General features: G+C 46.2%; 2 protein-coding genes across 11 annotated transcripts; one reads left to right on the top strand and one right to left on the bottom strand.

The window, feature by feature from the left end:
• Nucleotides 1-37,407: 37,407 nt before the first annotated feature.
• Nucleotides 37,408-70,792, top strand: HABP2 (hyaluronan binding protein 2). Of its 3 annotated transcripts, XM_041735547.1 has the most exons (14): nt 37,408-37,566; nt 48,496-48,624; nt 48,874-48,910; nt 55,733-55,843; nt 57,270-57,377; nt 58,585-58,701; nt 59,585-59,704; nt 60,201-60,372; nt 61,555-61,652; nt 62,753-63,005; nt 64,090-64,232; nt 64,986-65,120; nt 66,863-67,008; nt 69,437-70,792. In XM_041735547.1, the coding sequence occupies exons 3-14, from the start codon at nt 48,883-48,885 to the stop codon at nt 69,599-69,601; spliced, it is 1,596 nt and encodes a 531-aa protein (XP_041591481.1). In that variant the 5' UTR covers nt 37,408-37,566; nt 48,496-48,624; nt 48,874-48,882; the 3' UTR covers nt 69,602-70,792. The 3 variants fall into 3 exon arrangements, with proteins under 3 accessions (XP_041591481.1, XP_041591474.1, XP_041591491.1); XM_041735540.1 differs by lacking the exon at nt 48,496-48,624; XM_041735557.1 differs by lacking the exons at nt 37,408-37,566; nt 48,874-48,910 and having other exon boundaries at nt 41,525-48,624.
• Nucleotides 70,154-140,036, bottom strand: LOC121479714 (nebulin related anchoring protein). 8 transcript variants are annotated; one of them, XM_041735473.1, is made up of 42 exons: nt 139,788-140,036; nt 139,379-139,473; nt 138,743-138,830; nt 134,461-134,565; nt 131,738-131,842; nt 130,896-131,003; nt 130,072-130,176; nt 129,207-129,314; nt 128,820-128,918; nt 125,716-125,823; nt 124,617-124,733; nt 122,364-122,468; nt 120,803-120,910; nt 119,506-119,610; nt 114,278-114,376; nt 112,869-112,973; nt 111,040-111,147; nt 110,668-110,769; nt 108,523-108,720; nt 107,835-107,939; nt 105,321-105,419; nt 104,169-104,273; nt 102,908-103,015; nt 101,127-101,438; nt 99,821-99,925; nt 96,956-97,054; nt 95,238-95,342; nt 94,412-94,519; nt 93,754-93,867; nt 91,852-92,049; nt 90,053-90,157; nt 88,507-88,605; nt 86,434-86,538; nt 85,978-86,085; nt 84,798-85,109; nt 79,218-79,322; nt 78,380-78,478; nt 76,983-77,087; nt 73,549-73,656; nt 71,717-72,028; nt 70,854-70,985; nt 70,154-70,291 (listed from the first exon to the last, which is right to left on the bottom strand). In XM_041735473.1, the coding sequence occupies exons 1-42, from the start codon at nt 139,857-139,859 to the stop codon at nt 70,187-70,189; spliced, it is 5,193 nt and encodes a 1,730-aa protein (XP_041591407.1). In that variant the 5' UTR covers nt 139,860-140,036; the 3' UTR covers nt 70,154-70,186. The 8 variants fall into 8 exon arrangements, with proteins under 8 accessions (XP_041591407.1, XP_041591417.1, XP_041591427.1 ...); XM_041735483.1 differs by having other exon boundaries at nt 125,716-125,820; nt 139,788-140,035; XM_041735493.1 differs by having other exon boundaries at nt 130,896-131,000; nt 139,788-140,035.
• Nucleotides 140,037-143,526: the final 3,490 nt, after the last annotated feature.

Here is a 143,526-nt window from a genome sequence, read left to right as displayed (position 1 = left end):
GGCCTCCCGCGATTGGTCAGTTGTGTGATTACAATGGGCACTAATTATACCCAGAAGCGAAGGAATAGCAGGCATAACTTACAAAGCCCTTGGTGATAAGGGTCTGGGTAAACACAATGAGATAAAAAACGACTTCATCCTTCCAAAAGGACAAAAGAATGACTTCTTGGAAGAAAAAAACCCCCCAAAACAGATGATGTAGGAAAACAGTTAAGGGGAGAACAGAAATAAGACAGAAATGCTTCCAGCTTTCTTTTTTTTAGGAAAAAACAGGCAAATTTGGGTTAACCCTGTCTGGACCATGGGAGAGTCAACAGAGCTCAGTCCTTGACTTGTCCTGCACGTGTGCTGGGAATACTCGGATGTCACCGTGACTCCTCTGTGAAGGGGTTTCTCAAGGCTGGAAGCTAAATATGTATGTTTAAAACCCCTAAGAAATATACCTAAAGGGAAGCCAAGAAACAGGGCCAACCTACACCCCTATACAAATGCTCTTTAAATGGCTCCCTCTTGGGCACCTGGGGGGCTCAATGCTTGAACATCTACTTTTGGCTCAGGGTGTAATCCCCAGGTCCTGGGATCGAGTTACACATCCGTCTCCCTAGAGCCTGTTTCTCCCTCTGCCTATGTCTCTGCCTGTGTCTCTCATAAATAAATAAATAAATAAATAAATAAATAAATAAATAAATAAATAATTTTTTAAATGGCTCCCGTTCTCTTTCAAATGACTCGACAGCAGCTGCGCCCCAGACTAGCCTGTGGCTCTTCCCCCTGAGATTTGTCAACCGGGAGTGTTCAGCATGTCAGGATGGCTGTACAAATGTGCAAGGAGATGCAGCTTGTGCACACAGAGGCAAGGAAGGCCACACAAAGCCCAGAAGGAACTTTCCTGGAAGAGGCTGATGAGGAAGAGGAGGAAGACACACAGGTGAAGAAGAATCACTTATTTCCTCAGGATGACTGAGTCTCATGCCTGAGGCACAGGACTAGGCTTTTGATGTGTTTCCTGCTCTTGCTTCTGTGGCAATACCCTCGCCCTACATATCTTCATGGCTCCCACTTACTTCTGTCAGGTATCTCTCAAAGACACTTTCTTGGTCAAGCCGTTCTGGAATCCTCTGCATAAAATAACAACCTCCCCTGTCCCAGGCCTCACTCCATTCCCCTTGGAGATTTTTCTATGAAGTATTTGCTGTCATGTGACAAATTATATTCACCTGTTTGTTTATGACCTGTCTTCTCTAAATGAAGCTTCCTGAGTGAGCGAGCTTGGCTTCATTCATGCTGCAACCCCTGGAACTTAGCACAATGTGATTGGGCTATGGGATAGCTGGTAAAACATCGTGTCTGTGTGTATCTGTGAGGGTGTCTCTGGAAGAGATTGGCATTTGGATTAGTAGACTGAGTAAAGATGGCTCTCCTCCAAGCGGGTGGACACCACCCAATCCAGTGAGGGCCTGGATAGAACAAAAAGGTGGAGGAAGTGTAGATTTGCTGTCTCTACTTGAACTGAGACATGCATCTTTGCCTGCCCTCGGACGTTGGCACTCTTGGTTCTCAGGCTTTTGGACTCGACAATACTCACACCATTAGCCTCAATCCTCAGGCCTTTGGACTTGCACTGAATTACACCGCTAGCTTTTTGGTTTTCTAGGCTGTAAGGCAGCAGACTGTGGGACTTCTTGGTTTCCATAGCCACATGAATCAATTTCTACCATAAAGCTCTTCATATTCATGATATCCTATTGGCTCTGCTGCTCTAAAGAGTCCTGACAAATACAGCGAGTGTATCAGATGTGCAACCTCATTTAAACCTTTGTTTTACTCATAAGAGAACAGATGCCATGATGTTAAACCACCCAAGATCACACAGATGGTGAGTGGGGAGCTAGACTCAGACCCAGGCGGTTTGCTCCTGAGTCGGCGCTCTGAACCACTAGGCTCCAGAAGCTTTCTCTCTGAGTTCTTGGTCGAAAGTATGATTTCCAGCTTCTCGCTTTTTACCAGCTACCAAAGCCCAGCTGAGCACATGAAGGATGCATGGTCTCTTTCTTCTTCCATGTTCCCTGTGGTCTGTGCTCTGATAAAGGACACATCTTGATCATCAGAGAAACATAGGCTTTGACCCTTCCTGATTATTTTACTAAGTTGCACTTGGGGGTGAGTGGACCATCAACTCATACAGAGGGTGTTACACAAGAGGGTTGTACAGTAGTCCCCCTAATCTTCCATTTTACTTTCCATGGTTTTAGTTACCCACTGTCAACCGTGGTCTGGAAGCAGGTGATCGTTTTCTGATGCATGGTCAGAAGGTAAGAGGTAGCTTAATGCTGCATCACAGACCCTCCATCATTCATCCTGCTTCATGTCATCATGTAGGCATTTTGTCACCTCACATCATTACCAGAGGAAAAGTGACTACAGTATAATAAGGTATTTTGAGAGAGCGAAATCATATTCACATAACTTTTATTGCAATATATCATGATTTTTCTATTTTATTATTAATTATGGTTGTGAATTGCTTACTGTACCTAATTTATAAATTGAACTTTTACATAGGCGCATGCATGTGTAGGAAGGAATGTAGTATATATAGGGTTTGCTACTATCCATGGTTTCAGGCACCCAGTGAGGGTCTTGGAAGTTATCTCCTGCAGATAAGGGGGGAGGCTACTATATGGCTTTGTCATTTGTTGCAGTAAATAGTCACGAGGGGCATTGTCCTTGATATAAGTGACCAGCAACCACCCCATGGGGAGTCATAGGAGAAGATTCTTATGTCTAATATCAAAGCAACAAATACACATGCACCTTATGGGCATCGTGAATCAGGTAACTTGTAATCTTCCCTACTTTACATGGACTCCTAGGAACTTAGAGACAAATGTCTGGCCCTATTTCTAGCACATGCAGAGAGCTTCCCAGCTAATTGTTGAGTTAGCCTCCCTCTCTGGGCACAAGATAACTCTTCTAGTCTTAGTTTCCTTTTTCTTTTCTTCTTTAAATGTTTTTAACTGTTCTTGTCATATTATATGTCAGGGAGTGTGGGGTGTGTGCGTACATGTGTGTATAAACATCTGTGTAGCTTGTATGTTTCTTCAGCTTAGGACATATTGTGTCCTCTGTTAGCAGAATGTCCATCATGAAGGTTTCCCCCAGTCTCCCACCCACTTCTGAACCCCCGAGTCTTTTTTTTTTAGATTTATCTATTTTTAGAGCAGGGAGAGGGGCAGAGGGAGAGAATCTTTTTTTTTTTTTTTTTTTTTTTTTTTTTTTTTAAATTTTTATTTATTTATGATAGTCATACAGAGAGAAAGAGAGAGGCAGAGACACAGGCGGAGGGAGAAGCAGGCTCCATGCGCCGGGAGCCTGATGTGGGATTCGATCCCGGGTCTCCAGGATCGCGCCCTGGGCCAAAGGCAGGCGCCAAACCGCTGCGCCACCCAGGGATCCCCTTTTTTTTTTTTTTTTTAATTTTTATTTATTTAAGAGGGAGAGAATCTTTTATGCAGACTCCCTGCTGAGCAAGGAGACTGACCCGGGGCTCTATCCCACCACCCACGAGATCATGACATGAGCAGAAACCAAGAGTCAGATACTTAATAGACTGAGCCACCCAGACACCCCTCAAAACCCTGAGTCTTTAAATGAAGAAGTGAAATTTTCAGTCCCGCCTCCAATTTCTGGATTAACAGAGAGAACACAGATAGCTGAGTGGTGTGCTGGGTTGTTGATGCAGGCACGGTCACATGGTGTCTCTGCTGGTCCTTTGCAGTCTACTCCTGTATCCAAGATCCCTGCCATTTGTCTAGGGCACTCCACCATGGACCTCACATTTGCTCTTTCAATTCACTATCAAGTAAGCCATTTATCCTCAAAACGTGACATAAACCAGGGTGCCACCGTGCCAGGGTGCCAGGTACACACCATGCTGGGCCACCCCCCAATAAAACTCCTGGACTCTTGGGATGTATTTTTGGCCATCAACCTAGGCTAGCTCTCCCTCTACTGCTCTCCATGGTTCTTCTAGGGAGCCCCTTGCCTTCTTTCTTGCTACAGAACTACAGCCAGAGCCATCCTATCAGATTTCTCTATCTTTTAATCTCAGGAAACAGTGTTTGGGGTTCCACTTCCATCCCTCCCAGTGGGTTCTGAGCTTCTAATGCAAATGAGTCTACACCCTCCCCAGAGCTGTGCATCCCACTGAGGGCCAATGATGGGACTCTCTAAAGTCAGCGTCCAGCTCACCTACTCTCTGTTTTTTTTAATCTTTTTTTAAAATTTTTAAATTTTATTTATTTATTCATGAGAGACACAGAGAGAGAGAGGCAGAGATATAGGCAGAGGGAGAAGCAGACCCCATACGGGGAGTCTGATGTGGGACTCGATCCCAGGACTCCAGGATCACACCCTGAGCCAAAGGCAGGCGCTTAACCACTGAGCCACCCAGGCGTCCCTGTTTTTTTTTTTTTTTTAAATCTCTGTTCTGCTTTCGGCTTTATTATTTCCTTTCTTTTGCTTGCTTTGGATATAGTTTTCTCTTTTTTTCTAGTTTCTTAAGGTGAAAGTTTGTATCATTGATTTGAAATCGTTCTTCCTTTTATACATAGGTATTTATAAATTTCTCTCTGAATACTGCTTTTGCTGCCTTTCATGAATTTCAGTATGTCGTTCTTTTATTTTCACTCATCTCAAAGTATTTTCCAACTCCCTATTCCCAGAAGTTGTTATTTTTTTCTTTGACCATTGGTTATTTAAGAGTGTATTGTTTAATTTCCACATATTTGTGGATTTTTTCAGATTTCCCCCTGGTATTGATTTCAAATTTTATTCATCGTGGCTGAGGAACACATGATTTCAAACTTTTCAAACTTACACTTGTTCTGTGGTTTAACATAGAGTCTATCCTGGAGAATATTCCACATGCACTTGAGAAGCATAAGTGTTCTGCTCCTGTTGAGTGGCATATTGTACAGATGCCTGTTTAGTTGGTTAACATGTGGTTCATGTTCCATTTCCTTGCTGTTATTCTAATTTCTTTGCCTATTATTCAAAGCAAACTATTGAGGTGTCCAACTATTATTGTTCAACTAGTTTCCTCTTCTATTGTGCCAGTCTATGCTTCACACACATTGGGGGGATCTGCTGTCCTGTGTATATATGTTTATAATTGTTGTATACATCATTTTCATGATTTCCTTTGGCTTTTTTGTCCATGGTTTCCTTTATCACTTGGAGCATATTTAAAATTGTTGATAGGAAGTCTTGGTCTAGTACGTCCAACATCTAGGTATTCTCAGGAGCAGTTTCTATTGATTACTTTCCTTCCCGTGCATGGGCCATATTCTTTTGTCTCTCTGCACATGTTCTGGTTTTGTTGTTGTTGTTGAAAACTGGACACCAAATATCATAGTGTAGCAATTTTGAAAATTAGAGTATCTTCCTTCTGTATTGATGCAGGGTGTTAGAGCTTTTGTTTGTTTAACGATTTTTCTAAACTAACTTCACAAAGCCTGTATCCTTTGTCGTTTGTGACCACTTAAGGCTCTCTTCCATTTGCCTGGCAATCAGTAGAGATTGGACAGAGGTTTCTTTAAATGTCTGGAACAATGACAAGCACAAAAACTCCCAGTCTTTGTAGGCTGGCTTTGTGTGCGTACCAGAGGATGTCCTCAATACTCAGCCAGGCAGTTGACAATTCTGCTTGAGCCTTTACTTCATTCTTATGCAACACCTGAATGTCAGCCAGAAGGGAGAGTTTTGGGCTTCCTCGCTCTTTCCTGAGCGTGCAAACAGCCCTGGGCATGCATGTGGCCTTCGAGATTCCCAAGAAAATGTCAGAGCGTTTCAGAGCCCTTATTTTCCTAAGTGTCTCATTCCCCAGCCTTTCCTTCCAAATTTTTTGGTTAGTATATTGTTTGCGCCAACTGTTATCCACTGCCCAGGCAGCAGGAACTATTACCTTGGCCTTTAAGTGTTTTTGACAAGTTCCGGGTGGATGGCCATCCCAGCACTGGGTGAGTTCTAGTCAGGCAAGGTAAAGGTGAGCCCTTTGAACTGCTCCAGGGAGCCACCAGACAGGTCAAAACAACCAACCACAATTCTTTGAGAAAAAGACATTTTTCTCCCTCAAGGTACTGGTGCCCATACTGGGATTGTGGACCATTGTCTTCAAGACCCATGCTGAGCTGGGGAGTGAGGACTGGGATCAGGGTAAGTTAAAAATGCCACAAAGCCCTCTTATTGAGATTCAGTTGTTGGGTTGATTTGTTTGTTTCACTGATGTCAGCCTGTAAGTATCTTGTAAGTACCCACATTGAGTTAGGTAATGGGGATGCAGAAATGCTTAAAACATGGTTTTTGACCTCAGGGAGTTTACAATCCAGTAGGAGGCAAGATTCTGGTACACAAAATAATGGTACAAAATGACAGCTGCTCAAGGACAAGATTCCTACTCCCAAAGGAGGTCATGGAGGACAGAATTTTCTAAGAAGACAAGAGTGTTCAGGCCAAGTCCTTTTTACATGTAGTTGTCTAGGCACATCATTGTCCCTTCCCTTAAGCTTCCAGGGGCTACACTCCGAAATGGTAGCCACCACTCTCTCATTTTTCGTATTTATTTCTAACTACATAGTAGACAAGGGCAATCCTTTCCAGGCAGCTCAGAATTGACCTTCTTTGAAGCTTCTCTCTTTAAGTTAGATATAAATAGAAACCTGAGCATCTGGCACTTGTAGCACATTGATTAGGTCTAGGATGAATTGACCTCGTTTGGAAATAAGTGATCATCAGATTGATAGAGGAAACACGTTGGAGGCTGTAGTTAATTTGGAATGGCCATGACAGCATCCAAAGAACTATCTCTTATTTATCTGCTTGCACTCTGCTGTCTGCCTGGAAACACTCTGTCAGGCCCAAATCCAACTATTTTATTAAAAAAGTAAATATTTGGGGGTGCCTGGTGCCTCAGTCGGTTGAACGTCCAACCCTTGATTTTGGCTCAGGTCAAGATCTTGTGGTCCTGCAATCGAGGCCCACATCAGGCTCTATGCTCAGTGTGGAGTCTGCTTCAGATTCTCTCCCCTCCCTCTCCACCCTTCCCCCATCTCTAAATAAATAAATATCTTTTATAAAATAAATAAATACATATTTTATACATGCTATTTATTGGACAGTTGGTAGAGACAAAATATAAAATAAGTCAAGGTCTTTGGTCCTAAAGAGATCATAATCCTTTAGATAAATAGAAACTCTTGGCAAAATAATCTGGGTCTACACAGCAAAATGCACTGTGAAGGGTGCTAGCCAATTATTTGGATGCATCCTTCCTTCCCTTCCTTGGCTCCTTCTGCCTGCCTGCCTTTCTTCCTTCCAGAGATAGAAGATGTGCCCAGAACTGCCTACTTGTTAAGAATAAAACACTAATAAAAATAGACTTGGTTTCTGGCTTCATGGAATTTACAATTTGGTAGTTGAGTCAAAGTAAAAAGACAATCCAAACAACTAATTACCATTGAATCCAGGCAATAACAGAGGCTCATGACCTAATCTCAGAGGTTATGAATTGCATCCCCAAAGAAAGGATATCTAATGTATATGAGGAGGGGAAAATAAGAGTGATCCAGGAGAAGTAAAGGCATTTTCCAGGAGGAAGGACTAGAAGATGTGCAGAGGCCCTGAGGCAGGAGGAAATCAAAGAACGGAGAATGGAAAGCAGACCAGTGTGGGGAATATGAAGAGGGAGGAGAAGCAGTGGTACCAGATAAGATTGCAAAAGGAACAGAGCAGGGGCTACATCGTCCAGGGTCTTGTGGGACTGAATTGGACCATATCCTAAAAGCAATGAACGTGGTCATAGTCATAAGGCCACTGGCGGGGTGGGTGTCCACGCTTACACTCTAAGGCTCAAGAGTATCCTCAGAGTGTTACTTTTCCCCTGTAACTAATGTCAGTCTGATCTTCACCCTCACCACAGAGAAGTAAACTCGTACTTGACATTGTTCATGTCTCAGGTGCTTTCCATTTAAAACAATCTAAGATGAACTCTTTGGGATACATATTGGGTCTTTTCAAAACATAATATCAATTCATTCTGGATTTTCTTCACCCCCTTTTTCAGCCCTCTTCCCTCAGACAGCCTAAGTGTTCCCCCATTGTAGTTGTTTGTTTGTGGTAGGGAGCTTCTGTTCCATCCCGGCGACGTGAGAGAGGCATGTCCATGGACCTCGCCTCCTTGTGCCACACCTGGGTCCTCACCAAGCTCTCCAGAGATGTGTCCCTGGTGGCTTGTTCCTGTCAGGTGAGGCTGGGTCTCCCATCCCTGTATAACCCACAATGGCTCCCCTCTAAAGTTCTTGTGCTTTGGTAGCTTCCTTCTCCTCCCACCTCTTGGTTGTGTGGCCATGTAGTAAGTGCACCTCATCAGAATTAATGGTGACCCTCAGGCAATTGTCTGTGCATTCTACCCCAGTAGCTGGGATAGGTTACTTTGAGATACCCCATTCTCTCGTCCAGGCCAGCATCACCAGTTGGTCCTCATTTGTCCAGGACCTTGCTAGTTTTCAAACTGAAAACACCGTGCGTGGGTCAGTGGAGTCAACTGGTCACCTTCCTACCCATTCCTCCTCATGGCTAGTGGCTGGAAGTCAGGCAATCAAGGTGAAGGGAACAGATGAGAACCTACCTTGACTGGACAAAGAAGCACAGTGGTCCAACCTCTAGGTAGCCACAGGCTTAAATGTGGGGTTCATTCCACCTTGGCGGAAATACAAAACAACCTCCTTTCTTGTATATTTGCCAGGAAAGAAGTTATTCACCGCAGAAACGGATTTGATAAAACACATAAAGAAAACACATGCTTTAAAGTGTAAGGATTAAGTAGCTAAGTCTTATGCTGAAGTCAGAAGGGAAACAAGAATCTTAGGTCATGTATCTAAGTTTACACAAACACCATCTAATTCTTATTTATTTGGTTAACACTTTGGAGCAGGAGAAAAAAAAGTCAAATGTTATAGTTTCAGCATCAAAAACATATGTAAAGCAGCTCTTACTCTCCTGCACTGTTGATGGAAACTACCCCTTTGGAAGGGGCGTGGAAAAATGCATTTCTGTAGCTGAATTTTTATGTTCTTGACTTACCAGATCAAGGACAGATGTGAATGTGTTTTTCAGCTTCATAATCAACAGAGTATTGCAACTTAAAGCAGCTGGGGGAGAAAGCTCTGTATAATACAACGTTCTTTCTGGAACCTGACTTATTTTAGTGAAAAAACTGGGAGGCATTGGGGGGGGTGGATACTTTGATTCACTGGGAGAAATAGAATGGGGGTGCATGGGAATGTTCCTGGGGCTTCTTCTGCTGTTATGTTCCCCCAGAAAGAACTTCCTTTTGTTCCCCCAGAGAGAAGACCGGTCTTCGAAAGAATGCCCAGTTGTCCTTTCTGCGGGAGGCCCCACCTGGCAGCAGTGCCGTTCAGGAGCAGGGGCTGGGGAGAGGTTTACTTGCCAGGTGCCAAATCCTGCGCTAAGTGCTCTACATGTGTTCTCTCATTTGATTTTCAAAACAATCTTCCGTGTTGCAAGTCGTCAGGCCCTTATCCTAAAATGCGTGGGGCCTGATGTGTTTCAAAATTAAGCCTTTCCCCCCAGATTTTCATCAAGAAAAAAATGTAGGCATAGACCCTGTGGCACATACATCACACTCCACCCTGTAGGTCTGCGGTAGCATCCCTTGATCAAACACATTTATATTTTCACATTTGGTGGGGCAAATAAAAGTTATAAATTGTTTCACGTGAATTCTGGTCAGACCTCACCACTAAATGAGGTTTAGTGCCAAACATGGGGGGGGGGGGGGTGGAAAGGAAAGGCTTTGTGTTTTCTGAGAGTTTGGGATTTCAAAATGACAGGAAGGAAATTTGGACTGTCCTATAATGCCCACGTTAACAGATAAGGAGGCGGAGGGCAAACACGTTCCTCCTCTGTATCTCATTCCCTTCCAATTTTAAACTCATTTCTCAATGAACTCTGTGTCTTTTGGGTCAGTGTTTAGTCTTTTTGGAATTTGAGTTCAGCTGGTTCTGGCTTTGCCCACCTCCCCCAGGTGGGCCCCCTTCTTAGGCCCGTGGCTGGCTGCTGTAGCTGAATCTTGAGGGCCCCTCTGGGTTCCTCAGCTGCATGGGGGACCTGGCACTCACCCTCTCTTTATCTAAACATAGTTCTCTTTCCTTGCCTCCTCAAGAAGGAAGATTTGGGCAAACAAGAAGCAAAAATGTGGCTCGTTTCTACAAAAGTGAGATCTCCATGGTCTCTCCCCTGCTGTGGCTCCAGAGCTATTATTGTGGCTCTAGGACATTTCATGTCTCTTGAACAGTGAATGTTTCCAGGGCAGCAGGGAAGGGCCTCTGTCCATCCGCATACAAGGGCCTTAGTTTGATATGTAATAACCACACACCCAGAGGTGGTTCTAGGGAGACAGAAATGGAAGGTGCTGGCACCTCCCTGACGGCGAGGAGCACGTGGGCACACATAGCCATAAAGTGTTTGCCAGTGAGGCCCTAGCTGACGGGACCAGCAAAGAGCCAGGGGCAAGACTATGAGCTGGGTCCTCCCACCTATGTGAGTGAGGGTGGGTGTCACTCTGAGCGTGGTCCAAGCCAGTCCCTTCTCAAAGGCAGAAGCATCCTTGATGATTTCTGTCCTCTCCCTCTTCCCTACTTCTGACCAAGGCAAAGCAAGGAGTCCAAAGCCAGAGAGGCCAAAGCCATGAGGCAGCGTGTGTGCGATGGGCTGGGAGCACCGACCTTCCGCATCCCTCCTGTGATACCATTTCAGGGGCTGATGGACCACCAGAGTGGCTCCTAGTAAATCATGAGTACAGGGGTTCAGAGCCACCGATCTGACTTCTGCCTCTCCTGGCAGATGGTGAATGTCTTTCCGGAAAGTGAAAGGGCCTCATGATTCAGAGAGCCAGCCGTCAAGAGCTGGGGATGGAACAGAAGACTTGGTCCCACTGCGGCAGAAAGAAAAATTCTGCCCGCGTGCAGTTCTGTGGTGTGCTTGGCCCCCCTGCCGATACAGCGAATGTTCTTACTTCTAAAGAACAAGTGGGAGTCTGACATGCTCCTGAAAAAAAGAGACAGAAAAAAATCCTCCCCAAGAACTTTAAAAGTCACTTTTCTACTATTTCCAAAGGGACTTGGCCTATGTTCTTGCCCTGGGAGAAATGGCTCCCAAGAGCTGAGGGAGTGGGAGAGAGGACTCCTTAGACCTGAAGCCTCAGTGTCTTCACAGATGAAGACAAATACTACTGGGAGGATTTAGCGTAGGGACAATGCCTGAAGTGTGCAGTTGCACAGTAAATTAGTTACTAGTTTATTAGCAGTAGTATTGCTATGGTGATGGTGGTGATGGGGATGGTGGTCATGGGGGGTGATGATGATGGTGATGATGGTGATGACAATGATGGAGATGGTGATGATGATGATGATGATGATGATGATGATGATAGGGATGGTGTGACGTTGATTACAGGGTTGATGGTGGTGGTCATGATGATAATAATGATGGGGATGGTGATGGTGATGGTAATGATATTGGGGATGGGGATAGTGTGCTGATGATGATGGGGATGGGGATGGTGATGATGATGATGGGAGTAGTGTGATGATGATTATGGGAATGGCGTGATGAGGAGGAGGAGGATGGGATGCTGGTGATGGTGATGATGGTGATGGTGAAGATGATGGGAATGTGAGTTGGAGTCTCCCTCCATGGGGACCTCATCCTGGCCATGGGCATAGCCCTGAAACTGTAAGTGACATGACCTCTCCTCATGCCCAGTCCTGCCCACTCTGGGGCCTCCCTTGACAATGAGCAGCTCTGGAATGTGCTGGTTGAGAGGGGCAGCAATGCTAGCACTCCTCAAGGTCAGCTCCTCCTTTGTCCATTTCAGGCCCTCTGGGCTCCCAGCTTCCTTGGCTAAGGGATAGCACCAGAGGGGACAATAGCTGTAATCTTCCACAATAGTTTCTGGGTATCCTTTCCTCACTGGGGGAGGGAGGACACCCGTCTACCCCAGTGGGAACCATAGGCAGTTGGCCTATGGCTCTCCCCCAGGTGCTCCTGACACCCCAACATGCCTAGTCACTACCCCTCAATACTCAGGCATTCTGGAGTTCACAGCCTAGGTCCTCACTTAGACCTCAATTCATGATTACCTCTAATATCTCTCACCACGAGTGAGAGTCTATATGCGTGGGAAGTCTATACAGGTGGGAAGGGACTATGACGTTCATTCCACAGATGAAGAAATAGAGGTCCAGAGAGGTTAAGTACCAAGTCTAAGATCACACAGCCAAGATGTGGTCATAACCTGAATTCAAGCTCAGGACTGACCTCAATGACCTTGTGATCTTCCGGCCCTGCCTCATACCCAGAGGATCAGATCAACTGCCAGGGAGGTTATTATTTGCCACAGACCCCAGACAAGGCCTAAAACAGGAGCAAAAGGATAAGAAGCATTTTGGGAAAAAGAGCCCAGGAAAAAGAGCTGGAAATCCAGCAGCTAAGCAGTCTGTTCTCCAGAGTTGAGGGCTGGGCCCTTAGCCCACCCCTGGCCTGATGCAGGAGGGGTGATGTTGAAGCACCCCCAGGGGTTCCCCCCAGCCGTGTCCCTTTCAGCTTGTTCCAGAGGGAGACCTTGCTGCCCTTGCTGGTAACTCCCACAAATATTCTCAAGAAGAATATAATCACAAGAACTTTCTAGAAAAGATGGGTTCCCACTGTTACCCTTTAACAGAGGCCTCTAGCTCTACTCCTGTGGGTGGTTATAAACCTGACCAAAAAAAAAAAAAAACCTGACCAAAAAGACAGGAGAATTTCAGGAATCTTTACATGAAAGTAGCCATCAGATTCCAGCCCCTGGCAAGCAGAAAAATCACTTCCACTCCAGTAACTTCTGCAGCTGCCATTCTCCTATTCCCTCTGTCTGGGTTGTGGTTTCCCCAGGCTTCTCTGTCTGGTAAACTCCCAGACCTTCTCCAAGACACAACTCAAACGTCACCTCCTCTGAGATGCCACCCTTCCAGGAACATGGTGAGTGCCTCCTTTGAGAATGCAAATACCTTTTAGAAACTTGTGCTAGGCTGTCAGTTTACTTATCCACCATCCCCAGTAGCAGCACAGTGTTTGGAATACAGTAGGTGCTCAATAAATGCAGGTGGAACAAATATATGCATGAATAAAGCTTAGTTTATGCTGGAAGTTGCAGAGAAGTCATAAATTAGGGCTTTGCACCAGCCTGTTGTGGCATCTGCAGATTGATGTTTGTGGCCTTAAAACAAGAAACAACCACTGCCAAGGCCTCCACTTGCTGCCAAGGCCTCCACTTGCTCCGGAGGCCTGGATGGAGGCTGGGAGATTTGGTCCTGGTAGCCTTGTCTTTACTTCCCTCTTGTGGCCAAAAGTTACTGCTGCATCTGACAACACCAGAGATTTCATTGACGCCAGGGAGAAGGAGGCATTTTTGCCTCCTGGAGCAGTTGTTTGAGGGTCCCCCGAGTTATTCTGGTCCTGTCCCACATTTCCTAGATGTATCTGTGAACCTTCAGTGCTTTGAAAATATGTTTAAAATAATGATAGATAGATAACCAGCAGGTCCTGATGGGCCTCAAAATGAGCATCTAAGAGGCTCCCAGTATCCATCAGCTCTGACTTAAAACCGTTTTGGGCACTTGAGTGTGAAAGGGAAGCATATGACAAAGTGTACAGTAGGTTTCTGCCCTCAAACACCTTTGTTGGAAGTTCGGGATGACACCATATGACACTAATAGAGAATCATAAAAATCTCTGTCAACCGAACAGCCTAACTTTGGAATCAGGCAGAGTTGGAGATCCAACCTGGTCCCACCACTTACTGCCTAGGTGACCTTGAACAAGTTACTTCGTCACTCTGAACCTTTCCTCGTTCGCAAAATGGACCCACTAAGAGTTCCTTCCTCACAGAGTCATGATGATTAAGGGAGATGATGTGTCAAGACCTCAGCTTGGTGCCCCGCGTAGTCATTCCCATCCGTATATGTTAGACATTATTGTTATAAGTAAGATTTTTTAATCGCCTCGTGCAGATAGAGACCAGGATGGGATGTACTAAAGAACAGGGTAAATACATCCCTAATCATGGCCTTCCTAAAGGCAGATCTCTGTTCTTTTATTCTTAGAGCTCGTTGGAATATGGATTTGTTAATATGATAGGGTATCATGGGTGAGATGACCCTCAGGGCTGCCTTGTTTTAAGGCTGCCTGGAGGAGGCAGGTTACCAGCTGGAGCTAGTCAGAGTCAAGTTGTTGCAATTTCCACCCCCGCTTTCACCCATGGCAGACATCACTAATCAATCACTTCTCCCTCCTAAACCCCCCACCGACATGGACATCGTTCCTACAGCACGGCAGGCATCACTAATCAGCCATAGCCTTCTCTCTCATAGAGCAAGCCCATAATCTCGGATTTCTCAGCTTGGAGCTCCAGCAGTTGTAACAACTACGCGGAGTGAGGAACTGGCGTACAATCTAATTTACCTTTTCAGGTCTTGACACATGGGTAGTTAAAAATGTACAGAGGAAGGGGATGGATATCTTCGCCAGAGGGAATAAAATAAGCTGAAACATGAGTGAGAAGGCAGAGGTGCCAGGAAAAGGGAGTTAGTTAGAAAGGGGCTGCTTGGTGGAGCTCGTGGCCCGTGAAGTGGGCAAAGGGAAGGTTGTTGGGCAGGTGATCATGTGGCAGTGGTCGTTTCAGGGCAAGATCTCACCAGCAGCTCACTCCAGGTGACTGGAAAGGGACCCGAGCCCGGAGAAGGGGTGCAGACAGTTGGAACTCAGGACAAGGTGCAGCAAGAGATAAAGGCCAGGGATGCTGAGAAGGAAGCTCGGGTGGGCTTGGTGACTCCAGACACTTCAGGAATGAAGGAAGTGGTGCCATCAAAACTGCTTTCCTGGCCTTGAGCTCCGGCAGGCTGGGAGAATAATGACACCTCCAGCAGGAAGGGGGGTTGGGGCTCAGAGCAGAGGATGTGCTTTGTTTCAGGCACTGGAGGTGCCTTTGGGACATCCAGGGGCAATTTCCTGTGGGCAGCTGGAAATGGGAGATTGGAACCAGAGCTAGAGCTGCAGATATTAGAGAGGAAGAGACGAAAAGGTTAATGCTTTACAGAGCCAGCCTCTCTTTACTCAAAGCAGTTTGGGTAGGAAAAGAGAGCATGCATTCAGGAAAAAGATGAACTGGGTGAAGGTCATGGCTTAATTAAGAGGCATTCACCGCAATCCGGTTATTCCAAAAGATACTGCATATCTGGGTCAAGTGTCCTTTTCACAATATCACCTAAAATGAGTAGGAAAAAAAATGGTTTTTGGTAATAGGGAACAGTAAGTCTCATGCACAGGACCCCTAATGTCCCTATTGCTGAGAAAGAAAGTGTATATTTAACTGAAATACCTAAGCAGTCAGAAGAGAGGTCAGAGAGACAATTCCTTTATTAGGAAACTCCATTTCCTAATGTGTAGTAAAGTCACTTGGTCTTAAAGGTCAAACAGACCTGGATTTGAACCTCAGCTCCAGCACTTCCTAGCTGTGTGACCTTGGACAAGGCACTTAACCGCTCTGAACTTTGGTTCCCTCATCCATAAAATGGAGCTAATAGACTACCTGGTTCACAAAGCTGTGGCGGTAATCAAACGAAATGATGTATATAAAGGTTTAGTCCGTAATTTGATCAGTAGTAAGCATTGAATGTATGAGAGCTGTCCTTTTATCTTATCATTTAACTTTGGGGTTTTTTGTTTTTTTTTGGAACAGACTTTAAACAATCATTGCATCTTTTCATGGCTGATATGATTTCTGGGAAGTCCTCTGAGGGAGGGAGAGAAACCCTACACTGGTATGTACCAGCAGAGCACATTTCTTTTGTTTAAGTCCATTACATCATCCAGTAAAAGACAAAGTGGGCGAGGCTTCTGGAATTCTCCAGGAGATGAACAGCTTTCTGGCCATCTTCCTTGGGCTTGTGCCCCAGGTTGGGTCTGTTGGGCTCTGCTGTCTGCAATCCTATGTCCTTCCCCCTTTCCACCAAAGTTTTCATGACGTGGGAGTTCCTGAGGCATCACAAAAGACCAGGGCTATAGCCCCCTTGACCCATAGGTGAGGACACCCTACTGACCCAAAGAAGATGGCCTTGAACCAAGGAGAGTGAGCAGAAAGGAGGCCCCTGCTTGGCCCCGGCCTATGCTTGAGGACACTTTGGAGAATTCCTACCAGCAGCAGACTAAAACTCAGGAAGATTCCGGAAGGTTCTAGAAGGTTCTAATTCATAGATTGGTATTCAGGACAGAAAGACAATTCGTTGTAGGAGGATTAAACTCAGAGTACACTAACAATATCGGATATTTGCTGAGCAATTACAAAGGGCCAGGCAATGTTCTATGTAGATACTAACTCATTCCACCCTCACCATGACCTGTGAGGGGACTGTCATCTCCATTTTACAGTTAGGTCACGGAGGCCCAGGGACATTAGCAAACTAACATCTACTAAGGTAAACTGAGTGGCAGAAGAAAGATTTGAACCCGGGAAGTCTGATGGCAGAGCCCATACTATCACCACTGTGCTCCAGCTGTGTCCCAGGGTTGGGGTCCACACCCGAGGGAGGGGAAGGGCCTCGGTGTGAAGCCTGACCTGAGGAAAGGCTGTGTGGCAAAGGCATCCCTCGTATGTGTTGTTTTCTCGGGCCTGAGCCCACCTCGGTGGAACATTCTGCATGGTGCCAGGTGCCCAGATAAAGAGCCTTTTTATCAGATATTCCCAGGGATGAGTCACCCTCAGGAAGCTGCTGGATTCTTCTAAGGGCCCTCATTCTTTTATCTTCTTGTTCCTTTCCTGGGGATAAATAGGACACTGAGAGAATGTCTTTAATTCCTATATTTACTCATATGTTCTTCTCGTCCCCAAACGGTGTTTAATAGGAGAGGTAAACAGTTCCCTGTTACACCATCTTACTCCCAACCAGTGGAGGAACTGGGGAGGTGGCCCAGGGACCTAGCCCAATGGCTCTCCTTGTTGGACGTGTAACCCGAGGGCTTGACAACTGTTCCCACCTCTGCGTCAGCTCTACAGAAGCTGTTGGAAAGGGGAGGACAGGAGTGGAGCTGCAGAGAGGGGGTGGTGTTCTCAGAAGGAGCTAAGAGGGTTCATTCCTGGCTGGGGGACACCCAAGGAAATGCACTTGGGTGATACTCTCTTGCTACCGCTGGCATGAAGGTCTGGTGGTGGATTTAGAGTCCTAGGACAAAGCTCGTGTAGAAATGGTAGAGGACAGAAAATGTGAAAATGCATCTCGGATCACAGGGCCCTGGGAGAAGGGCCCGCAGGGACTTCATGCTGTCGTATCCCTGGGTCCACTCAGAGCCCACGTCAGACACAAGAAGGCCGTGGAAAGAAAGACTGCTGTCCACTCATTCACGCCTGATTCCCGTTTCACTGAGCACTCTTCTGTGCCAGGAGTCTCGCTGCAAGGTGGGGATGCAGAGCCAACATGGACACAGTCTCCAAAAAACCTGCAGTCTGGAGGAGAGCAGACCTCAGACGCCCAGCTGAAACAGCCCCAAATATCTAGAAGCTCAGAGACCCATGGGCACAACTGGGAAGACACACTGAAGGTGACCTCACGCTCAGGGCTTGGGAGGAGGCAGGTGGCAGCAGGAACCACTCAGTCTCCCCGCTAAGCAAGCTGCCTGCGGATTTGGAGCTCCAAGCTCGGCCAGGCCCCCTTCTCCACTCCTCCTCAGGAGGCTTTGGGCAGATGGGCTTGGTGGGACTTGCCCAGGTCAAAGGTGCAAAGCCATTTCTTCCTCCCTTTCTCGTTCCCACCATGACCTAACCTATTCAAACAGCATTGGTCATAGGAAGAGAGGGGACATGGGACACCGGAGTGTTTCTGCTCGGAGAGCCAGCAGAAGCTCGCAGAGAGGGGGTGCACAGAGTGGGAGCCACCTACTTCCATGTACAATAAGCTTTGCTGCCCTGAGCAGATGTCTTCATCTCTCTGGGCTTCAGCTTCCCCGACTGCAAAGAATAGATGAGACGACCTCCTTCACAGGGCCATTGTGACGATGACATGTGACAATGCCAGCAGGACCCTTTGTGTAGCCCGTGGTGCATTGCAGCCTGCGCCAGGCGCTGGGTACACATATTCATATAAGAGGATTAAGTGCGTTTTTATCATATTCTGATTCTTTGAAATCTGGAATGAATTTAGAGTCAGAAGATCTGGAATAGAGTCTGGATCCTGTCACTTCCTCACCATCAGTGAAGCCTTGTGCCTCTCACTTCTCTCTTCACGGGGGGAAGGGATGAACTCTCTACTGCGTCGTGAGGACCAAACCAGACAACAATGGGAAAGAGTTTTGAGAATCAAGAGCAGTGTCGACTGAGATGATTATGAACCAAGGACATTCTTGGCCTCTGTCCTGTGTCTGTGGTGAACACTACCTGATACCCAGAACTTCCTCCCCTCCTTTGAGGCCTTCCAGCCCCTCTTGGGAATGAAGCGTTTCCACCTGCCTCAATGTTCAACTTCTCTCCAGTATCCAGTGAAACTGTATATCTCTTGAGGACCAGACTCGTGTTTATACACAACTAAGAGTAGCCTTCCACTGCATGCAGGATGTGCCAGGCATTTTGCAGGCATCATATCATGTTCTTCTCCCCAGATCCATCCCAGGAAGGGACTGCCACTATCCCCATTGTCTAGATGAGGAAATTGGAGCTCATATGAGTTAAACACCTTGCCAAAGATCCAACAGCCAATATCTGACTTTTTCACCAGGACCCACAGCATGTATTTGAATCTAGCTCAGTCTGACCCCAAGCCTACCTCTTGGGCCCACAAAGAGTCAGACCCAGGGAGGCACTCAGTACATGCACTTTGCTTGGTTACTTTTGATTTCTATTTTATCCCCACCTCACACCTAGAAGAGAGAACACCATGCAAGAATTCACCCATCATAACTCCACAGTTCTCTTCAACATGATGTGGCACTGAGACATTCACATGGGTAACCAGTACAGGCATAGGCTCTGTCCTAATCCAAGCGGCAGGTTTCTGAGTACCTACGACAGCCAGACCCTGTTGGAACAGCTGGGACTATATAGTCAGTGAGGTTCTGTCCTCAAGGTGTGTGCATTCTGATGAGGAAGATAGAGAATGGCCAGCCATGAGTAGAGCTATGGGGAGGGTAAGTCCCCATAGGATAAGAATGATAAGGAATAGGGGCTAGAGCGTGACAGTGTTGGGTATCCTTCAAGTTGAATAGTCAGGGGAAGATGTCTCCAAGTGACATTTGAGCAGAGATCTGAATAAATGAGGAAATGAGCCATGTGGATACTAGGGAAGGGGTAGTACAAAAGGCACTGCAGGCCGAGTGAAAGGCAAGTACTCTAATGCTAACAAGGGAGCCGGCTGGGTACACATAGAGAAGAAAACGCTGACCAGAGAGGCTGGTGAGGAGCTAGGAAGGGGAGGAAATGTCAGGTGACACTGAACCAGTGGATGGTGAGGGAACCTGGAGTGCTTGGTGGACTCCGAATGAGACCAGAAGCCATTGGAGGGTTTGGTACTCTAACAGAGAAACAAAATTACACTTTGTCTTTCCTAGTAGAGACCAGTGGTTCTCAACTGAGGTCAATTTTGCCCACCATGGGGACATTTGGTGAAGTCTAGAGATATTTTGGGTCATGACAAATCGGGGGGGGGGGGTGTGCTACTGGCATCTAATGGGTAGGGGCCAGTGATAATGCTAGGCATCCCCAATACACAGGACAGCTTCCCTCTTCCCCAGCAAGGAAGTAGATGGCCTAAAATTTCAGCAGTGCCAAGGCTGAAAAAGATAGACATAGGGCCAAGCATGGGCAGTGTGCTCTTGGGAAGATGGCAGGATCCAAGTCCTTGGAGCCTTGGACTCGGCCGTCGTTAACATTCCCTGCACTACTGTTGGTATTTCCTTCTGTGTTCCAAGAACCACTTAATTGGGACACATTCCAGGCCGCTTCCTGCTGCTTGGTGCCTGCTGTGTGTCGAACCTCAAGATGATGAATTTTCTGTGCTCAGGACCATCCGTACGTGTACGTGGCCCTGACATTTTGTGTGCATCCTGCATTCTGAAGTGTAATTTATTAGGCCTAATCCCTGTCTGGGGTAATGGTGAGTCCTCCCTGTAGAAGTGCTGGGGAAGAGGATATGCCCCATTATTATTTCATTAGGACACCGTTGGGTATTCCGGGAGTCCCTGAGTAGATACCACATGCTCCTCAGATGATTTAGACAAGACAGCCGGGGCCTCGTTCCTCCCAGAACTCAGGACAAACAGCCCCAGGTTTCCATTCGGGGATCTTCGGCTGTCTCCTTATTACCGACTTCCTTCTTTTCACTTCGTGCCAGTTTTGTTCATTCCCATCAGGAGAATACACAAATGTCTTAAAGAAAGCATCAGGCATTTGCTGCTTTCTCAACGATGGCAGTAGGGGATGCGAAAGCTAAATGTCAGCAGCAAAGGTCCAAACCTCAAAACTTGTGCCTCCTGTTTCCATCTGAGATCAGCGCTGATGGAGGCTGCGAAGGCAAGTTAGTATTTCATAAATTCTCTGTCCTCCTTCGGCCCAGCTTGTCTAAACATGCAGAGTGAGGGGGAAGGCATGGGATTCACGGGAGACCTCTAGCCTCTACTTCCCCCAAGGATGCTCAGCACTCTCTCCATCATCAGGCTTTGCCCTTCCTTCCCACCCCGCTTCTCATGTTCAGGGTCAGCTCTCACCTGTCCTGGTGTTCCGTTGGAGGTCACTGGATCCTAATTCCCTTAACTCATGAAGATAAATTGTTCTTTGCATGTTCATTTTAGCTTGGAGATACCTTCTTCTGGGTCCTTCTCTTTCCCATCCTATTGAATGGAGTCTCCAATTGATTTGTGTTGGGATGGATTCATGGAGCTTCTTTTTACTAATTACTGCAAAAGGTATTTTGCCCTGCTTTGCCCAAGGTCTCACTGTCACTCAGCTCACAGCCTCACTCATCGCTATGGGCAACAGTTAGACCAGGAATGGGCCAAGAGAGGGCTGTGAACTCAAAACCTTGGGTTCCATCCTAACAGCACACCTCGGTAACTGAGCTCCTCATGTAAGTCTTTTCCCCTTTCCAAGCCTCAGTCTCCTCATCTGAAATGGGAATCACTATACTTAGCTTTTTGTGCCGTGGGCAGCAGAAAGTGAAACAATGCATATCAAGGCCATTTCCAAAACACCAGGGGCAACTTGGAGGTTAAGATTCTATTCTAATACAATAGCTCCATAATCCACAGGGGATATGTTCCAAGACCCCCAATGGATGCCTGAACCACAGATAGTATATACATACATACATACATACATACATACATACACATATGCAAAAATACACACCGAAGGATACACACATACCGGTGATGAAGTTTATTATAAATTAGGCACAGGATGAGATTAACAAGAACAATGATAAAATAGAACAATCACAACAGTATATTGTAATAAAGGTACAGGAATGTGGTCTCTCTTGAAACATCATATTGTCCTGTACTCACCTTCCTCTGTGCTGATGTGAGATGATCAAATGCCCACATGCTGAGATGAAGTGAAATGATTGGCCCAGGCACTGTGACATAGTGCGAGGCTACCATCGACCTTCTGATGATCCGTCAGGAGGAGTATCATTTGCTATTGGACCCAGTTTGACCGCAGGTGACTCAAGCTTCAGAAGAGCGAACCCATGGAAAAGGGGACGGGTGGGTGGGGGGCAGTCATGCCATGTTGCTGTCACTGATGGAATGAGAAGCTGAAGGGTGGTGTGAAAGGAATAGCTTCTCTTCCCAGGGTATGGTCAGGGTGCCCACCCAGGACGTGGGCTGTGCTGGGCAGAGCTGTTGTGCTCACTGTCACCATTTTAGCAGAGTGGGTAAAGGGAGAAGGGAGAGGCTGCTCGACCCCACTCATTGGTCAGGTTCAAGGTCCTGCATCTGAGCATCCAGATGATGGCCGGCCTTTCTGCAGGAGGAAAACAGCTGACAATAGGAGACAACAGGAGGACCTTCTTTCCCCCCTTTTACTTGACGTCCGGCAATGCAGTCACGGAGGCAAGTTCACACAGTAAGTTTTGAAGTCATTTCTGTCTGGCTCATCAATAGTTGCCTTATAAGAACTATTCGCGCCTAAGAAGCATTGTAAGCCTTTTTAAGCTCCAAAGATTAGGGTGAAACAGGGAGGGGCGTGGGAGGAGGACAGATAAACAGCACACAGGAGAGCATTCTCCATGCAGAGAAGTGGATTCTGTACTTCGGTTAGCTTAATCCCCAAATTGAAAGCAGCCCCGAACATTGTTCTGAGAAAGGAGAGCCCAGATAAGAGAAAGCCCCTCTGAAAAGCTCCGCATTGAGCTGTTTGTGGAAATGAGGAGTGTGTCCTTTCCCTGCAGCCAAAGGACAGAAAGACAAGCCCTTGGAGGACAAATAGAGGGTGAGAGTTTCCTTAGGACAGCCCTGGGGAAGCAGGCGATGGAAAGGCACAAGAGCAGCGGCCACATGGGTGATGCTCACATGTTCTATTGAACCACCAGCGCATCTCTCCTTCTCAGCCTGGGCGCCACCTGTTCTCACACCATTAAAATCATGAGTGTTGGGTTCTTCAAAGACTGAGCAGCCCAACAGGACAGGCTTGCTTCCAGTCTACTTGCAAAGGACTTTAATACACACGCGACAACGCCAACCCATCTGTTGTGGCAAACTTGGTTTCCAAGCCCAAGACCTCTACCTTGTTGGGAGAGACAGGACTTAGGTACAATGGATTCCTCCAAGCCTATGCTTGAAGGCTGAAGGTTGAAGGCTAACAGGACATGGGTGGGTCCCAACATGATTAATGTGGCCTGACTGGAATTTGTGGGTCATCCAAGAGAGCTGAGAGCTTCCAAGAGGACTGCACTCCTTTGGAGGAGGTGACTTAAGATAGCAGCCACATGAGTTCATAATGACGCCTAGGAAGACTGCGCTGCAGAATCTGCGGGGGGACACAGCACGCCTCAGCTGGCAGGGGCAGGGATGTGCTGAAACAGGGCAAGGCAAGACCTGCAAAGGGGCTGGCAGGAGCAGGGGCTCCAAGGGCCATGGAGCTGTTAAAAGTCCAGAAAGAAGAGGGAAAGAGTAATCATCAGAAGGGTGTCAGATGGCTCCTGGCTGAAGGAAGAGCTACAGTCTTCCCATCTTCTTCCAGAACTTTGAGGCATGCCTGGTGGTTTCAGACCAGTCTGGGAGCCCTGCATGGACACGGGAAAGAGGAATGAGGTCTGCGGGTCCTGGCAGGTCCATAGGAAGGGGAGAACCACAGATAGAGGCCACATGGGGAAGGTGCCCCCAAGATGCTGGCTCCCTGTCCTCGATCCTCCAGGCTCTGTGAGCACAAGGAGGGACACCCCCCTGAAAGGGATCTGGGAGCCTCAGGGTCACATCAGTTTTCAAGTGCTGCTTGCTGCCTGGGCTCAGAGTCCCTTGGGCTTCTCCGTAACTAGGCCTTTTCTCCACCCACAATCGGGTCCTGAGGAAGGGTCTTGGGCTCACATGCCTTTCCAGGATCAGGGATATCCCCAGGAGTGGCGAGTGGGGGAAGGCTGGGGGGAACCTGCCAGAAGAGCCAATGGTCCAAGCAACTTGCCTTAGGAGTCTGGGGAAAGGGACAATGAGGGGGAGTCAACATTTCTACCTCGTTTTCCAGGTTTTATGCGGCACCCAACACATTCCTTTGTGCTTATTCCCTTTTTCCTGCTGCAATTTTACCTTTTACCTTTTGGGGGGAAAAATTAAATGTATGAATATTTTAGGGAATATAAAATATTTTAAACTGTTTATCAAACCCACTGAAATGTACACCAATTTTTAAAAATTATATCCAAGTCAGACGTACGCATGATTAAAAAAATAATAGCATTCAGGGGCGTCGAATGAAAAACTCTCCTCTTTCAAGCCCAGAGGCAACTTCTGAAATTTTAAAATTGCTTCATTTTTTTAGTTCTTCTGAGGATCACCTCCACATCTCCAAATATTCTGCTTTAACTACCACTTCTTGCTTTACGGATGATGCGCTCTATCTAGGGAGCTTATACTTGGATAGATGACGACTTAGCTCACTGAGGAACACTCACCACCCCTCATCCTGCCTTCTTCCTGCTAGAGCTGAAGCACAGTCTGACTTCCTTTGTTGGCACCTTCGCCTAAATACTGCATGCGTCCGAGCTATTTTAAAATATATACTATTTACATACATCTCTGTGTGAGTATGTATCAGCCGTTGTGTCTCTCTTTCCTGTCTTTCATCATCTCTCTTACCATATCTTCATCTACACAATCTGCAAACAGTTGAAAAACTTTGGTTGGATGAGTGGAATTAAGCACACACAGTTTCACTGCTGTCCCATAGATAAGCAAAAAGAGAGAGGAAAACATACAAGGAGCTGGTGTCCCCAGCCCAGGAAACTGGCCCAGATAAAATGAAGAGATCAAGGTTTGCCCCACGTTTCACCTACATGCACATCTGCCAATGGGTGGTCAGATGCCAAGAGAAAGACTGGAAACAAAACACCCTAGAAGCAAATCCAGCACAGGCTGCTGCTACTTGTCCGCATGGATCATCCCTCCCATAAGCTTCCCTCTTCACCAGCCAGCTCCCGGTTGTTGAGTCTGTGATCCTACCCCCTCCAGGAGCCGTCGCCGCCAGAATTGTCATTCCCAGGAATGGCCACCCCTGGGAACAGTCGTCCCCAGATACAGTCACCCCTTGGGGAACAGCCACCCCCAGACACAGTCACTCCCATGCACAATCATCTCAAGATACAGTCACTCCCAGGAATAGTCACTCTCAGAAACAGTCACTCCCAAGTACAGTCACCCCCAGATACAATCACTCCCAGGAACAGTCACCCCCAGACACAGTCATCATCCAGGAAGAGCTGCCCCCAGATACAACACCCATGGATACAGTCACCCCCTGGGAACAGCCACCCCAGACACAGTCACCCCCAGATACAGTCACTCCCAAGTACAATTACCCCCAGGAATTGTCATCCCCAGATATAATCACTTCCAAGAAGAGTCACCCTCAGAAATAGTCACCCTCAGGGACAGTCACCCCCAAGGATAGCTACTAGGATAATTCTCACTCCTCTTGCAGCAGTTCCCACCTCTGCTTCTCTGTTTCCTGTCCTTCTTCAGCCACTCACGGATGCAACAAATACCCATTGAGCTACCACCCTGTGCTTATACACTGAGAACACAGGCGTGTACAAGATAGACAAGGTGCCTGAACTCTGGGAAAGAGGCTTAAGTGGACTTTGAAAGGGACAGTCAATAAATAAATTAACTACATGGTATATAAGTGCCTTAAAGGATGTCAAGATAGAAAATAATAGACCTTGCCCTTCTCTGAAAAGAAATGCCACTAGCCACTTAAGCTGAGACCACAGAAGACAAAGAGCTCAGCATGCGAAGAGCCCCCTCAAGGAAGGATAGAGAAGAGGAAAGTGAATGTGCAAAGGCCCTGTGGCAGTAATGGGGAACAGGGTGTCCTTAAGGAACTAAGGGGAAGTCCTACAGCTGGTGCGTGTCAGGCAAAGGGGAGAAGGGTCCAAGGTGAGGTTGCCAGAGGCAAGGACCAGGCTTTGCCAGCCTGGTTGACCAAGTAAGGAGTTTGATGTCAGTCTAAGCACAATCCGAAGGCGCTCAAAGATTTTAGCAGAAGAGACACAACCCTTTTTGTGCTTTAAGATGTCCTTTCCAAAGAATAGGTGGAAAACATGTGGGTTCCTCTGTCCTAACGAGAGCCATGGACACCCCATCTTTCTTGGGGAGAGGGGTCCATCTTCTCTCCAGATGGTATCATCTGTGGCTACCAAATGGTTCGGGGATCTGGGAGGAAGGAAGGTGCTTAGCAGAAGAGCCATTCAAACCAAGGTGCCTGCTAGGCCGCATTTAAATGGTGACTGTCACATCACAGACAACAAATGGTGCACAGGCTCTGAGCGTCACCCCCCCGGGCGGGTGGGGTCCGGCTGGGCGAGAGAAGCAGCAGCGCGACAGCGTTCTTCCCGGGATTTCAGACTGGGGGCCTGAAGGCTGGAATTACAGCCAGATGCATTTCAGTCCTCTATTAACATTTTTTTTTTATCACCTGAACTCTTTCCCGGTCTCCCCGGCTCCACAGCAGGGGTCCCCATGTGATTTCTGCCAGGATCCACCCCCACTTTCAGGGACCGGGTTTGAGGCCCAGCCCCTCCACTTTCAAAGCCTTTCCCCTGGTCATCAGAGAGTGTCTCCTTGGGGCTGGGCTCTGTGAAATCCTGACTCTCTCCTCTCGCCCCGCCCCCTCTCTCTTCCTCTCCCCTCCCTCCACCCCTCCGTTTTTTTCCTGTCCTTTATATTGAGTTATCTGTTCAGAGCAAAGCCATCTCCCGGAACTGTGTGGATGGGATCTCGCCTCCCATCAAAGCCAAAGAACCTTTCTCCAGCTAGTGGTGTCTGTCAAAACTTGAACTGTGCAGCATTTCGAGGCCACGCTTCCCTCCTTGGAGCTGTAGGCACTAGAGTCACTTGTGATGGCCAAGCGTGGCTGGGGTCAGCCCGAGGGGCCTGGTAGGGTCATGGGGGCTGATTGCCGCAAGGCTTGAGCCAGCCCCCAGCTCTGGAAGGCGCTTGCCTTGGGGAGCAGGGGCGCTACAGAACCAACGTGCCTTGGTCCACATTCTGGCTAGTTCCTTGACTAGCAGTTGGATGGAAGGCAAGCTGATTAACCTCTTCCAGCCATCTCTGAGCTGCTAAAGGTCACCCCCATTCTTGGCACACGGCCCTCTTCCCTCTACCCTCAAAATCATCTCATCCCTTTGACCCAGCCAGGAAAAGTCCTCTGCTTTCAAGGACTCATTTCTTTAAGAAATTGGGACCACCCAGATAATCCAAGATGATCTTTCCATTCCAAGGTCCACACCCTTACCCACATTTGCAGAGCCCCCTTTGCCATATTAATAGGTTCCAGGTTCCAAGTTCCAGGGAATTTTAGTGTGGATATTTTGTGGGTCATTATTCTATTCTATTCTATTCTATTCTATTCTATTCTATTCTATTCTATTCTATTCTATTCTATTCTATTCTATTCTATTCTTTTCTCATTCCCTTAAAAACCCAGTACAAGTCTTTCATCTTCTAAAAATTCCCACTCAGTCATTTCTCTTCTAAGCCACTGAGCTGTATAACCTTGAGAAAGTCACTTGATCTCTCTGTTTCCCCTTTTCCTTGGGTCCAGCTGCATGCTGGTGAACACTTAACAGCTCACTCTCCAGGGTTGGGGAGCCCTGATCGGTAGCATTTGCCAATTCCTGTGACATAAATGTTCCATATGTTTGATTTCAAGCTACCAATGTGATGCTACCAAATGTAGGCTTGAGAAGAGATGCTGCAATCAGCTCTTGGGAGCCGGTAGGGGCTGGCTCTAGCACTGTACTACGTGCATGCATGTAAAACGAGGAATTGACTAGTTGATTCAAATATCCCTGGTGAATCAATGATTCCTCAAAATCTTGGAAACTTCTGATAGCTCTCCACATAAACGTGTCCCTTTCGGGGGCTGGTGCCATCTGCAGCATAAATGTTGGAAAGATACTTCTGTGAAGGACATATGGGAGAACTGGTTTCATAAGAAAGGCTGGAGGAAATTGTATCTAGAAAGAGATCTGAAGACCTCTGCAGTCTGTTGGCCTCCTTGTGATTGCAGAGCCCCAAATCCAGTCACAAAATATACTTGGCTTTCAGAAAATATAATTTTTTTCTAGAAATGAATTCAGATATAATACAGCTTCCTTGTGATTTCCTTAGGTACCATAATCAAGTGCAGGAATCAAATGAAGAATGCCAGCCTCACAAAAGAACCATTAGGATGTTACGTAAAGTGTATTAATAATCTTGCCTGAAAAAAAAAAAAAATCTTGCCTGGCAAGATGTCCATTTCTCTGTGATGGTCGAACATCTTGTTTTTGGGCAGCCCAGGGAAGCAACGGGCACATTTATTGAGTGTTTACTGCATGCAAAGTACTGTGCAAAGACCTTCATGAATATTATCTGATTCAATCATCACTCCTTGGTCCCCGTTGGTTGGATAACTGACCAGTCCCAGATCAGTTAGCTAGAAAATGAAGTCCCTAGCTCCACCATTCCTATGTGCGAACACCAACCCACTAGACAAGCCCACAGCCGACGTCTGCGTGGGTGCCAGTGGGCCGGGGCGGGGGGAGGCAGCTGGAGCCAGAATTGGCAGGAACACGAGTACTGCCAGGGGATTCCTGGGAGCCTGTGTCTGAAAGAAACAATTCCTACGAGCAGACCAATAAATGCTCCCCTTGTTTATTTGCTGTTGCTGCCACTTCTCTTTACTCGTCTGCAAGGACAGAGGTCAAGGAGAACATCTGAATGGGCTCAGACTAGGTTTGAGACCTGTCATCTCCAGAGGGCGCCCCACTGCTTGGTGTCTAAGCCTGCCTTCATCCCTCTTCTCCTTCCTTCCCCCCCTTCTGTGATCCCTGTGATTTCACATACCCCTAAAGTGACATACACACTTCCATTTCATTCAGCCAGCAATTATTGAGCACCTACTGTGTGCCACGTGCTGAATACCCAAAGACGAGAGAATCACAGTCTCAGCCCCCAAGAGTCCCCAGGTGTGACTCGCCACGGTGTTAAGGTCATAAACACACACGATGCTCCCGGAATCCTCAGGATAGTTAGAAGACTCCAACTCTTAGAGGGAGAAGATGTCACCGAGCAAAATTCTTGAGCTGAGTTTTTAAAAAGAATGGAGTTCTCCCAACGCCTGAGGTAGGAGACTTTTCTGTCATGAGAACCATGAATGTAAATAAGTGTAGGCATCAGATGGGCCTGTGACAGGAGCTTCAGCTGGGTGTTTATGATGCATGTCAGGAGATCGAGGACTAAGTAAACAAGTGTCCAAGGGCCAGAGCTTGTCACACTACGCAGTCTGGACTCTGTCCTGTAGGCAGTGAGGCTCCTCTGACGAGCTTTGAACAGATAGGAGTGACACAACCAGAATGGCATTTTAGGAGATGGCTGGTCTGGCATAGTGAAGGCTGAGTTTGAGGATGGGGCGCAGAAGCTGGGAGCTGCCGCAAAGGTCCAGGTGGGGTTGTCGACGGTGCAAGCCACACTGTGGTGGTGCTGGGGGGTGCCAAGAAGAGAGACGTGAGAGACACTTGGGAGGCTCACACACAGACCGACACATCACCTGCATCTTTTGCAGGGACCCCTCCCTGGGGCCGGGGCTGGGGGAGGACTATGAAGAGCCAGGTCTGTGAGCTGCAGGAAGCACATCCTCAGAGGTCGCAGGAGAAGACGAAGTCTGGAGAAAGGAGGTTATTCCAGACAAAAATCACCTGTCTCCAGGCCAACTGATAAGCGCAAACGCAGAAGTGGCTGCTGGGTGAGGTCCAAGGCACATGGCAGCACCCAAATCAATATTTTACAGTTCAGAGAAGAGGGAGATCGGCAAGGGCGAGGGGGAGAACTAACTCTTACATTTGGGAGGCCATGGCGATCTTGAAGCATTCCAGCCCTTCATCCCCGCGTTGGCAAAACTAGCAGAATGAACTACATTTTATAGTTTAAAAAAAAAGGGGGGGGGGGGGCTTCAGGAAGTGGCTGATTTGGCTGAGGGACCACATTGACACAAGAGGGCGCTAAAACTAAAGTCGGATCTATGGAGAGGGAGCCCCCCCCTTTAGCTTCTGGGGGCAGGGTCCTGGGGGTGAGAGCCTTGAAAGTAGAGGCTGTGAGTGTGGTTCATCCTCCAAACTCTAGCCTCAGAAAGACACCAGAACACCTGTCGGTGAAGGATAGTAATTACCAGTGTGGCAACTGGTTTTACTGAATCACAGGAGGTTGGAGTGTGTGGTTAGGTGTGAGCGTTAGCGGAGTTACTCTGTAATGACCAGTGGGACCCACTTTGCACCTACCATTCTTCCAATATGCCTTCCTCCAATCTCTGCATCCTGCACGGCTCAGAGTTGGCCTCAGCGGGGACCTGGTTTTATAGCTGTTCGTGGATTTGCCTATTGGGATTTCCCTTGGCAGATGGAAGTCTCTATGCATGTTAGAATGCCATAGTACCCCACAATGAAGGATTTCCTCCAAAATGAGTGAAAGAATGCATCATTCAAGGGGACAAGTCACACACCTGTGTGTGTATGTGTGTGTTGTTTCCACTTCACGTCTAACTCCTTCACATACATCATCACATTTAATTCACACAAAAAATTATTTGAGACAGGCTCAGAGAGATCAAGAAATTTGCTCAAGATCACACAGCAAGTGTGTGGCTTTGCCGCTGGCTCTAGTGCCAACCCAGGCTCTTGCTGCCACGACACAGAACTAGCAAGCAAACATGCTTAGAAAAGATGTCAATGTCAGGCTGCATCTAGAAGTACACTTTAGAGGGGTGCTCACAGGTGTGCCACCCCCCAAAAGGGAAAAGGCTTTTGAAAATAGCACATTCTATTCAGAAAGCCGACAAGTCTAGACAGAAAGAGACACCCAAATCTCAAGATCCCTCCTCTCTTTCAGGCTCTCTATTACTCTGAAGTGGGGGGTGGAGGGCTTCCCAACATGCAAAACGTATGCAGGATTTTATTCAAAAATGTTTAATAAATCAAAGGTGCACTTAGAACAAGAAGCATCACACAGCCCAGGTGATAGCTCTTTGTGAGCCTGAAGATCCAAGGGGGCGGACTTGTGTTTTTGCAGAACTGATTGATGGGATGGGAGAGATCGGGGGAAAAAAAAAATACACTCCCTGCCATAGACAACCACTGAACAGAGGAAATTTAAAATATGAGAGGGAAGATTGAAGCCCTGCTGAAAGATTAAAGACAAGAAAGAACTACAAATGGGCAGATCAATTATTGTGTGAAGATCCTGAGGTGTTTAATTCATATTGGGCTGTGCTGCACTTGGAAGTCACACAGTTGTGCTGCATGGATGGTTCGTGTATCTTTCCAAACCTCGTAGATCACAAGAGACAGAACCACCAATGACCACAGACCAGGGTCATTTTGGCCAGAGATTGCCAGCATGGCAGTGGAATTCCCCATCCTGTTTACCCAACTCCAACCTGTGTTCATCAGATCATAAGGGGTTTGGGTTGTTTTGTTTTGTTTTTTTAATCAAAATTGATCTGGAGTGGACCATAGAGGGGAAAAAAAAACCACCTTTATTTTTCTCGTAAAACTGACTTAAGTCTAATGAAAATCATGCCAAACAATCAGGGTTTTCCTTTATCTTCAGCCAACAGGGAGCTTAGCTATAAATTTGTAACGTGGCTTATTAACTGTGTAGCATTTATGATTTCCATAATAGCAGTCTGGTTTTCTGCTTGATATTGATTGCCCCAAATAAACATTTGCAATTGCTCCACGGACCTGGATTGGCCTGGCCATGTTTGTGGCTCCACCCATCTTGAATTAGACCAACGATAGACGGGGGATGCTCATCCAAAACTGGACTGAGCCATTCATGTTTCCTGAATTGGATTTCCCAACTAAGCAATGCGAGGTGAATTTCCAGTCAATAGTTGGAGTGGATGTTGTGGTGTGCCACCAGATTCCTCTTCACAAACAAAGCCCTCTTTCTCTCAGCTGCCCAGGGTTGGCTCCTGAAGGACCTCTGTTGAATTCCTCTTGGAGAATTACCCTTAACCAGAGCTTCCTTGACCAAACTCAGGTTCCTTCCATGAGGATAGCCCATGTCCAGTGATGGGATGATCCCAGTACAAGGGCCTACCCCATGGCTCAGGCAGGACAACACTGAGTGCCAGCCCAGCTCTAGAACTTTTCATGGGATGGGCCTCTGTTGTGATCACTTTGCAGCCCAACTTCTTCTACCTGTCCTGCTCCCCTCATTCCACAATGGGCATTGATCCGAAGAGTACTCCCCCAATAAACTTCCTGCCCACAAATTTCAATATCTCTATCTGCTTCCCAGGAAACCCAGCCTCAAATAATAGTGGCTATTGCTGGAGGAGGGCAGAGTTTCTTTACTACGCACTGGGCACATCGCCACCCCTAATAGTATGTACTAGCCAGGATGGAGAGAATGTGGAAATTGGCCAGGCAATGGAAAAACTTTGCTTTCAGACATGTTGCTTTGTTCCATAAGTTTTAGGTGGCTTGGAGCAATTGGCAAAGCTACTACCCCAAGACCCTGGAGTCTATGCAGTCGGGTGGGAGGAGCTTCAAACATGGCTCCATCTCAAGCTGGGTGACCTTGGGCAATTTATTGAACCTCTCTGAGCACAGGTTTCTTTAACTGTAAAATGGGTCAAATCACCTTGTGGGGGTAGTTATAAAGACGATATGAACTTAGGGTTATAAAAGCGCCTGGAACACAGAAGCTGCTCCATAAATGCTGGTGTCCTTTTACAAACACAGTGGGGTGGTGGACATCCTAGTATCTCCTAGGTAAGAAAATGGGGTGGGCAGGACCAACGAGTTTACAGTGAACATGAACATACTGGGGAGATTTGGGGCAGCATGGGGAAAGGTTGCCCACCCCATGCCAAGTTAACAAGGCATCTCTCCTGCTCCCTTCCCTCCAAAGGAGGGTGCCCCTGGAAGTTAATGGATTAAGCAGGGGCCTTCAGGAATGACGGGAAGGAATGGTGGCACTTCTCTACAGGATGCCTTCTCTTCTCTGATTAGGGATGACTTTAAGAATTTAATGGAAGGGGGCCTGGGTGGCTCAGTCAATTGAGCATCTGACTCTTGATTTCAGCTTGGGGTTGTGATCTCAGGTCATGGGATCAAGCCCCACTTTGGGCTCTGTCCTTCGCACCGAGTCTGCTTGAGATGCTCACATTCTCAATGAATAAATAAATAAATACGTAAATAAATAAATAAATAAATTTCTAAAATATTTTTTAAAAAATTTAATGGAGGCCCAGCCATGTGGCTCTGAGCGAGCATCATTACAAGAATGGAACTTCAAGAGGCTGGCACGTGGTCTGTCTCCTTTGTCTCTACAGCTCTGCCTGACATGTTGTAGGTGCTTGATAATACCTGTGGAATGAATGAGCAATCATCATTAGCCCCCGCATCCCACAAAGTTCTGAGGATTCTGGAACAGGAGGCATAACTTCTGCAGGGACACTCTGAGGCCCATGATGCCACAGCAGCTCAGACCCCTCCCCTGTTTCTGGTGTGTCTCCGCAGGGGCCCCTTCAGGTTGTGCAGTGGATGTTCTGGGTGCATCCCATCACCTTCTCCTGGATCAGTGTTTCACAAGCCATGGCCGTCGTCGTCGTTGTCGTTGTCGTCTTCTTCTTTCTTCTTCTTCTTCTTCTTCTTCTTCTTCTTCTTCTTCTTCTTCTTCTTTCTTCTTCTTCTTCTTCTTTCTTTCTTTCTTCTTCTTTCTTTTCTTCTTCTTCTTCTAAGATTTTTTCATTTATTTTAGAAATAAAGAGCATGCACGAGCAGGAGGAGGAGCAGAAGAAGAGGGAGAATCTCAAGTAGACTCCACAAGCCATGGCCTTCTTCTTCCTCTTTTTGTTTTAATTAACATATTTATTTTAGAGACAGAGAGCGTGGTGAAGGGAGGGTCAGAGGGAAAGAGAATCTGAAGCGGACTCCATGCTGAGCACGGAGCCCAACATGTGGCTCCATTTCACAACCTTGAGATCATGACCTGAGCAGAAACCAAGAGTCTGATGCTTAACCGATGGAGCCACCCAGGCAGCTCGCCATGGCCTTTTTTGTAAATACTGTTTTCTTGGGACATAGCCATGCTCACTGGCATAAGCATTCTCTGCATCCGTTTTTATGCCACAGTAGCAGGATTGAGGACATGCAAGAGAAATGAATGGCCAGAAAAAACCTAAAATTTTTATTATCTGGTCCTTTCAGGAAAAGTTTGCTGAACCCTATCCTAGGGAGAACAAATGAAATAAGGTTTTCCCCCAAGAAGGGGCTCATTCCCTCTCCGGGTTGGAGGCTAAACTGACTGAACACAGGGCCATTTCATCTCTGAGGGTCTGGGGGCTCAGCAAGTAGCATCCCATAAAAAGACTGTACTGATATCAAAGGCAGTGTGTTCTGCAAAGTCTCTTGTAGGCCGGCTGCTGCCCTAAGCACACCCCTGTGCTCTCATGTGTACCTCCCAGCAATACCATGAAGCGAGAACTATATCATCCCCACTTTACAGATGAGAAAACTGAGGCCTAGAGAGAATAAATGACATCCACAGCATTCCACAGTGGGGCCGTGGCAGAGTGGGGGCTCTCTCATGTCTGTTTTGAGTTCCAACTGCTGTTCATGAGCACTCCTCTGAAGGCCTAGCAGGAAAACTGTTGTTACTTAAACATGAATAAACACGAAACAGGTTGGTTCAGGTTCAGGCACAACAAGTTGTTGCTGTACAAAAACAACCCCTTGCCCAGTACTTGGAAGAGTGGGTCTCTGGCAAGGGCACGGTGAGGAAGGCTTCTCTTAGGATGGGATAATCATCCCATTAAGAACCAGAGTCCCAAGCCCATCCAAGGCAGGGTAGAGGCTCTCTCCAGTGGGATGTAACCCAACTCATGAGAAAATGTCACCCAGAGCTCACACAGAACAGACTGACTTGATTGCACCTGCCACCCACACCAGAATGAGAGCTAAAGGCTCTGCATTTGAATTCAAAAGAACAGAGACCCCAGGTAGGTCAACTCCAACTCCCCAGATAAAGACATATACAATAAGGGTGCGCATTTGTCTTCCTAAATTAAAAGGACTACACCTCTTTTAGAGAATTCTCTCCTTTAGGGCTATGTGCAGAAATTTACCCAATTTCACATTGTCGTAATAACAAAACTTTAGGGAAATAGGAGACAATAATGTGGGAGTCCTGCCATTATTACACAAAGAGCAAAATTGTTTACTTTTTGCTTGAGATAAAGGGAAGATTACATGCCAGGGAAATTAATCCGGATTAAGAAGACAGCACGCACACTGAGCTCACTTCCTGTTGACACAGGAAGAAAAGCTTCTGGTTTGTTTTCTGAGACTCTGTCCACAAAGTCAGAAGCTCATTAGTTTACACAAGTTCCCCTCCCCCTGTGGAGGAAAAAGGGACACCCTAGTCACATGAACCATTCAGTAATTTGACTCAGACAAAAATTTCTATTTCTACTTGTTACCAACCGTACAGGTGCTGCGACGTCCCCAGCTTAAATTTGGAAAACAGCAAACTCCTTGGTCCTCTGCCTCTTTGGCCCTTGCTCTGTGGTCAGATAACCATCAACGGTGTCCTCAGCACCACACAGGTGATCTGCTTCACAAACATCACCGCCCTCACGGCCTTCCACTCTACAGAAACCCCCCAGCCACAAGGATTTCTGGTCTGTCACCTTGTTTCTTTCTCTTTTCACACCTATCCCTAACAAAAATGAACTTGCTTGCATTTTCATGGTTCACATGTTTCCAGACAGAATGTATGTTCCTTAAGAGCAAAGTTCGTGTCTGCCTCCTCTGTCCCGCCTGGCTCATAGCACATCACTGGTGCATATTTGATGGATATCAATGTAGTCTTCATGTGCAAGTTGGAGCGTGTTTAAAATTTCACAAATACTTTAGTTTTTCACATCCCATTGGCTCTGCTATTTTAGGTATCCCGGTTATAAGGTACCCAACTGTCACTTTAATAAAGTGGTTATTCACTTAAGATATATTTATTGAACAACTACCGTGGGCCAAGCAAGTGCCAGGCACCTATGCCAGGAATTCAATGGCAAACAAAACAGAATGCCTGCCCTCAGGACCTTTCAGTCTGGTGTGGACAGTGGGGAACAAGGGTTAAGAGCGATGCAGGCACAGGATGACGATCTTGGAAAGGGCTAGGAAGAAAAAGCACAAGCAGGGCTTCTAAGGAAGTCATGTCTGTGCTGAGACCAGAAAGATGCATTGACTAGGTGAGTTAACTAAATAAACTTGCTAAAGAGTGACTAGGGTTGGAGTTAAGAAGAGAGTTAGGGTGGGAGTAAAGATTAGGGGAAGAATAGGGTGAATTCAGAGAAGAACTTTCCAGAAAAAGGGACTAGTGCATACATATGTCATGCAGGTCAGGTGGATGTTGACTGGGAGCGAGTTGATGGCTGTCTAAAATAGACAGAGACAAAATAAGTAGAGAAAAGACAGATTTGGAGTTACTTAGGAGGTAAAATGGCGTGACTTGGTTTGTCCTCCAAAGGACATCTGGTGGCCGAGGCATTGACATTGGTCTTCTCTGGGCTGGCGCCTGGGGGGCCCTCCACGGCTGGCAACCTGACTTCCAATGGTGGAAGCACCCACTGAGCAGTCCGACTGTGTGTGCCAAATAGGTTATGGCACATGGGTGAGCAGGAGGCCGGGGTGAGCACTTGCCTCCATTGGCAGCCAGGTTTCAGAGCTTGGATTCAGGACTCAGGCCGGAGGATTCCTGGAGCCCTTACATAGATTACTGTGGGCAGTCAGGCGATTACGAGAGCTCAAGATGACGCCTAGTAAAGAAATCAATTGTGTTCCTGAGAACCCACGCTTAATAGGTAATGTTTGCTTTATGTCGCCTCCCCTGTAACCAGTGTAGCTAAATAAGGAACACGGGAAACAACTGGCCCCAAATATGAGCGTCGTGGTTTCTTCACCCTCTTGATCAAAGAAAGACTCCAATGAAAGGAAAAAAATAATTAAAAAGTAAAAACCTTATGTAATGAGATTTGAAAGAAAACTTTTGAAGCCAACAAGCAACCATGGGCAATGCTTCAAAGGGCCCAGAATCAATGTTTGTCAATAGTAGTTTTGCATCCTTTATCTTTCATGAATAGAAAGTGTGATGTTATTAGGAGCCCATCCATGCCTTAATTCTGTTTGAGTTTTGATGAATCAGAACTCTGTTAACATTCTGTCTGAATCAGCAATGGCAAGGGCCCCTAGCAGAAGCCTTACCCGATCTGGGGCTTTCATCCTGAAACTGGGATGCTAGTTAACTATCGGACCTTCTGCACAGAACACTCGGCAGCCCTCCTGGGGTGCACCCGGGAGCTGGGGTTCTTGAACTGTGCCACTTTCTTTTGGATCCTTTCTCCCCAGAAAAGAAATCACCCCATGACTCAGCCCAGCTCCAAAGTTACCATTTGTTTAATCAAGATAGTTGGTTTGCAAAACATTAAACATTAAACAGTATTTGATGCCTAGTTAATAATTGTCATCCTCTTCATTTGTTTCTGAATCCTTGGAGACCGACATTTTCCCATCCTAAAGGCATAGACAACAAAAGAAATTGTACTTAGGGCAAAACAAGAGTCCTTAAGCTGCACAGATGCTTGCCAGGATGTTCAATCTCCATATTCTGCTGTTAATGGTTCTGGTGGGAAAGACAGCCATTGGGGTAAGTGTTCTTTTCAAATGTGTGCTTTGGAGAGACTGAGGTTATGAGGAGGACCAAAGCAACTGGCCAGGAGTGACTAGAAACCTCAGCTATGAAAGGCTGGTGTTGCCAGGTTGAAGGCATCCTGACTGTTAGAGTTAATGCATGCCTGTAATGCTGATTGGTGTTGAGAAGCCAGTTCCATGAGGCCATGCAACTGACTTGAGCCCTTCTGGAGCAGAGTCTCCATCAGTGCCTTCTAACTAAGCTGCCTGGGGCAAGAAAATCCGCTTAGATGTGGGCTGTGAGCTGGCATGGATCTCCGAGAACCCTTTGAAAGCTATCAACACTCCTTGTACACGTTGACAGACATACACGGTTTTCTAGCCATTTCAGGTGACACTAGAGTAAGATACCCTATGATTTGGCTCTAGAGGAGAATCCTACTGGTTGCACATGATCCTGCCAACAGATTTACTTGGATGGATTCGTTTTGGAGAAAGTTTTGTGGGTAATACCCTTTCTCCCTTTTCACAGGACCCTAGTAGATGGGGCAGGGACTTAAACTTGGGCCCAAGGGAGGTGGTGGTGAGCAGGGTAAGGAAATGGCATCTGAGGGTCTTGCATGGACAGTAGGCACCCCTTTGTGGGGAGGGGGCTGGATAGAGAAGGAGCAGGGGGTGAGAACTGAATTAATAGTCATAACCTCTTTATCTTGTGAAATCCTTTTGCATTTTATTTCCCATTTTACTCCACAGAGCTTTCCCTGTAGGAAGCAGATTCAGTTTCAGGTTTTCGATTAGATGCTTCAAACACAATAACCTCTCCTCCCCTTTCGGCAAACTATCCTCAGACACTGACCTTAGCCCCACATTAACCTGTCATGTGCCCCACCTCTGAGAGAGTCTTCCCTGAGTGAGTCTTTTCCAATAGTGACTTGTATATGAGTGCCCCCGCCTAATTTGATTGCTCGTTGGACATCTGGGGGCTGAGACCCAGCAGAAATAACACACAGGTCTAGAGGAAGAAGTGGAAATTATCAGAAGCCCGCAAGGGGCCCAGAGAAAGTATGAGTCGGAAAGAATTAGAGCCTAAAGTTTGCAGGCAAGGAGAGAGTTGATGCAGTCTGTTTGAAGTTCACAAAACGATAATGGTCCCAAAAAAATCCCTTTTTTGCAAGCCCCAGTGAATTTTTAGGGTTAGCAATGAAATTATAAGTCAATAATGGATAAAAGAGAAAATATGAGAGATAGCCTTCAGGCAATGAGCTTAGTCAGTTCCAAAGAGAGGATTCAGGGCTTTGGAATGTTTTCTTACCCCAGATGTGTGCCAGACAGGTGGTCGAGAAGGCGGCTTGCGTTCCACAGCCCAGGCCACAGACATCCAGGGGAAAGTGGCCAACTCGCTCAGATGCTTTGGAGAGTTTGGGGCATCGTTGGGTGGGGGTGGGGGGGGCGAGGGGGAAGGAGTCACAGAGCCAGATGGGCTGGGCAGCTTTGCCCACCCCACATAGCTAATAATAATAACCAACTGCTATCATTTCATGAGAAATCCTGTGAGCCAGTGTATCAGTTCATCTTGGGAAGGACACAAAGAAGTAGGTACCATTATCGCTCCCATTTTACAGGTGAGAAAATGGACAGCTTGGCCTCCAGTCAGACAGCTGGGAAGTAGCAGATCTATGGGCTGCTGTTCATTGTCTGGACCAGGTCTTTTGCCTGGACCCTGGCTAACGATGAGATTTCCTCTGTCCACAGAGCTGGCATGGATCTCCAAGTGTTTGGAGTGTTGACCAGGGTCATGGTCCTCTGTGTAGGAACAGGAAGCTCTTAGACCAGGGTTTGGTTTGCTGGTTGGTGTTACAGACTCCATTTGCCTCCAAAACTTTTAAAAGTAGTCACAGGGCCTGTGGTCACTATCCTTTGGAAGGATGTATGGACACTCTCTCATGAATTTAGGTCATGCGGCAAACCTTACAATGCCTTCTCTATAAGCTCATCTTTAACTCAGATTTTTATTCAGACATCCATGATCCAAAGAGGTATAGGTCAAATGTGATCACCATGAACACCAGAGATTCATCCATAGGTCCTTCCCAGCCTGGGTTAGAATTGGTTTTCCTTGATAAACAGAACAGCTTTGTATGGTTGTCCCCATTTTATGGATGAGAAACATACCCAGAGATGTTACACTGACTTCCCAGCCAGGATTGAGGCCCAGGTGTGTCCAACTCCTTCCCCATCACAGGAAGCCCACTCAGCTGTGTGAAGGAAGGACACTACCATCAGGGCTCAGAGATCTCTTCTTGCTGTGGTTCTTGGGTGATTTATGGGTGCCACTGGCCTCCACCATAATGGAATTTGACCTCTTTGAGGGTCAAAAGCCAGAGGACAAGGCTTGTTCAGGCTTGTCCTACTTAGCTTGGCCCATCCCCAGAGAAGACAGAAGACAGTGCCTCCTCCTCTCCCAGAGTGTTTGCCCCCATGTCTGGACTTTTTAAAATTTATTTTATTTTTTTTTAAAGATTTTATTTATTTATTCATGAGACACACAGAGAGGGACAGAGACACAGGCAGAGGAGAAGCAGGCACACCACAGGGAGCCCGAATCAGGACTCGATTCTGGGACCTTGGGATAAGGCCCTGAGTCCAACACACATGCTCAACTGCTGAGCCACCCAGGCATACGCATTTCTGGACTTTTTAAGCCCTAGAGTTTGGACCTAAGAATTCTAGCATCCTCCCAGGTGAAGCGCCGCAGAAATTTCTGAATAGGTCTGAGTCTGCCGATTGGCACCTTGGGGTACATTCTGCTCTTAGCCCGAGTTTTATTTGGTGGGTAGAGGGTCAGCCTGAGTATTTTGATTTCTTTTCAATTGCTTGGCAACATTTGCAAATCAGAACGTTTCACATAGAAATACAAATTCCCAACTTTTCTTGAAAACCAGATATTTTAATAACATGGGGCTCACATTCCTGCTTGGCACCAACCAGATGAGGGGCTATCACTCCTACTTTTAGGAGAAGCTCAAGCCCCCAGGTCCATAGGCCCTACCACTTTCTACTATTGGCACCCTTTTACTTGACAGATATACATTATCTGCTGGGCTCTAGCTTGGAGAGAGACAGAGAGAGAGAGAAAGGGAGAGAGAGAGAGAACCCAGCTTGTCTGTTACGATGCAGTAACACTGTAGATGTTGAAGGGTTGAAGCCAATTTTGGATGGTCAGGTAACTGGGTTCAGTGTCTGATAAATTTGAGCATCCAAATCTACATGGCCCCCAGGACTGACCCAGGCCTTTCACAGGAAGATACAAGTCACCTCTTTCTAAGCCTCAACGTTCCAGAATGTTCCAATCTCTTTCAGGCGTGGAGGGGCATCGTACCTCTCTCTTGCTAGAACCCACACAGTCTTATGGAAAAGAGAGGGGCTGAATTTCACTGCGTCTTCTTATACATTTTTTTTAACTGATCCAAAGCAAATTCCAACTCATTAGCTTTGGCGGTATGCACTGGTATTTAGGGAAATCAGGTCGCGGGAAATTGCATGTGTATATAGGCACAGATATATTTATATTTTAAATTCATTAGGGTTCCCTAAATGCAAAAGCAATGCCGCTGTCACAGAGAAACAGCACAGCAGAATATTCGGCAGCCGGGATTTTAAATAAAACATGCTTTTCTTCATAATTAATATAACAAGGTTTTCTGGCTTAGGACCTGGCAAGGATCCCAGGAAAAATGAAGGGATGGGGGTTGGTGTGACGTGCCTGTGACCCGACAAACAAATCCCAGGAAGAGTTTATGCTTAGTGAGCTCTCTTCTTTTTTTTTTTTTTTTTTTTTGTTTTTTGTTTTTTGTTTTTTTTTTTTTGAGCTCTCTTCAATCATGCCCACAATTTGAAGAAAAAGAAAAAGAAAAGGAAAAGGAAAAGGAAAAAGGAAACGGAAAAGGGAAAAAGGGAAAAGAAAGAAAGAAAGAAAGAAAGAAGAAAGAAAGAAAGAAAGAAAGAAAGAAAGAAAGAAAGAAAGAAAGAAAGAAAGATTCAAACTCATTGACAATGGCTAATAATTATAATCATAGTGACAACAATTCATTAAGTTTATTAAGTCTCTACTATATGTCAGCTCTCATGTGCCTGATGTTTATGATCTCATTAAAGTTCCCCAACAGCCCCATGAGTTAGGGACCGTGTCATCCTCATTTGACAGACATGAAACTAAGCTATAGAAAAGTTCAATAATCTGCCCCAGGTGGCAGCCCTGGGTGGTTACAGAGCCAGGATTCAAACCCAGGTCTGCCCGATGCCAGGTCCATGCTCATGACCGCTGGGCAGAGGATGCCACCCCAGGCGCTACCCAAGAACAATGAGAATGCTCAGTGTGGTATGGAAGGTGCCAGAAGAGGCAGTGGTCTCAGCCTCCAGCTTCAGGCAGGAGATAAAGTTACTCCTACTCGGCAGCAACTTCCACAGTCCCTCCAGTTTTTCTTTCTAACACCAGAAGCTTCGAGGCTTGCCAGATTGCTAACCAATCAGTTCAGTGTTTTCATATCTTACTCATGAATGAATTTTTGCTAAAGCCCAAGCCAGTTTCTTAATATGTCCGTTAAACATACTTACCTTTTCTCTATTTGGATAGATTTATTTTTAAAGGAAATTGTCACTATTACAAATGGAAAAAAAAAAAAACCACAGAAAATGATGTCATTGAATTCTAACTGGCTACACTTGCCATGCAGATGCTCAGAGTCTGAAGCCGCTTTCTCCTTGGGGAAGGGGAGACTAGCTGGAGGTAGAGAGGATAGAGACGGACCAGCTCCACCGAGTTTTTCTTTGTGATGGGTTTGGAAGGATTGACAGTAAAATTGGGAAGGGAGTGACCGCCTTGTGCTGTGTTCGGTGTCACGCCCTGGCCAAGCACCTCGCACATCAGCTCGGGGACCCGCAGCTCCACACTACAGAAAGCTCAGCTTCACGGGTTGACTTGGTTTCCATCAGTGAGAAATTACTTTTCTAAACCCCTGGGCTGTTTGCTGAGGCCAACTGGCCAAGCTTAACATGGGGGATTATGCCCATGTGGCAGGACTCAGACCCACCCTACTCTTTTGTTTTGTGTGTTCTTTCGCCTTTCCAAAGGCCTTCCAATTGCATAATCACATCCAGAAAGGACTGTTTTTACCCAATCTCACTCTCCTGGATGAACTTACTCCCTAACCTTCAATCCTCCCCAATTCTTTGCCAATGCGACACTCCTGAGGTGTTTCTGAATCCCCTTAAATAAAACATCAGGGTGAGCAAAATTTTACTTTTACAATCGGGGAAACTGAGGCACAGAGCAATTTGATACCTGGCACGGGAGCAAAGATCAGCCCATCGTCTCCTTGGTCAGGAGCTTCATGCCTAAAGCAGCTATAATCAAAGCTGGGCTGAGGGTAAAGTCACCTGGGTACTGGGTGAAAAATTCATGTTCTACCCCAGACCCATAGACACACAGCCTCTGAAGATAGGGCCCAGGAATCTGAATTTTCACCCAGCTCTCCAGCAAAGAATGACAAGTGCCTTGGAGCTCTTCCTTCCACCCCACCCCCCATCTCTGCTTGTCCCATGAAGCTGTAGTCCAGTCCCCTGCTTACCTGGACAGGGATCTGAGTGGGCTCTAAAGCTCTGAGCTTCAAAGCAGAGAAGCTGCACAGAGTCCCTCCGAGCCAGACACAGATGACTTGGCTTCAGAGCAAGGAGATCTGGCCTTGAGTCCATCCCCTGCCCCAATCAGCTCATGTCCTTGCAGGAATACTTCACACACACACACACACACACACACACACACACACACACTCCAGGCCTTAGCTTCCTCCATACACGAAGGCTCTAGATCCGCTCTTCTCTGCAATGTACCCTTGCTGGTCACTATTGTCCTGCTTCAACCAGGCTCCCAAGAAGGAAACCAACCACACAGACCACAGGCCAGGGCTTTCTTCTTTGGCCTCCAGATTTCCCCATTAGAGCTTTGCCTCCTTGCCCTGAGCTTCAGATTAAAGCAAAGCCACAGCAAACCTGCCGATCCTGAGACAGCATCGTGCAGCTTATGTGCGAAAGCAAGAAAGGCAAGATTCCTCGTGACTAAAAAAAGGACCAAGTGGCACCACTTTATACCTATTAGGATGGCTAGAAGTATTTAAGAGGGAAAGTAACCAGAGTTGGAGAGAATGTGGAGAAATGGGAGCCCGCATGCCGTGCTGGTGGGCATGTAAAATGGTGCGGCCATGGTGGAAAACAGTATAGTGATTTCTCAAAAAGTTAAACATAGAACTATCATATGACCCAGAAAATTCCACTCCTAGCTATTACCCAAAAGGATGGAAAGCAGGGACTGGAAAATATTTGTACACCAACGTTCACAGCAGCTTATTCACAAGAGCCAAAGATGTAAACAAGCCAAGTGTCCCTCAACACACCAAGGGATAAACAAAATGGATATACAATGCATACTACTCAGCCTTCAAAGAAATGAAATTTTGATATATGCTACCGACACGGATAAACCTTAAGAACATTATGCCTAGTGAAATAAATCCAGTCCCAGAAGGACAAACTTTGTGCTTCCACACATATAAAGTACCTAGAATAGGCGAATCGAGAGACAGAACAGAGAATACAGTTACTCAGGTACTGGCCATGGAAGGGACAAAAGGGTTATTGTCTAATGACCACAGACTTTCTGTTGGGGATGATGAGACAGTCTTGGGTGAAGATGGTGGAGATGGTTACACAACAATGTGAATGTGACTAATGCTACTGAATGGTCCCCTTACAAGGGGTTAACATTAAAAACTATTGTGTTACATGTATTTTTTGAAAAGGACTAAGTGGCTTTGGACGACTGTTAATTTCATCAATAGTTTGTCTGGAGCAGGAGCCAGAGTGGGCGGAAGGGGGGGGGGGGTGATGGTATGGGGCAATACTTGGCTAGTGACGAGAACACTGACCACCTCTGTCACTGCCACCTCTCACCCTGACCTTGAGCTCTCTGTCCAACAGTGAGGACTGGCCTGCTGAACTGTGCACTCTTGTCTCGGGCCCGCCTTCCAGCCCAGTGGCTGCAGCTTCTCCAGGCCGTGGTTTACAGTTAGCGCCCACCAGCTGCCCTTGGGAGTAATGCAATTCCCCCACAATGATCTACCACCAGGTCATAATAGACCATCCAAGGGGGAAGGCATGGGGGGATTGGAGTCCTAATGTTTTACCCAACAGGTGAAAGGTTTTTCTGTTGTTGCTTCATGCTAATCCAAGCTTCTGGCCCCAAGGATGGGTCTAGGTCCACATCTCCCCTCTTCTGCTTCCCAGTCCTGGGAGTCATCAACTCAGAGTTTTAGCCTCTGCCTTTTTGCTTGTTTTCCAGAAGATCGAGAATTCCGAAAGGTAGGGGAAGCATCAGAATTGAAATAATCTAGAAAAAGATTAAACTAGATTAAAGATAGGACAAAACAGATTAGACTTCAACGCTCTTCAGCCCCAAGGAGATTTACAGGCTAAATCAGTAAGACCCAGAGACAATATCCTTCTGTCTGCCCTCTCTGTCTTTCCCACTAATCAGCCCTGACCTGGAAGATACTAGAAGATACTAGAAGCTGCTATTTTAGCCCTGTTGAGACAAGGAACAGAAATGGTGGAAGAAGCAGGCAGTGGCTGGTATGCCCCCTTGATCTGGGTGGAGTTGTGTGTTGAGATGTGTTAGCCAGAGTGGACTGCCCGAGGCTTGAGCTGACTTTTGTGCCTTCCACAGCTGTCACTGGTGCCCAGTTGCCCTCTCTGTGTCCTGCCAGGCCTGGGCTAGCCTGGACAGGCCTTTCATAAAGCTTACCAAGGACAGAGATCTGATCTGAGAACCCAGCTCAACACTCTGCCTCTCTTAGAATTAGGTAGCTCTTCTGTTTCCTTCTCCATCCTTCCATTCCAATATATACCTGCCATGCGTCCCTCATCCCTCATAGTAACGGAAGTTAAGACCAAGGACTCTGGTGGAAGGCTGGCCCCATTCCATCCTGGCTTTACCAGTGGAATTACTTTGGGCAACTTAATCTCTGCAAATCTGTTTGCTCGCCTCTAAAACGGACATAATTGTAGGACCTCAAGGATCAAGCATCGTGTACGCTGAACAAGACCAAAGGCGTGTACGACCTTTAGCACAGCCCTTGGCACACTGTCAGCTCTTAGTAAAGGTCAAGTGAGACCACAGTCATCTCCTCCTCTTCCTCTTTCATTTTCTTTAGCTTTAGGTCTTCCTCCTGGGATTTGCAAGTCCCAGGAGTAGGAGTTCTATCATTTCCTGGTCATGTGGAAAAACTGAATGCCACAATGGGATGAAAGGAGGCAGATAGCGTAGGTATGGTGCCTCCCCATCCCCTGGGCCGCATCATCCGGGTTAGTCCCAGGATCCAGACAGATGGCATGAGTAACTGGCTGTTGGCCTGGACTTCCCCACAGGGTCCCCAGATAGCTGGCCTGCGCTCAGGCGACCCTCTCCACTTCTCCCTGCAGGCGGCCCCGGGGGTTCACAAAATGAGCTGTCCTGCTGCGGATCCCTGGGAGCTGCTGACACGCAACCCAGGCTGCACAGCTGCTTCAGCCTCCCCCAGAACCGGTGGGATCCACAGGGCGCCCAGCGCTCGCTGCCCTCCAAAGGTCCAGCTTGCTTTTTGGTGGGTTTCCCCCGCAGCTCCAGCTCCCGCTCCTGGGAAGGGCACGTCTGCCACCTGCTGGCTGTGGGCTGCGCAGCACCTGGCCCGCCCTCGCGTCCAGGTGGGAGCGGAGATGCAGGGCTCTGGCCCCCGCACAGGTGTCACAGGGCCTCTTCCCCACGGGGCCTGGAGGAAGTCTGATCCTCGACGTCCTCTCTCCTGTCCTGCCCACTTCTCGGGGCCGGCAGTGGCCAGGCATTCCGTTCAAATAGGAGAAATCAGTGGGTCCCTCCTCTCGGCTGGGCAAATACTGGGAGAGGGGGACAGGCCCTGCTCTCCAGACAAGCTCCATGGGGGGAAGCTGAGGCAGGTAAAGGACGGGATCAAGGCAGAGTCGGCAGGAGGGGTGACAATCGCACCTGGGGCTGTCTCCTGCCCCAACTTTGGCTCTGCCCTGGCGCTCAAGCCTGGAGGGGTCAATTTTGGATGCTCCCACCCATTCAAGCCCCCAGACCCAGGAACACCCTTGAGACCTGAACTTGCCCTTCCTCTGTCAGGCCCCCCACTATCAACCCCCTCCCCAGACAAAACACCCACCTTTCTGCTCATTCTTTGCAGAAACCAGGCCTGGCAACTGTGAGGCAATTAAACAGGTACGGGCTGAGTCCAGACAGCAAACAGCCCCTCTTCCCCTCTGCATCCTGCGCCCTCCCCAACCGTTTATGGTAGAATTTGTCAGATCTACAGAAAAGGGGAAAGAATAATTCACTGAATATACACATAGATCTATTCACAATACCATTATAATTCTCAAGAAATTCCACATTGAAGCGATATTTTCTAATATATTTCCCAAATGCCCCAATAATGTCCTTTATAGCTTTTTTTTTTTAATCAAGGATCACTCACTTCATTTGGTTGTCATGCCTCTTTCTTCTCATTTCATAAAGAACAGCCTTCCCATCCTCTTTGTCTTTCGTGACTCTGTTTTGTAGGGTCGAGGCTAGGTGTTTGGTTGAAGGTCCGCAACCCACTTGTCGGGTCCCTCATGAGTAGACGCAGGAGAAGCATTTTTGTCAAGAAGCCCACTTGTTGTGCCCTAAGTACATCCTGTCTGGATGCGTTCCTTTTTTTACCTGTCTTTTCTAATTTATCCTCTGCCTAGTTCCCAAAATGGCTAAGGAGGCCTAAAGAATCAGAACTTCTGCTGGAGGGAGGGGAAGGTTGATGAGGGCCCTGGGAAAATGACCACACTGACCACAGCTTTTTGGTGGCCAAGACCCAGAGGGAGACCTGTCAACGATCAGAACCTTCCTTTTCCAAATCGGAGGTCAGCAAACTTTGTAAAGGGCCAGATAGGAAATATCTGGGGCTGTTTGGTCTTCATCACAACTACTTTGCCGGCATAGCACAAAAGGAATCTCAGACGATCCTGAAAAACGGGCATGGCTGTGTCCCAATCAAATTTGATTTGTAAAACCATACTTCCGGGTTTGGCCCCCAAAAGCCTTAGTTTGCTGACCCTCGTATTAAGTAAAAGCAAATATTCCAGCTATTAAATGACTAAGGCTTTCTTTTTCCCGTAAGTATTGCGTTCTAAAAGGAACTGTTCAACACACTATTTATTGATTCAGCAAAAACTCTTTGAGCAGTGTCACGTGCCGAGCACTACACTCAGTATGGGGTAACACATTGGTGATGACACAGACAAGATCTTTGCCTTTCTGGAGGACAGAGTCGATGTGAGAAACAGATAACATGCAGATAAACAACTGTAAAGTACTGTTGCAATAAGAACTGTGGAGGAAATGAACGGATAAAGTGACAAAACAATGGGGGAGGGAGTCATACCCATAGGGGAGTTGGGGAAGGCCTCCTTGAGAAGATGACATTTAAGCCCATGTCACAGGACCTAGTGGTGGTCATGGGAGACAGCTTTCTAGGCAGAAGGAAGAGCAAGAGCATAGGCCGTGAGGTGAGAGGAGCTTAGCTAGCACCACTTGGAACCCGGGTGTGGCTGGAAATTAGTAAAGGGCTGTGGAAGGAAAGGGTGTGGGAGGAGGTTTATAGATCACAGCGGGTGCTTGCATTTTATTCCAAGAACAATGGGAGGCCTCTGGAGAGTTTTAAGCATCTGTCCATCCCCAGCCCAAGGAGCTGTCACCAAGAGAATCACCTGTACTTGAGTCTGAATCCAAATCCTATCATAACTGTGTGACCTCTAAGCCTCAATTTTCTCACCTGTAAATGGGCTAATAAAAGCCTCCTCATAGGACTCTGATAAGAATGAAATGCGGCAACGCACAAGCAGGCAGACAGGAGATGCTCAATATATGCTAATCACTATCACTGATGAGATTGTCTGTACCTGGACAGCCACGCGCGCCCCAGCATGAGAACAGGTAAGCACAAGCGCCACAAGTCTGTACCAAGGAGGATGCACAGGAAAAAAGGGGCATCTTCAAATAGGCCCCACCTTCCAGCCCATCCCAGCTACAGCCAGCCCAGAGCACCCAGCGCTCCTGATCCTTACCTGTGACCCTGGGAGATGTTCTTCTTGGCTTGCAGGAGCTCAGGGAGCCGCCCAGCCAGTCAGCTGACTCAACCTTGCTCAGCCCTGTGTTGGTTTGTTTGTGTTTTTGTTTTTTCAGTTCTCCCTGATGTCTTTACTCATAGACCCAGACCCAGGTGAGTTGTGGACCACCCTGGGGCTCCTCACAAACTACAGGGTGGTTCTGGGACAGAGGAAAAGTGACCCACGTGTGTAAGTGTTGGCACAAGCTCCAGGTTCATATGGTTCAGAAGTGTTGTAGATCCCTTTTGATAATTTTTCCAGAAAAACGCACTCCCCATGTTTGTCCCTCCGTGCATGTACACACTGCTTTACTAAATTTTGAGTTGCCCGTGGATGCCCCTGGTTCCCCATCTCAAGACCCCAAGGGGAAAATTGATGATAAAATCCTTTCATTTTACTGAGAAGGGAACTGAGACCCTGGGAGGGGAGGCTAAAGGTCACATATTGATGAGATAAGATGAAAAGTCCAATTCAAAGCGAGGGTGGCGCTGGGAAATCACTGGCTCCAGGCAGGCCAGCCCTGGGCCCCCACTCACTCTACCCCTGGGATGGGGAGCCTGGTCCATGCTGTGCCATGCAGGCAGTCCCCAGGCTGACTCACCCTGTGGTGGCCTCCTACCAGCCCCACCCCCAACACCACCCCTCTGCCCAGTAACCTCAGCTGTGCCTGAGTCAAGCAGGGCTGCTCCTCCTGCCATCATCCAATCTTGGTCTCTGACTCTGGGCTCATGTCTCCCTGTGCTGCTCTGAGACCCAAGGGAGAAACCCATATACAACCCCATCAGGGCGGAGGCTGGCATCTCCCACTGGTAGTAACTATGCAGGCCACCCATGGAGGACAGGAACCAGGGAGACAGAACATGCAGGTGGCAGTCACATCTAAACCTTGGATCGAGGGCTTATTTGGAGCACAGGTGAGGACAACTGGGTTAAAATCCACTTGACAGTCAGTATTCTCCAGCAGCAAAGCCCTGAATGGGCAGACAGACTTGTGCTGGCTCAATGCAAATGATGTCTGATCTTTGTCCACCCCTTATGTTCAGGGAGTGTTTGTGGAATCGAGCATGGTGTGTGGGTTTTGAGAGGGTCTATGTCTTTCCGCAAAACAAAGGAGACTGTTCTATTCGACAACACATAATTTAGTTCCTTTGAGGGATCGTGTTCCAGAGGGCTGGTCACATCAGCATCCGCATTTGGAGTCCAGTGAGGGTCCAAAGCCAAGAGGTGGGAAGAGCTGCCCCTTCCCTGTCCTTCAGCTCACACTACTCAGGCACCACTGAAGGAGCAGCTTTGGCCTCAGTGTCAGAGAGAAGGAGCTCCAGAATTGTGAGGTCACACAGTGGACGAGGAGCATAGAAGAGTCCCAAGACCTCACTCTCTTCAAGAATTTGAAAAGCAGACCCACCCCTAGTCCATGAGGTCAACTTTGTGAGAATTAAGAGGTGTCTTTACCTCAAGACACTGTATGCCTATCTTCCAGAAAATTGCAGAAGACATCTACAGTGACCATGAGTTTATGACAGCCTGGGACTGTGTGCAGTGAGCAACTTGAACTGTAAGCGGTGGCCCTACCAAACATGAATCACAGAAAAGGGAGTATTCATTCTATGTGTTCATAAAGTTTTTAGCTTTAATTAAATAGATGAGAAGCCATGGGATCAGATTTGGTCTGCAAACAGAACTTCCTAACCATCAGAGTTGTCCAAAAATCTGAATGTGCCATTGGGCTCCCAGGAGGTAGTGAGTTCTCCATCACTTTCGGTGTTTAAACCCAGGCTGAAAAACCAGTTAGTAGGGAGTGGAGGGTGTTGGATTTTAACATTCTGAAATTCTAGGCTCTAGAAGAACTCTGCCAATAGCCTCTTCCAGTTTGGTGAGTAGATGAAGGGACCCTGGAGCACACCATCCCTGGGCTCCCAGTCCATCTCAAGGTGTTTGGTCAACCTCTGGCTGTGGAGCAGGGTGAGATGTAGTAGCTGGGCCTTTCTGCAAAGAGCAGGTTAGGTTTTAAAAATGCCCCCTGTTCGTGTCTGCTTTAATTTCACATGGGGGTTGTGCTTTGATGGAATTTGTCAGATCCCAGCTGGCTTTAGAAAGCAGTGTGGCCAAGAAACACCATGCTCGTGTCCACAGGCAAGCTGCTTCTGTAGTTGGTCTTGCTGGACACTGTGTGTGGCAAGGGTTTTGCTGGAGCAGAAGGTGCCCAGGCCACAGTCCCCAATGGGTGGCAGAGGAAGTGGCCATCAAACAGCACAGACTGCTCATCTCCCCAAAGCAGGTGCCGTGACAGCCAACGGGCCTGCGGAAATGCCTCTTCAAAGCTGGCTTGGCTCTGCCCAGCAACACAAGCTGAGCCCATCCATCAGCTGTCCTGCCGCCTGCCAGTGAGGGTCTCCGTTGGGCTTGCCCTGTCAGCTGGATTGGAAGCGTCAAATACAGGCCAACAGGGCTGGGGTTTGGGGGAGGCCCTCGGAGGAACCGTCTGTGCCACGGTGATGGATGACGCCAACAGGGATAGCATTCCAGAGATTTTTATTCCGTTCCGCACATCTGGCAAGCTCCTTAACCAGAGCAGATGCAGAGCCCCCATCACACAAACTCTGAGCTTTTTCCGAGAGACCCTGGGTACCAGACCACAGTAATCTCAGTTGAGGGACTTGGAGCATGTGGTAAAAAAAAATTTCTCAATGTGTATTACTTCCTGGAAGCTAAAACCCATGAAGTTTCACAAAACACGAACCCACAAGAGCCTCCCGGGCTGGTAGGAAAGCAAACCAGACTTGGAGTTAGGTCGACCTGGGTTCTGATGGCACCTCCTCCTGCTCTCGTTTTCCCGCACTTCTGTCAAATAGGAATAATAATACCTACGCCACGGGGTTTCTCTATGTGCAACCATATTTATTTAGTATAGTGTCCAATACATAGAAAATGCTCAATAGATAATAGCCAGCTACTGGGATGATTTGAGTGAGTTCAGGATAGCCTCCCCATCCTTCCTGATAAGTTCTAGAAACAGACTCTCATAAATAGACAATTCCACAAGGATTTCTCTTTATACCTAATATAAAATGCTTCTGACAGCTGCTCCCATTCTTCACCCAAAGCATTCTCCTTTTCTATAGCCCAGAGAAAGTCTCCAATAATCTGTATTTGGACCTAGAGTGTTATCCTACAATCCAGCAATGGAAGCAAATTCTATGCCAGGCCGTAATCCCTCTCTGTGCAGGAAAGCACTTGGATACATTTCTAGACTCCTACAGAGCTCCTTAGGCATTTTCTTCATCAGTTTCTCTCCTAAATTCCCTGTCTCCTCTGCTCCAAGCAGATACTAATTTTGCTGGCCAATCAGAAGGATGAGAAGCCCCACCACAGAGGGAAAACCTCACGTGCCAAGCGCATGCATTAACTGCGTAGAGGGCTCGGTTCTGGGTGCTAAGGGTTACAAAGAGGAATAGACATGGCCCTTGCTCATAAGACACCAACTATCTAGGTGGAGGAAATAATCAGATGGACAAAGTTGAATAATAAACCACAAGACAGAGGTGCCATCTGAGCTCCAGCATTGAAACCTGGCACTCTACAGCCTTCTGGGCCACCGAGGAATGCGGAATATCTCAACTTCATATCCTACGGGCAGCCCAACAGCAATCAAGCCCTCTGGGTTCATTCATTATTACTGCAGAATATACTACCCTAAACTTAGTGGCTTCAACGATTGCTATTCTTGTTAGAATAAGAATAATGTCTCAATTCTTTGGGTTGCCTATTTATTTATTTGTTTGTTTATTCATGAGAGACACACACAGAGAGAGACGGGGGGTGGGGGCAGAGACACAGGCAGAGGGAGAAGCAGGCTCCATGCCGGGAGCCCGACGTGGGACTCGATCCCGGGTCTCCAGGATCACACCCCAGGCTGAAGGTGGTGCTAAACCACTGAGCCACCCGGGTGTTGGCAGTTTAGACTGGGTTCACCTAGGTAGTTCCTCTGGTCTGGATCAGGCTCAGCTGATGTTGGCTGGGCCTCCTGGTATGTCTGCAGTCAGCTGATCGATCGGCTGGGCTCTCATATGTCTAAAGCCTTGACTGAAACTGCTGGGCCTCCTGCTGCCCCACACATTCTCTTATCCTCCACAGAATAGCCCAAGTCATTCACATGGCAGACGCAGGGGTCTGAGAGAGAGAGAGAGAGAGAGAGAGAGAGAGAGAGAGAAAGAGAGGAAGTGCACAAGACTGTTTGAGACCCAGGCTTGGAGCTGGCACACTGTCCTTCCACCACATGCTATTGGTCAAAGCAAGTCCCAAGGCCAGTGCAGACCCAAGGGGCAGGGAGATGAACTCCAATATTTTGGTAGGAGGATCTGCAAAGTCATACTGTAAAAGATGTGGCCACAGGGATGGGTGGCGAGTTGGGGCCCTCTCCCCCCATTAGATGGGCTTATACTTCACCAAAGTGCCTATGTGGGACTTGAAGCTCTCTGACCGAGACTTGGCCACATCTGGCTCCCCTACCTCTCTGCTACCCCTTCATCTCCTTTCTTGGCCAGCTTTCTTCCCCCACTCAGCCTGGACTGGAAGCTCCTGTGACTGGAGGCCACATCCCACTCTTTTACGTGGACCTCTCCATTTTTCCAAGTGCCTTCCTGAACCTGCCGTAGTACTTGGCCCATCGAAGGTACACAACTCCCTTGTCTTAGGTAGACAATGGGATTAAGTGCCAATAGCGTAGAGAAGACAAAGTAGACTTTAAGTCTATTGAAGTGGAGAAACCCCGCCAGGCAATGCTTCTATAAACACTCTGAAAACATGGGGCAGGCACCCCCAAATGTAAAGGATCTTGGTTCTCTTCCTTGCACAAAACTCCAGTTGACTGGCTTTCTGGTGACTGGGCCACTGAGCCTCTGTCGCTTCTATCCAACTTAGCCAAGGGCCCTGGGCCCCAGGGAGGAGCAGGGACTTTTCTGCCTTGTTTAGCAGAAGGATGACTCAAAGCCTACGTGTCTTATTCCCTCTTTAGCTTCACTGAGAGCTGAGCAGACCTTGTTAACAAGGCTGGATTCCAGTTAAAATCCTCCAGCAGACATTTCAGCCATCCCCCGCCACCTAGAAAAGTCACGCGATTCCATTTATGTAAAAACCTACCCCGTTTCCAAATATCTGCAAAGGGAATGATGCTTAATGGCCTCGCTGAGATTAACCTGGCTGACCTTCAACCTGTGGGCGGGATGGGAGAAATTGCAGGAGCACTCCGAAGGCACTTATCTATAAACACCTGTTGGAAAAACAAAAATACATTCTCTAAAGAAAAATAGAAATAAATAAATGATGTAATCAGCTCATTACCAACCCATTGTCTCTCCCAAATGTCAGTTTGAAATCTTTCATGTCAAACTCTGAAAAACGGGTTTTGCCCCCCCACCCCCACCCCACATCACTTCCTCACTCTCTTTCTCTGCTTTATCGCGCTAGATGGAAAGAAACTTTATTTGCTCCAGGAAGACAATGGCCTTATCTTCAACCTAGATCCTCATCCCTGGAAAGGTGGCCTCCTCTGGGAGCATTTTCATAGTGGGGAAAAGCAGCTCGAGAGAAATAATGAGCAAGCAAAGGGAGTCTTGACTTGACACTGTGATAAATGAGGTGAAACTTTGGCAAGGAACCAGAGTTGGCGTATTCAAAAAGGAAATAAAAAGATCGTTCCATTTTAATGGGAAATATAAAACAGCCATTGTGCAAAAGTCGATTTTTCAAAAGCCAAAGAGATAAAGACTATAAGGGAATGACTGAGAGACGAAGGAGATAATGTGGTTGATAATCAGGCTTAGGTAAAGTGCCACGCTCCGAGCCACCGGCTGGCTCTGTGGGAGTGCCTTTGCAAGTGTCGCTAGCTGCATTTGCTCCCGCCTCATTACCATATGCATCTCTGGACAGCTTCCTTAGAGCTTCAGCTTGTCGCCTTGCCACACTCCTGCCAGCCGGAGGGAGCAAAGTCAGCCCAACTTTCTTCAAATCCCAAACTTCTCTCCGTGAGCCTCAGAGCTCCCAGCATCTTCCAAGTTCCCCAGCTGACAAAGAGCCCAGTGTTATGCACACACTTGCTCTTCCCAGTGGACTGGCCTGGCGTGAGGTTGACACCTGTGGGCAGTGCCCTACACCCTGTCTTTCACAGGAATCTTCTCTGGGTTGTCCTTGGGCAAATCCTAATTAGCAGGCTAGGTATGCGATGGCGATGATTGGACCCCTTTCCCAAGGGAAGTGTGAATTAACCAAGGCAGCGTAAGAGGCCAGTTACAGCAGTCAAGCCAATGCAATTTAGGAGTCATCTGGAGATCAACTGCCCTAGTTCATGTCCTGCCTATGTGAAGGATGGGAGCGTATCCTTAGTTATGTGAAATTAGCCATGTAAAATGCTTAGCACAGGGCCCAGTACATAGTAAAGGCTCAATAAACACTAGCTATTAGGATGATTCTATAGATACAATGAGAGTAGTTTGATGCTGTAACCAAGAGGGAAGTGACAAATTTCTTTGACTTCATAAGCTAAGGTGACTAATAAGGGCCCAGGGAGAAAGTTTATTCACAGAACTGCCCAATGAGGTGCTCAGATGCCACTGGATCTGACCCAGGGCGCATCTCACGTAGGACCTTAGAGACCTTCTAGGTCTAAGCAAATTGAGGCCAAAAAAAAAAAAAAAATACACTTAGCTTGTCCGAAGTCATAGTCAATGGAAACAAGAACTTGACTTTTCCCCATTTCCAGTTAGGTGCTCTGGACCTAATGCCAACACTGCCTTGCTGGGTCATAACACACCCAAATGAAAACTTACAACACCTCACCCCTTCTGTCCACCCCATCAGTTGAGGAGCTGGGAAGGCACAGGGATCCTCCTTCAGGATTTAGGAATCTTTAGGTCTAATGATTGGGGTTTCTTCTGTAGATTGGACCCCTGACTACTACGAGGATAGTTATGAGTATCACAACCAGGAAGAGGACGTCAATAGAACTGCTGCCTACCCGGAGAATCCTGACTGGTACTACACGGAGGATGGTAGGTGCCAACACTCTTTGGAGGGTCCTCCTAGGGGAAGGACAGCACACCTTAGAAGAGAGTGTATATGGGACTATAGGCAAGTGCCTCTCTCCTCTCTGACTGGCATCATCAAATGGGTATTGCGTAAATGGTTTAGACTGGCTTTTTTTTTTTTTCCAGTTAGAATCATACACTAGGAGGCCTGGGGAGGTTCCTAGAGACTCTCTCCCACCCCCAAATGACAGGTGAAGCAGGTGAGGCCAGGAGTGGAGTTGACTTAGCCAGGGTCACACAGAAAGTTAGTGCATCATCATCTGGGTCTCCTACACTGTGAGTAAAATTCATATTCAAAATCACGTCCTCGCTTTGATTACAGGTAGGTCCTAATTATGCAGAAGAGGCTGGGTTAGCATTAAGCATTGGATTGTAGCTTTCACAAATTTGGCATTGAAATTTCCCTTCCATTTGTGCTGTGTTTTCTTTCTCTTCACACTCTTTGGAGGCTTTGCACAATTGATGTGTGTGTGTGTATGTGTGTGTGTGTGCGTGCACTCACAAGTGTGCTTCTACATTTGTTTTTGTGTTTATGACTCCTTAACCCAAGCAATGGGACAGAAGGAAAAATGAGAAGTGGGGCCCAGGCAAAACCATGTGACTGAGCCAGGAGAAGGAATGGAATGCACTTAGCAGCTGGAATAAAAACTGTGTAACTGTGCGAAGTGGCCTGGAAGGCAGGGCCAAGATACAGGGCATCAGGGGAACATCAGAAGGGACCATCAAAACAAGAGCTGGGCCCAGGGATCCTAGTTCCTGAACCAAAGAACAATGTGTGTGAACAGAAGGATAAAGAATTCCCCAAGGGAAGATCCATTCAGACAACCATGAAAAGCCAAAGGCACAGATGAAATATGACAAAATCTAACTGAACAAGTAGTTGAAGAAAGATGAAGGCCACTGGGTCATTTCCTCCTCGCCGCCAATTCTTCTGTCACCCTCTTGCCTTTGGTCTTCTTTCCTGATGTTCAGAAAGCTTGTGTTTCATTAGGGGTGGGTTTTCTTTCCCCACTCCTGACCTCCACCCCCGGGCACTGGGAGTAGGGGAGGTCTTCAGGCTTATGAAATGCCTTCAGCATCAGAGGCAGACCCCGTGGCACTCCCAGCGAGACTGGGAGGAGAAAAACACTGATGGTGGAAAGGGGAGTTTCTCAATGAGAAACTCAATGAGATTCCTTCTCGCCTGTCCTCTTACTAACCTGAATCTCTTTCTGGTCGTGTGACTGCAGTTTTCCTTGCTCTTTAAGGGCATTTCATGTTCCCCCTTTCCCCCCATCCCTGGTTGTGCATTCACTCTCATTCGGGGCAGGAGGCTGAAATTTGATGAGCAAGTAGGGGGCTTCTCACCTGCTGTTCATTGCAATCCTTGACTTCTGCCCACGTATCGTAGATCCGTGCCAGTCCAACCCCTGTGAACATGGTGGGGACTGCCTTGTCAGCGGGGAAAACTTCACGTGCAGCTGTCCGGTCCCTTTCTCTGGAAACAGATGTCAGAATGGTGAGTGCACTTTCCCTGGATTCACTCTTCCCCCTGAGTTGAACAAGAGGCAGTTCCTCCTCTAACTCTAGGCGATAAAAAGGGCTGAATGATTCCATGCAAAGGAGTATAACCATACACATTTTGTATCATCCATAATGAACTCCTGGCATGATAACAAGCAGCATCTCATTGAATTCTCACTCATGCATATTGGATAGGACCGGTATGCCCATTCTACAGATGGGAATACTGAGGCTAAAAGGAGAGAAGAGCTGGACTCTGACCAAGGTGTAGCCTACACTCAGGGCTTGTTGTTTAGAGTGTTTAAACTAATTACAACAGAGAAATATTGTTCTCAAATGAGAGAGCAGAAAGAATCTGAAGGCACGTGAGCCCCAGCTCCCTTTGTCAGTTAGACAAAGGGAGCTCAGAGATCCAAGGGACCTGCTCATGGACACACAGCTAGTTAGGAGAAGAGTGGAAATTAGAGCCCTGGTGCCTGGCTCCCATCTCCATGCTCTTTCTTCCTTCCATCCTCACTGATATTCTGATAAAAAAACTATGTCTGCCTTCAGTGACCTATTCAGTGGGTATAACATGAAGTCATGTGATAAGATACTGAGACTAGAACTCTTATGGGCTAATTGCACCCCTGGAGAGAACATGGATCCTGTTCCATCTAGCAACCATCTAACTGGGGTGAGGGGAGCAGTGAGGATCTTTAAATAGGGTTTCATGGTTGCCTTCCTTTCTCTGTATGCTCTTCATCCTTTCCTTCCATTTTCAATCCCACAAGTCTTTCAATAAATGTGTCAGGATGGCTTTGGGTATCAGGCATTAATATAGCATCTGGGTTCATCCCTCAACTTCTCCGAAGAATGACAAAATTTTAAGTGAAACAAAAAATCAACCACAAAGTAGAGAAACTCAAATTATAGCTCTGTTTGTTGAAGGTGTAAAAATGATCAAGGCTTTTAACAATAAAGATAGAATAATAAAGAATATGAGCCTTAGAAGGAATTGGGATATAATCATCCATGACCCAAGGATTTATTTTTTAAAATGTATTTATTTTTGTCCAGAAGTAGCATGGTATTTCAGGACCACAGACAAGAACACACACCCTGTCCATCACACCCCCCCCAACATTGTACTGCGTATGTACCCCAGTAAGTAAAATGTGTCCCCAAATCATGTCCCTTGTTTCTCTATGGATCTCCTGCAGTGCAAAACAAGTGCAAGGAAAACCCATGTGACCGGGGCGAATGTCTCATCACCCAGAATCCTCCCTATTACCACTGTGCCTGTAGACACCCTTACAAGGGTCCAGATTGTTCCAGAGGTAAGTGCTGGAAGCTCCTTCTATGCTAGGTTTTCTCTCTCTGGCTTGTGCCTGGGATGTCTGCAACTTCTTGTGTAGAAGTCCAGATAGTGCTGATGTTTTAGTGGCATCCAAGATGTCCCTTTTGACTAGGACTTTTTAAAATGCATCATCCCGGAACACTTGGCTGGCTCAGTCAGTAGAGCATGCAACTCTTGATTTCTGGGCTGTGAGTTCAAGTCTCACGTTGGGTACAGAGATTACCTAAAAATAAAATCTTGAAAAAAAAATGCATTACCTCTAGAGAGTCTAGGGGGAACTGACTAATCTGTGTCCCTCCCCATCTCAAAAGAATAATCTTGAAATTCATTTCCTCCAGGAAGTAAACCCTGGTCTATTCCTGGAGTGGGCCACATAGAGGATTAAATCTGTACTTAGTCACCACTACGAGTCAGGCATTGTCTCAAGAGATTTACATTTTTTTCTTATTCTTCCAAAAATACCGCAAAGAACAGCTTTATAGATGAAGGAACTGGAGTTCAGAGAAGTTAAGTAACTTGCTTGCAGTCACACAGCTACAGAGGGGCAGAGCCAAGTTTCAACCTCGCTAAGACTGGCCCCCAGGCCCCTGCCCAGTCCATGCCTCTTATTCCTTACTGAGTGACCCATCCACTTACATCTTTTTTGCACAGTCTCCCTCATATTTCCTCACCATATTTGTCTACATTCTCAAGATTTATGTGTACATTTACTAGAATGTCAGTGGGTCTGTCTTTCTCCTTTGGCAACCCACCTTTTGTGAAAGGACGGGCACCAAGAGTGCCACCAATATCTCTTCATCACCTCAGATGTAGCTACAACTCCTTCTGAAGAGCCTTGGTGGCCCCACTTCCTGTTTTCACAGCGGCTCCTGTGTGCAGGCCAAATCCCTGCCAGAATGGTGGCACCTGCTCCCGGCAAAGGCGGAGATCCAAGTTCACCTGTACCTGCCCTGACCAGTTCAAGGGAAAATTCTGTGAAATAGGTATGGGTCTCTACCACCACTTCAACAGAAACTTGGGGCCACCATGAGGCCTCTGGAATCCTTTTATTTTGGGGTTTTATTCCCAAAATGGGGTTCACGTCAAGATGGCCAAACTCTACTATTGCCTCACCCTTCCAACCTAAGGGCATAGGGGGTGCCTGGCTCCCTGTAAATGAAGCCATAAATTGGGATGTGGTTCAGGCAAATCAAGCACACCTGGGCCTCCCTCCCTAGGCCTCAACCCACAGGCCACCAGCCCTCGTGTGAGCCAAAATTAAAGAACTAAGTTCCATCTACATGCAGCCACATTTCATGTTTTAAGCTGGGATGAATGTGGAATATACAAGCCACTTTCTTTCTGGAGTTCATGATGGAATCTCAGGATGATCCATATTCAGGCCTGATCCTCCTCCCACTTGATACACCTGCCAGGCCCTTTTCAGGAGCAGCGTGCCAGTCCCTCTCAGTTCCCATGTCCCTGCCTGCTCTCTCCAAGGTCCTGATGACTGCTACGTTGGTGATGGCTACTCTTACCGAGGCAAAGTGAGTAAGACCGTCAACCAACACTCATGCCTTTACTGGAACTCCCACCTCCTCTTGCACGAGAATTACAATATATTTATGGAAGATGCTGAGGCCCATGGGATTGGGGAGCACAACTTCTGCAGGTAAAATGTACCTATTTCCCCATGAGCAGTCTTGGGTGCTAGTCAGCATAAGGGTTTGTCTATCCCCTTCCCTGCTCCTAGTGTTCCTGGGCCAGCTTAGAAACTGGTGGATGGGACACTGAAACTCATCACTTTTCTTTCTAGGAAGGCCTTCCTGCATACAATAGGCTAGGTTGTGTTCCTATAACAAACAGCCTCCAAATCCTAGTGGCTTGAACACCTCAGGGTTTAATTTTTCCTGTGGAGGCATGTGTCATGCAGGGTGGGGCCAGGGGGGCCAGGGAGAGTCTTAGCTCCACAAAGTTACTCAAGTACCCAGGAAAGGTAAGGAGAGACTCGAAAATGGAGCATGATTTTTTTTACTACCTGAACCTAGAAGGGATACATCATCTCTGCACACATATTTCATTAGCCAGAAATAGTCACGCCATCCTGCATAACTTCAAGGGAGAAATGAAGAGGATAAAATGGAATGTCCAGTGAGCATTGCAGACTCTGCCACAAGGACGTTCGGGTTTTCCCACATCAGGATAATGCCATTTTTACCCCCTGGTGATGACTAGTTACTTTCTTCCTGCTTCCAGACTACTCTGTTGGCTTCCTCCACTGCTCTAACCAAGGACAAGGACAAATGAGGGGCAGGAATTTTTTTGTGTGGCTTTAAACTGATTCCATTAAGCCAGAGGATTTCCTTTGCACAAAACATGTTATCTCCCACCTTCACTCACTTTGAGTTGTTTCCTCTGTGGAGGGGTCTTCAGGGTGATGATTGTCGCAGACTTCCTCAGAGAATTCCCATGGATGGAATTTGGAGGTGAAGGCAGAGAAGCCCTACTCTCACCATGTGTCTGTGGCTATTTCACTTTCCTGACAAAGGAGACTCTTCAACAGGGATCTCATTTCTTTTCCTACAATTTGTTATGTCTCATGGATATGGCACAAGGCTTGTTAACTATTTTCTGGTCATAAGGATTCTCCTCTGCAAGTTAAAGTTTTGCCAACAACACTTACGTGCTGGGGTTTGTGCTTATGTGCTTGGGTTTTAACCTGTTGGAAGAATGGCATGGAACATGGTCCCAGGGGAATGCAGGAACTTGGTACTCTCTTATCCAAAGGTTCTTTAATGAGGCTCGGTGGCTTCACCAAACCTTGACTGTGGGTTATTTTATGTTTTCATTTTAGAAACCCTGATGGAGACAAAAAGCCCTGGTGTTTCATTAAAGCAAACAATGCAAAGTTGAAATGGGAGTACTGTGATGTCTCAGCTTGCTCAGACCTAGGTAAGACCATGGCTGTCCAGAAGCTCCAGGAATGGTTAGGTTGCAGGTCAATAGATAGATGTTTCTGACACCCCATCTCTTCTGCCCCTGTCCACTCACCATACCTGTTTTACCAATTACCATTCTAGTGGGAACCCAAATGCCCAATCCACTGCTCCCATTTCAGGATGCCTAGCAAGCCTGGATACTTTTGTAAACTGAGGCCAGTGATCCAACTATAAACTCATGTTTCCTGACCTCCAGTCAGTGCACTCAACAAATACGTATGGGTTGCTGGCTATGTGCAGGCACTAGGCCAGGTCTTCAGTGAACAGCGGTGAGCCAACATTGGCTGAGACTCCATGTCTCTCAGGATGCAACATGGACAGAATTCCAGCCTCACAATCTTCCTGGCAGGCTTGTCTGTCCCAGCTCTCTACCTGTGTCCAGAACATTGCACCCTCCCACCCTGATCAGTGGGATTACCTCCCTGGACGGTTTCGATTCTGTGCCTTTGTTCTCATGGTCAGCTCTGTCTGGAATACTCCATCCTGTGTCAGATTTTGCCCATATCCAACCATCCTTTAAAAATCAACTCAAGCAAACCTTCCTCCAGGAAGTCCTCCATGACATACCAAGGGAAATGTTATCTCTTCCTCCTCACAAACCCCATGGAATGGAATGGGCACCATCCATGCAACACTTACCACTCTCTCCCTTGTATGACATTTATTTGGGCAAATGTCTTATGTCCCCCACTCTATTTCATCTGAATATCTTCCCCTATACATCAAAAAAAGCCTCCCAAACATATGTGTACAGTAATGAATAGCTAAGTATATACCCAGCAATGGATTTACATATTCACACACATTTTTATACATATTAAAATAAGAAGTAAAAAGCAACATCTTCAAATTGAATTCTGTAGACTTGCTTTATAGTAATCGTGTATTCAACACATATTAACTTTGCACCTGCTACATGCCCACCTTGTATGCATCAGTGCAGTCTCAACTCTGAAGCTTGCTAAGCTGCTGGACTTGGAGTCATACCTCTGACAGCTTCCTCTGAGGCCCTGGAATGAAAGTGAGTAGCATGATTTGTCTTGTGTCCCACAGACATTGCTGACCCAGAGGGAAGCCCCACAGAGCCTCTGACCAAGCTTCCAGGATTTGACTCGTGTGGGAGGACTGAGATGACAAAGAAGGTCAAGAGAATCTATGGAGGCTTTAAGAGCACAGCGGGCAAGCACCCGTGGCAGGCATCCCTGCAGACCTCATTGCCACTGACCGTCTCCATGCCCCAGGGCCACTTCTGCGGGGGAGCGCTGATTCACCCCTGCTGGGTGCTGACTGCTGCCCACTGCACCAAGTAGGTGCCTGCCAAAAGCAGAGGCCAGGGACACTCAAGTCTCTGGGGGTGTTCTACTCTTCCCATCTCAGCAGCATCTTGGTGACTCTGGCAGGATAAGAGGGGCTGATCTAGCTCTAAGGGCAAAAGAGTATCTTCTTAAAACTGGATAGAAAAGAGCTACCATCTAGAACACTTACCATGGGAATTACATGTGCTATGACAGTTAATACTGAACACTATCAACTGGACGACAAGCTAAGGGAAGACACTTTTACTAATTGCCCAATGCTTGCCCCAATGCTAAGGGAAGACACTTTTATTAATTGCCCAATGCTTGCCCAATGCCTAGGGCAGGTCTTCATACAGAACAAGTGCTTAGTAAATATCTGTGCAGTGAAAAAGTTGACTGTTATTCTCATTTCATAAACAAGGACCCTGGGTCTTGGGAGGATTTAGCACCTTTCCACGACCATGACTTAAAGTCATATGGAAAGTGAGTAGGTAAATGGGATATGAACCCAGATTTACCTGTTTCTTTAACCTCTCCAGTCTTGCCCTGAACAGAGAAAGATAGAATGCTCCCATCTGATGTCATTACTATGAACCTGCTGGTGTCATGTGACTTTAGCTATGACTCCTGTGTGGCCTAGAGAAGCCAGCATCTACTGAGGAGCCTGAATTACCACCACTTCCCTGAAATTCCCCAAATTCATGGTTGGGGCTGGTCCCCTGTAGCCCAGGTTTTGATGGTGTCTTTGAAGGTCTTCCAATCCACTGTCTTTAAACAATTTCTTCTGGGATTCCTCAAACATGCAAACATTAGCCTCCACAAAGAGTAGTTGTTCAAGAAGTTAATTGACTACTCTTTAGCAAATCCTAGCGGTAATGGGAGGTCTCTTAGGAAATGTGGGATGCAGCTTACATTTGGAGACCATGTTTCCTCACATTTTCTTATTTGGGCCACAGAGCTCTGTGAGACAAATGACAGTTATAGATGAGGATACCAAGGCTGCAGAAGGTCCAAGGCCACCCAGCTCATGGAGCAGAGCCAGGGCGTAGCTTCAGTCTCTCAGATACCAGACCATCTTACCTTCCCTTGCAGCATAAAAGCCAGACATCTGACAGTGGTGTTAGGGGACCAGGACCTGAAGAAGACAGAATTCCATGAGCAGAGATTCGGGGTGGAGAAGATTTTCAAGTACAGCCTCTATAATGAAAGAGAAGAGATTCCCCACAATGATATTGGCAAGTCTTTTCTTTGGGGGATCTCTCATAAGTCTTGTTCTGGGTGGATTTCGTTACTGGTGGAAAGCTGAGGTTTGGTTCTAGAAGGTGCTCTTCTCTTTTTGGTCCCTCACAGACTCTAGAAGGTAGAGAATTTATTCCAGAGATCTTTTAGTTTTAAAGGTCTGTGTTGGTGTTATGGATAAATGAGGGGAAGAGATGCTAGTAAGGCCAAATTGTGGAAAGAACTCAGCCTTGAATCACAGCTCCCTCACTTACCAGGTGGCTTCACTTCTCCAAGCCTCAGGTCCTCTTCTATAAAACATGTACACTGGTATACAATGCTCAGCTTCCTATGTGTTAAGTGACATGATGCACATGCGTCCCCATGTACATCTGGTACCTGGTATGTACTCAGGTGTAGAGGCAATGACATTAAGCTGCTGCCTACAGTGTGTAGCCCAGTTCTCCATTCCTGGGAACTGTCACTCTCTCTCCTTTCTCAATATCTTTTTTTCCCTCATGAAGGCTGTTCTTTAAACAATGGGTTAGAAATGATTTCAAACCCCACTATTATTTTTTGATATTACTCTCAGCCTGAAGTGTGACTCTTCCCCATCAGTTAAAGAATGCAGTGGCTGAGGAGGAAGCCATTCCTTTGTTAGGCACTGGTAATGGGGCTTTGCTTACATGCACCCCCTGTTCAAGTTGAAGCTAATGCTTCTTTCACAGAGAGGGTATCATCACTCATTTCCTCTTTCTCTCCCGACCTAGCTCTGCTCAAGCTAAAGCCAGTGGATGGTCACTGTGCTCTGGAATCCAAATATGTGAAGACCGTATGTTTGCCCAATAGTGCCTTCCCCTCTGGGACTGAGTGCCACATCTCTGGGTGGGGTGTGACAGAAACAGGTGAGTCTGGCCATGCATTCTCCTGAGACTCAGGGAAGTTGCATTAACCAGAGAAGGGGCCAAACTTAAGGTCCCTTCTGAACTTGAAATCAATATTCTACTGAAGATGTATTACTAATAGGAAGTGCGAGTGCCTCATGGCTAAAGCTCTAGTTGAGTCTCATCACTTCCATGGAGCCTTCCATGATCCTTATATCTGTCCCTGGCTCCTACCTTGACTTCCATCAAGCATTGATCCTGCATCCACGAAGATCTCTCTCCTTCCCTAGGTAGGTTGGAAAGAGGATAGATTTTAAAGAAGATGGGTTTGGCATCAGACAGACTTGTGTTAGGTCCCTGGCTTTGTCACTTGGACAGCTGAGCTTTAGTTCCTCTTAACCACACTTACCTCCTAGGTTTGGAATCATGATAATAGGAGATTGCTATCAAGCATTCTACAGAGATATTGGCTAAGCCAGCCCCTGGACGGCAGGGTCTGTGCTCGTTCATCTGTCTCCCTGGAGTGCTTTGCTCAGGGATGTCCATGTTGTAGACGTTCTATACATTTTCTTAAACCAAGCTATTGATTTGTCTCTAGGATGTGGTCTTATCTAAAAAAGTAACCACAGAATTAATTTTCTCATGTGCTGACAAGATTATATTCTTTAACATAGGAAATTCAGAAGCATAGTTCAAGTCTTTCTCAAATATTCAAAATAGATTTCCTTTCCCCCTAAATCTTCTCCTTAATAATGGAAAGAAGAAACACTTTAAATTGACCTGTATTCGTGAAGAAAAAGAAATTTTTTAAAAAAGATTTTATTTATTTATTCATGAGAGATACACACAGGGGCAGGGGGCAGAGGGAGAAGCAGGCTCCATGCAGGGAGCCCGACATGGGACTTGATCCCAGGTCTCCAGGATCAGGTGCTGGACTAAAGGCGGCGCTAAACCACTCAACCACCAGGGCTGCCCAAAAAGAAATTTGATACACAAATTTGTCAGAAACTTTTGGGAAAGAAGATTTCAGGTTACTCAGATCTAAGGTTAGCCAGTGATCCTTCACAGGGATCTTCATTGTCACCCACTTAAACCTTTCAATATCACCATGCTGACCAGAGCAGAACAGGGGATCCTCGGAGGAAGAAATCAATGCCCTGGGAAGTAAGTAACCTAGAAGGGCAACCAGGGCACTACATCCATCCTTAGGAATCTACTGTGAGCCAGCCCTCTGGTAGGAAATTTAAAAAACGGTTTAAGAGGGGTGCCTGGGTGGCTCAGTTGGCTAAGTATCTGCCTTTGATTCAGGTCATGATCTTAGGGTCCTGGGACTGAGCCCCACATTGGGTACCGTGGTTGACAGGGGAGCCTGCTTGTCCCTCTACCTCTCCCTCTGCTACTCCCCCTGCTTGTGCTCTCTGTCAAATAAATAAATAAACTCTTTTGAAATTAAATTAAAAATGATTTAAGACACGATCCCTGCCCTTCTGACCTGATGGTCTAGCTGGGGAGACAAAAGAAGGAGTAAATGATTCCACTCCCCTATGATAAGCATAGCACTGAAGGTCTGTAAAATCACAGTGAAGGCTGGAAGCAAAGGGTCCCCACCCTTGAAAGATGAGGCTCCTCTTCGCATCTCCTGGACAAACCTTACTTTCTATGTTCAGACCTGTGGCCATCTTCTTATCAATGCGAGCTAGCTTCTGATGGGGCAAGTGTCGCCCAGCGCCCCACAGTGGTGACCTCTTTTCTCTACCCCGCAGGGGAAGGATCCCGCCAGCTCCTGGATGCCAAGGTCAGGCTGATTGCCAACACTTTGTGCAACTCCCGCCAACTCTATGACCACATGATCGGTGACAGCATGATTTGTGCAGGAAACCTTCAGAAGCCCGGGGAAGACTCCTGCCAGGTCAGAGACTCCAAATGGCACTTGGAGAAGGAGACATGGGTGGGAGCTTACGCTGGGCAGAGGCCAGATGAGAGCCCATGGCTGGGAGGCAGGTTTAGAGGCTCACCTGCCATAAATCTAAGGCATAGGCAGGCATCCTTGTCCTCTGGCTAATTGGAATCCACATCCATCCAGGATGACCCAGCATAGTAATAGTAGTGGTCACTTTGCCTGCCTTGTCAAATTTAATTCTCATGACACTGGTGAAGGTGAAAGGTCATTACCATTTTATAGATGCTTAGAGAAATGATCTTGGCCTCTACACCTGGGTGATGAGTGGCAGAGCAGGAATTTGCTTCATTGTGTTTAAACATGAAGATGGCGCTTCTGGCCTTGATCCCTGGGCAGTATGTCTGAAAATCCCAAGAAGGAACTACCTAAAAGACTAGTGACTAGAAGAAGAAAGATGATAGGCCCTGAGAACTCACAATAATATTAACTAATCATCAGGATTTGTGTGTGTGTGTGTGTGAGAGAGAGAGAGACAGAGAGACAGAGAGACAGAGAGAAACAGAGACAGAGACAGAGATGAGGGTGGGAATTTAGCCCTAGCATACCAGGTGGCTGAATGGCTCCTCTACAGCAACAACCAAGTCAGGGCCTGCCTGACATTCTCTCCAGTATAGGACTTATGGGGACCCCAAGTCACAGGGACCTGTGGTGACTCAGAGGCTGCAGGAGAGGGAGATGGTGGAGGCTTCATCTACTGGTGCTGAGGTGACCTGAAGCCTTTACCCCAAGTAGGAGACCAAGCTCCCTTATAGGGGCCACATCTCACAGGAGACATCCTTCTTAGACTCCCAGGAATACCTAAACTTAGAATTTTCTGCCTATCATCTTCATAAATCAACCAACTATCCTGGAAACCCCAGCATGGACACACTAAATCCCAGCTCCCCCCCCTTGCAAAGGGACCCAACAATAAGCTGCCAGCCTCGAGTCCCCTTTGGGGGGGGAAAATCACCATCACTCTTGAAGAAGGTATGTGGCTCTACTGTGACCCTCTGTCCCTTCCCAAGAGGCCATGGATATCCACCTACTCAAGGGAGGGTGGTAAGCAGATGAGTGTGATTTGTCTGAAACCCCTGGAAGATGAATAAGAAAACACAACACTCCCTTCTTTAAATATTTCAAGGGCTTCGTTTGCAGGCTTTAGAAACAGACAGTCATGGGTTTGAAACTTGGTTCTTCTACTTTATGACTTTTGTCAATCACTGAATTGTTTAGTCAGCTCGGGCTGCTCTAACAAATCACCACAAATGGGCTTAAACAACACAGATTTATTTCTGCCACTTCTGGAGGCTGGATGTCTGAGATCAGGGTGTCAGCGTGGTCAGGTTCCAGTGGGAGCCCTCTCCTGGGATACAGATAGCCGACTCCTCACTGTCACATGGTGGAAAGAGGGGGCTATGTCTTTGGGGTCCCTCTCACAAGGGCACTAATCCCATTCATGAGGACTCTAACTAATATCCTCCTAAAAGTTCCACCCACCGATACCATCATATTGGGGAATTCAGCTTCAACATAAGGATTTTGGGGGAACACATTCAGTTCATTACACTGATAGAATTCTCCAATCTCCAGTGCCTAATCTATACAACGGGAATAACGTATTCCTAGAATCCTAAGGTGAGGCCAAGATTCAAAGAGCTAACTCACTGAAAATCCTGTCAGATGCCAGGTGTAAGCAGCGGTGCGTGTTGAGAGCTGTCCCTTCTCACCAGCCTCCCCCTGCCACTTCAGCTGGACTCCATATGAACCAGGCACTGTTCTATGTACTTTGCAAACATGAATCTGCACAAGAGCCAGGATGGGGTGGGGGTGGAGGGTGGAGGTCTGTTGCTCTCCATAGTTCACAATGTGAGAAGCTGAGGCCCAGTTGGCTCACAGTCCGCCAGCCTGGGTTGGAACCGAGATCTAACCCCATAGAGCATGTTGAACATCTCAGCCATGCTGTCCCTGAGCCTTATCTTCCCCACCCTGTGTGTGTCCTACAGGTCCTAGGACAGCTTTATCCAAATAGAGCACTGCCCCTACCCCCAGACCCTGCAGGAATGAGAAGCTGGGGCACCTGAGAATTTGTGTGATCATGAGTCATGACTAAGAGGGTGGAAGTAGGAGCGTGACCTCGGCACTGCGGCCCAGCCCTGCAGCTTCTCTGCCAAGCCCTCATGGACTCAGGGGCATATGGTGGCATTCTCTTCTCTCCCCTAAGAGCCTTGTGTCTTCAAAGGCATAGGAAGAGCCCTGCCACCACGTTCCAGAGAAACCCACTGGGGCGATATCACCCCATCACCCCTGGCACCTCCCATGGAAGGTCGAGGGTGTCTCCGAATATATTCTGATTTACCAAGTTCACCAAGCTGAACTCATGTATCTTTTCCCTCAGGGAGACTCTGGAGGTCCTCTGACCTGTGAGAAGAATGGCACCTACTACGTCTATGGCATAGTGAGCTGGGGCCTGGAGTGTGGGAAGAAGCCAGGAGTCTATACCCAAGTTGCCAAATTCCTGAATTGGATTAAAGCCACCATCCAAAAGGGGAGTAGCTTCTGAGGTGTCTTCTGAACCTGAGAGCCCATTCTCCCGAGCCCCCAGACAAGGCAAGTCCTCATGGGCAGCACCGGACACCCTGGGAGCCCCCGGGAGCCCCCCCTGCTCTAAGCAGAGACAACAGCTGCCAGCCTGGGGTGTCCCAGACCAACATTTCCACCGCCTTATCAGGCTGCCTCGTGGGTAACCCAAGAAATGCCAGAATCAACCCAATATATACTTCGGTGGCTTCCCTTCACACCATGGTACCTTCTAGAAAATCACAGACTGCCTTCACCTCGGACATTTGCAGATAAGGGATTTCAGAATGACCGGAGCCAGTGGGAATGACCTTTACATCTTTATTCCTCATCCCAGACACCCAACGTACGCCCAGGACAGCCACCCCCTTCCAGGGTCAGACGGGGGGGCCCAAGAATACAACACGCTTCGTGGCTTCTTGAGGTCGTTGCTTCGGGGGAGGCGGCTCGGGGAGGGGCTGGCACGGTGTCCTGCGAGCAGCTCGCTCGAGCTGAAGCACGTCTCTGGTGCACACGCACGTTTGCTCCCGAGCCTCTTTCCCAAGGATCCTGGGTGGACGCCGCTCACTCACAACGGCAGAGCCTTCCTCCTTTTGACGTGCAGAATCTCGGTGGCGTCTGGGTTCACGTCCCCCCTCTGATTCTCTGCGGGCTCCACAGCCTCTGGCCCCCCCTGCAGAAATCAAACATCCCTCCCTGAGTCAGAATGAGGCCTCCGCCCTGCTCCCCCAGGATGAGCCGCCTCAGATGCCCCGGGAGCATTTAGAAGGTTCCCCCCTCCTCCGCCCTCCCCAAGAACAAGGATCCTGGAGGCAAGAAGGAGAAAGAAGCAAAGCCAATCTCTCATTTAGACGTGGCGTCTTTCTTCTGAACAAAGTCGGGTTCAAAACCCAGACTGTTGCAGCCAGCAAGCCCCTGACCCTTTCTGCGGATGTAACGAGCAAGCAGTCGGCACAGCCTTGGCTGCCGTGGCCCGCGATTGATGGAGCCCCGGTAGGTTTGTCTCCGCAGAACTAATGGCTGTGACTTCAGAGAAAGCCCTGCAGGAAGTTTAACCCGGGTGTCATCCGCCTGGTCATCTCAGACCCATGAAATTAGGCGCCTTGCTCCAGCTGCATTTCACACTTCTTTAGAGCCAGCTGACCTTTGGCCAAAAATAAAGTTTGAAAAGAAACATTGAGTTTGCCTTTCCCCACGGCCCTGCCAGCTGGGTGGGTTTGCGGCCTGCTACTCACCGAAGCGCCCCGGAGACCCAGGCCCCTCGCCTTGGCCAGTTCTGCCGCCCGCCGAGCCATTTCCACTTTGTAGGAGCCGGGGGGTGTCCAGCCAATGCCTCTGGTCAGGTTCAAGTCTGATTTGTACTTGACCTTAGGGGAAGGAGGGAAGCAAGAGGACTACGTCGACAGGGTCTGGGGTGGTCTGGCCATAGGGTGGCCTCTGTGGGATGGAGCCTATGCCGTTGTCAGTAAAGCCAGGACGAGGGGAAACAATTCTTCTTAGGCAGAAGCTGCCTGGCACAGAGGGCCCAGTGTGCTGTGAGCTGGGCCGTGCATCTTTCCACTCAAGCAACGGGAGCCACCATGGGGGCAGAGAGTGGGGAGGACTGTTCACGTCTGGGCTCCGACTCAACTGGCTCTGTGGCCTTAGGAAAGCCACTTGCCTGCTCTGGGCTTCAGCTGCCTCCCAGGGAAAGGGCAAGGACGGCATCAGGTAGCTGCTAAGACCTCTCAGAAACAGCAGGGCAGGCCCTCGAGAGCTTGAGCTCTCATATGAAACCAAATGGGGTTCATATCCGAGGTCTGCCACTTATTCTCTAGGCGATCTTGAGTCAGTTCCCTAACCTCCCTAGGCCTCTGGTTCCTCGTCTGTAAAATGGGGTAGGGATGGGCTGCTGTGGGAGCTACATGGCAAAATGCTGGAAAAAGTATTTGGCACAGAGCCCGGCCCACAGTAAAATTATTATTCCTTCCTATTCCTATAGGGTTAGGTACCCCGGATTCTATCTCAGCCCAGCTCCCCCCAAAAGGTCATGTGGAATGCGGGGTGATGGCCAAGGCAGCAGGGGAAGGGTCTCAGCTGGGCGGGAGGGGGCACTCACGTCACTCTGCAGCTGGTGGGCCTTCTGTGCGTGCTTCAGGCCTAGCTGCTCCGGGTCGCAGGTGGGCTGGGGCAGGGGCTGCCGGTAGCACACGTCGCTGGCCAGCTGCTGGCTCCTCCTGGCCTGGAGGAAGCCGGGCTGGTCCGGGCGGCTATGGAACTGGGACCGACTCTTGGCAAAGTCCTTCTTGTACTCGTTGTCACTCTGGAGTTTGCCGACGCTGAGGAAATGCCTCATCCTGGGGTCGTCGTGGATGCTGCGGTAACCAATCTGTAGGCCCCGGTCCCGCAGGAAGGCCTCTTTGTACCGGAACTGCGGGTCAGAGGAGCAGAGATGGGTCCCTGGTGCCTGCCACCCCTCCCGGGCCAGCCCACAGGAATCTCAGCAGGAAGTTCAACAATCAGGTAAGAGCCCAGCTTCAGATTCAGGCAGACCTGGGATCTGTATCTCCCTTTGCTTCCTTCTAGCTGTGTAGCCTTGGGCCAGTTACTTTGTCTGAGCCTCAGTTTCCCCACCTGATAAAATGGGAGAATGGACCTCCACCCCATGGGAGAGAATTCAGTGAGATGGGGCTAAGCTTCATGTCTGGCACAGGTTCATGCCCACTGAGTGGCAGCTATGGGTATTAATGCTGCTTAATGGTAATTAATAAACTAACAGGAAGAGAAAGATGCCCCTTCTCTCAGCAGCCACTCTTCCTTTGATTCTTCCTAGCTTGTAGGGGCCCAGTCCAGTGCTCCTCAAATCATCTATAGGGAAGAACCGGATTCATTTTGTTTTGCTTTTTAAATTTTCAATCCATCAAAGTCCCATAGGTGGTTCTACTGCATTGGATCGATATGCAGTGGCAACACCCAAACTAGCCTCTGCCCTACTCAAGAGGAGCCCATCGGGCACAGGCCTGGTTGTCACAATGGGTACTTGCTAAAACTGTTTCTAAATGCTTGTTCCTGGGGCAGCCCGGGTGGCTCAGGGGTTTAGCGCCGCCTTTGGCCCAGGGTGTGATCCTGGAGACCCTGGATCGAGTCCCACGTCGGGCTCCCTGCATGGGGCCTGCTTCTCCCTCTGCCTCTGTCTCTGTCTCTCTCCCTGTCTCTCTCTCTCTCTCTTTCTCTTTCTCTGTGTGTGTGTCTCTCACAAATAAATAAATCTTTTAAAAAAAAATGCTCGTTCCTGATTTCTGTACTCATTGTGGGCAGACGCAAGGTATTGCTGAGTGATCAGTGATCTCTCTAGTCTATGAAGCTTTCCCCTTCCATAATAATGGCTGCCATGTTTTGAACACCTGTTATTAGCATAGCGTTGTAAACCATTTTTTTTTCAATTCCGACATCAATCCTAGGAGATGAAAATTATATCCCTCTTTCATAGATGTAGAAATCTGCGTTCAGAGGATATAAGCAACTAGCCCAATACCACACGGCCAAGTCTTAAGTGACCAAGCCAGGATGTGAACTCAAAATCAATCTAGGGGGGAAGCTTAATCTCTATCCTTTTTTTTTGTTTTTTTTTGTCTTTTTTTTTTTCAATCTCTATCCTTTTGTGCTACCCCTTCAGCTAGAAGTCCCTTTATTGTAGATCAACACATCAATCACATGTTAATTGACTTCTGGATACACATACATCAATGTTTAAGAGTATCTCTCTTAAGGAGAGACAACAACCCTCCTCAATCTGAAACTTCTGGCTAAGATTCTAGAAAATAAGGCTGATTTTTCATTTCACTTGAAATACTTGTTCAGTTTGGGTTCCTGGTGGTGTGCTTTTCATCAGACTTGGGGAAAGCAGTCAAACCTATGAGTGACAGAGGGAGAGAGAATCTGATGTCTTACATCACTGGCAATCTCCCTGGACGCCCGGGCAGTCTGGAATGGGATGGCATCCAGCCGGAAGTCATAGCCGCCAGCCCGGGTCTGTTCCCAAGAGTTTCTGTAGACTTTCTAGATGGGGAAAACAGAGAAATGAGTGAGCAGGGAGTGAGAACTCCACACCTGGCATATTGTTAGCTCTCAGCAGGAATAGCTCCTGAACACATACCCTCCCCCTTGCAGGTACCCAAGGACAGAGTCATGGCCTCCCCACATCCATCTCGAGGACATTCCTAGCTCTGGGACTGGTGAGACTGGCCACAAAGGGCTCAGCTCTAAGCTCCAGGCCTCAACATCAGGCCCTGCTCTGGTGGGTCTGGAGTCTGTGAGTCTGGCTCATTTGCTATATCCTATTGGCACCAGAGCCCCCCCACCCCACTCCTTCCTGTCTTTGCGTTCACTTGCAGTGCCTTAGGTTTGCAGCTTCTATCTAGATGCCAGAACTCAAAGTTCAAGAACTCTGCTTCTTCCCTCATGCTGAAAGTACTATTCCTTGGGATCGGGCACCCCTGTGTTTGTTAACTCTGACGACTTCCTGAGGGCCCCTCGGCTACTTCCGAGGCCATGTCTCACCATCACTATGAAGAGTGCTGCATCCCACATGCACCCTTGGTGCCCACACGGAGGGAAGAGCCTTCACCTGAATTAAATTGATTGCCAAGAACCTGACCGAGTTCCTGACCCATGTATTTCACATCTTCCTCTTTCATTTTTTCCCTTTTGAAGTTGTTCTCACACACCCTCCAGGAGTCTGCAATCACATCCTCTTGGTCCTCAGGTAGACCCACGCACCCGAGAGAGCATCAAAATCTCCCATGCCTTCATGTAGCTAACATTTTTTTTTTTTTAAGATAAGGGAATGGCTCCATGAAAGGAGCCATCTGGAGATCCCAGTGGAGGGCTGTCCTTTCTTCAGCCACAGCAGGTGAGGTGTATCAGCAGCAGACGACAAAGTGACAGCCCCAGACCGTGTCGGTGGCTCACTCATTCCAAGAGCCACAGCAGGTCAGGAGGCCCCTTAAGAACCTTGCTTTTGTCACTTGGAAATAGAGGTCATGGCCGAGGCTCTGTTCTACAGGGGATTGAGGAGATTAAGCAAAGGAGGGATGGCAGATAAAAAGCAAAGTGCTTCCTACCACCGCACAACTGGGCCTGGAACCAGGAAGGGCCGGTGGAGATGGAACCAGGCACACTGAGCTCTGCATTGTTGTGTACCGCCATCCATCACCTTCACCTTCATCATCACCTCTAACTCCAATGTCCAACGCCACCAACCGAAACCAAACACCTGCTATGTTCGAGGGCCTAGAGATATAAGAGCCAATAATCACTGGAGTCATCTCCTAATTGATGGGTCACAAACAAGGCCCAAAGGATTCGATTTACTGGGTCACCACTGAGTTGAGCAGCCAGGAGGGAAGGATTGCAGAAGGGGAGAAGCATTCGGGTAATGACTGAGTGACCATCCCCTTTAGCATCACGTTCCCTGATATGGTGGCCCCACAAGTAGCAGTACAGATAGCAAATAGGGTCAAAGCCCTGAGCCTCCCCTGGGAAGGGAACAGTTGGCGCCTTCCTACGAAGGGCCTCCACACCAGATCTGGGCTGGGCAAGGACACCAAACTTCACTCAGCATCCAACTCCTACATCACCTCACTTTGGTGTCCGATGCGCCCCAGCTTCCGAGCCTCTACGGCTGAGGGTCAGCTAGCCAGCGTGGCCCAAATTGGGGTTCTCGCCAAGGCACTGGCTCCCTTTCTCCTGCTCCTTCTCCTGTATACTATTTGCTTGATTGTGATCACTTCCTCTCTGAGTTTTTTTATTCTGTTGAGGTTTCTGTCTTGCCACTGGGAGCCTTTAGATTCCGTAGGCTCTTTGATTTGGAACCCTGGGCGTTCCTCTTCTTTATCACAGTGGGCACAGTTTTGTCCTCATCCTCACACATTAGAGTCATTTGATTTTTAGTTATTTCGGCTGCCTTACACATCTCAATGGCTTTCTTTGCCCAGGAAGGTCACTTTCCCTCCACATCTTCCTCACAGAGCACTTGATCCAATTGTGTGCATTCTCCACGCCCCCGAAGAAGTGCTCTTTCAAAAGAGGTTCATGAGTTCTCCATATCCGCATGCCCTGGCGGCTAATTTCAGCTCCGGGACTCTACAGACTGGCGTCCCTTGTGAGCCGAAAGATGCTCTATCACCAGCCTGCGGTGGCCGTCCTCCTTCAACCGGGCTCCAGATGGACCGACAGGTTTATCCCAGTTTTCAGGGCTGTGGACCTCGGAGAGTCTGGCAAACGGAGGCCTGGCCTTCCCCCATCCTGGAAGCCCTGATACGATGGCTGTTTTGTCCAAGCTCTGCGGAGGGGGAGGTCCCGCTTCCCCCGATGGAGGTCAGCCCACCAGAGCTGCTGTTCTAAAATTATCGCTCGCACATCCCTCAAAAGCATCAAATGGTCATAATAACTCATATTTACAAAGCACCATCGCATTCACTGCGTGGGATCCCACAGGGCTTTACAAACGCAACAAACTAATACACACGCTAACTAGAAGGCGCCTCGCGCCAACCCCTGCGAGGCGGCCACCTCTGGGGTGCACGGTAGCAGCTGTTGATCTGCACGGAGCCCCAGGACACAATGGCCAGGCCAGGGAGGGAAGAATGGCCGGACTCTGGGAGGCCCCGCGCTGCCCCAGGCCGACACACTCGGCCTGTGTTATTCTGATCTGACAGGCTCTTTTGATTCCGCCGCCTGGCTACCTGTTATCCCAGGATCACAGCTTTGCTGGCCGAGCGGCCGCCTATTCTATTACAACCAGGAGCCTCCAACCCCTGCTAACAACAAGCCCGGGTTTAGGAAACAGCATCTTGGTTATGCACGCAAAGGGCACACATCTAAGGGAAACAGAAGTGTTGGAGGCCACCGCCTCACGCACAAAGGAGCAGCAGCTCGTGTTTGTACCCGATGGACCACAATTGCGGCGTCTTTCCAAACTGTGCAGCGAGAAAGTGCCTCTGGGCCTCCAAAGTCACCCTGCTCGGAGGGCGAAGGAGATGTTCTTCCGGGAAAGAAACAGAGCAGGTGTCTACACCTGCCAGGGCCAGGGGGGCACCTGACTGCGGTCTTGGCAATTCCTGCGCCAAACCAGAATTTTCCAGCCAGAAGGAACCACAGGCATTAGTCAGCTCAGCTCTGTCCCATTTTCCAGTTGAGGAAACTGAGGCCTAGCGATGCAAGTGGCTCAGAGTCACACATGTGGTTTGTCTCCCTCTCGGTCCCGCGTTCTTCCTGTCTCAAGTCCTCTTTCCTGGGACTTTCCCCCCCAACAACTAAATCCAGGTTGGGTGTAGATACATTTGCAAAGAGGTGCACACGCCATTAACTGCTGTTTCACTTACATCACTCAGATGCAGCGCGTTGAGGCGGGCTCTGGTGAAATCGGGGTGGTCGGGGATCAGCGTATATCTGTGCAGGGATTCCGCATCCCCCAATCTGTACAGGCGCTGTGGGTGAGACAGGCTCATGGTAAATACGGAGCTGTGCTGGCTGAGGTCACAGGTGAGAAGCAGGCTGCCCCTCCCACCGGGTGCCCACCATGGGAGCAGATGCCAGCCCTGCACATGGAGAGCATCCCTTTAGAGCCCACCATCTGACCAAGGCGGCCCATGGGCTGAGAGTCAGATAGGGCTGGCTGATTGTAAGTAGAACCTATTTAAAATATTTATCAAGATCTGCTCCAAATGGGCCCCCAAACCAACATCTCGGTTGGCCACACTTGTTGTTTTGCAACAAGCATAAGGTGTGTGGCTATTTCGAGAATCTTTGCAGTTGAGTGTTGTTCAAGCTTTCTACTAGGAACAAGATGTCTTAATGCCCTTATTGTTTGAATAATGAATAATGATAATAAAAAAGACACAACAGCTAGTAAGTCTTTTTATTCTGAATGGCCTTAATATGTTTTCAGAAATTTTAAGTTTTCATAGTCTACCTGGGGCCCAGGAAGACACAATTTTAAAACTCAAGCTTTATCTCAGTTGCTATTTTTAGAGCAGTGACCTAAGAGTTGCAAAGAATTTTAGGAAGGGATTGAGTCCCATCTACTTTAAGAAGGGAAAATATAGTATTGAATATTCTGATCCTTTTCCAAATTCAATATGGGCTTTACAAACATGAACCTGTCAGTACAACATTTGGACTCTGTGACAAGGGGTCGGCTCTGTCACTGTGTGTGAAAATCAAATCTCTTAACGACCTCAGAGAAAAAATATTTAAGTTCCTCTACTTCAAAATAAATATAGGAGAGAAGAAATGAGGCTAAATTGTCCAGAAAGCATAGAAGCATAAAGAAGCTTTTAATATAGCTGCTCCTTTTTTTTTTTTTCCTAACTGGGTTATGTTTGGCTTTTAATTCCATTACCATTTATCAATAATTAAGATGTATCTCATCTAGTGTTTCATAAAAGATCATCAATATTACACAATATTATTGTTATGATTATGAACCAAACCATAATAGGGGGTATTTATTGAGGACTTACTACATTCCAGATACTTGCTAAAAGCTTCACATACATTAGTTATTTAATCCTCATTTAATTCACTTAATCTTATGAAATGTTGCTATCATTGCCCTCCTTTCAAATAAGGAATGAGAGGGTAGGAGAGAGTAAGTAACTGGCCCTAGATCACCCAGGTAGCACTCCCGTCTACCCCAAGCCCGTGCTCTTAAGTACTGAGTATTGAACAGCACTACCCACTGCCAGGCACGTAGGGTTACTGATGAGAACATACCCACCTCATTGCAATGCATGTAGCTGTTCTTGGCGTGAACCAGGTCTGGGGAGTCAACCACCGTGGTGAACTTGATACTATCTGGTTTCTTACGGTATTTGGTCTGTAAGAGAAAGACACAGATTCCCACTGAACAGCTGAACACCTGAACACCATGCATTTTTCTGGATGCATCTTCACCCCACCTACTCAGTATCAGATGTGCCAAAGATATTATTGGAAGACAGGTCTTTCACAGGGGTGCAAGCTGCCCCTCTGATAAGGAACATTTTATAAGAATTTACTCTCCTGGGGGGAAAAAAAAGGCTGCACAATACCAGGGCACACCACAATAAGGAAATTCAGCATCAATAGGACCCTGTCCAAGTAAGTTCTGCTACTAAGAGATGGAAGAAGCTAGTGCCCCCCTGGAATGGATCCCTGGGCAAGAATCTCCAGGCCACCAATATGGTGGGGTGTTTGGTAAAGGTAATCATCCCTGTAGAATGTGTAATGCCCTCTGAAATCAGATAACCCCAGACACTGGACACTCTGGGTAAACTCTGTGGGTGGATGGCAAATTCTGCAACCCCATGAAAACAATGAGTCGGCTTAGCTCATAACTACCTGATGTACCTACTAAGAATCTTCTAGCTCATCATCTGTCTTACTGCCCAGCAAGTGAACTCATTTGGAGGGAAATCGTGTTCTGTCTTGCGATTTGGTTGCAAAAGCCCAGGAAAAACACTGGGGGTCCAGGGGCCACGGGGCCCTCTTGGCATCTCCACCCTGTAAGCAGTTTCCCTCCTCAGGAGGAACTAAACACCAGGTTGCATTTACAGCAGAGCTGGGTTGAATGGTACCTCGCTGATGAGTTCTCCGGCCTTCTTTGCACTCTCTAGCTGCGGCGAACTCAGGGTCAGCCATCCCGTCCCCTTCATGCCCATCAGGTCTGACTTGTAGTGAAACTGTGGGGAAAAGATCATTGGTTTTCACCAACACGGCACTGAAGACCATCTGGTTATTTCAAGTTCCTTGATTTGTAAAAAGCATTTGTGTTCGTCTTCATTGTAACACGTCGACGTCTTCATTCGGACCATATTTTGTGTATTGTTAAGCCAAACCGTGTGAGTTTGTGCCCTCCGCCAGGAATTAAATCATGGAGCAGGCCCTACCTGTGAATGGGCAGGGTTAGAAACCAAGGTAATGGATGCACATGATCCCTTAAAAAAAAAAAAAAAACAGAGTAGAGATCTACCCCAAGCCCAGGCATCAGCCTGGATTATTCTGTTCCCTTCTGGCAGAGAGGCGACTGCCTGCCTGCCTGCCTGCCTGCCGCCTAAATAGAACAGTTTTACCCACCTTCAGGTGATCAAAGGGCCCTGAACTCTGGGTCAAACCTGCTGGGACTCAGAGCAAATCGCTTTACCAAAATGTGACTCAGTTTCTCTCTGTGATAGTTGAAGGTCATAACAACCCTGCTGTTCTCATGAGAACACCTGAGGGCCCTAAGGAGCAAAAGCCACTCTATGCATTGGATCTGTTTTTGTCTCATGGTGGTGGTGGGGGGACGGGGGGCAGAGACAAAGACAGCAGGACTCTAAGAACCACACAAACTTAGATCCAAGCGGCCTACAGCATGTAAGCTATTCTAATCTTTTTGTGCCTAGGTTTATCTCCGCCTCCCACCATTGGCTCAGGATTTGCTTATATTGCAAAGATGGGCGAGGCCTTACCCATTTTCTTCATTTTTTAAGGACTCAGAAGATGAGAACTACAGCAGCATTCCTGGGAGAAAATCCTGAGCCATGCTGGAGGACAATGGGTCTGATTAGGAGTCTCCTGAAATGTTAAATCTTATTACCATTCTGCCATCAGCCCACCATTACCGAGGACAAGACAGTCAGTCACAGGAACATTTTTCTTCTTCTCTTTATGGAAATCAGGCATTTTTAAAGGTGGAAAAAGAGTCTCCAAGGAAATCTAAAATTTGGATCTAAACGAAGGTGATAGCGTTTCCCTAATTTAGATATAAGCTCTGCTGTAACGCAAAATATCACTCCAGAAACCAGTCTTTCGGCCTTTTTAGTTTCCTTTCATTTCAGGATTCACAGCGTCCTTCACAGCTGGCCTCAAAGAGGGTCCGTTTCTGATCTACTGTCTGCTGGTTAATGCCCCTGTGCAAATTCCACTCTGCTTTCCAACTGGTGAAGGGAGGCATCACTCAGGTTCAGGAGCAGGTTTCAAAACCCCATGTCAGTAAGATTGCTTTTTATACCACGATCTTTCGGTCTACACCGGCAAAGCTTTTGCCTTCCACTCTGATAAAGAACAGAGAAAATTGGATAAATTTCTAAGTTAGAGAGAATAATCCTACAGGGCCTCTTCACAGCCGGGCCTTGCTCCTTTCATAGGCAAGATGAAGTGGGGAGCACTCTTTCAACTTGCCTTTGTCAAGCTGAACAGTACAATCGCAGGTAAGTCAGAAAGCAAGATGCAGGTTCCCCAAAGATCTGACTGGGCCTCAGACTCTCTTATAAATGGATTGTCTATTGATATTTCAGCTCCCAGCCCAGGTGTGACTATTCACGCAGACCCTAAAAACAACACGCCTGCCCTGGACTTCATGATGAAAGAGGGGAGTCGAGAAGAATCAGCTACCCAAAGATGGTCTGAAAGAAGGATTCTAAGATAATAAGGGACCCACTCGTGCTGCCCAAGTGCACCTGGCTTCCCCAGATGGCAGTCCTGCTGTTCCTTGCACATATTAAGGCCTGGAAGCCACCTTCGGATTCCTCTGGGGGGGGTCCCCCAGTTTGGAGCACAGGCTACAGTTTCTGGTCCTCAATTTTCAACAATGTAAACAAATGTACCCTGGCAGTGGCCAGGGGAGGAGGTCTATTTGTCATATTAATGAGAATCTTTATAATCACCCTCTTGCTTAGGGTATGGTTTGCTTTAGACTCATCAGCTCATGCAGGGCTCACATCACCCTGCAAAGGCGGGGTTCTTATACCCATCTACAGAACAATTTTGGAGTTCAAGGGACTGTTCAGATTCTCAGAAGAGCCAAGGGCTGCTGTCTCCCGGGGTGTACCACACAGTCATTCAGAGAACCCTTAAGAGCCAGAGCACCTGGGTTCCTAGTCCAGCCACCTGGGGGAGCCAAAGAGCATCAAACCAGGAGTCAGGAGACCAGAGCCTCCCTTGGCCTCTTACTTGCCATGGGGCCTAGAGCAAGTCATTTCCCTGCCAGCCTGTGACCCTGGGCAAGTTACTTAAGAGTATAGGTGCTTCAGTTGCCACATCTGTAAAAATGAGAGTCCTACCAGTATGTACCTGGATACTAAATGAGATAGTTCGTGCAAAATATTTAAGCAAATGCCTGGTCCAGAATAAACATTCCATACATTTTAGCTATTGTTGTTGTCATTGTTTCTGGTGGGGAAACTGAGGCTCATAGAGCTTACGGAGTCTACCCGTAAGAGTATAGGTGCTGTAAAAGGATCATGCAGCTGTAAAAGGTGGGGTCAGGGCTGTCCCCTTGACAGTCCCTGCAGGGGGCTTTTCAAAACTCCCTGCAGTCTCCATCCAAGATCACAGACATTCACGGCCAGAGCATTCCTTGGAAAAGCATGTGTCTCAGAGACCTTCTGGAGACAAGTATGCACACAGGACTTGAGTGATCATGGCCTGAGGCCTTCACCCTAGTGGTGAGCACCCCTGGGCTCCCTCTGGCCCAACCCACAGCTTCCTTTCTGGCCTGGGCAGGAGAGAGCAGGAGAAGCAGCTGCAGCACAGGGCTACTGTTCCTCCCCCAGACTCTGCTGAATCAAGTGCACACAGGGGGAGCCTTTGTTCCTTTTTCTGCACAATATAACCACATGAAATTAGATTTTTAATAATGATTGCAAGAAAACTGAAGCCTCGGGACCAGCTGGACATTATTGGGTGTCCTCTGTTTGTAACATCTTGAAACCCAAACCCCCAAATGAACAAACTTGAGGCTTATAAAACAACATGTGAAGCATAATATAGTGATTTTAAAAATTAAGCAATAGTTTCTCAGGATTCAAAATTGTAATACACATCCTATTTCATAAAATGTCAGTGTAAGAGTACCAACCAACCACCACTTTTGGAAAATCCTCTTCTTTTTCGATTGTACTTCCTACTTGTTTTAGTGTTAAAATATCCTTTTCTTTCCAGAAACAAAACAAAACAGAACACAAAGCTGTGACATAAATGGTAGCTTGAGGTAATATTTAGGGTTTTCTTTTTCCTCACTCAATTAAAAAAAAAATCTGATGATATATTGATGCCATTATCTTAAAAACATCTTCCCGTGATCCCTGAATTCCGAGGTCACCAATCAAATCGACCCTCTTTGCTTTTCTGTTAGAGGAATGGAGGCCTAGGAAGCAAAGGGCTATTGCAAGGACACGTAGCCAGTAGGTGACAACGTGAAGTTTCCAACGAACATCTTCAGGTTCCCAGCTCGGGCCCCCTCACCTATCCCAGATGGCCTGCGTATCTCCCTCTGGGATCTGCCCTGCCCCAGAGGCCTCCTTTCCATCCCACGCCCCCCACCCCCACCCCCAAGGAATAGCTCATTGACAAGAGGGTCATGCCATGAGCTATATTCTTGGAGGTGGCAGGATGGCCATCTAGCAAGTGGAAGGCCTTTCCAGTGGGACTTGGGCGGGCACCTTGCTACTGTGTCCTCGGTGTGGGGCCCAAGGAACGCATCCTGCCCCACACTCAACTTGCTTATGAACACTGTGATTCTGAACTTCCAGCAAATTGTGATGAGTAATTAGGTGATCATTAAATCATTACCGTGCTGACTCACAATTAATCCTCAATTATGTGTTTATACTCTGCCTGTGTCATATAACTCCACCTAAGAGCAGCTGCTGCCCTAAAGACAACGGGAATTGAAAGGCTTGCTGCAGAGAACAATCCAAATAGCTAACACTGTAGTTTCTCTGGACCAGACACCACGCTAGCTTTCTTCGTGTGGACCAGTCCTAAACTAACAACTGGGTTCTTAACTGGATGCAGATGTCCCAGGTACATCTGGCCATATTGAGAAACACTTTGTTGCACTGGGGGAGGATGGCACTATTGGCAGCTACTGGGTGCAGGCCAGGATGCTGCAAGGGACAGGACAGGGCCTGCCTGTAACAAAACATTGTCCAGCCCAGAACATCCTAGGTGCTACGGTTGAGAATCCCTCATATGGATGGGAAGGGTCCCATGGGCTGCGCTCTAATATGAGAGTTTCTTCCTCATAGGGCTGCTTGGAAGCCTACAGTGACAATGTGTGCAAGATCTGGGGGTACAGTGCCTGCCACCCAGCACGAGGCTCCCAAGTGCATACCACGCCCACACTATCACCATTTCTGCATCCCAGTGGAGGAAGCTGAGGGGTGGTAGGGGAATGGGACTGCCTCCAGCATGCTCTGTAGTCACTCCAGGTGATGCTCCCCACCAACCTGCTTGGAGCCCTCGCCTGGGTGAGGACCTCTCCCTTCTGTGTCTGTGTCCACACCTGCATTGTAGGAAGCATGACTCCCCTGCATTGAGCTCCCTCCCTAAGAGCAAGATGGGTAAGACTGTGGGCTCTGGAGCCAGCCCTGCCTGGCATCTCTAGCATGATCTCATCTGGAAAGGAGAAGTCAAAGCTGTCCCCATCTCGTGGCATCACAGCAAGTGGGACAGTAACAGCAGTCAGCTGGTCATGTTAGCCATGACTGGATCTACTGCTTTCTGGTCGTGACCTTCACCCCCACCACACAGCATCCAGCCTGTGCACTCTCTCAGACCCCACTCTGGACCACGTCCTCCTCCCTGGCCCACTTGATTTATACCGGCTTCAAATAAGCTGAGGCTCCTCCTGCTTGGGGACATGGGCCATTGGATTTGTTCTTCCGTTGGCTGGAGTGGTCTGCCCTTCCTTCATCAACTTTGATCTTTGCTCAAATGTCACCTTTTCCATGGGAACTCCCCGGACCACACCCTCAATTTAAAATTGCATGTGTGCAGATCCACACACACCTTCACACCTACCCTGCTTTGTCTGTCTCCACAACACGTGTCACCATCCGACATACTTTGGATCCTACCTACCATATTCTATCTCCCTCCCATACAGTGGAAGACCCAGAAGCACAGCAGTTTTTTGACTTTCTGGTTGACTACGGTATCCCCAGAGCCTGGAACGATGGCTGGTACCAGTAGGTGCTCAAGAAATGGTTGTTAGATGATTGAATGATTCCAACCTAGATGACGTAACATAGACCCAGCAAGTCTTGGTTTGGGCAGGGTAGGGTGAGGGAGAGGGGGTTGTTGGATAGGCAAAGGAAGAAGCAGAGATTTACACCCAGGCTCGGTGGAAGGTGGTAGGTCAGGGGCTGGTATGTGGCCCAAAGGCCCCCTACCTCACTCTGCAGGGCGTGAGCTTTCTTGGCCCAGGACATCTTCAGGTCCTCAGGCAGAGCTGTGAACTCATGGCACCGTGTCCTGTAGTCGTGGTCGCTGGCTAGGGCCTGGGCCTTCCTGGCATGGACCAGGTGCACCATGTCCATGGGCAAATGGTAGTGGGCTTGGCTGCTTGCCGCTCCCCGCCTGTACTGAAGCTCGCTCTGCAACTGGCCTACCCGCCAGCAGTGCTGGAGTCGGGGGTCATCACTCACACTTCGGGCCCCAATCAGCCTGCCTCGCTCCTTCACAAAGTCATGTCTGTAGAGAAACTGGAAGGGAGGACCACAGTCAGGGGCTGGCATTCGGCCTGCTTAAATTCCACCTGCACGTTTTCACTGCAAACCCTAGAAAAATCACCTATTCTTACACTAGGAGGTGATGATTATAAGAAAAACCACAGTGAGGTTGGCCTGAGAGCATGCTTCCTCCCTGGGGGTTGAACAATTAAAACATCGCTCCATTCTTCCTATCTAATTAAAACCAGATCCTCAGAACCAAAGAAAGGGCCCCACTCCCCTTACATGTCCTATGGCCAAAAGGAATTTATCAAAAAAGGTAAAAGAGAAACTTGTGCTTTAACCGTTCGTACTTGGCAAAACATTAAACCCAAAAGACAGGATCCATTTATTTGAAGTCCACGTTTTCTGTGATTTGTTTGTGGGAAAGAGAAAGTCACCTTCATGTCCCAAAGCTATGGACGCTATCAACAGAGTGGCTGAAACACAGCTGGCAAATCCTAACGCCAACATGTGAAACTACAGAGAGCCAGGAGGGAGATGTGTTAGGGCTGTGTTAAGATTTCTATTGCGAGTTTGCTTTCGAATTCCAGGTAAAGCCGGACAGCTCATGTATTATGGGGTGGGGGTGGGGGGTTGTTGCCCAGACCCTGCAATTAGAAATAAATCATCATCTCTTTCCTGCTGGAATCCTTTGCCTGAATTTAGCTTCTGATTAACAGAAGCTTTCTTTCCCTCCCTCCGTCAAAGAATCTCATTTCTAACTAATATATTCTGCAGGTGACATCCTGTCTCACATGGTGATAGATTTGCTTTAATTCAGGAAAATCAGCCGTAGACATTGTTTTACATGAAGTTAACAGAAATTAGGCAAGATGGAAGGTCATATCATTCAACTCACATCACTGGCTATATCTCCAGAGACGCGAGCAGCCTGGAAGGGGAGAGCGTCTATTGTCAGCTTGTAGCCTTGAGCACGGAGATTACGCCAAGACTCCTTGTATTTTGCCTACAGTAGGAACACATGTAGATCTTCTTTAAAAAAAAAAAAAATTACATGAATCGGTGAACAAAGGCTACCCTGTTCATTTGTAGTACAGTGCTCCCGAATCGATTTCTGACAAGCAAAAGCTCTCTCTTTTGCAAAGAAAAATCTCATTAGCACACACGCTGTAGTGCGCGCTGGCACGCGTGTACACAACACATTTGTGAAAAGGTGTATTTACAGTGAGCATCAAAAAGACGTTTTTTTTAAAGTTTCTGGGAACACCAGAAGGGTCACTGTTAGAGCCCATCACAGCCCCAGACACGCGTGGCTTTGGAGCATGTCTGAGCCTCGGCAACAAGAAAGGCTTACGTCACTCAGATTGGCTGCGTTCGCTTTCGCTCGGACAAACTCGGGCAGACCCAGGGTCATTGTGTACCGGTGCCTCTCATCCTCTCCGGCTGCTTTATAGAGGCGCTGGGTAAAAAAGAAAAAAGAACAAGCAAGGAGATAATGCTGTGTGTTTCTGCGGTGCCGGAGGTCCCTCGTTTGCAAGTGGGAGATAGGTTTGCGGAAGGCCGCTCGCTGGGTCGTGGATACACCTTCTGCCTTGGGGAAGATCTTTCTTTCAATAAAGACAGTCTTTCATGAGTCAAATTGAGTGGCATAAAAGGAATATGTAAGAGATTGCAAGTTGCTTTTGATGGGGTTCAGGCCAGGTTACCCCGAAATATGGCACCTTGGCATACCGAATACTTTAAGCAGAAGGAATGTCTGAAGCCGCAGGTGCTAGGAGAACTCTTTGTCGTCTCCTCTCCTGAAGCAGGTCAGAAGAGCCTCCTGTGAGAGGTGCCCTCCCTCCACCCAGAGGAAATGAGCATCCTTATCTCCAAAGACCGAGGGCACCCGAGAGGAATCTGAGTGAACAGACCTTGCAAAGTGCACCCCTGTCCTTAGCTCATCCCTTTGGCCCTCTCGCATCTTCCCTCGACTTTCTACTCTCCATCAAACCTAGTACAAAAACGTCCAGGTTTAACCGTTTCTCCTGGTCTTCGTTTCCTCACGGAGGCTCCCGTATCGTGTAAAACTCATACTAAATAAACTTGTACGCTTTTCTTTTGTTAATCTGTCTTTTGTTACAGAATCCCCACTGAGAACCTAAGATGCGTCAAGAAAAAGGTGGGGTTTTTTTCTCTCTCTCTCTCTCCTCTACACTTTGTTCAGCAAGAAGCTAAGGAAAGAAAAACACATTTAGGAACACCATCAAGGTTCTTCTCATTGTAGACTTTTCCCTTGAGGATATAGTGTAAAAGACGATAAATGCTAAGATCTGGGAGATTTAGGAGAAGCTCTGGTGGGTGGAAGAGAGGTTCCTAAACCCCGTTCTGCATCCTTTACTAAAGCCCCGGCTCCTTCCAAGAGCAAACTCATGCCAGTGCTACCCTGGGTGGCCTCAGCCAGTTCCCGAAACATCTCCTCTCATGATCAGAAGTGAGTCTGTGGTTGGTGAGCTCTCCGAGGCCAGAGGCCACCATATGAGGCATGGTTGCCCCACCGCATCCAGCTTACACTGCAGGCAGGAATGGCTCAAGAGGAATTGAAAATTGAGACTGTCACTGCACAAGCCCTTGGGACCATTCTTACCCCGAGCTGCTGGGTCCTACATTCTGACTTGGGTGAGAGTGGAACCTCGTTGTATAAATAGCCAAATCTCAACTGACTTCTCAAAGAGTCAGCAGGAGAATTTTTAAAACTAAGGACGATGCCAAATTTAATTCTCTGCCAAGCTCAATTTCTATTTCAAACTTGCAAGAGAGCCTCTAAGAAGTAGAACCAAAGGGGCTGGAATGATGATTTGAGGTAATGAGATTCCTTCCCCTGGATGCCCCTCTGCTAGAGATGATTAAATGAAGTGAGCAAACAGCAGGTGAGGGGAGGAGGCAGAAATTCCAGAAGTCTGAGCAATACCATACTACAGAACCGCCCCTGGATAACCGCACATCCTCCCTACACTAATCATCAGAGCGACCATATAAAGGCAGTTAGCCAGTGTGTGCCTCGGCAGAACAGATGAATGACGGACCAGTACTTCTCAGACTTCAATGTGCAAAGGAAACCCATAAGGATCCTGCTCAATGACCTTGTGGATTCAGGGGGTCTGGGGTGGGGCCGGAGGTTCGATGCTTCTAACAAGCTCCCTGGAGACGCTGGTGTGGCTGGTCTGTGACTGCCTGTGGGACTAGAGACTAAAGCCAGTTTCCAACTAGGCCTTCCTTCCTTCTGGAAAATGTTACATTCCATATACAACATTCTTTTCTTTCCAGGCTTCCATGCAAACATGTGTTTTTCCCCGGCCCCAACCCCACTAAATATTCATGCTTTTTTTTTTTTTTTTAACAATCTAGCAGTTTTTTAAAAGCCCATTCCAAAGCCATCTGATTTTACCTCATTGGTAATCTGGTTGCTGAGTTTTGCATGAAGGAGGCTGGGAGTGTCTGTCACAGCTGTGTACTTGAATGACTGGGGATGCTGACGGTATTTACTCTGAGGGAAGAAAAAGACTCGATAAGGCATAAAGAAGGAGAAATAGCTCTATAAGCACTAGTTATAAAACCTTGCTTTGCAAAGGCTGCTAGTCCGTTCCCCGGAATCCAGTCCAACACCTGCTCTCATGATCTCAGTGAACGTGATTATTCAAATTCTGATTTTGCTCTTGACCTTTGCTCATCGGAGACCCAGAGGTCCTCAGCTTTGGGGGTGTCCCAGAAACAATCATGCAGCTTTGAAAAAATACACATTGCTTGCGCCCCACCCTGGGAAACCAGGATTCAGTAAACTGCCACTGGACCCAGGCCTCTATATTTTTTTAAAGCTCCAAAGAGGATTCTGATGCACCAGCAGGTTCAGAAACCACTCTCTGTCAAGATCTCACTGGAAAAGTAAAGCACGAAGATCAACCTAAACTCCCATGGTGAGGCCAGTTCTGTTTTCTCAGAGCTCCCAATCAATGTGTAAGCCCACCCAATACTTCCGGTGCCTTCCATTATGCCCCCTGTCCTTGCATCTACAGTGAGTGGAAGTCCCAGAGCTCTCTCAGGTGTAAGCAAAATTCCTCCAAAGCTCAAAGAGCTCAGAATTCTAGACTTCTGTACTTTTACTATGAAATTATCACCAAGCTTATGGCAATCATTTTCCCAGCCATCAGAGAAGCACAGTTGCTTAGATTATTAGTGCTAATCTCCTAAAAACTAAATGAGAGGGGTAGGAGTATCCTTATTTGACTGATTAAGAAGTTGAGACTCAGAGAAGACAGGTGATGGGATGGAGGTCACACCACAAATGAGAGCGGGCATAGAATTTCAGTCTCCCTATCTGTTGGTCTCTCAGGGCTGTCATCTTTCTTTCTTTCTTTCTTTCTTTCTTTCTTTCTTTCTTTCTTCTTCTTTCTTTCTTTCTTTCTTTTCTTTCTTTCTTTCCTCCTTTCTTTCTTTCTTTCTTTCTTTCTTCTTTCTTCTCTTCTTCTTCTTCTTCTTTAGATTTTATTTATTTATTCACAAGAGACACACAGAAACAGGCAGAGACATAGGCAGAGAGAGAAGCAGGCGACCCACGGGGAGCCCGATGTGGGACTCAATCCCAGGACCATGCCCTGAGCCAAAGGCAGATGCTCAACCACTGAGCCACCCAGGCCTGCCCTCTTGTCATTGTCCCACAGGGCCACTTTTCAAAGGAACCCTAGGAAAGCAGATCTTATGAGCCAGTGAATAATTCTTATGGGTTCATAGAGGAACTGGCTTGGTATTTGTAAAGCTGTTTTAAATGGCATCCAGTGTGAATGAAGAATCTAGAAAGAAGGGCTTGGTGGTTGCCATTGTTAAGTTCAACATCTAGCTCGCTCTAGCCGTAAGCAGAGAGCTGAGTGCTAGGGAAGTACTTCTGCTGTGGAAATACACTGCCAGCCCTCACCCCTCCATCCAGGGTCCCTGGTTACCTCACTGATGAGTTCAGATGCTTTCTTTCTCCCTTCAATCTCTAATGTGCCTGGAATGACACAGGGAACGCCTCGCATAAAGTTCAGGTCTGACCGGTACAAATTCTGTAAGGAACAACACAAAGATTCAGAAAAGCCAAACCTACAGAGCAAGGAAGCAAAGAGAAATCAGAGGACCCAGGACAACATCATAATTAGAACTCAAGTCCACCAGTCAGTCTCTCCAGATCGACCATCCTCAGTGAACACACAATGTCTCCAGTAAACGTTCATCCGGGGAAACAAAAATGTAGGTCAGAACAAAAGATTTCTGCTGTCACTTGTCTCAGGAGCTGCAGAGGGACAGCGGGTTTTTATCTTAATGGAGACTATCAAAAAATAAATGCTGGAGTGGATTGTGGTTAGAAAGTCAGTTGTCTTGGGGCAAATGTGGAAATGATGGTTTAATAGGTCTTCTAAAACAAAACCCAGCAGCAGAGGGTGGCATTAATTAATCATGGGTTAAGAAAAAACTAATAAATGAATCCAGAATAATCTGGCACAGGCCTGTCTGAGTCTACCGTGCATAGGGCAAGTGTGTGTACCTGAGTGATTTGGGCTGACAGTTTAAAGGGTCCCCAAATTCACTCCCCTGCAGCCACTAAGGTGTGCCTCTCCCACCCCCACCCCCACTCCCACCCCAGACGTGCTGCCTTCCAACTGCTATTACGACGAGAGGCAGGGCAGGTGAGGGCTCCACTCAAGTGACACACAGGCCCTGAGCTGAGCGTGGCAGCTCCCTCATTCCTGCAGCTGCTCTCGGGCTGCTGACAGTTTATGTCATCCAGTAAACACTGTACACAGGCAGAAAATTCGAATAGACGACAGATAGCCAGATCTGAGCACCCCTCAGCTCCTAGGCCCCATCAAACCAGTAAGCAGGCTTTGTACAGTGCTTTGCTTTCCGAGCCCAGCTGGCTCCTTGCAAACCCCACAGCACAGAAGCCTAGCAAGCTGGGAAATAAGGGGCACACCGAACAGGATGCTGCTGCCTGTTGAGGGGAGACAGCCAGGCTCTCTTTGGGAGTAGCAAAGTCCCCAATGCTTCCCAACACTTCCAGGCTGCCTGCTTCAGAAAACAGGCAGCATGAGCTCGAAATGCACATGGGAGGCCCATGAAGTCCCCACAACTCCTTGCAGGGACTTAGGAAGGATCTCTGGGGCCTGATGTCCTGCCTTCCTCTGGACACTCTCCTCTGCTTGAAGTGGGGCCACTCTGATCCCACCCTTTCCTAACAGAGCACAGGCTCCCATAGAAAACTGGTGACCCCGGGAATGTACAAAGCAGCAATAAAAACCTCCAGTCTGACCTGAGGCCAGAGACAATGCTATCGGCAAACCTTGAACATGTAAAACTATGAACCAAGGGCATCTTGGTCAGACAGCATCTAAGTTCACGTATCAGCGCCCCGTTCTCACTGACAGGTGTGTGATCTCGGGCAAGCTGTTTGTCACTCCTTTGAGCTTCACTGTACTGTTTCCATAAAATGGGGTACAGGCTACTGACACAGGCTTATCTTGAGGTTTCATGAGATCACGCATGAAAATGTAACACTTAGTAGCAGGAAATGTTTCCTGCTGCTGTTCGATCTGTACAATTTTGCTAGGCAGGAACTCGGGGCAGTGTTTCCAAAGAAAATCCTGGGTTGAGGATTTCTCATCCACCCCCTCACCACAGCGCCAACAGGAGCTTGTGGGTCACAGCCTCATAGTCAAGTCTGAGAGGACCGAGCCCTGAGAGAGAGGCCAGGTCTCCTTACCTCACTCTGCAGCTTGTGAGCTTTCTTGGCGCAGCTGAGCCTCAGGTCTTCAGCCAAGGATGTGTACTGGGGGAGCGGGTGTCTGTAGTCCTGGTCGCTGGCCAGGCTCTGAGCCTTCTTGGCATGCACCAGGGTTACCATGTCCAACGGCAGATGGAAGTGTGCCTTTGAGAGTTCAAAGCCTTTCTTGTAATTCACCTAGAGGGGCAGACAGATCGACAGCGGCTATTTCAAAGACATCATTTGAACAGGGACCATCGGGATGGCAACAGCAATGCAATTGTCCCAGGTAAGCCTGGGAGGTGTTCCTGGCAGGACCAGCGCTCCTTTCCTGCAGGGATTGGCTTAATAAGCAGGACTCATCTCCTGGTCCCGACACTCACCACCCCTAGTTCCTGGAGGTCATGTATTTGGATGTTGGAAGGCCCGTGGCTCCCTCAGTTGGGGAAAATACAGAAGTTCAAGAGACAGACATAATGTCAGTGATTCCCGTCAGTGATTCCCTTGCTCCAGTCTTTGGATCATCCCATTGTCCAAAGGCAAGAAGATCCATGGCCAACCTGTGCCCTGCCCACCATAATTTCTCCCCATCACTCTCTCAAGTTCAGATTTTAGACACCAGGAACTCTCTTCTCAGGTGAGTGTGAAAAGCTTCTTCAAAACATCGGTGACATCCTAAGAAATCCAGGGGCCAGGAGCAGTGGGGCCAGTTCTGAGGGATGGGTATTCCCAAGGGCCCATGATGCATGCTGATGGAAGAAAGGAGTGGCCCATTCCAGACCACAAGCTCCACTGCCATCTTCAGAGAAGCTATTGGAAGGTCAGCGAAACTGACTCCGAGCTTTCTTGGAACTCGGATGCATAATGGCCACCTCCTCCATCCTTCCCGAAGCTCCAGCACACCCACTTCTAACCTCCATGATCCTCCCCTGACCCTTAGCATAAAGCCAAAGTCAATTTATGTCCAACCCCACACTCTTCGGTCAGCACACCAGCACAGATAGGGGGAAAATGTTGGAAGTGGAGAAACCGAGGCAGAAACCATGTGAAGCTGTGGAAAGAGCATAAGATGTAGGGCTGGCTCCAGGTCCACTTTCTAGCTGACCTTAGACAAGGGACTGAAGCATTCAGGGTCTAGGCTTTCTTATCAGTAGACCAGGATGGCTAAGACAATGAAGTTCCTAGAGAGCATTTGATGGTAAAGTGAGACACAGCCTGTAAAAGTGCTTAGTCCTCTGTAACACAGTGGATGTTTTACCACCACCATCAGCCAGCTCACATTATGTGCAAGGGGACAGTGTATACAAGCTTGTGCCAGCTTCCAGAGGTCAAAATCAGGGGTTGCGAACTCAGATGTTTCCGGGAGCCAGACAAGTAGCACCAGTGAATAAAGCAGGAAGTGAAAAAAAAAAAAAGCAGGAAGTGGGAGAGGAGGGGTGACTGTCTGACCAGGAGAGCATAGATCCCTTCTAAATGGAGCTCTCAGGAGTCAACTGCAACTAAAGCCTTGAGGAGAGGAATCCAGGTCCAGCTTCGGCCAGAAGTCTGAACCTTTTGTGTGAAAATTTCCATTTCTTAAAGGTTTGCAATTAATTCACTCTGCAGACCAAACAGACTGCCTCTGCAGGGCAGATCCAGCCAACCGGCCCCCATTCGTGGCCACAGGGCAAATCATAGAATGCCCAACTCGGAAGGGAGCTAAGAGGTCAACTAGCTCAAACTCTTGATGGAGGAAGAAGCCACAGCTCAGAGGAGCCAAGGGACCTAATGATGACGCATAACTAGTTAGGACAGCCAGTAGCCACAACCGGAAGGACAAAGGACAGACGCTGGCTGTGCATCATTGGTGACGGGGTGGGGTGACCCCCCCCCCCCAGCCCCACCACATGTTCTCCCACTTACTTCGCTCTGCAGCGAGTTCGCATACACTGAATGTGCGAGGCTGATATCGTCTTCCAAGCTCCGGGAGCCAAGCATCTGCCCTTTCATTTTCTCAAATGCCTCTTTGTATTTGTACTAAAGGGAAAGAGAGCGGGAGAGAGTAACAGCTCGGGGACAAGGGACAGGGAATGGGAGAGGTGGGTATTGGGCGAAAATGTTTTGTTCTTTTGACAGTGACTGGGTGAGTTGAAAGAGAACGCGCGGGAGTCGTCAAAAGGCCTATTCTTTCATATGCAAGACTCCCAATGACTAAAGGGCTGGATATGAAGTGGCAGGACACGTTAGCACTTGGGCGGCCCACGCTGGAGGAAGGTGGGTGCATTGTTAACAGTCTCTGCCCGCGGACTTGCTTTAGGAAAGCGCCTGGTGGAGGGTGCATTTCATCTGCCCAGGGTCCGGAGTTACAGTCCGGCATTGGGCTTTGTACCCCGGCCAGGGGATTTTTTTGTTGTCTGGTCTGTTCTTTCTCGCTGGTCGTTATCAGATTGCCCTAACGCAGTCATTTGGGAAAGCAGAGGATGGTATCCACAGGCAAAAGAAGAAGGCAGGGGTTAGGGGCAAAAGGAGTAAAAATTGGTTAGTATTAAACATTGACACAGTAATGGAGGTGGATGCTCACATCACTTATGATTTCGCCAGAAGCCTTTGCTGCCTGGAACGGAATGGCATCCAACCTCAGTTTATAGCCACCGTCCCGAAGTTTGCTCCAGGATTCCTTATAACGTGTCTGTTGGGAAGATGTGGACAAATAAAGACCTTCACGTGACCTGGTGGTTCTGAAATTGCCTTTGCTGAGATGGCGATCTACCGTGTTGTTGGGTTTTCTCCCCACCCTGCCTCACCCCCAGTGGGAGTTTGAAATCACTGTGTCTTAGCAAAAACCAAGAGTTGGATCCTGCCTGGCGCCCACCTATAGGAGGGAGAGCCTTCTGGGGAGGACTCTTTGGAGTCAGAGAGACCCAGATTTCTTCTGAGCAGCAAGCTGAGTGGAAGAAGCAGGGATGAGGCGGAGTGTGCAGAGCTGTTTGCATAACATGAAGAGAACTCAACTTTCTCTATCGAAGAACAGGAAAGGGGGGGAGTTGCTGATCAAGATCTCTCCTTGGCATAGCCCCTGGATACCCTCACCTATATTCTGGTGCTCCCATATTTCAGCCCCGCAGCACAAACGCCCCTGTACAAAGGCAGTTTTCCCCGTCTCATTCTTGTAAATGAGCTTGACTCTTCCGCAGGACTGCCTACCTAATCTGCAGAGCTCTATGCAAATGAAAATGTGGGGTCCCCTATTCAAAAATATTACAAATTTCAAGATGGTGACAGTGGAGCATTAGACTGAGCTCCAGGACCTTCGGAGTACAGGCTGCTTGTGAGCACAGGCTGTTGTGCACTGCCCAGGTCCCCTGATCTCCTCTAATTAAAACCAGTGCCCCTCCCAACAGCCTCACCTCACTGATATTCATAGCATTCAGCTTGGCCAGCAGGACTTCAGGGAGGTCGGCTGTCTGAGTGTAATGATGCTTTATATTTTCTCCTTGTTCCCTGTATAACCTCTGTGGATGAAGAAAGGTTTTGTATTAGACCCAGGAGGCTCCTCCATGTAGCCATCAGCCAAGTCACACTCCAGGAGACAAGGATGGGGTGGCTCCCACCTCCCCGTAGAGACAGGATCCTGAGCACCTCTACCTAGATCTCACAGCCAGCACAGTGACATGTACTTCATTCCCTCCGTAGTCCTATTCCCAGCTCAGAACATGACAGGCTGAAACTTGCCTCTCAGCGAATATTCCACTTGTAGTATCTGCTGACATGGGTGTCAGTTAGGAAAACGAGGTCTAGTTAACACTTAGTAATTTTATTATTAACTGTAAACCCTGAGAGGGCATCAAAACTCAGAGGCATGAGAGATGGCTCTTCCACCGGTGAGGTTTGCCCCAGATCTACTTCAATCCCTGTTGCCTTCCCCCATCTCGAGAATTCTTGTGCTAATCAGTGTCTACTCGGTGGGTCTGGGGTGCTAGTCACCCGGAACTCTGATCTGGGTTCATGACATCCTCGTAGTGATGACACATGAAGTTGGCATCGGCCACCAGAGAAAGTTTCTAAACCGGGCTTTTCCATCCTAAATCTTATTAGTGTGTCCAAGTTTCTGCGTATCACAGCAGTGCCCCCTAGAGTTGGTTAGGGTAAGGAAGAAGCAGGTGTTTTCCTTCCTAGGAAAGTTCTTGGTTTGACCATCTGTGTTTCTCAGAATTCAATTTGCTTCTGATGGGCCACTCATCAAGAAATTATAAATCCCGAAACCCGTAAGTGTGTAAATCATCCCATAACTATTCTGACAGGCACTCGGGACATTTCCAAACGCCTGTTGAATCAGGCACAACTAGAATAATTTATTCAATCAGGAAACAAGAGAGATAATTTTGAACCCCACCTCCACCCCCCGCCCCAGTCAAGATTTGGAAATTTTCTTCATGGCAAGTTGAATGGTTTGAAGATATTTATAAGGCGTGACTGCCCTGTACAAAGATCTGTGGGCCTCTCTCAGTAGAATCAGCCAAACGGAGTTAATCCATGTCCTAACGTGAGTTTTTATGGGATCTCATCGTTCAATTTAGTCTCCAACGCACGCTGTGCCGTGAGGGCAAAAGGCCAGATCTCAGTTTCACATTATAAAGGGAATATGGAAAATGACTTCAAAGTTAGTCTAATGTACACAAGACCCAAATCATTTTCAAAGTCTTTGGGGGGAATTCAGAGAGCAAGAATTCCTGCCCTTGGGTCCCAAGGAGCCCTGGCAGGGCTGAGTCTTCCAATTACCAAGAATTTTTGCCCTAAAAGTTCCAATTCTGAAAACAACACTTTAAAACAAAAAGGAGGGGGAGGCCCCACCACGGACAAATCTTGAAGACATGCAAATGGGAAGACATGAGAGCATGGGGGCGGCGGGGTGGCGGAGCCCCACTTGGCATCCGAAGAGCACTAACACCCCATTTGCATCCTAATGAGGAAGCACCCCCGCTAAGGTGTGCCTCGGCAAAAGGACGAGAAGTTCCTTCATCCTTAGAACAACAGAAGGAGCAAGGCAAGAACCCCTCAGCTTCAATCGCAGTGTTGAAAGAAGAGCCCACTCTTAGAGTCATAATGTATATATATTATCACTTACATCCACTGCTTGGGTATAACTAATTCTGGCCTGGACCATCTCCGGAGTGTCTTTAATACTGGTAAACTTCAAAGCATCTGGATGCTGACGGTACTTCTTCTGTTGAGCAGAAAAAGATCAAAGCTGTGAATTTTGTGCTGCTCTTTCATGCCATTTGAAAGGGAAAATCATAGGTTGCTTGAGATTAGAGTGAATTTGTGAACATAATTATTATTCGGCTTCCTCCATCTTTATATCCTAGGTGCCTTCAGGTTAATATTTGTTTCAATTTAAGAATAACCTCATGTCAATTAACATTAAAGTATTTCTACCTGGTGCAAAGAAAACATCGCAAAATTAGGTTATACCAGTAAAATACTGGGGGATGCACACTTAGGAAAGGATTCTTTTTATAGGCTTCAAATACTGTGTCAGAGTTGTTTACATATCTTAGTTTGGGTCTCCCAAGCAAGAAGGAAGTTACATTTATCAACTAAGCTTCCTGTTTTCCTTCCCCAAAAGGACGTGGCAGAGATTATCACGGTCAAAAGCCCTGCATTTAACAGTCAGTGATATAACTATTCAGTCACTTTGGAGCCCGGTTTAGTTAACATAAGCAAGAATTCTTTAAAATGTCACAATAACTAGAAGAAGAGTGCTATTATTGAAAGGAGAGATCATACATTTTGAAAGTGGGGGAAAAAAAGAATTACAAAGAATTCAAATGTTGGCAAAGACCTAGATACCAATTCTGATTCTAAAAGTCATGCTTAAATTAATTCCTGTTTTTTTTTTAATCCAAATACATTTCCAGGAGACTAGAACAGTTGCTATCTTAATGGAATTACGAAGCGTATCTTTCCTCAAATCGAATAATTATTTTATGAGCACTTCCTCATTTATCAGGTTCAATTTTTGTAGGTTGCATTGTTTAAAGAAGACACGGTTCAAAATGCAGCCATCTCTGTTCTGTCCCCTGTTTTTATAAATAAAGTTTTATTGGAACACAGCCGTGTTCATTCATTTACGTGGTAACCTACAGTTGTTTTCATGCTGCAGTGGCAAAGTTGAGGAGCTGCAATAGAAACGTGTGGCCCACAAAGCTGCAACAGAAACCCGATATTTACTATCTGGTCCATGACAAAAAAGAAAAAAAAAAATATTTGCTGGCTCCTGCTTTAAGTGACAGGCATGTATGCATTTGTGTCTCTTTCAATAGTGTGTTGTGGCATTCTGTCTGAAAATTAAGAGGTCAGCCAATTTGATGCTAAACTGGAAATGTGCCAAACTGAAGTGAGACGATTGGGGAAAGTTGTTGAAAGATTTTCTTGCCTTACTGAAGTTGGAGAACTGGTGTGAAGCATAGAAGATAAGCAAATTTGCTGAGGAGGTTTGTAAAATGAGGTGGAAAATTAAGCCCACCATGGGATAAATAGTTCTAGAAAGATCCCTTGGATGCCAAACTTAGATGAAGGAATCATCTTGAAGTCTAAATTGTGTGTATAATTTATTTTTCACATCTTTTATGGGTGGGCCCAATGAGAGTTTAGGATCATGAGTCCTCAAACCTAGATGTTTGCCCCTGCAAGTTTCTCAAAATCATCCTTTTAAAAGGACCTTTTCCTCAATCAGACTGAACTACATAAGGCATAAAGCCACTGAGCCCCCAGGAATTTCTGAGCCTTGTGTGTTAACTAAGATTCCTAAAAGTTAAGCCAGTCAGAGTGATCCCACTTTTGGAAACAGCTATGTGACATGTCAGGTTAACTATTCTCCTGTGAGAAAACATCAACACTGGGCAAGTGTGTTGGAAAAACCAACTTAGGTGTTTCTTTCTGTTTTGTCCACGCATTCAGTAAGAAAATCTTCTCACAACAGTGTCCCAGGAGGTTTATAACTAAGGCTACAATCTTCTGGGGCTACAGCCTGGTGGTTTCCACCCCACCTAGAAAAGTCTAGAAAGACCAGGTTACTCTGAAGGCAACTAAAAAATTTCTCACTTGCCTTCTGAGCAGATATGTATGAACAGAGGGGGATGTGAGTTGTTGGAGGATGCGCAGCCTCTGTGTGAGCATGAGGCAAGGACAGCTCCCTGGTGTACCTAGACCAGTGGCTCTCCACCTTTTGGCAGGATCCGGAGACATTTTTAGTTGTCACAACTGGAGGGGGGTGCTACTGGCATCTAGAAGGTAGAGGTCAGGGGTGCTGCCAAACATCCCTCAAGACTCAGGACAGCAGCCCCTCCATCCAAGAGTTTTCAAAATGTCAATAGTTCTGAGATTGAGGAACTCTGATCTAGTCTTTCAATGACCCGTTTAATGAAACTCTCCTAAAGTGTGAGCAGAATGCTCTTTTTAACACACCGTGATGCCTTAGGGTCCAGCTAGGGTGGCTGCAAGTAGACAGGAGTGAGATTTAAATAGAAGTGAGACACCCTCAACAGGAGAGGCCCGAGCCACGTGCCCCACACCACGTGAATATTCAAAAACTGTTTACACTGTGGCAGAAAGAGAGAGGGAGATAATGTGCATAAAGTCACAAAAGAGCTTTCTGGGTGCAATAAATGTATCTTTTCATCATCTCTCCCTTGTTGCTTCATTAAAAAGGTAAGTTGGTGGGTAGCAATTGAGCTCTTTTGGATTGTCATTACTATTCATAATATCATTTGTCACCCACTTTGTTTTTGCCAGGGCTCTATGGGCCCCTACTGGTGTGTGTTTGGTATGCAGTCTCCCTCTAATTACCAGCCCTAGTCTGGGTTTCCAGGCCTTTCATGTAGCTTTGCCTTTTTCCTTTGCCTTTTGAGTGGAAATTATTTTAATTTTATACAGAAATGCCACACGCCTAGTGCAGCCAGGCCTGTTGCACGCTGTCAGGAAATCTCACCTCGCTAATGAGTTCTCCTGCCTTCTTCGCCTGCTCCACATTTAATGACCCGGTGGCGACCCAGCCCGTGCCTTTCATCCACTTCACATCTGCCCTGTATTGGTTCTGACAAAGGAGAGAGAGAGAAAAAAAAAAGGCAGGCCATTGTTGGTGCGCAGACATTTAAAGCGCTATTAACGGCGCCCAGATGTCGCCTTGGTGCCAGCTGAGTCAAATTAGATGCCACTTTTGTCTTATCCGTTCCTGTACAGTCACAGGTAGAGCTCCAAAATGTCAATTAATTTCCCCTGTAATTGGAGCGTCCCGCTGCCGGTGGCGTGAAGCCCCGCCCAGCAGCACCAGGGCTGGAGCGGGCTGGGCCCATCCACCTGGTCCCTCATTAGGGACGCGCGTCTACCTCGGCAAGAGGAGCGTCCTCATTGTCTGCTTCCCCCGTTTTCTTGTTTAAAATGACAAGCAGGGGAGAAGAAAATGAGAATTCACAACAGAACCCAGGTGGGGAGCTATTTGAGGGAATTTCACAAGACAGCCAAGGCTTCCCACCGAGAGCCCGATTCCTCCCCATGCACCTCCTAGGTGCTGGGCAGGGAGGGGGTGAGGGATGTCTCCTTTCTTTACTTGCCCTTGAAGGAGTCGTTTTCATGGAAAGCCATTTAAATGGACACTTCTTGGAAACTAACGTATCACCCATCTATCCGCAAACAGCTCGATCAGGAAGGATGGGTCTACACTGCCCTCCCAACCCCACCCCCCCATGTGGAACAGCCTGGCCACAGCTGACCCGCCTTTGCCTTTGCAGCTCACCCACTTTCTTGCCTTTGCAGCTCACCCACTTTCTTGTACAAGCGTCAACTGAAGGCGGAGGGGGAAACTGAGCCAGGTGGGGCATACAGGGAGAAAGGGGAGAGGGCGCTCAGGTGAGCGTGCTGCTCCTTCTGAAAAGGGACTGCTAAGGTTGGAAGGAGGATGGGAGATGCTCTCCCAGAACAGGCCACAGTTCAGAATGTCACAAATACACCGCCCCACCCCCTGCCACCCCTGCAGTAAAGGAAACGGGGAAAATATAGATGGAACAAATTCCAAGGAGAAGAAAGTCGGTTTGTGATTTTTCTGGGTGGTGGTAGAGAGTCTGAAGTGGGCAGAGTTTGAATAAAATTTGAACTGCCCAGAACACTAAGATGCGTCCCCCCTGGGATCCAGAAACAGGTATCTCGATGTGTAAAATATTGTGTGGGGGCAGTGGGGGCTTGGGCAAACCGTCGCGGGGATGCTAGCACACATGCACACGTGCACACACGGAGCTTACCTCACTCTGTAAACCATATGCCTTCTTGGCCCATTCCACCTTCATGTCGGTGGGCAAAGCGGTGAACTGATGAGATGCCGTCTTGTAGCCTATGTCTGTGGCTAAATGCTGAGCCTTGCGGGCATGCACAAGGTGGATCATGTCCAGGGAGACGTGGCACTGGGATCTGGTGTCCTCGAACCCCTTCTTGTACTCGAGTTCACTCTGCAGCTTGGACATTTGCAGCGAGTGGCTCATTTGTGAATCCCCCTGGGCATCCTTCGCTCCAATGAGCTTACCTCGGGACCTCTCGTAATCTTCCTTGTACTTCACCTAAACCGGAGGAAGAGGGCAGGGTACATTCGCATCTCCTAAAGGCATCGTTCACTTTCCAACCAAAGGCAGGAAAGTTCAAACAAAGCCATAGGACAGAATGTTACTAGAATTACTGTCAAGAGTTTACCTCCTATCATCAAACAGTGAAATAAAACCTTACTCCTTATTTCCCTTTTCACCTCAGCTGCCAGTCAGCTTAGAGCTAAACCGAATGCTCATCTATGCAACTATCTTTTCCCAAGTTCTTGGTGACATTCCGTCTCTTGTCTGTATCACTCAACCCCATTTTTTCTGGATTTATTTTTAAGTGGCCCATTGCTTTCATGAAAGCCATATAAATGCCTTCCTGGGAACAGTGAAGACCTCATAAGCAAAAAGTAGTCACGAAAAAAAAGAGATGCAGGATGGCCAAAATACAATTGCTGTCTGAGAAAGGGGCTCAAATCATCAGTATGTAGGAGTATGGAAAGCACAAGGGAGCATACTGGCTTGGAAAAAGACGTGAGGCCGAGAGGAATGGGGATCAGAAGAAAAAAATAAATACGGAAATGCTTTAAAAACTGTAACAGGACGCCAGCATGTGGTATCTTTTTCAACATCATCAGGAGACCCGGGCTCTCCTCTCCGCTGTGCCAACTGACAACAGGATCAACACCTGGCACCATGTATGGAACACAAACCAGGCCCCTCAAAGTGCGTCTGCTGACCAGTGCTGACCAGTGCTGGTTTGTGAGCTCTTCACCAGATGAGGAGATAAGGAGCTTCTGTCAGAAGGTACATCAAGTGCATCACCAAGCCACTGTTTAATTCAGCTGATATCTCCGTATATTTATAGAAAGAAATATATTTGTGTGTGTGCATATATTGTGGAAGCCAGACCGTCTTGGTGGAGTGAGTGGACGTGGCCCAACGTTCTGGCCTACGCTTTCTATCTCACATCACACTCCCAACAGCTGGCACTGGACTGCAGAAGCTTGCTACTCGTCAATTTTTTCACTTCCTCCTAATCGCTTTGCAACCGCCGAATTACCAATGACTTAATAGAGATTGTGAAAGGTTACACAAGCTTCCCAGAGCCACAATGCTAATAGGGGACGGAGTGAGGATTTTATCCAAGGCCCATCTGATACCAGAGCCTTGTACTCTTAGTCACGGACAGGTCACAGCATCTTTAGTCCTGGAATGTCTCTGGGCATCAGTCTGTCTGTCAAATAAGCCATTTAGATTACTAGTCATGCTACTACTAGTAGTAAAGCTTCCTCACCTACCGAAAGCCAACGTGTGGCAAGCAGTGTGCTCGGCACTCAAGTGGCTACCTCATTGCAAAGTGGCCATCGGTCCCCCCACTTCACAGATTGGACGCTGAGGCTCAGAGAGACCAAGGACCTGCACAGATCCTTCTGACTCTCCCAGATGGATAAGGGCAGGATTCGTGGCCATGCTGTACAAGTTGAACACTGACTCACCTCGCTCGCCAGGTCCCTGTTGGCTTTGGCTGCCAGGAAGCCCAAGGAGTCCAGACGCAGCTCAAAACCTTTTGCCTTCTGGTTTTCCCAGCTGCTCTTATACAGTTTCTGAGGAGATGTAGGAGAGAAGAGATCACCTTCCTGTGGGAGAGCTTCCCTAGCTTCTGTGATGCTCTCTTGTGGAGGCAAACACTCATTGTGTCCCTCCACAGCAACCTGGTAGCCTGAATACCACCAGACCTCACTTTTCCTGCCTCAGGGCCTCAGGAAACACAGGACTTCAGCCAAAAGAAGCAGAATTCGAACTCCAGAGACCGTGAAAAATACTAGGAGTCTTCATGGAGGTCTCAAACACATGTCAGCCGTCGAATAACAGTGCAAAACGCACAGCAGATGTCTGAAAGGTCTGTTCCCCACGTCTGCCCACACACCCAGCCTAGCCCAGCTGCTACTGCATTTAAAGCTACTACATTCCTTGGTCCTCCACCCTCAGCCTCTAGACCACCTGGGTCTGTCTGTCCTTCCTGCCCCATTTCCTGTCCTGCCCCCACCTGCAGATTTCAAGTCCCTTCTGTGAGTCTCCCTTTCTTTCTCTGTATGTGAATCAATTTAGCCTCTGTTGCTCCTTACAGTTCTTCCCTCTACCTATTACTCAGACCAGGACTCCAAAGACCTGGGAGCTGAGTGGGAGAGCTAAGGAAGGCCCCTCCTGGAAAAGAGAGAAGAGGAAGTTGAGACCCTGCATGTTTTTGTGCCTAAGAGAGTAACAGCTACATTGCACACACTCCTTCCAGTGCTTTCTGTAGATGAGCTCATTGAAACCTGGTGACAACCCAGTGAGACAGGGACTAGTAGTGTTCCCCTGATTTTACCAATGGGGCAACTGAACAAAGAATCTGTCCAAGGCCACACATCTAATAAGTGGTAGACCCAAGAATCAAATCCAAGCAGTTTGGAATGAATATTCACTTCCTCCTACCAATACTCTAATGCTGTTCTAACTGCCTCCCTAGAATAACCAATGCCTTCTACCCTGTTATATAGTCAGTGGTTCAAGTGTCTCACCAGCTCGTTACTATGAAAGGTGATCCTTCCCTCCCCCTAAAACACTAGCCAGGAACAAGTTCTGCTAGACGAGCTATTTACAATGACCAGATGCGTGGACCCCCAGTTGACACACCAATATGGTGGGTGGGTTTTGTTGCCCAGGCGCCTACATGAGGAAGCAGAGCCTACAGCTTCCCACTCCCTCTTGCCGTACCTCACTGAGATTGGCGGCATTGGCTCGGGCCTGTAAGAAGAGAGGTTCATCTTTGCTGATGCTGTACTGATGGACAGACTGCTCATTTCCTGCCTTGTAGGCCACCTGTTAGGAGAGAGCACTGGGTCAGGAGCAGGTGGCAGGATGGGGTGGGTGGCATCACTGATGTGTCTTCAGATCTGCTTGGCACTTCTGTGGCTTGCACAGGAAGTCCATTACAAAACTACCCAGACCAGACATTGGCCAGCAGAACACAGTAAAGGAGGCTTACAGCGGGAGGGTTGACTGAGAGAAGAATGTGGCCAGGGGACTGACCTGAGAACACCTCCCAGGTCTCTGTCTTCACAATTCTCCCTCAAGAAGGCATCAACCTTCCCAAGCTGCTCCATCTATGCTATCCTTGGCCACAGGAAATAACCCTGAGCAGGCTCAGATGAGCACAGACTCCCCAAATGAGAAAAATAAGAAGCAGCTCCACCTCCCGCACCCCCATCATCAATCCCAATGCATTCACAGGTACTGACAACCTGGAAAGTGAGCCATGACCCAAAAGACAGCATCAGTGAACATCTGCTTTGCGGAAATCTTACCACTCTGCTCTCTCTCCCCTTCCCTCTCACCCCCCAAACAGTGGCTATCTGCTGACTCTGAGCTCTGTTGATGGCACCCTTTCTGGCAAGGTACCCAGACCTTTAGGAAAGAAGGCCAGGAAGATCCAACTCTAGCACCTGCTCGGTACAGATGTGTCAAGCGTGCTGAATGCTGACGTGTCAATAAAGTACGTGCTGTTTCATTGTCGTGCCACTCAGATTGGAGCCTAAGTCACCCTTCTCAAAAATAATTCTCTACTGGCTGCATAATTATGGAGTCTTTGATGAAGAGATAGGAGAGGGAGAAAAAAAGAAGGGAGTGGGCAATCCAGAAAGCCGAAAAGAATGTATCTGTCCATCACAACCAGTAGAGAAGGGATGTGAAGGAGGCAGGGAAAGAGGGGGTCCAGTTCCCACAGACAGCCTGGAGGCCCTGGGGAAAGCCAGTGGGCTGGAAAGCTCCCTGGTTCCTGGATCGTGCCTGGGCAGCATCTGCTGTTGTCCCGGGATGCCCAGCCCATGACACAGCAGCATGATGGGGAAAGGGCCATTCAGGACTCACCCCGCTCTGCAGCTCCTGGCTCTTCTTGGCGTGCTCCATCTGGGAGCTGTCGGTCACACTGGTGAACTTCAGCTCATCCACCCTCTGCCTGTAGTTTTTCTGTTTCCAAAGAAAAGGAACACTGTGGCATTAGGATTTGGCTGTCCCCACTGCCACACTGGTGCTTATATCCACACGCACGCTTTAGCCACTCAACCATCCTCTGGGGGGAAGTGCTCCAGTGGGGTCTGCAGCGTAGTAGGGCCCACACAGACCTGAGACCACCTGCTCTGGTGAGCTTCTCTTAGCTGCTGCCCCTGAATGAGGACCTGAATCTCTCCCCTCCCCAAATCCTATATGTTGCCTTGTGCCCTGGGATGTAACCATTTTACAAATCGATATCTGGCACAGGGAAGAGAGGTGGAGGGGACTTGGGCTTTACAACCAGGAAGACTGAGGCCAAATCTTGCTTCTGCCTCTTTCCAGTTTCGTGACCCTGGGTGCATCACTTAATCATCTGAGCCACTCTGGCCACAATGGTGGCAAAAAATAGCAGCTGTCCCACTGTGGCGTAGAGCAGAGCCTCTCGTGCTCTGCTTCCCATGAGCAGCATCCTTGGACACAGTGAGTGTTCCCATTAGCCATCACCATCATGCATGGTGCTGTCATGATCATCCAAGGAGCCTCAATGCTCTAAGGAGAGGAGATGCCAGGAGTCAGGGACAGGAGGAGGCTGGCCGTCAGGTGGGATTCACCTTCACAGTTTCTTAATGTTCCAGATCACTGAGGTCTTGCCCTCCTGGTGTCCCCATCTCACAGCCACCAAGGAACTGGCCAAATTTCAAATGTGCTAATTCTGTCTCCCTGCAGGGACTTCTTGTCCTTCCCGGAGGCTAGCTGCTTTTCCAATGGAGGTGCCAAAGCTGATGGGAAAGGCGCCAGCTGAGGATGGCTGACTGAAGCGAAAGCTTCCTGTGGTGGGGAGAGCAGAGAGGACCAAAACCCCAGGGCCGTCAGCAAGAGGGTCACAGATACCAAGTGAACCCAAAATAGAGTTTGGAATATTGAAGCATCCAAATTTCCTCCTTCAGGAAAAAAAAAATCCTAGGGAAAATATTCCAAGGAGACTTGTAATCTTCCTCTCTAGATCCAGTAGGTGGGATGGGAAAACTCCTTCACCACATAATTGAAGGAAGTCACATTACCCTCCCATGGTTGGAAATTCCCAATCATTCCAGACCCTGCATTGGTCAAGCCATAAGAACTCAGTGAGGAGCCAAGAATCCAGCCTGTACAGACACCATAGAAATATAAAACAGGATGCTATCTTCCTGGCCCCTGAAGAGCTTAAAGATTCGTGGGCACAAGATGTCAGATGGGGATGGGAATTCCTAAGGATGAGGGTCAGCTGATTGCATCTCCTCTCCAAACCTTTATCCAAGACAAGTGGGGCTTGGTTGCCTCCACCTGGAGCTTAGCAGGCCTGAAAAGAAGCTCTGTCATAGGAACCCTAAAACATTATTTGCTTTTCTCTACCTTCTTTGTGTCTATATTCTAACCTTCAGTGTGGAGAAAAGGATGGACAATGGAAAAATAAGAATAATTTACAAAATGTGCTTTGGAGATGCAATACCACGTCAGGGTCAGGAGCAGGGGCATTGGCCTGCACACAATGGGGACAGATCCCAGCTCTGCTACCCACTCAAAATGGGACTCTTGGTCTCTCTTTCCTCATTGAAATGAGGATATGAATAGGGTAGTAATAGTGTCTACTCATATAGGGCATTGTAAGCCCGACATGTATGTGAGCCCTACATAAGTAAATGTACTTAGTACAGTCAATCAAGGACAGCAACAATTGTGTAATTATTGTCAGCCCATAAATGTCAGATAGATTATCACTATTAGTACCATTTGCAAGAGATATGCCGACTCAGCCCTCCTGGTCCTGAAACAAGAATTCCCCTTGAAGATCCCAAACAGAGTTCCTGAAATAGTCACACTTCCAAATGAAATGCCCTTCAAAAGTCCTCGTCTGCCTGCTGCCAAAGCCAGCTTCGCATGGTGTAAAGAGAAGCACAGGCTTAGAGCCACAGGGACTCTCTCACATTCTCTGTTTTACCCGAGAGGAAAGAGGATCAGAAAGCTCAAGTGTCTCGTCCGAAGTCTACTGCGAATTTAAGGTGTAGGTGTTGTGAGACTGCTGACCTCTGAGCATCAGGCTCTCGGATTCGGGAGCGTGGCAGACACATTTTCCCATGTGCTCAGGGACTGTGTCTGACCACCCGTCTAAATTATTCTTTGGATGCCACTGCTACTCTGCGTAAACCGGTAGGCTCTCACAGACAACCTGCCTGGGATGTGTAAGGGTGTGAAAGACTAATCAGTATGCACAACAGGTGCAAGATGAAGTACTCCTTGAAGTCAGGCTCAAAACAAGTGTGGGGCTTGGGGAGGCATTATCCGAGGAAAAGATGGCTCTTGGGGGCTCATGGGCTGAGAACCACTAGAAGCCTGGGCCCAAGCTCAGCTTACCTCGCTGGCCAGCTGGCCAGCCTTCTTGGCCTGTTCCAAATTGAGACTCCCCTCCGTCAGCCACCCGACTCCTTTCATCCATGCTAGGTCGGCCTTGTACTGCAGCTGCAAGGGAAAACCCAAGCTGTAATCGGACCCAGGGATGCAGACGGAGCAAAGGTCATGGGTCACCCTTGCTCTTGCATTTGTTTTTCTGAAAGAACTGCCCACCTGCCCCATTAAAATCAGGGGGGACTCTACTTGGGGGTGAAGACACTGGGCCCAGCTGGTAACCAGCAGAGCATGTTCTGGCTTAGTGCTGAAACACCACCACCTTACCACAAAGAGGGTTTTTCAGACTTTTTGACCAAAAATCTTATCTACCAACCTGCTAAATTTCCAAGATTCACTCACCATCTTCAAAACTTGCTTCCTCTTTGCTCATCGCCATTACCAGCACATCTTGACTCCTGCAATAGCTCGGAGTCCCAGTCCTCCAATGTCGAGCCTTCATTGTTTTGACTGTATCTGTAGCTCTACCTCCATACCTGTTCTCCATCCTCCCTGGGCCTGGCACCTCTCAGCAGTTCTTCCTAGCCCTCTAAGTTATGTAATAGATTTATGCACAGGTTCCAAATCACCCTCAAAATGTCACTGTACCCAACTGCAAGAGGTGCATGGGGAGAACCAGCAATGGGTGGGGGCTCACCTCGCTCTGGAGCCCATAGGCTTTCTTGGCCCACTGAGTCTTCATATCTTCAGGCAGTACAGTGTATTCATGCAGCTTTTTCCTGTAGTCCAGGTCGCTGGCCAGAGCTTGGGCCTTCTTAGCATGCTTGATGTGCACCATATCCATGGGTAAGTGAAAGTGGGTCTTGCTCTCTTCAAAGCCTTTCTTGTATTCAACCTTGAATGTATCAACAAGGCCCATTACTTGAAGTCTGACTTTACTTTAATCACTTTAGAAGTGATTTAAAGCACAGGAAGGAAGCCCAGGATTTCATGAGGAATTGGCAATGCCATTCATCTGTCAGGTATGACCCAATTTCCGGCTCTGTAAGGTAGCAGTGCTAGGGATCTCCAGTTTCACACTACTTTGTCTCTAGGAGAAATGCCTCTCACCAATACTAAGTCTTTTTATATGGCTGCTTCAGGAGGAGATGCTCTACCCAAGATTTCTGTAGACAGAATAACAAAGCCTGGTCTCCAGAGTCAAATACGCCTGAGTTCAAACCTGATCTATACTTTGCCACCTGGATAATCTCTGGAAAGTTACATCACCTCTTTAAGGGCTCATGTTCCTTAGGAGACTATTGTGATAAGTAAGCAAAATAGCTGAAACCTGCTTATTGTGAGGACTGGCATATAGCAAACACTTGATAAATGTTCACAATAAGGATGGCAATGATGATGGTGGTGATGGTGATAGTGGTGACCGTGATGATGGCAGTAATGATGGTGATGGTGGAGATATTGTTAATGGTTGTAGTGATGGTGATGGTGGTGGTGACAGTGGTGTTAATTATGATGGTGGATAATAGTGAATATGTGGTGATGGTGGTGGTGATGGTGGTTTGATGGTGGAGAAAAATAGCATGTGATAGTAGAAGCAGTATGGTGCCAGTAAGTAAGAGTCCTAGGATCTAACTCCCTACCCTTCCACCTTTACCACTGACTACTATATGACTTTGGGCAAGGCACAATCTTTTTTGGCCCCAATTGCTCCAACAATAAAAAAGAAATATCATTTTGTTCTCTGCCTCAACTGAAGCCAAATTCTCAATGTCTCTGTATATTTCATGATTATGCACTTCCTAGAACTTGTTCTGTAGACACCTCCAAAATGGCAACCCAGATGCCAACACTCTTATTCTAGTCAAACCATGGCTGCTAAATGACTCATCAGGTAATTGGATCTGGCTGCACCATGGGAGCAGCATACACTGGCCTCCTACCTTGGAGCAGCAATTATAAAGCTAAAACTCCGTGCTCATGTGTCCTTTTGGCCTGCTCAGCATTGGCAGGGAAGACCTGATCTGAAACCAAGTCTGTCCCTTGTAGAACTCTCCTTCTCCCCAAAAGATTTTCGTAAGTGATAATTAGCAGGGTTAATCCAGCCATTACAGTTGTTAACAAGCAGCATCATTTTGATTGGTTGGAGTTTAGATGCAAACAAACCGTTGTTTGCTAACCATTTTGAATATCAAGTGTATCCGGCCACAGGACTCATCCAGGACACTGCCACAACAAACGGATGCTTAGTGTCTAACTCTTCCCATATAATTAAGCTCCTCTGGGAAGGAACTTGTTATATGTTGTTCATTTTTACAGCCCCCGTGTCATACAGAGGATCTCACCCATAGTAGTTACTTGGTAAACATCTATGGAATAAATACATGTGGCCAGACAACTTCATATCTTGAGCCATAGATGCCAGTCATCTTTTAGGCCCACACTCGTCATCTACTTTAAAAACAAAAACAAAAACAAAACAGTACAGGGGCTGTTGGGTGGCTCAGTTGGTTAAGTGTGTGCCTTCGATGCAGGTCATGATCTCCAGGTTCTGGGATAGAGCCCTGCTGAGCAGAGAGCCTGCTTCTCCCTCTCCCTCTTCCCCTCCCCCCCCCCTCATTCTCTCTCTCTTTCTCTCTTTCTCAAATAAATAAATATATTTTTTTTTTTAAGAAAAGAAAATTACACTTTGGCTAAGTAAAGTGGAACAAACTTCTGCAAGCTGGAAAGACATTTTAGGTGGAAGTCAGTAAAAAGATAAATAAGTCCCAGGTGAAGTAGGCCCTAGAATGACTCATAGCACAAGTCTGAGGAAAGGGTTGAGGGACAGGAAAGACGTTACCTCACTGCTCATCTTGGCCACCTGCAGAGAGTGCAGAAGCCTCGAGTCTGTAGTGCCCATGACTTTGCCTTTCGTTTTTTCATACTCTTCTTTATATTTAATCTTGGGAAAAAGAAGAAAGTCTACAGTGAGGGGAAGAAAAACTTTGCCAACTTGGGGGCTCTGGTATTTACTAGGCAATGGAAAGGATTCTTTTTTTTTTTTTTTTTTTGGAAAGGATTCTTAAAACAACCTCCCGGTCTTTCAGGAACCCAGAAGATGAAAGTAGTGTGATGTTTACAACGTAAGCAGTCGTTATTTTTTCCACAGGACCACTGACATTTTAGGAGAATCATTTCTTATACACCTCTGAGTTAATGAGAGAAAACCTACATTGCTAGCAAGCTCTCCAGAAGCTTTGGCGGCCAGCAAAGACATAGCATCCAGCTTCATCTCAAATCCTTTCCCCTTGGCCTTCTCCCAGCCTTCTTTATACTTAACCTGACAAACAGAAACACAGGTGAACAGGAGTCACAATCCATATTCCTGACCAAAGTTAAAAAGGCATTTTATTTTTATTTATTTTTTTTTTATTTATTTATTTATTTATTTATTTATGATAGGAACACAGTGAGAGAGAGGCAGAGACACAGGCAGAGGGAGAAGCAAAGCAGGCTCCATGCACCGGGAGCCCGATGTGGGATTCGATCCCGGATCTCCAGGATCGCACCCTGGGCCAAAGGCAGGCGCCAAACCGCTGCGCCACCCAGGGATCCCTAAAAAGGCATTTTAAAAGAACAACAACAGGGGTGCCTCGGTGGCCCAGTCGGTTAAACATCCAACTCTTGGCTTTGGAGGTCATGACCTCTGGTTGGTGAGATAGGCTCTGCACTGGCCACAGAGCCTACTTAGGATTCTCTCTCTCTCTCCCCCTCCCCTCCACTCCCCTCGAAACAACAATAACAAAGCTGGTTTCTTCATCTGTTTATAGACCAGAATCTTGGCTATTATTGCCAAAAAGGTAATAGCAATAATGAACACAGTGCATTGATCCCCGAGCTACAAGGCCATACTGTGCCAAGGTGATGGGACAGGACAAAAAGAAGAACCATGTATCCATCCTCGCTGTTGTTTCCTAATCATGAGACCTTGGGCCAAGCACATTACCTCTTTCAGCCTTACTTTGCCATTTGCAAAAAAAATAAAAAACCAAAAACAACAACAAAAAACCTCCTATTACCTGTCTCAGGGTTGCTGTGGGGATAAATTGGATATAGAAAGTGAGCACAGATCCTAAGCTGGTAGAGACGTAAGCTATTGATGTTGGCTTGGTAACAACACCTACCGGTCACTGACCCTCCCTAAGTGCCTTCTATTCATCAACTGTCAATATTCACATTAGGCCTGTGCAGCTCAGAGTTGTCAATGACCTCACGTAGGTCACACGGTTTAAAAATGGCAGTGCCAGCGTCTGACCCAGGGCATTCTGATACCAAAGCCCATGCCACTGTGTCTCTGCCATAAATAGGTCCTCGGGGTTATGAGAACTGAATAATTCCATATGTAAGGTGCCTATCTCAGTGTGGAGCATAAAGCATGTTGATGGTGATTCCTTTTTTTTTCTCCTGCCCCCATCCTAACCACAGCCCTCTTGTGGCTCCAGGAAGAACCTAGTGATTAAAATTGATCTTAAAACTTAAATTTTCAGGGGGCCTGGGTGGCTCAGTTGGTTAAGTGTCTGCCTTCTGCTTAAGTTATGACCCCAGAGGCCTGGGATCAAGCCCCACGTCATGCTTCCTACTTGATGGAGAGTCTGCTTCCCCCTCTCCCCCAACCCCCGCTCTCTCTCACACTCTCTCTCTCAAATAAATACATAAAATCTTAAAAAATATTTTTTTAAAAACCTTAAATTTTCTCTGCACAGCAAAGTAGCCATCAGAAGCCATCAGGATGACGATGATTATGATGATGAGGTATATGTGTGTGTTTAAGGGCATGCTCTCCACATGTTCATATAATAAGAATTAAATTCCCATGATCAATTTATCGTCAGTGAACAACCACATGCCATGAAATAGCAAAATTCAAAACTATAACATAATAGGTGCCTTTGATGAACGTCTCTCACAAACAGAATAGCTCCTGCTTGTTGCACCTGATGCCCTCATCCTCACATTGGTTATATTAGCTCCACCATGTTCTCACCTCTATTGCTCGCTCACCTCACTAAATAGTTCAGCATTGGTTTTGGCCTTCACCAGCTGAGGTACATCCTGTGGCAAGGTGTAGTTCAACTTATTTTTCTCATAGTCAGCACGATAATTCACCTGTTGGATTTAAAATAAACCCACAGAGTAAATGCAAGGTTTTTAGATAGACAGAAGATGAATTCTGGAGGCAACGCTCTCTTTTTCACTTTCCCCGTGGGCTCACAGCTGAGAAGGAATTTCTGGAAAAGTCATTTGACAAGGAAGCCTGCCATTTTATGAATGTTTTAAATTAACTGTTTAAAGAGGTCAAATGAAAAAACAACTCAAAGGCACACGCAGAGTTGTGAGTTTATAAAAGATTTCCCTGTGGTTACTTTACCAACTCTCCTTGAAGCACTTGAGGGTAGAGAACTTAATTTTGGGGTTTTTTTTGTTTTTTGTTTTTTTAACGTGCTGCAGTGCTGAACAACTGGCTATATGCAGAATAGATACTCAAAAAGCAATTATCAAATGGCTACCCACATTGAAAAAAAGCCACCTTAAGTCACACAGAAAAAGAGTCAACCAGACATTATGTGATTCCCAGTGGAAAAATACAGTGTCATCCAGAAAGCATCCTTACCCTGAAATTGAACCTAAACCTGATCAAACCTATAGATCCAACTACTATTTTACAGGACATTTGGAGGCAAGTGGAACACATGAAGCCCACACTGATATGCAGTGTGCAAAGCTCAAACTGTGGAAAACATAACCAGATAAATAATCCAGTTTCTCCAATAAACAACTTGCAAGAAAAGAAAAGAGATAAACAGCAAAACTTAAAGATGAAAAGAATCTTAAAGACATATCAACCAGTCACAAGCGTGGACTTCATTTGGATCCTGATTCAAACAAACTGTAAAATAAAATTATGACTTTATGAGATCACTATACTGTTAAATGCTAATAGGACACTAGTGATATTAAGAATTATTATTAGTTTTTTGGTGTGATATATTAAAACTGTATAAATATGTTTAAATTAAAATATATACATGTTTAAATTTTTTTGTATCTTTTTGAGATTCACCCTAAAGTATTGGCAGATTAAATTATATAATCTCTGGGATTTTCTCCAAAATAACATAGAAGGGGGAAGCAGATGGGCATACAGATGAAGCAAGACTGGCCATGAGTTCATAGTGGTTGAAACTGAGTGATGGATACATAGGGAATTCATTACACCATCCTTTCTACACTTAAATGTATTCAGAATTTACCATAATAAAAAGTTTAAATCGAATGGGGGTCATTTCATAGTTGTCATAAGGCATATGTCACCGTTAATGAACACCAAATCCTTGGGGAGCCAGATATCCAGGGGCCACAGAGCACTTGTGAATCCCCCACACCTGGCTGGGCAAGGTCAGGTCACTTACATGACTCAGTTGTTGGGCATTGATTTTGGCTTGGATAATCTGAGGGGTGTTGGTCACAGAGCTGTACTTCAACTTGTCGATGCTTTGCCTGTAGTTGACCTGGTTAAAAAAAAAAAAAGTGCAAGAAGATGTCACCTGTACTTTTCTCTAAGATTTGCTTAGTTCCCTACCCCTAAGCCCAGCAGAGCTGTGATTCTCCAACTACTACAAAAAGGATCAAACATTCCAGTTGGAATCTTTAAGTCCACAGATTAAAAACAAAACAAAACAGTATGTTAAAGAGTGAGTGACTTGAACAGGCAGCTCATAGTGGAGGTCAACGAAACTGCCAGTGAGCACAGGAAAAGGTGCTCATCCACATTATTATTATTATTATGAATCAGAGAAATGCATACTAAAACTGCAATGAGACACCCCTGCACATTCGCCTGAAGAGTGAAAATTTAAACTGCTGACTATACCAAGGGCTGGCAAGGATGTGGAGCTGTGGAAACTCTAACAACACAGCTGGCGGAAGTGCGGGTTGGCACAGCCACTTTGGGAACCAATATGGCGCTTTGGCACACACGGATACCCGAAGTCTCCACAGTTCTATTCCTAGGTGCGTTCCCAAAGAAAACACTTGCACGAGGTCACTTTATAATAATTCAAGCTGCCTATCTATACTTAATGTACTTTTCTATATATGTTTTAAACCTCAAAAGAAAAGAAGTTTTTTAAAAAGGGAAAGAAAAATGAGAGACAGCAAGTCCCACTGATGCCACAGGCATGTCTGAATGGGAGGCAAGGGCACATCAGTGGCTCTGCTTGAGGACAGTCTTAACATGTCTTCACCCTGTGCACCAGCCCCCGACTGGCCCTCACTTCCACATTGCCAGAGTTCGTAAGAAGGGCTTGAAGCTTGGCACTGTCCTGGAAGAAGAAGGGTGGGTGGGTGGGTTCAAAGACAAGGAGGGTAAGCCTCCAGCACCCACCAATGCATGGACTCCCCAGTTTTCCACTATTTTAAGATACTGGGGGCTCATGGATTTTCTCCTTTGAAAATACAATTTGCCCCTCAGAGACCCAAGGATTATTAGCCATTTGCCCAAGAGAAGATCATCTTATTTTCCTCCAAGCAGGCCTAGGATCCACTGTAGAGAGAATGGGAACGTGAGCAGAGAGGTAAGGGGATATATCTGAAGGTGTGGAGGCAGGTAATAAGGGGGATGGGGAGGGGGTGTATATGAGCTGAGGGAGAGCCCCAGAGACCCATACAGGTAGAAGGGGGGCTGGACTGCAGACGAGTGAAGAGAAAGAATGTGAATGGTGGATGGCAAACAGCCTCTTCCACAATTTAACCAAAGTTGGCCCTACATCCAGATAAAGGAGGAAAAACAACTCACCCCTAATCCTGACCTTTCCTTCTGCCTCCATGGTCCCCTGTCAATTCATTCATTTGTTCATTCATTCATTCCTTCAACAAGCAGAGGCAGAGCATCTACTCTGTGCAGAGTGAGCAAACTCAGACACAGGCCTGTCCACACAGATATCTCAGCGGGGTCCTTGCTCCTAGGACCCCAAAGTGACCCAGGCACTTGGGATACCTGAGCCCCCCTGCCTACAGGTTCCAGACTAGGCCCTTCCATCAGCTGTTCTCTGGCTTTGTTCACAGCTATCAGATCACTGAATGTCCACCTCCAGTCTTCATGCTTCTGTGTTATTGCCTGAAGCCCAGGACCCCCCACCCATACAATGGTATCCCATACAATGTGGCAGCTTCTTTAGGGTAAGAACATCACACTCCTTTGCTACATCTCCACTATCTACTGCCATCTCTGCCCAGACCTCCACCTACCACCTCTGGCCATGCCCCTCTGGCCACTGGCTCTGCCTGCCACAGGGGCTCATGCCTGTGGCCACCACTACACTATCCTACCATTTGCCAGCTATCTAGAGTCTATCTGCCATTCTATCTGCCAGCTGCTACATCTTATTGCTGCCTCTGTGGGTGACAGCCCAGCTCAGGGAGTCTTTGTAGCCCAAAGGTCACAAAGTCAGTGACAGCCAGACAGACTACTCGCTAGGTACAAATGAAGCACTAGTCTGGGCTCAGTGTTTGGCCTCATTGGTGGGGAAATAGTAAGGAGTGGCAGGGACTGTGGTCAAGGGCAGCATCTGCTACTCAACTCTAGGAGACCGTTCTGGTGAAACAATGTGAGGTCCAGAGTGATCGGATTTTCCACTTACTCCAAAGAAACCAGAAATCCATATTATTAAACCATCTCTTACAATTTTTAAATGCTGACAAACAGTTGAATATTTTTAAAACCCAGTGACCCATGTGAAATAGACCTAAGGGCCATTGTATCCTTCATCTTTTTCTTGTACTCACTCCATTCTTGCCTATCCCAGCATGGCCTAATAATAATCATCATGGCTTAAATACAGCACTTACTCTGTGTCTAGCACTATTTCAAGTGCTTCACACATCTTAATTCATTTAATCCAACCACCCTGTGGGTAGACACTCTGAGGCCCAGAGAACTGAGGTGATTTTCCCCAGGTCACCCAGCTAATGTCAGGATTCAAATTCTAGCACTCCACCTCCCAAGTGGCTCTCAACCTATACACTATATATCTGGTTTGCCAAAGCTAGTGTGCTTGGAACTATTACTTTCATTATACAGATGAACCAGGGGATCCCCCGTAGCCCGAGCTACCGCTGTTTAGACAGGGAAATATATTCTGGGTACAAACAAATGACTTATAAATTAATTCCTCGAACAGGATCTAGGAAAAATAGAGTGGTCCTGACACCGGACGCAGGGTGTTTTGTTGGATTCAGAGATAAAGAACAGCATCGCTTTGTGCTTTTTTTTCATGGTTCAATGAGAGAAGTGTTTGCACATTCTGAGTTGTGGATATGGTTGGTGTATATAGAAAAAGTAGGAAAGATAAAGTCATTTCAATGTCAACCATTAATGAGATTAGAGTACACTGGCTTCCTGATGCATCAACTGAGAGGGGAAATTACCATCTCATAATAGTCTATTAGAGTTCAGAATTAAGCATGATAAAATGTCATGAAAACTGTATTTTTTAAAAGGCATATTCTTTCCCAATAAGTTTGCATTAAATATGTTGCAGAGCATAATTACTCTCCTCTGCGGGACATAATTAACAGTTTCCATGATTAATCACATCCTTGCAATATCACAGATGTTTGGCCATTGCTTCAATCTACTTTCTGAAGGAACTCTTTGCTGAGGATGGAGTCTCATTTTAATGTTATTAGTGTTGAGAAAATCCATCTGAAGAGAATGCTCTCTAATTAAAGACCATGATTGTTTACTCAATTTCATAGCTATTTGACCACCTTTAGAGCTACCAGACAGAAAGACCAGAAATGCTCATGTAATGGATTCCCCAAACTTCCTGAATATTTAAGTCCCTACATCAGGGGTGGTTAACTCAAATTCACACAGGAGCCAGGAAGGGAAAGTAAAGGAGAAGAAGATAACACAGAGCAGCTGCCACTCAGTCCCAGCCAGTTGCTACCACACAGGAACTAGAGCTGCCGTTCCCAGAGTTTTAAGATTTTTCTAGAATAGGTGAAAATACGAATTTTTATATAAACTCCCCAAAGCTCCATATGTTGATCCAATTATGTTTTAAACACTATGCGGTCAAACTAAACACCTCTGCAACCTGGTCTTCCAGTTCAGAATTTCTCTCTGCTTCTAATTAATATCTTCTAATCTAGTCTGGTTTAATTCTTCTATCAGACTTGCCCAAGTAAGTAGGCTCTATTTCAGGTGCATAGTTTGATCCACAGCCTTACACAGACAAATGTAATAGCAACTCATGTTACAAGGGGAGTATAAAGTTGTAGGAATCTCTCTAGTTTGGATTGCCCTCTCAAGCATGACTGATGGAGTTTTAGAAAGGAAATAGCTTAAGTAGTCAAATGTAACCTTGGGTTTCATGAAGGTGAAATGAGTAAGTCAACCCAGCCCAACTTCTTGGGAAAAGAAGAAGCAAAGCTTAGGCTCTTTGTATTCCTTGATTTCCCATCCTTCATTTTACTACATATTTGAAAAGCTCATTTCATTCATTAAACTATCATCTGCCAAAGATTGTCCTTTGTTGTCCTGTAAACCACGTTAAACACTGAGGTGCCCAGAGGAACCCAATTTCACTCTCAGTCTGAGCAAAAGGGAGAGCAAGGTGAATTTACTGAGAGCAAAACCCAAGTCAGTGCTACTAGAGTCATGCTGATCCCAAAACAATGTGAAGGAAAGTTGCATTCAGTAAATGCATGTGGAATTACTTGTTAAATTACTGATTGGTTAGAGATAACCATCACTGACAAATAACTATGATATGAACTCAGTTCTAAACCACCTTAACTACTTTTTAAGAACACAGATGACTAATCTTTTTCTTCATGCTTTTCTGTATTTTCTAAATTTCCTGTAACAAACATATATAGTAAAAGTCTTATAATTAGGGATCCCTGGGTGGCGCAGCGGTTTGGCGCCTGCCTTTGGCCCAGGGCGTGATCCTGGAGACCCGGGATCGAATCCCATGTCGGGCTCCCGGTGCATGGAGCCTGCTTCTCCCTCTGCCTGTGTCTCTGCCTCTCTCTCTCTCTCTGTGTGACTATCTAAATAAATAAAAATTAAAAAAAAAAGTCTTATAATTAGAAAATAGTAAGTTTAATTAATTATACTTACTTCATTGGGACAAGGCAAACTATAAATAAAATCACCACTATAATAATCAAGAAATACATATACTTTCCCAAGTGCTCCTGAGAAAAAAAAATCAAGTCAATATTACCACTTCCTCTCAACTTACAGCCATTTTATTTTACTTCCTCTGGTCCCTCAACACGCTACATGCCAAAACTTTAAATAAAAAAAAGAAAGCTTATCACTGCTATAGAAGAATAACTTTAAATATGTACCAAACGGCAGATATATTCCACCAATTCCTAAAAGGAGAACTTGAACTGTAGGTTATTTTCAAGATAAAATCAGAGTTGTCCCCACCTGACATGGAAAATCTAAGTGTTTCCAAACATGCATGAATGAACTTCCTAGTGGAAGAGTTCCCCTTCTCAATCTCTTCCATGTGTTAGGAACTGTTGTTTCTGGTTTCTTTCCATCTTGCTACTTAAGAATCATTCCACAGGAAGAAGTGACAAGGAATAAAGCAGAAGGTGCAATTGGAATAGGACTTACATCTTTCAAGGGGACAAGTTTCATTGTTGTCTGGTAAGAGGGAGTAAGAGTGGCTGGGTAGTTGTAGTCCACAACATCGTGTTTATAATCAGCCTTGTAGGCAATCTAAAGCAGGGAGGAAAAAAAATAAGAAAAAAGAAATGAGTCCCCACTTTCTTTTGACCTTGTCTGAATGTCACAGGAAATTCTTAAAAAGTAACCAGAAATAAAATTAATTCAGTTTCATCACCTCCAAGGAAAATTATGTTCACACTTTGCTTTTAATTAATTTGAATTCATCTTAATTAATCCAAAATTAGTTAACTTCCATCTGTAGCACATTTATTTTATCTTTCTTATTAATTATGGAACCCCTTATAGTTTTTATTAAAAAAGAAGCACTGGCACATGGATAGATGATGAAAGAGTTTCTTGGCCAACCCCCAGAAAACAAATGAAAAGTCAAGAGTCTTCAGAGTATTTAAATTTTTTTCTAAAAGTCAAATTTGACATTCTCAAGCAGAGGTAATTTGACATTTGTATGTTTTACTAATGAAATATTTTTTTTTAAGTGCCCCTTACCGCCAAGATTTACCACTTGGCATTTGCAAACTTGTCAACTGAACTGACAAAGTCAAGGGAAGATTAATAGATTACACGCTATGGGATCTGAACTATTTTGTTACCCTACTACCTTGACCAGTACTTGTCTATAGGAGGAGGTCTTCAATGAACACTACGATTACATAAGTGAACGAACCAATCAACTCCAAATAAATCACAAACACTTTGGAAATTTGAAGAATTTCAAGTAAGAATTATGCTAATCCATTTCTCATTATTTCTCAGAAATGGAATATTTTTCTCATACTGGATCAGAGATAATATACCTAAGTACTCCTCAAGCCAGAGAAAGCTGAGATAAATAAATTGAAGCTTTTGAACATTTTCAAGGGTTCTACCCAGCTTTGGTTATATAGATTATGTTTAGAAGCTTTTATGGGTCAGTCTTTTTTTTTAATTAATTATTTATTTATTTATGATAGACATAGAGAGAGAGAGAGAGGCAGAGACACAGGCAGAGGGAGAAGCAGGCTCCATGCAGGGAGCCCGTCGTGGGACTCGATCTGGGGACTCCAGGATCCAAAGGCAGGCGCCAAACCGCTAAGCCACCCAGGGATCCCCTGGGTCAGTCTTAATGCCATAGAACACTGACTCTTAAAAAGGAAGGTTGAAAAGAATTGGCTGAATTCTTCATTTCACCTCCCTCCACCCCAACAGGTCCCCAGACCTATAGACCCTTCAGAATGGGACTCACATTGCTTGCCAAGCTTCCAACCTTCATAGCATGGAGAGTCCGTCTGTCCATACCAACTCCTTCATAGTGGCCTCTCATGTGGTTCTGGTAATTTTCTTTATATTTATTCTACATGGAAACACAAAACTTTCAATAAAAGCATTCTCTTCCCAACTTGCTGGAGATCAACTACTCATTTTAATGCATTAAATTGGAAATAGAAATGATGAAATAGAACCTATTTAAGTAGTCAGTGTATTGCTGAATACAAAATAAGACAAATATTTTTTTAAAAAAACAACTTTCAAGCAAGCTCAAGAAGTTGGAGTGAGACAAGCACATAAGCACATGACCAAACATAGGATCAGGTGAGTACAGACAGCACAAAACAGATCCAATTTTCTTTTTAATATTTTCATTTGTAAATATGCTAGAGTTTTCCCATGTGAAAACCTACCATAAGCATGGAACTCTCCAATGGACAAGACTGACCTTGCCAGCACTGGGTACAAAGCCCCATGCTATGGGCTAGTACAAATCTGCATGCTATTACTTCCGTTTCTAATTATTTGAAGAATACAGCCTGAGCTTTGCCAAGGTGATTTTTACACCACAAATTGGTGACTACTACTAAAACCATGTGAAACAATGATGTCATGTCCCAAATGCAGTTTACCAAATGAAGAGAAAACCAAAATAGGATGCCAAGAAGTCATAAATAGGAAAATATGGGTAGCTTCTAATGAAGCTGCATTAAAATCACGTGTCCTGGGAAGCCATTGAGTTTCTAGGCACTGAAAATATTTAACCAAATACTATTACCACGATTCTACTCAGTTCATCTTCACAAGTACTCCATGAGGAGGAAGAATTGATTATCATCCCTATTTTACACATGGACAGAGTGGCTCGGAGGACTTCAGCAACTTGCCCAAATTTGAACACTTGACTAATTATGGAGCCAGGTCTGTCAGTTCTAAGCTGGTGCTCTCAACCACTACATTTAGGCAAAATAAATTCCTCCCTGAATCTTACAAAGTCCCTCGTAGTCATAAATTCTACTATAATATGCAGCTAAGAAGAAACAAAATCACATAATCTAGTATAGGTCCTTGATGTTCTTAAGGAGACAGCCTCAGAACTTCTCTGAGATTTTCCAAATTAGCAAATGCCATCTGTTCATCTGTAAAACAAGGAAAGAACATCTGGATCCCCAGGTTATATGAGATCAGGCATTAACTAAGAAGCACACAGTCACATGGCGAGGGGAGGTTGCATGCTCAGCCAGGCTCCCTCACCAGCATTCACCAACCAGGAGCTGGATGCTGCTACACAAGAACACAAGAGGAGAGGTACTGCCATTAAGGAATCAAGGTCAAGTGCGTGGTGGGGAATGTAACAGAATGTAATACTACATGGACTACCCCTGCAGGCAATCTTGATCAAAATTCATAGGTATTTGTGCTCAGAAGCCATGCTTCTCTGAGACAGACAGATACATTCACATAGACTGTCTCTTAAGAGACCTAGAAATTTAGCTCATAAAAAAGTCCAAACAAATGCTCAGGTGTTAAAAACTCACATCACTGGTGAATTTTGAGATCTTGCTCACGTTCCTGAATTGAGGCGTCTCACAGTAGTTGATACTGTGACCTTTACTACTTTCCAGGTCCTTCTTATATTCCACCTTGGAAACCAAGACACCAGATGCACAATAGAACCAAGCCCAAAGCCACGCTTGAAAAATGTCACCAGGACTTTACATGGATATTTTTAGAAAACTTTCAACCCAACATTGAAAAATACCAGGCATAGGGTACCATAAGTTGACAGCATGTGTTCTCCTTTCAAATAATAAGTCAGTCATCCTTTTGGTTTGGAAAATTAAAGATATATTTCAAGAGAAAATATGGTAAGATTTCATATATCCCCAAAAAAGTGGCAAGATGGGTTTAAGAAATCAGGACAGGAGTTACTCTTGGGGCAAAGTATCTGGAAGATTGTGGAGGGTGTGTGTGAGTCACATTCTGTTTCTTGATCTGGGTGCTAGTTACATGGAGGTGTCCACTTGTGGTAATCCCTCGCAGTAGGCACATATGATGTATATACTTTTCCTTATGTACACTTCAATAAAATTTAACCAAAAAAGTTACTTTACGAAGGAGTATAATAAATGAGATTCCTCATAGATGCACAGAGTGTCTTCTACTTTCAAATGGGTTGGCTGGTCGAGCTCCCCTGGGTAGCTGGATATAAGATGTAAGGTTATAGTTATTGAATAGGCCCCAAGTCAGCCCAGGTAATTGGAGGAGGCAGCTAAAGCCTGAGTATCACAAATAGAGCATGACTGGTTTGTCCTACTAGATAAACATGAGCAAAACGAAATCGAAGTTCTCTTGTGACCTCTTAACAAAAAAAAAAAATGTTTTTTAAATACAATTTTTTATCCTATCATATAAAACATATGGTGGAAACATGCTTTTTAAAGTATGCAAGATGCATTATACTGCTCACAACCTGATAAGAAGTGAAAAAAGTATACCAAACTATAAATATAATTGAATTCTGATCTATAAATGTCTTTTTATTCATATACTTATTTATAGTATCTTCACCTAGAAAAAGGCCAACATGTTAAGTGTTTTTCCTGGGTGGGTAAAACTGTACTCTCAGAGATCTGGTTTCAATTCTATCCCTCAAAATCTCTCTGAGCCACAATAAGACACTGTACTTTTCTAGACTATGACAAAGTGAGGACCTAAAGACTGCCAAGGTCCCATCTAGATCTAATGTTCTATGAATCAAGAGCAAAGTTTAGCAACTACTTGACTCTGTTCTTGTAGTGTGAAAGCAGCCAGGGACCATATATAACCAAACATGAGGTGGCTGTATTCCAATAAAACTTTATTTACAAAATCAGGCTAGGAGTCGGATTTGGTACTCCGGTTGTGGTTTGCTGACCTCTGGCCTAGAGCATCAGAATAATTGGAACATTTGTTTAAAATGCAGATTCCAAGACCTAGGCAGCCATCTATTACTTCAAAATACATGAGTCTCCCACTGAGATGAGGACGATGTCCCTCCCGGTGATTCTGAGCAGCCCAGAGTTAGAGGACCACAAATTAAGGAATAGTTTAGGATGGAAGACTGACCTTCAGGAGTTAGGGAAGAAAAATACTTTAGAATACTTGAATGTCTGCTTCTGAATTGCAGATAACTTGTTCGATTATCTTTTAATATCCCTCATTCTTCCCCATTTTGCAAGAGGTTGTTAACTCAAATGCTTTTGGAGTCCAGAGAGGAAATGCCAGTGAAAAGCTGCTGTGAAATAAAAGGCTTGAGGGCATGATAAGGATTTGGGAGCTCGAGCCTGTTATTTCCTTGCCAGAGGAATTCAAAAAAATCTGAATCACCGAGTACACCAAACAAAACCCACCATCTGGCGGCCAGTCCAGCCTCTAAGGTAATGGGAATTCATATGAGACACAGAACTTCGGGGAAACCCAATGACAGTAATAGAGAATGAGGGAGGTTCCAGGTGGGAAACACTATCTGATCTGATTTCCACTCTGCAAGAATGACATACTGTTACACAGGTCGGCTAGGGCAGGATTCTGCAACAAAAAACCACTGCCTGAAACTTTTGAGAATTTGCAAAGAAACTTTTGAGCCCTTGGAGAAACTGTTTAATTTGTTTGATTCTAGGCTCTCTTGGGAGTGGCTTTTGACTGTGCATCAGTTCCAAGGGAACGGCTAGCCATGGGTAGCTTCTGCGGCATTCTACAGAATTTTTCACATTGGGGTTGCCCCACCCCGGTCCCCTCTATGTACGCACCTCGCTCACAAGCTTGTTCACGCTCTGGGCCCGCTTGAGAACCAAGTTGTCCTGGGCTGGGAGGGAGTGATAATGTGCAGGGCCTTTCATCTTATTGAAGTCCTGCCTGTATTTTATCTGAAAGAAGCACACAAAGAGGGCCCGGAGTTGTGGTTTTCATGCTCCGTGAGAGTAATTACCCCAAAATGACCCTCCATTTAACATCAACATTTACTTAAGAGAATTTTCTGAAGGAAAAAAAAAAATCACATTTTTTTTTTTCCTCCATGAAATCCATAAACCACTCAGTCCCTTTGGTATCAAAGTTTTACTGGCCCTTTTCATACTTTGTGTACTTTATCCTCTAATTTCTGCATGAAGAAACGTCTCAAAACAATCATTCCAAAAGGTGTAATTCCAAACCCAGTCTGCCCATGGTTTCAACATCTTTTCTCATCTAATCAGCTGAAGGGCAAAGTGAATATTTTACTTCCCTCTCGGGCCAACAAGAGTGCACTATCCTGGGTAAATGGGATGCTAACTGAACGGCATAGAGCAAAGGGGATGGGTAAAGGGGGTGTAAAACTCATGCGTGGCTTCTAACCATATATAGACCATGTGCAAGTTGGCATCTTAGATCTACACATGCACGTCACTCTACCGAGTTTAATTATAGTCTATCTTTCGAGGACTGCCAGCTGGCCAACATTCTGCAAATAAAATTTATCCTATCAACTGAGTTATACCAGGTTTGGTAATCACACGACTTGTTTTAACAGCTATCCCCCTAAAGTACTGGGTTTCTAGATGGCTTCTTTTGCGAAGACCCTCCTAACCCCAGCTTCTCTGGCTAGACCAGCATCTGCACTGCTTCAACTAACCTAAGGTGACTTCCACAGTTTGTTGGTGTCACTCTCCTTTGAAGCAGATAAATGTGACCAAACAGTTGAACAAAAGCAGTAGATGTCAGAAATTTGGAGAGAAATTGAGGGCTAACGTTTTACTCTGGCTCAGGTCTAAATAAATGGCTCTGTGTGCTAGTTTCAGTAAGTACAGAATTCAAAATCTCGTTTCCCCTCTGCTTCTGTGGCTCTGCAGGTCGCCCCAATGCAGTACTTACGTCACTAGCGAGTTCGTTGGCTTTCTTGGCATTCTGATAAGCTGGGGTGATCATGGCGGGGAAGCTGCCTTTTCCTCTGTGCTCCTGATATTCCTCCAAGTAACCCTGCTGGGCCAATAGAAAATTTCCATCAGTGAGGCTCCCCTCCCTGAATGAGTGGGGGATTTGGAAATGATCTCTCCTAGAACCTGATCCTATAGAGGCCCATCCATTGGACGTTCCAGGGATCACGCTGGGAGCAGAACTACATGGTGGCTAAGACGGTGGATTCTGGGGTCAGCTCTACTTACTGGTGCCTGGCACACAGCACTAAACAAATGGTAAGTATCATCATCATCATTTCCATGAGATAAATCCAGACATTCTACAAGTCTCCCAGATCTGTGGACTATAGAGTGCTCATTCCATGTCTGACACCAGGGTGGTCTCTGCCCTCCAGTAATCTCAAATGCTGCCTTTCTCAGGCCCATTGACAGATCTATGCAGAAAAAAACCATTCACATCCCAGATACTATTTTCCCAGTGATGTAGGCTATTTGCCAGGAAGAAGAGCATTATAATTATTTGAATTTTTGTATTTGGGGGAAATTCAAATTGCCCAAAGAGGCTCTAAATGGGACTAAATGTATATTTCAGACTATTATCATCTGAGCCTGTTTCTTCCACCTACTCCCACAAAAGAAAACCTTCTTTCTCGTGGAACTGTCATGATGTCACTAGCATAAACCTTTCCTGGCAGTGGGATATACTTCAAGACCTGTTCAGATGCTACCTTCTGTCTGGGAAACTCCTCCCTCATTCCCAAGTCCTGCCCCAGGCAGAATCAGCTGCTTCCTCATCTGTGTTCCCAACCAGTCTGAAACAGCCTTGTGTGCCCCTTTGGGTTCATAACTCCATCCTCTGTCTGGCCTCCTCCAAGGCAAGAGCCTGCCTCACTCCCATACCAGGGCTGGAGTCTGGCACACACATTTTCTTTAATAAAATAGTTGGGTCAAATCAGAAAGTCCAGGCTTCCCTTCTATCCAATAATGACAACTGTTTAGCCAGAGTGGCCCTTTATGTTTGGCTGCCAAAATGTTCTTGGCAGCAATGCAATAAGTAAAAAAAGAAAAAAGAAAGTTAAGCTAAAAAAATAATAATGAAGGTTCTCAAATTCTTTGGTAATCCCCTTTTACCTCTTCTGCTCAATAATTTGGGGTTGGTATGTGGCTTTACTTTAACTTCTCTGCTCATATATATCTATTTTTATGTTGGATATGTAAATCTTTTTAGTGAGACACTCAATCCTATTGGGAGTTGACTGGTTACAAACAATAAGTTGTGTCCATGTCTATTAACCTAAAAAATTTGTTATTTGTGAAAAAGAAGAATGAATTATTTGGCATTTTAGGTATTACAGATATTTATGGTTTCTCTGAGTGTCTGCTTCTCTCTCACTCCCTCCTACTCATGCCTGGCAGGTCCCGCTAAATCACACAAGGAAATGCCGTACAAGGCTCATCCTCTTGACAGCTGCTGGTGGTGCTATCACACAACACCCACTTTGATTCTTAGATTTGTTATTAGCACAGCCGGCCACTTCAGCCAAGATGTCCTAAAAACCAAGAACCAACTATGACACTATAAGGTTATATCTCATGGATGTGTATGGATATGTCTAGACACACTCATGTACTGGCAGATAGCAGTGGTCACATTTGGAACAAAATATTTTTTGCCAAATATAGGAATCAAATATTTTTAAAAGTTGTCTTGAGCCTTCTATACAATATATTTAAAACATTAAAGCCACAAAAGCATAATTTCATTGAGTTTAAAGCACTGAGGCCATTTAATTAATTTACAGAATTTAATAAAATGAACTTTTTCATTTAAAACTAAACATTTTTGCTCAGACAGACATTTGCAAAGGGGTCACAATCCATCTTCAGACACACCTCCATCTTACATGAGTGTCTCCCTAGACACTCTTTTAAAGAAAAGAAGTAAGTTGTTTCCTTTCATAAATTAGGTATGTTGAATAAATTATGTATATTGTAGAATCAACTCACTGATAAAAATTCAATTTTTCAATTATTTAAAAAAAATCAACTAAGAATATACTCTTCCAGTATGCACACTTAGCCTTCCAATATTCTTTACGTACAACTGTGAAAAAATAATGTTCCCTTTCTCTCCTGCACCTAGAGAGGAATGTACAAATAAAAATTAGCTTCTAATTATCATCTCAACCTTTTTACCCCATCACTATGTAGTTCATGTGAGAAGTGAAGTTGAGGAAATGATTTGCATTCTCTTGTAAATTGCCTCATCTAGCAACCTAGATAAGATATACACTTTCTAAGAATTGACCCTTGTTACTCAGTGAAGTGCCCAATATTTTTCCAGACATGCATTTGGATCCATTTTGTGCTTATACAGTGATGAGCTAAAATTAGCCAGTCTTAGGCCTTGAGATCATTCTTCATTGAATAGGTGAGAATGCTTTACTCTTGGCAAATCCACCATATTGATAGAGGTTCTTTTTTTTAAAAAAAAAAAAAAAAGATTTTTATTTATTTATGCATGAGAGAGAGAGAGAGAGAGAGAGAGAGAGGCAGAGACACAGGCAGAGGGAGAAGCAGGCTCCATGCAAGGAGCCTGATGTGGGACTCCATCCCGGGTCTCCAGGATCATGCCCTGGGCGGAAGGCAGGCACTAAACCACTGAGTTACTCAGGGATCCCCAATAGAGGTTCTTTATATTTTAAAAATGATGTGATGTGATGTGATGTGATGTGATGTGATGTGATGAGCACTGGCTGTTAATACTTTATGTTGGCAAATTGAATTTAAATAAAATAAAAAGTATTGAAAAAAAGGAAAGGAAAAATGCTTAGAAACTGCTTTTCCACGTGGATGAAGTCGAGCCCCATGTAATTATTTGTCTTTGCTTTTTGACTTGGAAAAATCTACCTTTCATCAATAGGGCAAGATAAACCACAGCCCAACCCCTGATTAAACGGCCATCAGCTGATTAAATGGTCACAGGCTAGTGGGCTACTGACCCACCAAGAACTGATCATTAGAAAGGGCAGTCTCCCAGGGAGTGATTTTATTACATACCTGGCCATATCGGTCCATGCATTCCCTTGTGCTTGCAGCTCCAGCAGCTGGACTAGCCATTCCCTTCATTTCTCTTTGATATTGTTGATGGTACCTCACCTAAATGAAGGGAACGGACAAACCTGTGAATTTAACCTTCTATACACAGAAGCCAGGAGAGTAAAAAAGAATGTCTTGTGGAATGTTCTTTTTCTGCTTGGGTCCACGGAGTATGTCTTAGACATAAAAGTGCCAGATCAATGCCTTGGTAAAACCAATTCAAAACTAGGAAGGAAAGTTACTCCCTGGGCCATGGTGCATGCAAAAGCAGACAGGAAGTTGTACTTGCCAAGCCCAGGTAACTTCCTGCTTCCTCCCCTACCACGAATACACTGTCATGGAACTCACATCGCTAGCCAGCTCATTGGCTCTCTTGGCTATCTGATAAGCAGGCGTGATCATAGCAGGGAAACTGCCTTTTCCTCTCTGCTGTTCATAGTCTTCTGTGTATCTCACCTGGAAAATGAAAAAAGAAAATGAATCTCATGCCACAATCACATGATCTACCAGGCCATCTGATGAGAAGCCCTGCCGAGGGCTTGCATTACCCCCTCATATCTCCCTGTCACACCCTGTATGGCACCATCGTTGGCTTATGGCTTGATGGACCATGTGTATCTACTTTACCTTTTTATTCCCCAAATCCCAGGACAGTGCCTGATACATGGAGATACTGAATGCAGAATTCAACACATACTCGTGCAGCACCTGCTATGGGCTAGAAGAAGAAGGCTTCTGCCCTCAAAGAGCCTCCAGTCAAGTCTGGGAGATAAAAGAGGCTTCTCAACCCAAAGCAAGTGGAAGCCACTCATTAAGCTGAACCTGGATTTGCACTTACACTTCCCACTCAGAAGAAGACTAAATTCTTGGTCTTATTATGCTAGAGAAAAACTGGGCTGTGAAAAGGCAAATGGTAGAAATTCCTTAGAAGTTATGTTCTATAATTTCCAGTGACAAGGACTGGATTTTTTTTTCAGATTAATCATATATATCTGATTTGCAACTGATACCATCAAAGCTTTTCTCTCTCTGGAAGAGTTTTCACAAGGTCTGTGCTAGCTGACTTATCTGACTTGACTATCCTTGACCTTAAAAAGTTCTTCCCTGGCTCCCACGGGGGACTGAGAAGCCTCCTACATTCTTCCTCCCTCCACCTCCAAGGAAGGAAGGAAAGGAGAATCTTATAGGCCTCTAAGCCTCCGTTATTTCTTACATCACTTTGAAGCTGTCCCCCTGCCTGGGCCCGTAGCAGCTCAGGGGTATCCGCCACCGTGGTAAACCTGGAGATGCGCTCGTCATGCCCTCTCTTGTATTCCACCTGGTTAAGAGACAGCATAGGGTCAAGGTCATACCCACCAACCTTTGAGAGGACTCTTCTTTACAGCTGTCCTGAAGCTATACCATTGGGCTGGACTCAACACAAGCCGATGGCCAAGTCTTTAGGGCTGGTCTCATAAGCTCCTCTTCAAAAAGCATCAGTGCCACTGTGTTAAGTCCAAGATAATGCCAGGCAGGGCTAACCATTTACAAACATTACCTCACTTCACCTCATAAAAATCGCATGAGGCAGGACCATTCTTTTCCCCATTTTACAAATGAGCAGCTGAGGAATAGAGAAGCTCAGGAATTTGCTTATGGTCACACAGCCAGTAAATGAGAGAACCAGAATTCAAACCCTTGCATTCTGGCTCCAAACTCTGAGCTCTTAGCCAACAGGAATAGCGAAGCTATTCCTCAGGAAGATGTACCACCCACTTAATGAGAATCAGTGTCTCAAATGCTAATGTGACCTCAAGATATTATTTGGTCCAGTCTTTGGCTGAGCTGCCTGGTCTCTCCATTTGTTAGATGTGGCCCAATCAAGGCACAGGAGGTAATACACAGAGAAAACATAAGAGCACAGTTTTCTCCATAATATCACACTAATGATCCCTACTGTCCATAAGCATTCTCTTACAGGTTTTTATCTGAATCCCAGAGTTTCATTAGTGACAAAAATGAGCATAATCTATGGTGACTAAGCACTAGGACACTCACTTGGCTTGCCAGCTGGTTAGCTTTCTTGGCTCTTTGATAGGCAGGTGTGATCATGGCTGGAAAGCTCCCTTTGCCCCTCTGTTGCTCATAGTCTTCTGTATATTCCTGCTGGTCAAAACCAATGTCAGCATGAAAAACAATATGACATCAGCTAAGAACGACTAGACTTGTGAGCATCAACAGAACCAATGCACCTGGATTTATAAGATATTCAGAAAACATTTCAATCACCTGCAGTAAATTTGAAAATGTTATTCCATTGGTAATCTGAGTAACATCTTCAACACTGAAGAAAATCCTACTTCTCAGGTCAAAGAGATTCCCCTTCAATGCTTATATCAAATTGTGGGGAGCCTGGCCCAACCCAAGGAATCCAAAGAGAGCACAACCTCTTTGACTCAAAGGCCTGTATGATAATGCAAGGAGTCTGAAATGGGCCATCAGGGCTGTTCCCTTCTGGAAGCTCTCGAAAAGACTCCAGTTTTTCACCTTTTCCAGCTTCTAGTGGCTACTTGCATCCCTTACTCTATGGCTCCCAATGGCTTTGACCTCTGCTTCTGTTATCACATCACCTTGTCTCTGACTCAGACCCTCTTGCCTCCTTATTAGGACCCTTGTGATTACATTCGTCCACCTTAATAGTCCAGGGTAATATTCCTATCTCAATATCTTTACCTTAATCACATTTGCAAAATCCCCTTGGCCAGGTAATGTAACAGATACACAGTTCTGGGGATTGGAACATGGTAATCTTTGGGGGAAGGGCCAGTAGTCTGTTTACCACAATTTTAAGATAAAGAAACATTCAAACTAATTGCTAGAATAATTTCTAGGGCTCTTACCTCACCAAGAGACTTTCGGGTTTCAACCATCCTTACGATTTCGGGGTCTGGCATAGCTCCTGGGCACCAAGCATTCCCTTCCCCATATCCATTCCAATAGGCTCTCTGAAAAGGAAACACACAAATGCATAAACACATACCCTGCACATTTGGTTGGTAAGACCTACTCCACCCTCCTAGCAATGTTCACATACACTGTCAGCATAAGAGAAATTCTCTAAAAACTATAAACTCCGACTGGCATATGGTGGGTCTCAGCTAACAAAAATGTTCAATTTCTTCACCTAGGAAATAATCTAATTCCTAAAAAGTTGAACTTTCTGAGATTCATGTATATTCTAGAAGGGTTCCAAATGTAACTTAACACTTCTTTGCTCATCACTGTACCTAGATTGAGCAGTGGAGAGTTGCTATGGATGGACAATGTGAGATTAACCAGCATTATTCAGACACACTGCAAAAACCTACTTGTCATGTGACTTATATTGAGATAAGCAATTAACATTAAAAAAAAAGCCCCAAAAAAGGAAGACGGTTCCTTATTTAATAAAACTGTGGCCTATATAGGGAGATAAAACCAACATACAAAACAAGTAGTAATTAGAAAATGTTTGTGTGCTTAAGTGTAGTGTATTGATGATAAACACAAGGTTTTAAGAAGTAATCTATATGTGATGGCTCCATTCTGGATAGGAAGATGGAATCTGAGCTGGACCTCCAAGGCTGAGGTCAGATTGACAGGGGCAAAAGGAAAAAAAAAGGACATTCATTCTAGAAGGTCAGTTCCATGAAGGCAGGGATTTTCATTGGTTTTATTCACTAATACATTCTAACAGCTTGGAACAACACCTGTACATAATTGGCTCAATAAGTATTCGTTGAATAAATTCCAGGAGTGGGGACTACCATGAATAAAAACACGAAGGCAATGATGGGCTTCATGTAAAAGACCATGAAGACATGGGTTTGACTAGAATCTAGGGATAGAGATAAGAAGCCAATTGGGCTGAAGGTGGGGCAAATTGGAAAGGTTGGATAGAACCACACTCTTGAGATCTAGAAAGACAGATAATTGGTATGTGAAATTATGCTCAACCAAACTAGCAATCAGGGAATTTTAATTTAAAACAACATAGAAATTGTCAAAAACTTTTATCTGGTAATATCAAGTACTGGTGAGAACGTGGAGGAATAAGCAGTCCCATTCTCTGCCCATAGATGTATCAAATACACAGCCATTTCAGAGAGCAATTTGACAGTGGCCATAGAAATTAAAAAGGCATGCACTCTTTGACATAGAAACCCTGTTTCTCATTATCTATTCTAGAGAAACACTTGTGTCCAAGAGAGGTCACACACAAGGGTATCCATAGCAACTTTGTAATAGGAAAATTTTTGGAAAGAACCCTGCCCATCCACAGAAGAGCATGATGCATCCATTCTTAATGGTTGCATTCATGATACACCCATCCATAATAACTTAAAAGGAGGTCGACACAGAAATATCTCCAAGTGGGCAGCCCAGATGGCTCAGCGGTTTAGCGCTGCCTTCAGCCCAGGATGTGATCCTGGAGTCCCGGGATCGAGTCCCATGTCGGGCTCCCTGCATGGAACCTGCTTCTCCCTCGGCCTGTGTCTCTGCTTCTCTCTCTCTCTCTCTCTCGTGAATAAATAAAATCTTAAAAAAAGAAATATCTCCAAGATATTTGTTGATTGAAAAATACAAGTTGCAAAACAAGGTATGTCGTTTCATGGGAAAAATTACACATCCCAATAGAAATATACATATATAATTTTCAATGAAAGTAATAGCTAGTATTTACTGTGCCTACCATTGTTCTAAGGTCTTTACATTTATATACTCTTTTAAAATTCTCAATGGTTCTGTATGTCAGGAACTGTCAGAAGTTCAGTTTACAGATGAGAAAGCCAAAGAAAAGAATGGTAAAATAATTTCATCAAAGGTCCCTCAGCAAGTGGCAGTGGCCATATCCAAATGGGAGTACTAAGAAATGAATTACATAGATCTATATTTGTAAACGAGTGAGTAAAGTTTGGAAGAATAACCACGAGACTGAAAACAACAGGCACCCCCGCAGAGGGACTGATTGGATATGATGCACAGGGGGTTAGCTTTGTACTTTGGATTTTTTTTTTTTATGATGAGGAAAATCCAAGTATTATGTGTATAATTGAAAGCAAATGCCTGAGGAATTTTGAAATGATGAGCCTCTCCATAGTAAGCATAAATTCCCAGGTGGTAGGAAGAGTAAGTCAGGACCATCCAGGAAGCTGTGTGTGGCCAACATCACTCAACAGGCTAGACAGAGGCAAAGCCAGAAGAGAGAAGGCCATCTTGGGAGCCCCCCATGAAGGTCCAGGCAGGAGATGATGTGGATCAGAGCAAGGGGGGAGAAATGCAGGGGCAGAGGCAGAGTGAGAAAGGGCAGCCATTGGTCTTCAGCCTGGGTGGTTTGCTCCCAGGGTCAGAAACCCAGTAGTTGGAAGGGACAAACTGACTAGTGAGTTTGGACTGGAAGCAGATGTGGTGGAGATGACCCCACACCATGCTGGTGGATGTCTTCTGTGGACAGCTGGAACCACAGACTGGGTGAATCAAAGCCTAATCAATTCCTCTAGAAGTAATAACAATAATGTGTCTCACTTGCAAAGTGTGGCCTTCTTTTCCCTTTGTCCAAACCCATTCACACCTCTTCTCTCACCTCGTTCATCAGGGGCTGCCTGTTAGGTGCAGCTGTCCCATCCCTGGATTTCATGTCCCAGTGAAAAACTGATTTAAACCGTTCGCCCTCATCTTGCTCATCAATCTGCATGATGGAGACATGGTCAGGAAAGTTTCCATCAGAGAAGAGAAAGAAAATAAATAACATATAGTTAAATTGGAGGGATTTTTCTGAATCTCAGTGGCAAAGCTTCTTAAGTGCACAATGACACACACTGGGTTGTCAGTCTCACTGTGGCTCTTCCTGTTCCCCCAGCCAGGTGACACGTACAGAGCACCTGTGGTGTGCAAAGCTCCATTTAGCAGTACAATTAAAAAGACTGAAGGTCTTGATGAACTTATCACACAACACCCAGTAGGCAGGTTAGAGTAACCTCAGAAAATGCTGCCTTTTAGAGTAATGATTCTTAACGTTAGTCTGTGCAACAATCACCCCGGGAGCTTGTTAAAATGTTGGCTCCCCAAATTCATGTACATATTCTCTTATGCTTTATAATTTTACCTTTAATATATTGACCTGTAATACAGGTGTGAGTTTTTTGTGTATAGGTGTGAGGTAGGCATCAAAGTTCATTTTCTTCCATACAAATATCCAATCACTCCAGCACTGCTTTATTGAAAGATAGTCCCTGCTACGCTGAATTGCACTGGCAAATCTGTCATAATTCAAGTGACCACATATGTGCAGCTCTCTTTCTGGACCTTGAATTGTATCCCACTAGTCTGTCTATTCTTATGCAAAACTATAGTAAGTTAATGACTATTACTTTTGTGGTAAATCTTGAAATCTCGTAACTGAAGTCCTTCAATTGTGTTCTTCAGAATTTCTTGGCTATTCTAGAATCTTTGTGTGCCCACATCAATGTTAGACTCCATTTGTCAATCTCTACAAAAAACACCAGGATTTCGACTGGAATTATGTTGAATGTGTAGATCAATTTGGGCAGAACTGATATCACAATGGTAACTTCAGAGTCTTGGGATGGGCAAAGAGCTCATAAAGACAACATAAAAAGGGCCAACCATAAAAGAAATCAAAAGGTCTTAGGTCCAAATCCAGATGTCATAATTTATGAGGTCTAAAATGGTGCCAGAAACCTGCAATTTTAATAAGCTGAAGTTTGAATCATTAATTCTATAGATGAAGAAAGAAACTGAAGGAAAAGAAGTGACCTTATGAAATTATTCAATGGGTAATCAGAGCCAGGTTTAGAATCTGGCAATTCTATTTCCACATGAAGGGTACTTTCTCTCATTGAATTTCTAGGCTTGCTACTTTGCTTGCTGCAATATATGTATTTTTAAATACAGAAATTGAGAGTGCTTTATCTGCTTCTGCTTCTTCCCCTGGATTTTGAGAAATTACTGCAAACATTACATAGACTAAAGGCAGGATTTCTGGTTGACAGCACTACTGATATTTGGGCTGGATAACTCTTTTTCACAAGCCCCGTCTTGTGCACTGCAAGGATGTTTAGCAGTATAGCTGGTCCTTACCCATCAGATGCCAATAGTACCCCTCTTGCCAACTGTGACATTCTAAAAAGTCCCAGACATCACAAATGCTCCCTGAGGGGTAAAATTGCCCTCCTCGAGAGCCATTGACTTTAGGAATCAGAATTGCGTAACCAAAATAGATAGAAAGCCTTATTTGCTGTCCTCCACCCACAGGACAAATCCATCACTGGAGAGTGTCTGCCTCTCCAGACTTTTCATAAGATTCCAGATTATTCTGAGGAAGGAGGAAAAGGAAATAAGCCACAAGTATCACTAGTGGGGTAAGAAAGAAGCATTAAGAGCTAAAGTCCCTTCTCTGAATAAAAGAGAATCTAAATGTTTTATTCTTCTAAAAATTCCATTCACACCTGCCAAACAAGAAATTTTGTCTTAGACATTATTTATTATTTTTAAAGGGGACATCTAGGAAACACAAAAAAATGTCAACTTGTTTCAAATGCCAACTCAAATTCTTTACTTTCCTCCTTCATCACCATCACTGAAGCATCCCTTTTATTCTTTCTTTTAGTACATACATAACGAATTTGTTTGTACTCAATTGGCAAAGTCTCTCAGAGAAGATGGGAGAGAGGGTAAGAAGGTAATCCATCCCCCTTCCTAAGGTGGCTCTAAGATCTGGGGCCTGGAAGGGACATGTCTCTCCATTTGAAATTTTTCCTGGTGGGGAAGGAGGAGGAAGTGACCTCAACAGCCTTTTTTTTTTTGGCATAACACATATGCAGACACACACACACAAATAGACATGTATACACATAGGCACACCATGTACACACAGATATACAGAGAGACGTACACACATACACACGCACACAGAGCACATGCATATACATATGCACACGCATGCCTGTATGCGCACATGTGTATATATACACATCATGCACACACATGCATATGCCCACGCACACCTATTCACACCTATACCCACACATACATACACTCCCCAGAGGCACACATACATATGTATACACATACACATAGACTCGCACAGATGCAAACAAATGCACACACGCAGGCATCCCGGGAAGTTCACATCACTGTCTGTGGCTAGAAACAGAACCAGCAAAAATCTCACTCCAGATTGGGCCTGTCACATACAGTGAAAAGAAAATGAATCCACTACCATCTCAAAGAAAGGTAATATTGTGTGACCTGTTGTATGATTGTGAGGGAGGGACATACCAGTTTAGAGCTAGTGCAGTGTGGAGAAGTAAGATATTAGGGATCTTTTTGTAGAGAGTGTAATATATACAAACAGCACTCTGCCATATAAGTACTTCTTGTGTTTAATCTGTCAAACTCTGGCTGTACAACTCTAGAAATATCTGGATTTTTGTAAACATAAACAAGTGCTTATCTCCTGGACAGTTTGCCACCTTCTACATACATAGAAGTAGGCCATTGGAGGAGTTCAGGCTATCGGTTCTAGAGTTGGAGAGATCTGGATTTGTACCCACCCAAGTAGCTGGGCAAAACTAGGCAAGTTATTTAACTTCTCTGAGCCTCAGACTTCCCGACTGTAAGATGGTAATATTCTAGAGGATTCTTGTGAAGAAAAAATGAGATAAGATAGTGAAAGAGCCCAGCAGAATGTTTGGTGCTCTGTTCAAGTAAGAGCTACACTCAGTATTTATTTGCAGTTTTGTGTAGCTGCCCTTAGACTTCAAGAAATGAAACCAAGATCCTAAAAGAACAAACCCTCTCAGTAACCTAGGATTGCTTGTGAATTATTAAGGTTTGCGAATCCTTAGGAATCAATGATGTGTGAGCAACTCTGCACCTCAGGCTCGTCACCAGCCGAATGGGATCATAACATTACTTACCCTACTAGATAGTAATGTGTATTAAGTAAATTAAACGACTGTACAGTGCATGTTGCATAAGCATGTTTAAAAATAATAAGCTCACAATCAGTCCAGGGCTCTCAGCAAATTAAGCTACTTGGCAGGGGGCGTTGGGTAGGCTCGATCTAACACACATTTTCCTGAGGAGACGGGTGGCCTGGGCAGGCAGGAGAGGCAGTCTGAGGTGAGGTGACATGAGGAGGGCAGATCACTGACAGCCTTCCACCTCCTGTGCAATTTTCTAATTTTAGAAAGCTTCTAGATGCATCTCACAGAGCAACTTTGTGGGGCAAGGGGGAAAGAAGTTAAATGAGTCATCACTTCAATAAATGCAGGCATCTACGTGGTAGCTAGCTATTTGACAAAACCCCATTGTTGGTTTTTCAGAAGAGGTTGGTTGATCAACACGGCTTTCTTGTCTATCCAAACACCACTTCTGAATCAAAATATCTTTGACCTACCCCTACCCCCAGGAGAAAGAGAGGCTGCTAGTGATCATAAAAACTCCTGAATTCAGAGAGATTGAAGAGTGTGAAACTAGAGGTTTTTCATTTTCTATACCAAAATAATCATGGGAGAAAGCAAGGAAAGGCTCTTGTAATGTTTTCCAGCTATGTAAACTTTGTTTTACATTATTAGGCGCCTAATGTATATAGGCCTATCCGGTAAACCGTCACCAGTGTGAACAGAGCTGGTAGGCAGAGATTACAAACACATCAGATATTCAAGCTAGATTATCAGATTATCTTGGGTATTGGGCCTCTACTGCAGTAGGACAAATAGCAATATTTGTTACTTAAATGCACTTTGCACTTGAAATGAGCGGGTTCAATTTGGACATAGACACTGAGCTAATAAAGTTTCTTTAAAGGCTATTTTGAAATTCAAAATTAAGTCACTTACCCCATGGATGGTTTCTGGAGACTTCCTCACATTTAGATTTAAGGGAGTATGATAGACACTTGTGAAAGTGTTGTTCTTGGGGTTGTGGCTAGAAAAAAAATAGATATAAACCAAAATTCAAAATGCACTTTACCCAAGATGATTGATTATTCCTAAATGTATGGTTATTTTTTCACTGATAAATATAAAACTTAATAATTAAGTTTACTATTTTCCAGGCAATGTCTTAAAGGGGAAAAAGGAAATCAAAGAAATTAAAAGCTAAGTTTAACTAGAAATGGTCACTGAAATACTTTCTGAAAAAAAAACTTGAAAAGGATTCTGGAATTTTTTAAAAGAAAAAAGCTCTATAGGCATATCTGCAGCAATTACAGTGTTCTGCACGGTATTTAATAATTTAACATGGGGTTATAATGGATTTGACTTTTTACCTAAAGGAAATTTGAAAATTTCAACTTTCTGTCCTTTGCATAAAATCCTGCCTTAGACCTCATCAATGATTATATGTAAACGACAACTTTGAGGAAGATATTTCTTGGCTTTAACTCTGGGCTGTGTGATTTGAAGTTCTGGTTGGCTACCTGTTAAAAAATAAACAAAACCCAAGAGGTGGTGGGCAGGATACCAAACACTTACGCGTGACAGTACGGCTTTTTCTGGTGACTCACGAAGTTATTAACCGATAGCATCATCTTGCAAACTTCGCAGTGAAAACATGCTTTATGCCATATCTAGAAATCATATAGAAAAGATGTAGCAAAATTGCCTTTTTTTCCAGACTCTGGACTCTTATACATTTCCAGGTAAAAATGGATCCTTAGAGGTAAAATGGTGATAAACACACCCACACACAACTACAATATGTTAAATGAATAACCTTTTTTTCAAGGTGACATAGAAGACAGAGATAGGAATGGGTAGAAATGAGGAAAAATGATAAATACATCTTTTTTAGATGGTTCAAGAAGCCCCACATGTCCATATGTGAGAAGATAAATCTCCCATATTGGTTATTATTTCCAAAGGCCAAGAAATGTCTACTGACCTGATCTAGACAGCTGATCTTCTCGGCAGGATAAACTCCATACCCACACCTAGAGCAAGCCTGGACATTCATCTTGACGTCCAAAGAGAGAAGACAAAGATAGGCAACAGGCAAGAAATCCAAAGAAGTCTCAGGCTAGTTGTGCAAGTCTCCAAAATCCTGACCACTGTTAAATCCTTGTGAGCACCTTGATCATTCAAAATCCAACTTCCACTTTCCTTTACTGACCTTCTAGCTTGAAGTCAGCAGCTGGATGGTTTTTAAAGCTGCCACTTACTCAAGGGGCTATTTTGGCCACTCACTCAGCACGCATGCGTCTGGGAAATTAGGTGGAGGTATTTCTAGCTGACATGCTTCTCTAAATAGAAAAATGAACTCACAACAGCATCATGTTTATGTGGGTGACCAAATCCTCGTGTATGACTAGGCAGCATGTAGTAGTTTAACACGAACTGTGATCATAACCCAAGAAAAGAATACAAAGAGATAGGCCACACACTCAACCAACGATGAAATTAGAAAAGCTTGCTCTGTGAGGCCCATGACTAAAGCAGAAAGGCCAGCTCCCAAAAATATAAGGAATAAGACAGGATTGGTTCAATCCATGGGAAGGGCAAATACAATTTTTGAAATTTTGGTTTTATCTATTAAAATGTTTACCACATGGGGCACCTGGATGGCTCAGTCGGTGGAGCGTCCAATTTTTGGTTTTAGCTCAGGCCATGATCTCAGGGTCCTGAGATCAAGCCTCGTGTTGAGCTCCACACTAGGTGGAGAGTCTACTTGAAGACTCTCTCTCTCTGCCCCTCTTCCTGCTTTCATCCTTGCTCTCTCTTTCCCTATCTCAAATAAGTAATCCTTTTTTTTTTTTTAAAGATTTTTATTTATTTATTCATGAGAGACACAGAGAGAAAGAGAGGCAGAGACACAGGCAGAGGGAGAAGCAGGCTCCATGCAGGGAGCCCGACATGGGACTCGATCCTAGATCTCCAGGATCAGGCCCTGGGCTGAAGGCAGCACTAAACCGCTGAGCCACCTGGGCTGCCCTCAAATAAGTAATCCTTAAAAAAAAAAAAGAACAATTTAAAAAATGTTTACAACAGTGAGGGTAAAAACTGATTAAGATATTCATTTGATTTTAGCTTCTACTAGAGTGCAAAGATAAGCACACACCAGGGGGCTCCTGAGGGGTTCAGTGGTTAGGCATCTGCCTTTGGCTCAGGTCGTGATCCCGGGGTCCTGGGATCGAGTCCTACATTGGGCTTCTTGCAGGGAGCCTGCTTCTCCCTCTGCCTATGTCTATGCCTCTCTCTCTGTGTCTCTCATGGATTAATAAATAAAATCTTAAAAAAAAAAAAAGGCAAGCACACTCTAGAACTCTGTGTTTTGGCCTCTATGTTATCCTGGTCTTTCCAAGGTCTGTCTGTTTATTCTCTTGTCTCCCAGGCCTGCAGTGGGGCAGCTTAAAGACAAACCCTCTCTTCCTGGCATCATGAAGCCCCTCCATTGCCTACAGTATCCACTATGTGTCACCTTAACCAGACCTTCTAGGAACAGCTTACAAAAGACAGCACCTCACCTATTGCAATCCCTCAGCTCACTACTTCCTATGACCCTTACTCTGCTTTATGTTCTTAATTGCAGTTAGCCACCACCTGACATGTTGAAGGTTAGAATCTCTCCTTTTTAAAATTATCTGTCTCCTCTATCAAAATATAAATTCCATGAAAATGGGGTCCCCGGTCCTTGTCATTTCTATCTCTAGTACTTACAACAAGGCCTGACACAGAAAAGATGCTCAGTAAGTACTTACTGAATCAATGAGGCAAATGTAATACTCTAACCAAAATGCCTACAGAGGCCAGAGGTGAAGTCACAGGTCATGGTAGGTACCTTCCGAAATGGGCAGGCAACACCCCATCTGATGCACAACCACTCTTCAGTCCCAGCCAACTTATCATGAGGGAATCAGTACCCAGAGCTGCCAAATACTGTGACTTTTCCAGAAAAGCCGAATACCTGCATTTACACATCAAAGTCCCTGTTTTGCAAATGCTCTGGGAGTGAGGCAGGGGGTGCACAGTAGAGGGTCCAGGACTTGGCCAGGCTACCACTTAGTGACCTTTGGTCCAAATGCTCTGTGATGATAGCTGGGTGTCCCCAGGTGGAGAGAAGTCAGTGAGGGGGTGTGTGGGGGTGTAAAGCAGGTGAAAAATGCACATGACACTAAGGAGAGGCTGTAATCTGAGGCTCCCATGGATAGATGGTGGGGCCCAAGCCTGCTTTTTTCAGCAGGAAGGGGACCCTAGGTGGGACTCCTGGCTCTGGGAGACTCCCATGCTGGCAGGTGGTGCAGGGCACCTGAAGAGAATGTGAACAACAAAGAGCAAAGCCTATGTTCTTCTCTGTACCGGGCTTCGCAGGCTTGATCTGGGAAGCTGGCTACAAGTCCCAGGAACCACTGAGAAAGGAGTCCACCCCAATCCAGAGGGATGAAGAATTACAGTCAGCTTTCATTTAAGGTAAAAGCCATGTAACACTTCTCCATCTACGGTGTGACTGTCCAGGACAGTGGCTGCTGCTTCTCAGTCACCTTCATGAAAACAAGAATTACCAGAATGAAGCAGCTTGAATTTGACTTGTACCATCACTTCTGCTTTTAAAAGCCATCTATTAAAAAAAATAATAATAAAAATAAAAAAAATAAAAGCCATCTATTAGGTGTCAGAAGTCATGAGGAGAAACAACCCCAGTGAACTGGAAATGGACACCATGAGGAACTCAGTGACCACTCACTGCTGGGGTAAGATCCACATGGCCCTTGTTTGCCTGGAAGGGACCATGGGCCACCTCTCCCTCGTCTATCCCACCCCGTTCACATCCCCTAGAGGTACCCTCCACCCCCCGCCACAGTGACTACCTCAGCCCATTCAAGACTTAGCTGATGAGCACACTACATTCCTGTGGCTTTTGGGATTGGTTCAGCGCATTTTAGCTTGGGTTCCAGAAAACACAACATGAGGCAAAGAACATGTTCAAGGACTTTATTCAGAGGGATTGTCCCAGGGAGCAGAAGTAAGGACGCAGGAAAGAGAGAGGTGACAGTCTATAGGAAGGTTAATTGTCAAAGTAGCCACGAGCTGATGTGAGGTGCATTGGACTGCTTGATCCCCATCTTCCAAGAGACCATATAAACAACTGCTACAGGGAACACCTGCTACGGGAAGGAAGGTGGAAGAATGTATCTATGGGCCTGTCTCCCTTTGGTGAAAGTTATACCCCTGCAAGTCCATGCTCTGTGTATGCTCATGGCATCCCCCAGCATCATGCCTCAACAGCAACAGGGGAAGAAAGCAGGGGCAACAGAAGGCCAAAGATACTGTTGGCCGTGCCCCTGTGAAGATGGAAGCTCACACTGAGCTAGCTGCCCCTGCTGGGGCTGGATGGGCACAAGCAGACACAGGTCCTGAGACAGGTGAAGCTGCATCGATCTAACGTGGCTCCTGAGAGGGGTCTCATAGGCTGTCCGATCAGCAGAGAGCCCAGGACTTGGGCTGGGTTGTGGTGACCCAGGGCCAGACAGTGGAGAGTCCTGGTCGTCGGTTTGGATGCTTCTGCCAACACTGCCCCATGTTTCTTTGACTTTTTAAAGTCTTGACTCATAGGGAGATTGTGATCAGTGAAAAACCCCACATTTTGTTTTATATTAATGGCGGTCGTGTTCAGTATGTGTGTAATT

This window comes from Vulpes lagopus, chromosome 2, assembly GCF_018345385.1.
Source record: "Vulpes lagopus strain Blue_001 chromosome 2, ASM1834538v1, whole genome shotgun sequence".
NCBI lineage: Eukaryota > Metazoa > Chordata > Mammalia > Carnivora > Canidae > Vulpes > Vulpes lagopus.
This window is presented reverse-complemented; position numbering and strand designations above follow the sequence as displayed.

Bases quoted from the DNA above. Each gene is read 5' to 3' on its own strand.
- LOC121479714 (XM_041735473.1), bottom strand. From the start codon at position 139,859: ATGAATGTCCAGGCTTGCTCTAGGTGTGGGTATGGAGTTTATCCTGCC. The intron at 138,831-139,378 runs GTAAGTGTTTGG...TTTTTTTTCTAG, and splicing joins AAAAAGCCGTACTGTCACGC to CCACAACCCCAAGAACAACA. The intron at 104,274-105,320 runs GTGAGTCCTGAA...CTCTCCTAACAG, and splicing joins GCCAGGAGCTGCAGAGCGGG to GTGGCCTACAAGGCAGGAAA.
- HABP2 (XM_041735540.1), top strand. From the start codon at position 37,498: ATGCTTGCCAGGATGTTCAATCTCCATATTCTGCTGTTAATGGTTCTG. The intron at 58,702-59,584 runs GTAAGTGCTGGA...CTGTTTTCACAG, and splicing joins GGGTCCAGATTGTTCCAGAG to CGGCTCCTGTGTGCAGGCCA. The intron at 63,006-64,089 runs GTAGGTGCCTGC...CTTCCCTTGCAG, and splicing joins ACTGCTGCCCACTGCACCAA to CATAAAAGCCAGACATCTGA.